Below are 121896 nucleotides of genomic sequence, written 5' to 3'. Positions count from 1 at the left end.
TTCATTGTTTTCATACCTAGTTCCTTCAGTACTGTCTGACTCAGTGTAAGGCCTGCTGAAGGCATAACCTATGTGATATACTTCTTTGGGATGCCAAAGAATTTTAGGCATGTAAGAACTAGTCAAATATTTAACAGGATTTAATTTTGGTAAAAAGGTGGATTATTGGCTCTGACACAGACTTCAGGACAATGAAATGAAATGTGCATATTGAAAAATATATTGCTCTATGGTCATTTCATTAAACTTTGATGTACCAAATTTACAGAAAAATGCCCTCTAAAGTTGTGAGAATGAAATGTGAAATGCCAAATAGCTAAACATTCTAAGGAACAAAATAGTCATCTTTCTTCTCTCAGAATTTCTAACTCTGGGTTGTAACTTTACTTGTGATGGAGTTCAACTCTTCTACAGCACTCAAAATGTCTCCCTGGATGCAATGTATGTTAATGTAAATATTAGGCACTCAGTATAGTCTCCAGTATTCTAGAGCAGAGGTGTCAAACTCCCAAGACTCTGTTTGAACAAGATTAAAATGCAATTCACATCACTGAATGGTATTAAATAGAAACAGATCCTCTGTTGACTTAGAAAATCACAAATTAACATTATCTGTGTTCTACTGCATTTTAAATTTATTTTGTTAAACATCTGCCAATTACAGTCTAATCTGCTTCAACAGCACTCAAAGTTCTGATTTGTTTCACTTTGGCGACTACCTGAGTTTGACACCTCTGCTCTACAGTACAGATCAATGAGTGCCTATTCATTGGAGTACCTGAAGGGGTAACTACAAAGCCAAAATATCACAATAATGGGACCCAACTAATAAATAGGTGGTCCTGGTCCATAATCCTGGATTCTCAGGTTGCATGACTTCTTTCTGTCTCATGACTATACTGGAGGATCCAAGTACGTATGCAAAATGTCCCTTATTATGTCAATAACATATCTGTCATTTCTGCTGGACTATAAAAGCAAAGACTGCTTAATGGTCTGTTGCTACTGAGGCATAATTCCTACTACTTCCCATGATGACTCCAGTGATCTATTCTGGGGGAAATCTAACAGTTCGTGTCCTGTAATTCATATGGGTCACTTAAAAATATTAATTCCAAACCAGGGGCTAGAAAAGATTTTGCAAAAAAAAAAAAAATCACTTAATTTTTCACTAGGCTACCAAAACAATTCACTGGTTATCAAAACTGGAAAATTCAGCTAAATTCTTTGTGTTCTGTGTAAAAGGGCTCTGTCTTCATAGGGCAAAATATAAGCTTTGATATCAATCTGGAGAAGTACTTAATGGTCAAAATTTAACAAATACAGATTGATTTTCTTTGGCTATCACTCACCCAATAAAACCCAAGAAAATATAATTAGTTGGAAACATGATTTGAAACAGTCAACTAGATTTGTAGTGGTAGGCATCACTGAAAGTTATCTTCAACATCTGCCATGCAATCTTGATTTAGAACAACCCAGAATAAGGCAAATGGTGCTCTATATTACTTAGGATTTTAAGTATAATTAGTAATAAAGCAAAACTGCTTAAGAGAAATTGTTTTTCATTTTTTATTGCTGTTAATTCAAGGAAAAAAGATTGCATAAAATCCAATCTGTTCTAGAAATATAAGTGACCTTTCCAGTACATAACATTTCAAATATCAAAGTATATGGTAAACATACAAATAAAGAGAAGGTAACGTACCTCCTATTTACAGTACAGTATTTTTAAATCATAAAATAAGCTCCATAAAGTACAACTGGCAGGTAATTCACAATGCAGGTCCATGTGGTGCTTATCAAAACTCTCACTTGAACAACTCAACCGCAGTTTAGCAATTCATTTAATAATGTGGTCCAAAAATACCCAGATCAAATAAAATATTTTTAATCAAAATAATTTGCTCTACTAAAACTTTTTTTTTTAATTTTTAAATTAAAGCTTTCTTCTACCCCTTCATACCCACCCACTCCCCCTGCCCTCCCACCCCTGAAAGAAAGTTTCAAAATGTACACTGGTGCTATAAATATAGATGCTACCCAGGAAGCATTAAATTAAGCTTCTTTTTTTCTTCTTCTTCAAGTTTTTCCTTGTGTTTAGCAATTTGTTAGGCGTCTGACTCAAGACCAAACATTTAAGTTCCTCTGCTGCATTCTGATATCACACTCCTTAAACAGAAAACCTCTTATTCCTGCTATCAACTGAGGAATTGAAAAAAAAAACCAAACAAAAACCCTATGAATATACAGTGGTAGTTGTTCATTGCTGTTGAATGCAGCAGTCATCAAAATACACTCAAATCTTCCAGATAACCTCAGTGCACTTTAGGAAATCAAAAAATACCTGGAAGCAATTTAGTACATAGATTGGCTTTTAAAAAAACAGCAGCATTAAACTTAGTGACATGACACTGACATGATTAATACCATCTTACACTCAAAATTCAGTCTTTCACATTATAATCACGCATAGTGGTAAACTGTTATAAAATAGTGACTTTGCTACGAGAGACAGGTTATAGTACTAATACCTGACTTTTTGTAGAAAACCATAGCTTTTGTTCAGATTGAAATAAACCACTTACATTCTAAATACAAGGTAACAAGGTAACACTGTAACAGTATGTAGAGGAAAAAAGTTTTACTCAAGTAACGTGTCCATTTTAATATGACACGGTAGTAGACTAACTTCAAAAAAGAAAACAGGCTGTTATCTTTCATTACAAATGCAAACACACAGGAATACAACATTCACACCATTTTGTTCACTTTGCGTCTCTCTGAATCAACAGGCTAAAAGTTTTTATTGGAAGTAAAAAGGTGTTTTTTCCCATTTATAAAGAAAGCTCTTGTCCGTTTTCTTATTTTTAACAAGTTCATAAGTTTTTTCACCTCCTCCCCCTTTCTTCCATGTATTTTAATTTGCTTTGGACACACGAGTGCTGCATATATGTATATTATACTATTTGTTACATATACACACACACACACTATTCTGTGAATCTGATTTCTCTCCTAAGAGTAAGATGAAACACTTTACCCTCAATTTATGAGCATAGCAATTTACAAAAGGGTGGACAAATATTAACTGCATATTACTCATGCAGGCCAATGGAACATGTGGACAAAGTGAGGGCAGAAGAGGGAAAAGCAGCAATCCAGGGAGAAAATTGGAAGAGAATGTATGGGAGAAGGAGTGTGGAGTGGGACCAAGCTCTGTGTTTAACCATGTGACTACTTCACCAGTGTTGTCAAAGGTTAAATATGACATTTTAAAAGATGTAGTAAACATTGCACGTATCAAGTCTTCAGTGTAAAAAGTACGCTTCAATGCTTTCCTTTGATAGTTTGGCTGTGTGTTTAATTACATGTATCATACAAGCCTGTTGTTGAACCAGGAGACCAGAGGCTCAAAAGTATTCTTCTTTTGTTTTGGAACATTGTTGCAAGAGAAATGAAAAATCCCAACTGCATAGAAATCCGGGGAAATGTAAAGGCAAGACAAAAAAAACTTTCCTTCCCCTCCTTCCCCTCCCACTCCCACTTTCCCCAAGCTTCAGTGTATTAAGAGGCAATGTTTACTTGTTTCAGTCTGCAGAATCCAACGTATCATTAGAAGGGGGAGGGGGAGGTGCGTATCTCAGTCTGTAAGTGCCTAAAACAGGAAAGACAGAACTGCTAAGTCACTGCTTACAATTAAATGGATTACAAATCACTACAAGATATCAAATGGACATGCTCTTCAGAAGGCACTTTCTTCAGCACTAATTAAGTTCCAAAATGGTAAATAAAACTACTTAAGAAATCCATTAATATGAAGTTTGTGCTTTAAGTAAGTCCAATCTAAAATGATGTAGAATTTCATCTTCTGAAAAAAAGAAAGGCTAAAATAAATACACCAAATACCAAGACTGGTCTTTCCTGTTAAGATTTGGCAAAATGACAAAGGCCAATGTGAGTGTAGTGTTGAGAAGAATTTGAGAACATTGCATCCAATGTTCCACTCATACAAATACTCTAAGGATTGGGCTTTTTTTTTTTTTTTTTGCTCCCTTTGGTTGTATTAAATTTAATTCACATTCACTCATCCCCAAGTCAATGCTCTAATATCTTGTTTCTACACATGTAGTAGAACCTTGGAGATGAATCCACCTTATATTTGCTGGGAGTTGATGAATGAGGCTGGCTGGTTGTGCATAGATATCCTAAATAGTTATTTTATAAACATAATTAGATGGCTAGGCTACTTTCTAATTCTTTAATATTTAAAATTTTTGCTTACTATTTGAGAAAAACATAATTTACAAGACCTTGTTCAAAAAACAAACAAAAAAAAGTATTGTGATAAGACCTTACATTCCAGAATGAAAATCCTCACTTGTATTTGTGAATGCTAATATCTAATGAAATCATACAAGGCTTTTGGTTAAAAGCCCCACTGTTCTATTCATCATTTGCAAACTAAGTCTCTATGAACCTCACTGTGGTCTATGTAACCTGCCTGGGTAATTAAATGACCTATTCTGAAATGTTCATTTTATACTTCACCACTAATACACAACATACACAAAAACACACAGACACATCTTTTTGCCATAACAGAATCACCATGATCAAGGTAAACTGGTAAGCTCAAAAACAAGTCCTTTGGGAGTTATCATGATTACCTTGTTGATTGGCCTCCATTGATGACTGCTTACAGTCCTGCGCATAGTGTCCGCTTACACCACAATTGTAACATGAAACATTCCCATTCTTCTTGGGCCCTGATCCATTTGAGTTGGCAACTACATTAGGTGCTGGATATACAGGGTAGAATCTCCCAAATCCTGCCATCTGTTGCATGCCATAGTTGGCTTGGTTCCCCATTACTGGGTCATGCATCAGTCCATTTGCATATGGAGTCTGAGGCAGAAAAAAGGGAAGTTGGGTTCCACTGTTCTGATGTGCTTGGTTGAGGTAGCTGCCATTGCAAAGAGATGGCAGAGTAAAGAACGATGGAACTCTATACATTGGTCCAGGCATTGGATTAGGATAAAAGTAACTATTTATTTGAAGGTTTCCATTGGTCCCACAGCTGCACCTTCGTCCACAGGAACCACAAGGCCCTGACCCTACTTGCTGTGGAGCTAAAAGTGTCCCATTAGTGTTAGTATTTCCCACAGCATTTATGTAGGATGTGCTGTCACTCTGTGCAGTACTGTGTGTTAAAGCAGGGCTTGGGCTAGGAGCAGGGCCTGGTGTATGGGTAGGAACTGCAGGAGGAATAGAAGACTGGACCTGACTGACCCCTGTACTAGATGATTGAGTTGATGTGGCTGCTGTGTTTAGCACATTTGTATTCTGGTTAGGTAACACACTAGCAGAAAGGGGAGAGCCTGGTAAAGTATAAGAAGCTGGTGGCTGTGCTGCTGCAGAGAGGCCAGCAGGTGGAAGAACTACCTTTACGTTGGTAGGCTGAGGGATTGTCCCTGTGTTTCCCTCAACTTGAGGCACCATTTGATTCAGTCCTACCACTTGGGATGCAGACTTTGTGATGGGATCTGTGGTAGCAACTGGAGATCCCGGAAAACTACCTGGGTTGTGGACTGGAATAAAGGCAGTGTTTGGTGATCCAATACTCAAGTTTCCGGTGGGCTGCTGTGGAACATTTACTGTGCAACTCTCTGAAGGTCCCGGTGGGGATGATATTTTTAGCCTCTGTATTGACAAGTGCAAAGCAGGACTACCAGGCTGGACAGTATGTGGAAGGAAAGGGGATGGTACAGGTAAAGGGGAAGTCAAGAGCTCAAGACGTTTTTCTGATTCTCCAGCAGCTGTTGGTCCTAATATTCCAACTGGTGTTGAATTTGTAGATTCTCGTATTGCAGAAATAGCAACAGGACTAGTAACAAGCATCCCCATGGCTTTGCCATCAGCAGTTTTGGGTGGAGGGACAACAACTTCAGACTTCTGTGCACCATTGTGCATAACACAGTGTAAGGCAGGCATAAATGAAATGTGTTGATACTTAGAAGGGTTTAAAGGATCCTCTGAAATACTTCCATTCTCATTTTCTAATGAAGAAATCTGAGCAGGTGGTTTGACATTGACAGTAGATGGGTTGACATTGCCATAACCTGTAAACCTGGTTGTAGTTGGATTCCCTGAATCCTCAGAATTGCTGTCTGTGTCTAATGGAAATAAATAAGTGAAGATTAAAATATAAGCATTACTTTCATGTCTCATTTTAAATATTAGTTTACTATGTCATAAACTGAAGAATGAGTTTTGAATTGTGAAAGAACTGATCCCTTCCCCCAACCTGAGGACTTTTCCCCCTCCTGTCACATCAAAGAATAATGCCTTTAAAAATAGAGAACAGGCAAAAACTCAGGCCAACCAGTAACTGTACCAAGAATAAATCTCACAAAATAAAAATGTTAGCAAAATACTGTTCATAAAGGTCCAAAATCATGTAGGTACTTAAATTTGCACCAACATAGAAAAACTCCACTTGATTTCCATTTTGCATTGTTAAATGCTGATCGTATCTATCTCAGGTTATACTTAAAAATTATTACTAAAATAGAGCACAACCAAGCAAAGTACTTAGCTCAAAATTTGACATTCTTTGAAAGCAGAGAGAGGAGATTGAATTTTAAAATGGAATGTTTCCCATAACTGAAATTTCAACTGGAATGGAGGAAGTCATCTTTTTTACTTTTAGAGTAAAAAATGGCAGTTGATTAGTATGTGAGAACAAGAGTGAATTACAATATATTTCTATAGTCCAAGACAAGAGAACCAAAAATATAATAAATAGTAGATTCATCAAATCTTAATTTTTTTCTACTTAGAACACATCAGCACATTTAAAATGCTGATACTGATATTTTGCAATTTAGTTCCTAGCCTTAATTGTAAAATGGAAAGAAAGGTGGAAATCCAATTCAGACTTTAAAAACCCATTTCCTGAAACTATTTTCATCAACTTATATACTGTGTAGATTTTTGTGCATGCACATAACTTGTAAAGGAACTACTTTACAGGCTTTCTGTGCATAAATTAAGTTGGGATATATTAGGTATTGTAAATTATTTATTTTTACAATTGTTGTAAAATAAGTAGTTACCCGATCTAGTGAATCTTTCAAATTAGTGAAGCAATATCAACTACAAATGATCATCTTTTGTGGAAGATAAAATAGTATTCAATAACCAATGTAGAATTTCAATAATAAATCAATTAGATGTTATATTATAAAAGAAAAAACAACTCAGGTGACATTATTGCAAAGGAAAAAATCTTTCCTGGTTGATTTAGTTAGAAGTTTTTTTCTTGCTTAATTTTGGAGGAAAAAAATCCAATTGCTTGGTAATACACATACATACACAAAGCACATTACGATTTTTGAGGCTGTATTTGTACTCTATTAAAGTTTCAATCTACATCAGTAAAGAAAGTATCCAGATTTATGAAGTCACTGAATCTTGAAGTAGGTGGCAGTGCAGCACAATGGCTATAGAGTTAGAAGATATGGGTTCAAATCCTACCTTCAACACTTCCTAGTTGGGTAACCATGCACAAGTTACAACCTCCCTTAGCCTTAGTTACATCATCTGTAAAATGGGGATACTACCTGTAGTAGCTACTTCAGAGGGTTCTCATAAGGCTCAAAAGAGAATGCACAGAAGTACTTTTTAATCTTTAAAGTGAAATAAATGTAAGATGTTTTTATATTAAGTATTGGAGTATAGAAATGCATGTTTTAAAACTATAGACAGGGGTGGGGAGATGGAGGGAAAGGGGGAAGAACATTTGCAGATAGGCAGCTGAATGTCCCTTTTGGAATCTAAAATGGCTGGAATCACAGGATTGCCCTTGAATTTACTCTCTTGGTTTAACTGCCCACACTGTTTGCCTATCCTTGTTCATGACTCATGAACTCTGACTTTGGATTGGCTTCCTTTGATCTGTCTTTCCTCTAATAAAAGTCCTATCTGCCAACCCAGTCCCAAAGGCAAAAAGAAAACAATATTCAAATAAGCAGGCTTCCCAATGTAACCTATAATATAGGGTGATGCTTAACAGGTGGCTAAAGTTACTACAATCATTAATATCTATGCAGTAGGACTTTAAGGCAGTCGCCATTAATCAAAACTATTACATGTCCTATAAAAACTATTACAATATTTAGTATCTCTTTTGATAAACTAAAATGATCTTAGTCATGTAGGAGTAAATATACAAAATCAGTCTCATTGCTTTGTCATATTACATTACTCTAATGTAGAAAATTAAGGTATTGAAAAATTTTGGATTGCATGTGAAAAATCCATATCTGACTTGAGAGCTGAAATCTAGATTTTACTGTATTTATCTATCTGAAGGTAAATGTTTGTTTATAGGAGAATGTGAACCTAGAGACAATGGGTACACCTGATTGATGCAACCAATCCAATATTAATCAAGTTATGAGAATAATTACACATTCTCTCAAATTTCCTCAAGTATCTTCTGACACTACCTTTTATGGTAACCTTTTCTTCCTGTTCATCTTCATCACATACACAAATGTATATACAAGTGATTCTAAAATCAGCAAGATTTTAAAGATTATATACAAGATAATAAAATCAGCAACTTTACTATTAAATGTTAAAACAATATGTTCAAATAGAGTTCACAATTGTGAGAGAAGGGTATTAGGTTCAATGAATCAATTAAGCCAAAGATAACTAAAAGATATGCTTAGGAAAATACAGGTGCTTCAGAATGTTTTATACTCTTAGATATTGACTAAATAGTAAAAACTAAGTCTAGTTTTGATAGAGGCAGTCACTTCCAGACTGCCTTTATTTCTTCCAAGAGCTGCAGACTGTTAAAAAAAAAAAGTAAGAAAAAAACAAACCCATAACTTTTATTTACATGTCCAATCAGGTTTCTGTTTTAAGAGACAAGACACACATGCCACAAATCCAACCTCTGTCTTTTTCTTCTTCACTTTCAAAGCTTTCCCTCCCATCATGCCGTGGGCTAGAAGGAGAACTGTAACTCTCTGAAGATGTTTCTCCACATGTGTCATGCCCAGATCCAATATCCAAGTTGGGATCTAAAAATAAAGACAAGATCTTTGTCTTACCATACTAAGGATCTGAAATTAATTTCCTATCTGAATTCTTACTGGAAATATAAGATAACATATTCAACAAATTAAAAAACTTGCTTTTTTCTCAGAAAAGAATTCAATTCCACTATTGAGACTAAAGGGCAAACTAAGCTTAAAACAAATAAAGTTTAACAAATACCAGTTCTTAAGATTCAACAATAGGAGCCTATTTGATTATACTGGGGGGATATTTTGTCATATACTGGGGACCGACCAGCTTCAACAAGTTTAAGTTAACATTTTTAAAAATTAAGATCATATATATATACACATATATGCATATATATGTATATGTGTGTGTGTGTATACACACACACACATACATACACATACAAAGATTTAGTGAACTATCCAAATGTACAAGTGACACTTGGCTCTTTTAACATTAAAAAAGGTATTTTGGTACGCATAAAAGTTAGCATTCTTATACCTGTTACCCAAGAAGTAACAATAAAATTGCTTTTATCCAGGTGAGAGATCAAGGATATTTTGATGACCCAAATTCAATTCTATTAATTCAATCATTTGAATGACTATTAGATACAAGACAATATGTTAGGAATTATTCTTGTTAATCCAGAGCTAACACATACCAATGACCAAGTTTTAAAATATAAATCAATCTTCAGCATTCACATATTTAACTTTTCCAACTCCAACCATTCTCATGATTTTTATTAATAATCTCATTTTCACTTTTGTGCTAGCAACTAAGTACATTTGTAGTTATGCACAGTGGAGAAAAAATGAGGTGTCATATGGCAAGTTTATATCCGCAAAAAGGGGGAAAGTTATTTCTAAAAGTGAATTCACTCCAGAAAGTGTTTAAGTAACCTCTCAAGTGTATTGAAAAAATGGAAGAGCACCTAAGTTTGTGGGTAAATGAGATGGTGGTTACTCTTGCACTCTTGGGGCTGAGTAAACATCTTGCTTCTTCTGCTACCCATGCTACATCCTAAAGAACAACATGTTATGCCCACCCTGTGGGAGGAAAGACCAGAGATCATCTAATCCAACTCCCTCATTTTACAAATGAAGAAAATGAGGCCCACAGACTTGTCCAAGGTGACAGAGGTAGCAGAACAGGGACACTTAAATGAATCATCAGTTTCACTACTATAGGTACCTTCTCTATTAGAGCAGACTACAACTACTCACATCTTATCCTGGAGAAATTTGTCCATCTGTTACTGTTAATATTTGATTAAAAAATCCACCAATTCACAGGAGGCCTTGTTCTGGTGAATATTTCCAGGGTTGGGCCTAGTAGTGACATCACTGAGAGGCTATGGAGGCACAATTCTAAACTGCCTTCCAGAACAGCTGGATTGATCCACAGTTCCAAGAGTTTATTAAAGTGTCTGTTTTTCCACAACCCCTTCAACACTTGTAATTTTCCATATTTTTGGTCAATTTTTCCAAACTGATGAGCATAAAGTAGAACCTCAGAGTTGCTTTAAAGTGTATTTCTCTAATTAGTGATCTGGACCATTTTTTAAATACAGCTTTTAATATATTGCATTTTTTCCTTGAAAAACTGCCTGCTCATGTGTTTCATCATTTACCGATTGGAGAATGGCTCTGATTCTTATAGATTTGGAAACAGTTGCTCAAATATCTTAAGAATGGAATCCTTAACAGCAAAATTTGTTGCAAAGGTTCCCTCCATCCCTCAAATTAACTACTTTCCTTCTAATGATAGCTATTAATGAATTTGTTTCAATAAAAGACTCAAATTTTATGTAACCAAAATTCCCTCTTTTCTCTTCCATGATCCTCTCCATCCTTTCTTTTTGCCATTAACTCTTCTCCTAGTCACAGACATGAAATCCAGATTCTCTTTGCTTGTCTAGCTGTTTATAATGTCAACTTTCATGTCTAAGCAATGTAACCATTTGGACCCTGACTTGGTATATGGTGAGATATTGGTTTATAACTAGTTTCTGCCAGACTGCTTTTCTGTTTTCTCAACATTTTTTGCTGAATGAAAGTCCTTACTGCAGGAGTTAGGGTTTTTGTGATTATCATACACTACGCTATTATGTTAACTTGTTTTTGTCTTTATGTGCATAATGTGTTCTATTGATTAATTTCTCTATTTCTTAACTAATAGTACCTAATGGTTTTTGATGATTACTGCTTTGTAGTAAAGTTCATGATGTGAATCACTTGGGAGTCTAATACCATCAAATAAGTAAATTAACTTAGGCAGTAGTAATATAATTTTTAATGCCTTGGCTTGGGATAACCACAAACAACGGATATTTCTCCGAATATTTAGGTCTCTTTCTGTAAGTTGGTGTATATCTTAGAAAGAAGACTTCTAAGTATTTTTTTTACACTTTGTATTTATTTTAAATGCAGTTGCTCTTTTTTCCCCCTATTTGCTGAGTTTTGTTGGTAACATACAAAATTGCTGAAGATTTTTTTTTGTATACTGCAACATAGCTTAAGTTATTGTTTCCATTAAATTTTTAGTTGACTCTATTTAGAGTTCCCTAAGTACATCATAATCTACTGTTTCTTCCTTGCCTATGCTTACTTGCTCAATTTATCTTTCTTATCTTAATGCTGTAGTTAACCTTTCTTGTGCTACATCTAGTAACAGTAACAGTGGCCATCCTTGCTTTATCCCTGATCTCATTGGAAAAGTCACTAATTAACCCTCATTACACACAATACTAGCTTTTGGTACCAGATACATACAACTTATGTTAAGGAAAGGTTCCTATATTTCCTAATGTTTTCTAATGCTTAAAAAAACAAAACAGAAATGCAGTTGGCCAAAAGCTTTTTCAGCAACTACTGATATAATCATATGATTTTTGTTGTTATTAATACATAGTCAATTATGTTTAGTTTTCTCCTAATGCTAAGTGAGCCTTGTATTCTTGGTATAAATCCAACTTGATCATAGTGTGTAATCTTGATATAGTGCTGTAGCCTTTGACATTTTTTTATTTGAAATTAGTGATACTGATTTATAATTTTATTTCTCTGTTTTGACTTTTCCTGACTTACCAATCAAGACCATATTTGTATCATAACAGGAATTTGGTACGGTTGCATATTTTTGCAGTTTTCTTGCAAATATTAGAAAATATTAGAAATGTTCCAATCAAATTACAGGAATTGCTCTTTGATTAAAAAAAATTTTTTTCACCTTGTAAATCCACTTGATACCAGGGTTTTTCTCTTTGGGAATTTATTTTTGGCTTCTTCAGTTTCTTTTTCTAAGACTGAGTTGTTTAACCTGAACATTTTATATTTTTGTAAGTGCTTATCTATTTCATTTGTCAGTTTTATTTGCATATAATTTCCTATACAAAAATTTCTAAAAGTTTCTAATAACATCCTTCATTTCTTTTTCATTTCTCTTTTTCATTCTGATAATTGTAATTTGTTTTTTGTTTAAAAATAAAATTAGCCAAATAGTTAATTGATATTGTTTTTTTCCCTTTCAAAAAACAAAACCAGCCCTGAGTTTTTATTCAGTTTTTTAAACTTTCAATGTTATTAATCTCTTGTTTTTAAAATTTTTGTTTTGGCATTTAATTGAGGTTTTAAAATGTTTTCTAGGTTTTTTTATTAAATGTACCCCAATTTGTTCAGCATTTTTTTCTCCTTTGTTGAAAATATTTAGAGACGTAAAATTTCCCTTAAGGACTACCTAGACATTCCCTGAATTGTGGTATATTGTCTTATTGTTTTTTTTAATTTCTGTACTTTGCTCTTTGACACTATTTTCCTATTACTTAGGATGGCACTATTTAGTCACCAATTAATGTGAAATTCTTTCTTCAATGGATCTTTATTGACTAAAGATTGTTTTTTAATATTTCTGCATATTTGTGAGGTTTTTATGGCCTAATCCAGGGTCAATTTATGTAAGTGAAAAATGAAAAATCTATGCTATCTAATTTTTCTAAAATTCTATTCACAAACTTAACTTCTTTTTCATTAACTTTTTGTCTAGTTCTGGACATGGCACACTGAGATCCCTTCACTTTTATCTACTCCCTGCAATTTGTTCACTGTTTCCTTTAAGTATTGTATTAATTACTGTAGATTAGTTCATTGTCTATGGCATTTGTCGCAATAAACATCTGATAAAGAGAAACTGAGGCAGAGTTCTAAGCACAATCAATTTATTAGCAAAGCTAGCAATTGCCAATAAATGGGATCCAAGGCTCAGTAGCCCAGAATCCATCTGATAATCAAGGCAGTCCTTTTACAGTCACATAGAAGAAAACAGGTAGTGACATCAACTGGCACAACAGAGGCATATCTCACTTCTAACTGGTCAATACTAAGGTCACTTAAACCACAGTTTACTTCAGTTTATATCACCAGATAGATAGACTAACATCCTTTGGGAAGTCCAATGGCTGACAATTGCTGAGGAAAAACAGGACATGTGCAGTTTACATGCTATTAAATTCTAACAGATTAGGATATGAATGAGGACCCTGTGGCTAGAAACTCCTGAGAAAGGTAACTTAGTGGGTGGAGGGTGGCTTCTGTTCAGGAGATTAATAGCTATAAGCTTATGGAATTCAGGGAGAGTTCAAGTTCACATTTAAGAGAGAATAATAATACACAGCAACTTGATTATTAATACACAGTAAACTGAGTAAGATTTGATAAATAATACAAAATAAAATCAGGTATCAATTTACAATTCCACACATCTTTCAGCAAAATGTAGTTTACCTGTTTCTTAATTAAGTCTATTTTTATTGTTGTCTTTTCTGAGATCATGATTACAATTCCCCTCCTTCTAACTCCCCCAACCCCTCTGAGTTCAATAAAGCATCACAGAATTTCCTCCACGTCTTGGTAAGTTTTGTTTCAAGTGTGTTTCTTATACACAGCAAATACTGCCTTCTGTCTTATGGAAGTGTTTGTTTCACTCCCATTCCCATTCATGGTCATTGTGTACTTCTCTCCATCTTATTCTGATACTTTTTCTTCTCTTTGCTTCCTGTCTACTCTTTACAAAGAAAAGAACAGTGCAATGAAACAGAAATGTGCTCTATGAAATCAGCTTCTGCTCCCTTGTCCCTCTTCTGTTCCCCTCACCCAAATCTCTAATCACAAGTTCTTATCCTTTTATTTCCTTTTAAATTCCTCTTCTCAATCCTCAATCTGATTTTAGGTTTTGTTAAACTTATGACTAAGGTCTCTCGAAATCTTTCCTCCCTCTTATTCCCCCCTTTTTTGTTCCTTTATGTTTATTTAACTTAGTGTATTTCTACAAACTCTTTGCTTGGTATGCTTTTGTGTATGCTCTATCCTGATCTAACAAGTTAAGAAGTTTCAGTAATACCTACTTTCTCTTCCTTTGTATGTGCCCGCAATTATGTGTGGTAATAATTTCCCTCATTCCTTCCCTTTATTATTTAGTTTATCTTCCCCCTTTCCTTTCTTCTATTACCAAAACATATGCAAAGTATTCCTTAGCCTGCTTACTTGAATCCCTCTGACCCCTGATATCTCTCCCAATTAGAAACTGAAGTCCTTTTCAGTTCTTCATTTGGATTACCTTTTTATGCTTCACTTTACTCTCATATTTATGTTTCAAAATTTCTATTCAGCTCTTGTCTTCTCATCAGGAATTTTTGAAAGTCTTCTGTTTCATAAAAGTTCATTCCTCGTCCCCTCTCCCCTGCAGGCTTGTACTTAGCACAGTGCCTGGGCACACAGTAGGTGTTTAATAAATGTTTATTGAACTTTTTATTGTAAGACTTTTTCTTTTGCCTTTTGGATTACTGTATTCCATGAGCTCTGCTCCTTTAAAATGGTAGTGGCTAAACACTGTATAAATTCTTTCACAGCAGTTTTCCTTTGATAGCCAAACTCTTCTTTTTGAGGAAGGTTGTGACTTTCTGGTAATCCAATGAGACTTTAAATTATTCTTAATCTCTTTTCTAGGTCAATTATTTTTGACATGTGAAATCCTAACATTTTCTCCTATCGTTTTAATTTTTTAATTTTCTTTTAATATTTGTCTAGTGAAATAATTTTTACTTAGTCTAGTCTAATTTTCAAGGAGTCTTCTTAACATGAGAATGTTCTGTATCTCTTGCACTAAGCTGTTATTATTTTTTCTGAAGTCTTTACTCCAAAGCTTTCAATTCACTTAAATTATTTTAAAGATCTTTTCTTGCTTCATTGTTTTTAAGAATTCTAACTGATCATGTGGCAAAGCTATGTTTTTTCTTTAAGGTTTTGCTTTTAGGTGTTGTGGGTTTGTGCGCTGGGCATCATAGGCATCATAAGAGTTCTTCTTGACTCATTCTTCTAACTTTCCCTCTCTGCTTATTTGCACCTGGGTTAACTGAATTTCTATGCTAACCTCCACCCTTACAAATAGAATGTCTATGCTCAGAGGCTCCCCTTGACCTTTGATGATCATAGTGCTGGATCTCCAGGGCCCTCTGTGACATCTCAGGACTAAGTACGAAGGATACCTTGAAGACCTCAAGTATAAGGTGTCCCAATATGAATACTCTTGTTCCCAAGCCCTTTCCAAGATCCAAGCTTTGAGTTTTGGATTATATCCTGGGGCTTTCTAATGGGAGCTCTCTACTTTTGAGACTTCCAGCCTTGAAAGCTGCAGAAATGTCTGGCCCAGTTTAGTCACACAGTGAGAAACTTCATGTCATTCGCTTAACACTAGCTTTTTTCGTGAACTTCCTCCCCCCACCCTTGCCTGTGGGTTTCCGGCTGACTTTTCATACAATTCTGGCATAGATAAAAGAACTTTCTTCAGTTTCTCATTTATTTTCTTGATCATTACTTAATTCTGGCACTTTTTAGGTTTTCACTGGAATAGGTCATGGGAGATGAGCTGCTTGCATCCATTCAGGCAGCTATCTTGGCCAGATGTGCACATTCATGTACTGAGCTGTATTTCATGTTAAAAAAATATTGCTTCTATGCTACAACCTGCTTCTACCTACCCCTTAGAGCTTTCCATGTCCTTTAAATCATTTATGACATTGATATTGCACCACCAGAAGAAGGCTGGTACAACCTCCATGAAAACATTATTTGTTGCCTTTCTTGTTTTTGGAGCTTGGAAACATGCATTTATTACTCACCTATTCATCAGGTGCTGTGGTAAGCACTTAACAAAAATCTCATTTGATCCCAATAGCTATTAGAATTGATATAAGTGCTATCATTACCCCTATTTTAAAGTTGAGGGAACTAAGTCAGGAGTGAAGTGGCTTGCCCAGGGTTGCACAGCTATGAATAAGTGTCTGAAGCTGAATTTGAACTCAGATTTCCCTAACTCTAGGCACAGAAATCTTATCTGACATAGCTGCCAACACCCAGGAGATAAAAGATGCTAAATGCTTGCTGACTGATGCAACAAGCAACTTAGGATCACTGTAGGCATTGCGCAACTCCCCAAACATGATCCAGCTGTTATGTACCATTCAATTCACAGTCCAGTTCTTCATCCAAGATATTTATACTAAGTTATTAACTAAATAGTGGTTACCTGTTAGATAATCTAAATAATGTGCTTTTTCTTACACTTTGTTTTTCTGTGTAGATGTTTTAGCAATATGATTATAGATTTCATTGTAGAGACTTCGATCTGGGGTAGCATACAATTATCACTTTTTCTCCCCAGTCTCTTCATGATTCTTTGGGCTCTGATGATCCTACTGACAGAAATGGTACCACAGAGATAGATTTACTCATCTCTGTGCAGATAGTTTAAAAATCAATTCCTGAAAGTCTTTAAAATTGCATCATCTCTAGCATAGGTTTATTTTTTTATGTATTTGGTCAGGTCCAACTGCTCTGTTAGACTTCAGAAGTGACATTGTTCCTTAAATGTTCCTTCACTAAATTGTTCCTTCACTACTGCTGCCTAAGAGAATATGATAGCTATAGGAACATAAGTAGATTTCTCTTTCATTTCAAATCAATTTCTTGTCTTTCCAGTTACATCCATAAATGCCTTAAGTTATCTGGCTTAGCTGAATCTCACACCAAGTTCTCTGGAGACCAGTTTTCTCTATGTAAACAAAATAACAGTGATATTAAGAAGTGGTTTCTAAACAGCCTAAAAACGTACGTGTGTGTGTGTGTGTGTGTGTTTAATCCCAAACTCAATTTTCCAACAGTTCATCATCATCCTCTCTTATGCCCACATTTGTATAGAAATTACTGAATAAACACCAAGACATTTTGAAAGATACTATTTAGTAAGTACTTCACAGAACTTTCCCATGTTTTCATCCTTCGAAACAGATGTTTAGATGAGCTGCAAAGATTTATATTATTTATTTGCAGAAGATGATCATGAGCAAGGCAGGAAGCAAGATGACTAAATATTCCATGAAATCACACTTCTTCTTGCCTTCGGTACAAGATGATCACCCAGCGCTGCCCTTTTTCCCACCTCTGATGAGACACTTTGAACTGTCTCAGTTTCAAATTCTTCATGGCTTCTGAATTCATTAATAACGAAAATGTCAATAGAATATTGCTTAGTATCTCTAGAAATAGGACAACTTGTTCAGGCAAATTGTTGAGCAACACGGCTGATTCTTAGCATCCTCTGGCCCACTTTTCACCACTGTCACTGTTTGAGGACACACTACTGAGAGTTTTTTTTTGACCAATCTTCTGGTTTTGAGCTTCTCTTCACTTAAACAGGTTGGCTCTTGGACAACAGTCTGCCACTGGTCCTGTACTCTAATCTTTTCCAGCTTGTGTTCCCCTGGCTCAGCCTCTCAGAATCCCAGGTCACTTTCACATCAAGAAGAGATAGACGAGTACTTACGACTTTTGCAGAGGACCATTTACCTATGCTATGAAAAGATATACAAGGGAAGTCTCAGGAAATCCTCAAGTTTTCCACCAGGTATTTGTTCTATCAGAAAACATTTAACTTAATGGAATGTTAACTGTGTCCTAAGAAATGAGGACCATGAATACAGAGACCATGGGAAGATATGTACATGTGTATGAATTGATGTGAGCAAAACCAAGGCCACAATATACACGGCTACATAAATGGGAAGAACAAGAAAACACCATGGAGCACTGTGCAGATACGACTGCCTGAAAAGAACGAGAAAATGCACAAGTGGGGGACTATGGGTTCAGAATACCACATGTGCTTTTGATGTGTTGATTAATGGTGCTTAACTGCTTTTTCCCTCTTATTCTTAATTGGAAATGAGGTGACATAAAAACAAAAGACATTAAGATGAAAAAAAATACTACAACTTACCTGTCTTCTGGGAAATGAAAGGTGGGGCAGGGAATCCTAGGGTCATTACAAGGGCTAATAAAGCTGTTAAGACAAACTTCTTAGATTGGACATGGCTGTCTCCAAAGCTAGTCTACATTATCAGTCACTCAATTATTTTTAAAATGGAAAAAATGTGACATTCCTTAGAATTCAACTCCCCTAAACATGAAATATTCATACTACTTTAAAAAATCTATATTGCCAAACAATTAAACTTAACAATCAATTTTCAGAACAAAAACTTCCATCTGCAGGATCAATCTTTTTTTAAAGGTGTAGAAGACTGTTTGTAGTGATTTAGTTTAACATAAAAATTTTAAGACAGTAGATACCAGTAGAGGGAGCACATCAATTGTAACAGATTAGAGAACTAAAGGAAACTATAATGGCTGGTCAATGGAAAATTGGCAGAGTCAGTAAAAAGGCTTACTGTATGAAAGAAAAACAAAAATATATAGGCCTTTAAATTATTAGATATAATCATGGACACTTTTAGTCTTGCAGCAGGCAGAATTACTTGTGGAAGTCATGGACAACCTTGGTTTTATTTCTGTATCACTACATATATCTTTAATACTTTATGTTTTAAACAACAACAGCAGCTGCAACAAGACTCTTACCTTTGACTGTGCCTCCATGGACATGCTGGGGTGTGGAGACACTAACACCATTAGTTCTACTGTTCAATCTACTGTCTGTCTTCTTCATTTTCTCTCTAAATTAAAATTCATACACATTACAAATATTTCTTAATGACTGTTTGTGCTACACACACAAAAACCAAACAAATAAACACACAACCTCTAACTACCAAGTGGAAAATTATCCCTGTACATTACATTGAATTTATTTGAGGGATAACTGTTTTATACAAACATTCTCTATACAATTATCTTAATGATACCTTTAAATGGCAAACTGAAGTACTTAGAACTTCAACTAAAGAATACTAGTTTTATAGTAATGCATGCGCTACATTTGCTACCAGTTAGGAGATACAATCTGTTACATGTACGTTCTTCTTTACAGGCAATAACAAACTCAACTTACTTTTCTATTTGAGGTTTTCCTTTCTTTTTGCTTAATGAAGATAAGTTCCATTTATCTGCTGCATGCTAAAAGAAGAATATCAAGACAACACATCAGAAAAGAGAAGACGAATCACAATCAGATAACTATGGACAATCCAGCTTGCAATGGCAAAACATTTATATGTAATTCTTAGTTGTACCTCACCACCCAACCTCCCACTTTCTCCCTTGTTGAATCAGTTCTTTTCTTTTCCCAAGAATCTTATTTCTAAAAATAAAGAATAATAAAATAATTAATAGCTTATATAGGCGAAGGCTAGTCTACAAGAAGTACAAAGACTTATGTTGACTATGTTTGGAAGCTGCGAATCACTGAATTGAAAGTCTTAGTACCTAGGGCAAAGGAAAAAAAATCATCCTATTTTCTAAGCAGAAGTTACTGTCCCCTTGAATAAATGGAGTTTAATCCACATTACAGAATTTAAAACTAGCTGATACATATGATATTTTTCTACTCTGGTTTTTCAGTAGTACCGAAGGAAAAAAAAAAACCCCAAAAACCTGTTCCCAAAGTTAGTTTCACAGGTGAAGAAAAGAAATAGTTTTCTACCATCATTTCAATTGTTATAGGCCTTTCTATTTTCATTCCTGAAAATTGGACTAATTATATATGATTTTGTTCTTTCCCTATTATTTTCTTCCTAAGGAATCTGACTCCAAGAAGTTCTCAGTTTTGTCCTACATTTTAAAAGATAGAGATTAGGCCTATAACTTTTTTGCAAAAAGGGAATTTCTGAAAGAGAAAACTCCCTCCACCAATGTTGGTTGGTGCCTCCTCTGTGACGTACAGCCCTAGAGAGTGACTTAGAATGCTGACTTGCCTGGAGACAAAGTGCCAGCACATCAGACGCAGGACTTGAAAAAGGTCTTTTTGGCTCTGAGATCAGTTTCAATACATCATGGTTACCTCTACATGTATGTTCTTTATTTTGTGAAAATTAAATGGTGTTAATAAACTAAGGTTAAATATTAATAAAAGAATGTCTTTTTTCAAATCAGCATCAAAATTCCTGTCACTAATGGGTAGCAATACAATGAGACATTAAAATCATTTAATAAAGGGTTTCAGGGCACTGCATGGTTTCCTCCCTGAAAGACATTATGTACAACAGGGAAAAGGCACAGAGAAGCTGCCATTCATACCAGCAGAGGGAGTGTATTCATGCCAATGAGATCACAGTCCTATTATAGTATATATGGTCATGTGCAATTTGTGTGAATTTTCCCTTGGCCTGTCCCTCACTCTCACTATATATTAACTATTATAAAGCTTGACCTTCATCTTCCTGTGTAAAATCAAGGCTTTAATGTTTTTTTTTCAAGATAAAATTTCTGACAAAAACTGTCACTTTAATTTTACTTTCTTTTCAGATATAAACGTCCTAGAAGAGTAGTAATGTTTATCTTGAGCTAACAATGTAGCAGGGAAAAGGTCACATACCTGGTCTACTAATGCTGTACAGTGCTCTGGGTGCTGCAGAATACAGCCTTTTTTTCTCCAGTCCATGACCATCCCATTTTGTTCAGAGTGTTGTAGGGTGAGACCATCCAAGGAAGAACAACTTGTACCAACAGTGCTGTTACAGGAAGAGAGCAGTGGCCATTTTTAAAGTTCTTAACATCTGTCTGTTAAATATTTTTCATGAAATGAAGAAACTATATAATCCTTTTCTGGAAAGAATTTCCATCTCTCTCCTTTTTTTTTTTTTAAGCAAAAATTACTTGAGACCCTAAAAATTCCAACATACAAAAAGAACACTCGAACAAAATAGGAAATGTGCAATTATTTATTAAAGTCACAATATTTTCAAACCCAAACTAAATGCAAAAAAGACTCCTAAGATCTTAACAATTTGTATTTTATCATAATGCTTACTCCACAATGAAATATATCTTAAGTTCATTCATTCACTAAAGATCCTCCAAAAATTAACTGTAACTCTAAAAGTTGCAGAAATGTCTGGAATGCACATATCTGTAACAATAAAACTTTTTTTAGTTCCTTGGTTTTTTTGGGGGGGGAGGAGAGGAAAGGCTAGTTGACCCAGATCTGTGATTTGATTAGTATGACAGTATCAGTATATTCTAAAAGTCTATCAGAAAGTCTGTAAAAGCAACTTTAGTCCTAAGAGAACTGCTGAGGTGCAGTGAGAAGTTAAGAGAACTATATGTAGCCTCACAGCAGACTTGAATCTTACCTTCTACTATGCCATGTTGCCTTCTCATTAGATACTTACATTTCTCATATATCAAAGATGTAGGAATAATATTCAATTGATATTTTGAGAGAGGCAGCAAAGCATATTGGATAGAGTTAGCTTCAAATCCAGAAAGATTGTGTTAGAAGTACTACTTTCAGACATATATACATAGATATGCACACAACATATATACATACACAATGTACACCTATGTATATGCACACACATATCTATGTCCATATATATGTACACATATGTATATATGTTAAAAAACAACTTATATAGTCCTTTAAAGTTTCATAGGAAATTAGTCCATTATACATTTATTTTCTTAAGTCCAACGTTCATTCTAAGTACTCTTCCAAAGTTTTAGGATGAATAGAGGTTATATCTACACATCCTTTTGAAAGAGGTTCCTAAAAGTGTCAATGGGGCTCCCAGTTTTGTTTAATTTGTCAAACACAGATATCCAAAGGAAAGAGGAATAAAATGTTTTCCTTCATAAAATAAGACATTTATTGAATTAAAGTTCTGTAAATAACTTTAAGTGTGTAAAAATGAATTTTTAAAAAGTGTGTATACATAGATACTCTATTACTCTAGCCTTTTGGTATAAGCATGTTCATCATTTCCTAAATTTAATCATAAAAAAAGGAAGGCATTTTCTAGACTTTAATCCATCACTACCTTTGAAAAAGACAGTAAGTAGCAGTATTAAGCTTGAATGTCTATATTATGTGAGGTATTTTAGAAAGACAATTTTATCTTGTCAAAATTTAAATGTTTTAGGGTTTGCTGTTGTTCAGGTGTTTCAGTTGTGTTGTGTCTGATTCTTGGTGACTCCAATCAGGGTTTTATTGGCAAAGATGGTGGAGGGGTTTGTCATTTCCTTTTCCACATGGAAACTAAGGCAAACAAGGTTAAGTGATTTGCCAGTGTCAGAAAGCTAGTAAGCATCTGAGGCTAGATTTGAACTCAAATCTCCTGACTCCAGACCCAGTACTTTATCCACTGCACCACCTAGGTGCCCCTGTTTTAGGATATAAAGATGCAAAAAAATAGGCTTTTTTTCCATATGCTCTACTGGAGGAAGAGATGAGCTTGTGATTGGCTGGTGTAGGGGAAATATAATGGGGGTAATCAGTGTGGAAATCAGGCTGGTGAGGCTTTTCAGAGGGGAGTCTTGAGACTATATTCTATCTTAGAGGTAACAGGGAGCCACTGGAGTTTTTTTGTGGGGAAGTTGGTGGTTGTATGACATGATCAGACCTGAGCTCTGGGAAGATCAATTTGATGGTTGAGTGGAGGATGGAATGGAGTGAGGAAGAGACCTGAGGCAGAGACCAATGGGAATAGTATAATTCAAGTGTGAGGCACTAGGGTAGTAATGGTCAAAAGAGAAGGGGATATATACTAGATATGTTATGAAGATAGAATCAATAGTATTTGGTGAGAGACTAGATATGGGGGGAAGCAAGGAGTGTAGGATGTCACTTTTGCAAGCCTAGGCAAAAACTGGAAGGATGATGGTACTCTCAATGGTAATAAGAAGAGGCTAGTGTCCTGGGGGAAGATAAGGAATTTAGCTTTGGACATGTTGAGTTTAAGTGTCTACAAGGATATCCAAAAGGCAGTTGGAGATGTGAGATTGGAGGTCAGGAGAGAAATCAGGTTTGGACAAATAGCTCTAAGAATCACATATATAAAGATAATTTAACTCATGGGAACTGATGATATCACTAAGCAAAATATTAATGAAATAGGGAGAAGAGGTTTCAGCTAAAGCCTTGATTAGTGAGTGTGGTTTGAATGAAGATGCAACAAAGGATACTGAGAAATCATGGTCAAACAGGTAGAGGGAGAACTGGGAGAAAGCAGTGCCATGAAAACCTAGAAAGAAGAAAGTATTAAGGAGAAGGTGACAAAGAGTGTCAAAAGCTTTCAAAGTTAAAAAAAAGAAAAAAGGCCACAGATCACTGTTAACTAGGAGAGAGCAGTTTCAGTAGAAACTGGGGGTTCAGAATCCCTGGCATGGGAAGAATATAAAGGGGTGTTAATCACTAAGGAATGAGTTAAGTTAGGTTATCATCTTCTCTAGAGATCGGGTCTTAGAGTGGAGTCATCCAAGGACCACGAAATTACTGGACCAAGGAGGCTAAAAGGTCCTCTCCTCCATGCTTTTTTTTACTGGTTGTCACAAATGTATGGAATGCTTTTCCTGCCTTTCCTCTATGTCTTTGTTTCCCTGGCCTCCTTCAAGACTTGGCTCAAATCTCATTTTCTGAATATGGCATTTCTGCATATGGTCCTTCTAAGCTGCTATTACCTTTTTTCTGAGATTTACCTTTCATCTACTCTGTACATATCATGTACCTCGTTATTAGAAATGATATCTTTCGTTAAAATGTGAAGATGTTGTGAGGGTAGAGACTCATTTGCCTTTCTTCATAATAAATTCTCTTGTTGACTGATGTTGATTGGGTACTTAGAAGGAAAAAAATGTTATCCTTAAGAACTTTTTTAAGTTTGGGATTTTACTGCTATGGGATTCACACAGAGTAACAACATCTTCCAACAAAAGTAAATTGGCCACTTACTCTTAAATGCTATCTGGGATACTGACAAGGAGATTAAGTGATGTGCCTGTGTTCTCACAACTATAATAAGTCAGCAAGCAGACATGAACATGAGCTTTCTGACTCCAAGGTTGGCTCTCTAATCAATGTCTTACTTTTGAGTTTCCTTAAAATTATGAATTATAGAATCAGATTTTTAGAACTGCAATAACCTTAGGAACGATCTATTCCCATACTCAACAACAGCATGCTCGTATTCTAATTTTAACAATCAGGAAATTGAGACCAAAGTAAAGTTGAATAAATTATCCAAGATGACTCAGATAACCAGTGGTAAAAGCAGGAAGTAGGGCAGCCTCAGATTCTAGACCAATGTTCTTTCTTTCTGATGCAGCAAAGTTGTCTCAACTTTAGTGTCATAGACACCTGATGCCTATTGCCTTCATCATGTATTTGTGGAGTCTAAACATACCAATGCAAGCACCAAAAAATCCAAGTATGAGTTCAGTTCTTCACTGGAGCCATTTTACTCATGTAGAAAATGTTTTTATTTCACTATTTCTTTATTATTTCATTCTTTACATTAGCTTCTTCTGTTCCCTTTTTTTCTCCCCACAGGGGAAAAAAAATGTAAGGGCTTCATAAAGGGCTGTACGAGGTACTATTGAGATCCCTTCCATTCCTTAATTCCTTGATTCTATGTTTAAAATGTTAAAATTCTATGTTTAAAAGCAAAGGTGACTCAAGAACTATAATTTTCGGTATTATATTAAGAAAATCTTTCCTGGGTGAAGGAACAAACACAATTTTGATATGAATCACTCTTCAGATAATTGCATGGTCTAAAAAGAAAAATATATTGAATCATTTAAATAATTTCAATTTGGAATTCTGGAGGTACAAAGTTGCTGCATTACTCTAGCTAGCACTTTAACAAAAATTGAAAAGAATAGAAGCCAGGCTCTTATTTTCCCCAGGTTTACTAACTCAAACAAACTCAGACAATATATGCTACTGACACAAGAGGATAACTGAAGGGATAATTTATCCATCCTTCAAGAAATCTTTTGTTTCTTTCACGATATTTTCTTTGCCTATGTAATTCATTTGTTAACGATGATCAACATCTATTTACTCCTATATCCTGTAGATCAGCAGAAAGTGGAAGGGAAGGTTTGATAGTTTTTCCCCCCTGTTCTTTTTAAAAATAAGTTTCATTAATATTTGGTTTTTTTACACCACAAGTACCTCCCCCACTATCTATGACCCCATAGAATGTCCTCCTGTCACTAAAGTTAAGCCAGCCAACAACCAATACAGCAACATATAACAGCACATACAACAAATGGTTGCACATTCTCTCTAATTTTTGTCTCTAGTTCTTGGACATTCTGAAGAGGAAAGTTTACTTATTTCATAATCTGTCCTTTGAAATCAATCTGGCACATGAGTTCAGCTGCCTTTTATTTGCCTATGTTTTATTTTAGTGACTATAGTTTTCTCTTGGTTCTGCTCTGTTTATTTTTCATCAGTTCATACAAGACTTCCTATATTTCTCTGAAGTCCTCATATTTCTGATATACAATGATAATGTCCATTGAGCACTTTAAACTGGATGTCCCATAGGCATGTCAAACTCAGCATGTCCAAAATGAAACTTTTAATTATCTTTCTCTGAAAACCCATCCTGGTTCTGAATTTCCCTATTCCATCCAGGTTCACAGACTTGATGTCACCCTTGACTAATTTTTGTTGGTCTCACATACCCAATCAGTTATCAAAATCTTGTGATTTCTTTTTCTACAACATCTCTTACATTTTAGCCCCACCACCTTCCCCTTCCACTCACAAAACTGCCACTATAGATCAGGCCCTCATCATCTCTCAATGGGACTCCAAGAATAACCTCCTAATTACTCTCTACCTCAAAAGTCTCTCTCCACTTCAATCCATCCTCCACACTTTGCCAAAGTGATTTCCCTAAACTGCTTATCTTACTATGTCACCCCCTCTTCAATAAGCTCCAATGATTTCCTATTCCCTTGAAGGGTAAACATAAGAACTTCTCTGCTTGGCTTCTAAAGCTCCTCACAATGTGGCCCCTTCTAATCTTTCCCATCTTTTAATACATTTCTCCATGCAATTTACAATCTAAATCTACTTGTTCTTCACACGCATCTCCTGTCTCCATGTCTTGGAACTGCCTACCCACCATGCCTGTAACACTCTGCCCTCCTCACCTCTAACTCTTAGAAGTCCTGGTTTTAACACCAAATTAAAATTACTTCTACGGTAGGAAGTCCTTTCTACTCCACTCAGCTACCAATGCATTCCCTTCTAAAGCTATATCCCATTTACTTTATATTGATTCTCTATGTATTAATTTACATATGTGGTTTTCTCTCATTAGAATGTAAGCTATTAAAGAAATAATCTGAGTATTATGGAAATACAATGAGGATAACACAGGATCTGGTAGCTTCTACATTAAGGGATCGAAGGGCTTGGAATAGGATATTCCAGAAGGCAAAGGAACTAGGACTAAAACCAAGAATCACCTACACAGCAAAACTGAGTATAATACTTCAGGGGAAAATTTGGTCATTCAATGAACTAGGGGACTTTCAAGAATTCTTGATGAAAAGACCAGAAATGAATAGAAAATCTGACTTTCAAACACAAGAATCAAGAGAAGCATGAAAATGTAAACAGGAAAAAGAAATCATAAGGGACTTACTAAAGTTGAACTGTTTACATTCCTACATGGAAAGATAATATTTGATACTCTTGAAACTTTTCTCAGTATTTGGTTAGTTGGAGAGACTACATACATATATATATAGACAGAGGGCACAGAGTGAGTTGAATAGGAAGGGATGATATCTAAAAAATAAAATTAAGGGGTGAGAGAGGAATATATTGGGAGGAGAAAGGGAGAAATGGAATGGGGCAAATTATCTCTCATAAAAGAAGCAAGAAAAAGCTTTTTCAATGGAGGGGGAAAAAGGGAGAGGTGAGAGGGAAAAAGTGAAGCTTACTCTCATCACATCTAGCTTAATGAGGGAGCAACAGCACACACAATTTGGTATGAAAATCTATCTTACACTACAGGAAAGTACGGGAGAAGGGGATAAGTGGGATGTGGGGAGGATGATAGAAGGGAGGGCAAATGGGAGGAAGGAGAATCAGAAGTAAACACTTTGGGGAAGGGACAAGGTCAAAAGAGAGATTAGAATAAATGGAGGACAGGATAGGATGGAGGGAAATACAGTCTTTCACAGCATGACTATTATGGAAGTCTTTTGCATAACTACACACGTACAGACTGTATTGAATTGCTTGCTCAGTGGGGATGGGTGGGGAGGAAGGAAGGGAGAGAAGTTGGAATTCAAAGTATTAGAAACAAATGTTGAGAATTGTTATTGCATGTAACTGGGAAATAAGAAATACAGGTACTGGGGCATAGAAATTTGTCTTGCCCTACAAGAAAAGAGAGAAGATGGGGATAAGAGAAAGGTGGGGTGTGATAGAAGGGAGGGCACATTGAGGGAAGGGGTAATCAGAAAGCAAGGTGTTATGGGGTGGAGGGAGGGGAGAGATGGGGAGAAAAATTGGAACTCAAAATTTTGTGGAAATGTCAAAACCTAAAAATAAATAAATAAATAAAACTATAAAAAAAGAAAAGAAAAATGTGACAACAGCAAAAGATTTCTGAACATGTAATGACCAAAAATTAATTAAAAATCAAATGTGTAGCAAAAAGAAAAAGAAAAAAAAGAATGTAAGTTACTGAAAATAGGGATGGGTTTTGCTTTTTTTATTGCATTCTCAGAGCTTAGCATAATGCCTGGTATATAGATATAGGGCTTAATAAATGCTTGATGATTTAATAATTATATAATAACATTCCATTCCATTCACACACTATAATTTTTCAGCCATTCCTTAATCAATGGACAATACTTTTTACTGCTATAAAAAGTATTACTCTAAATATCTGGTATGTAAGGAATCTGTTTGTCTTTGACCTCCTTGAGGTATATATTCCATAATATGGGTGGATCCAAGGATGAAAATAATTTAAGTAATTTTTCTTGCATAATTTAATGTTTTTCTGGAGTTTTCTTTTGTAGTACCCAAATATTTAATTGCCTCTCAACCCTTAAAAATCTAAAGTATCCATCAAGCATTTAGCATTTATTACACATTTACCATTGTGCTCTGCTGTATGTGAAAAAAGCTGTACAGCAGCAAGTAAACAGAGTGAAAAATACAGAGTTGCTTATAAATAATCCTTTACTTTTATCTGAGATGTCCTTGGCCATCCTAGGAAGAGAAAAGGGACAGAATAAATAAGCACGCTAGAATGGATTAGGAAGTCAGACCATGTGCTAGGTCCTTCCAATTTCTCTAAGTCATCAAAGGAATGGCTAATGATACTTCAGAATGTCAAATGGCAATCACTGTGAACCAGAATGGGTTCACTAAGAATAAATCATGCCAAACTAACCTTATTTCCTTTTTTATAGGGTTACTAGACTGGTAGACCAGAAGAATACTGCAGACGCAGCAAATCTGGATTTTAGCAAGGCCCTCGGCAAATTCTCTCATTATATCCTTGTAAAAAAAAAAAAGTGGGGAGATGTTGAATGGATAATATAGTATAGTCAACTAGACTGAGAGCTGGTTTCACAACCAGATCTCAAGATCAGTAGAGCAGTGCTAACCTAAAGAATGCCACATAACCATCTATGGCCTCATCTTATGTTAAAATATCAATCACTTGGATAAAAGCACATTTAGTAAAGCTGTGAATGATACAAAGATAAGAGAGAAAGTTAATGCTTTAAATGACAAAACAAAAATCTAAAAGACAGGTCAAATCTAATAAGAATTTTAGAAGGATAAAGTTTTATTTTTCCCTTTTAAAAATAAACACAGAAGAGGAATTTAGACAATTTGTTAAGAAAAAAGTAAAGATTTTAGTCAGCTGCAAGCTTTATGTCAACTCAGTGACAAAATACTCCTCCAAAAATGAATATAAATATTGAGTGCATTAATAAAAGATCCCTCTCCTGGACCATTGCCATGTCATGGTCAAGGGACTTATGTAGCTCAATGAAACTATGACTTATGATGTACAGGGTTCACCCAAGACAAAAAGGTCATAAAGGAGAGTTCTAACAAAAGGTGATCCACTAGAGAAGAAAATGGCAAATCACTTTAATGTCTTTGCCAAGAAAACCCCACGAACAGTATAAAAATGATAAAAGATATGACACCGGAAGCTGAGTTTCTCATCAGGTCAGAAGGTGTCCAGCACATCTCTAGGGAGGAGCAGAGGACAACTGCAAGTAGCTGCAGAAAGAATGAAGCAGCTGGGCCAGAGTCAAAGGAAGCCAGCAGTGGATGTGTCTGGGGGTGAAAGGAAGGTTCAGTGCTGTAAAGATCAGTATTGCACAGGAAGCTAGAATGTCAAATCTCTGAACAAAGTAAGCTGTAGATGATCAAACAGAAGACAGAAAGATGAAACACTGACATCCTGGGGGTCAGTGAACTTAAATAAAGAGGAATGGGGGAATTTAATTCAGGTGGTTGTTACATATAGCACTGTGGGTAAGAATCCCTTAGAAGAAATGGAGTGGCAGTCACAGTCAATAAAAGGTACAGAAAAACAGTACAAACTCAAAAATGACAGAATTATATCTGTTCAAATCCAAGGAAATCTGTTCAACATCCCAGCGTGGACAGATTTCAGCAGACAGTGGAGGACAGAAGAACCTTGCATGCTGTGGCCCATGGTATCATGAAGGAATATGTGATTTGCCCTGTTATGTTAAAAGTTTTAGCAATAATTTGGATAAAGCCCTGGATGGCAAGCTCATTAACTGTGCAAATGACATGAAGCTGGAAGAAATAGCCAAAATGCAGATATAGTCAAGATCCATAAGGATCTTGATGGGTTAGAGTAGAGGTATTAAACATATGGCCCATGGGGTCACAACACTTCTGAGTACAGCCTGAACTGGATTAAAATATAATTAGGAAATTTTTAATACAATGAAAATACGATAAAACATAGACATTATTACATTTTACAACTCAGTCAAGGATTAAATTAATAAACAACAACAACAAAAAACAACTGGGGTTTCCGGTGGACTGCAAGGTAAATCAATCTGCCTTGTGAGGTAAAGCCAAAAAGCTAATGTGATCTTGGGAAAAAGCTAATGTGATCTTGGGATGTATGAAGTGAGGAAGATTCTAGGAAGAGGGAGGTGACAATTACATTGTACTCAGCTCTTATCAAGCCCAACCTGAAGGTCTGTGTTCAGTTCTGGATACCACAATTCACAAAGGATACTGGTAAGCTAAAGAGCATCCAGGAGGGCAACCAGGACAATGAAGAACTTTGAGTCTATGTCAAAGGATGATCAGTCGAAGGAACTGAGATTGCTTAGCATGGGGACCATTACAGCAACCTTCAATTACCTGTAGGCTGCTGTCATGTGGAAGAGGTATTAAACTATGTTTGGTCCCAGAAGGCAGAAACAAGAACAATGGGCTAGAAGTGCCAAGGGGCCAAGTTATGTTTGGTGTCAAGGAGGAAAAAACAACTTTGTGACAACTAAAGCTTCCACAAGTGAACTGGCCTAAATGAGAGAATGTGGCTGGTTTCCTTCCCCTAGGTTTTCAGTCAAGGCTATATGACCATTTACCTGAAAAGTTTCAATGGTGAGTCCTTTGAAAAGTCAGAACTAGACAGAGTGCCACTGAGGTCGTTCCCTTCCAAATCTCAAATTCTGAGATTTTTTTCTTTTACATGGGATGGCTTACTGGGGAATGGTGGGGGCAAAGAGATATTCAGAAATGAATGTGATTTAAAAAAAAAAAAGGCACCAGAAAGTACCTTAAAATTTTTAAAAATAAGAATTTTGTTCAGAATAAGAGCAGCCTCTTATTCTGCAGCTGTATTTAGAATTTCTCCTAAATGTTTGTTCAGTTCGAGGCAGCACATTTTTGGAAACACAAAGAAAAACTACTAGAATGCTCCTAGAAGGCAGCCTGGAGAGTGAGGAGCCTGAAAAACCATTGCATGAGAATCAGTTACAACATTTTAAACCTGGAATGAACAAACAACAGGGACAGAATAGTTGACTTGAATTACTCTTAGGAATAGCATATGAAAGCGAATACTGATTTTGCTTCATTCCAAAGGACAGAACTAGGAATAGTGGGTTAGACTCTTGCTTGATAAGGAAAAAATTCTTGACAATTCCAGCTATTATGAGGTGGTTTGCCTCTGGAGATGAGGCTGAACTTCTTAGAGGCACTGTAGGAATGACAGGCTCAGTTAAGAGTTGGATGAGATGACTTCTGGGGTATCTTTAAACTGTCCATTATGTGATATGATTTGTAAGTCTTTGGTTAAAATAAAAGTGTTAAGTAAAAAACAATTAACAAAAACAAGACAAAGGAACATCTTTATTTTTTGTTTCAGTTTATCTGAACCATCATCCTCCTTCATCAGTATACAAAAATCAGTGGAAGTTTGCAATTATTTTAAAAAGCTTGTCTATTCTACCTTAATAGGTACAAAGGTCAAAGTAAGATCAGCTTTTTCAGGATTTCACTAACATGTCACTTACATAGTATTCATGCCTGAATAGTGTAGAGAAGCATGTAAGGCATTTTAGAAAAACCTTTATCAAAAATGATTGATCAAATAAAGTTAAAGAGTGGGGGGGCAGAGCCAAGATGGCGGACTAGAAAGACACACTTACGTAGGGTCTCCCCTCACAGCCCACAAAATACCTGTAGAGAGGAACTCTCAACAAATTCTGGAGCAGCAGAAGTGGACAACAACAGAGTGGAGGAGATTTCCAGCCCAGGGTGACCTGAAAGGCCCATGGAAACATTGGTTGCGCCAGATGCTGAGCAGAGCCCAGTCCAGACTTAACCAGGCAGCAAGGCACCACGAGACTCTGGGAGGAGGACACCTTGGGGGCAGAATCTCCAGTCACAGCAGCAGGTCCTCAGATCCCTCAACCCACAGACACCAAAGGTCAGTGACAGGGTTTTATCAGCTGGCCAAGAAGAGAGAAGGGTCTTCCCATAGCTCCAGCAGCAGGCAGCAGCCACAGAGGGTGCACAGCAGCGCTTACAAACCACTTGTTGTTGGAGCGTAAAACACCCTGGGAGCACTGAAGAGCTGAGATTTACCTCACCCTGGGTGGAGGACCTGGCAGAAATGGTCTTTGTCTCACACTGAATGGCAGCCCTGCCCAACCAGCTTATCTGAAAATCAGCCCCTAGTGCTGACTTGGAGGAACTGGAGGCTAGGTGACTGTGGAGAGGTAATTGCTAAGATTCTGGACATAGGGGTGGAGCCAAGATGGCGGAGTAGAAAGACACACATATGCTAGCTCCGAACCCACAGCCCATAAAATATCTGTAAAAAAGAACTCCCAACAAATTCTGGAGCAGCAGAAGCCACAGAACAACAGAACAGACGAGATTTCTGTTCCAGAGAGCCGAGAAAACCTCTCTCAAAAGGTCCTTCGCGCTGTGGACCCAGGAGCGAGCCCAGCCCTGCCTTGGCCGCGTGGCGCTGAGAGGAGCAGATCTGAGCAGGCTTCAGGGACAGAATCTCCAGCAGCAGCGCAGGTCCCTCACCCACAGGTGACAAGGGTCAGTGAGAGGGTCTCTTTGGCGGGTTCAGAAGGGAGTGGGGTGCCCCCATAACTCAGGCCCCCTCGGGAGGCAGCAGAGGAGGTGGGAGCAGACCCAGGCTCCCCAAGCAGGCAGGAGCCCGGATCCATTGTTGAAGGTCTCTGCATAAACCCCCTGAGGGAACTGAGCCCTGTGAGTTGGCCCTGCCCTGACCTGAGCAGCTGAACCTAATCTCACACTGAATAGCAGCCCTGCCCCCGCCCAAAGCCCTGAGGCTGGGAAGCAGCATTGGAATCTCAGACCCCAAGCACTGGCTGGGAGGATCTGGAGGCCAAGTGGGTGTGAAGAGAATATTCAGAAGTCAAGTCACTGGCTGGGAAAATGCCCAGAAAAGGGAAAAAAAAAATAAGACTATAGAAGGTTACTTTCTTGGTGAACAGGTATTTCCTCCCTTCCTTTCTGATGAGGAAGAACAATGCTTACCATCAGGGAAAGACACAGAAGTCAAGGCTTCTGTATCCCAGCCCACTCAATGGGCTCAGACCATGGAAGAGCTCAAAAAGGATTTTGAAAATCGAGTTAAGAGAGGTGGAGGAAAAACTGGGAAGAGAAATGAGAGACATGCAAGCAAAGCATGAAAAACAAGTAAACACCCTGCTAAAGGAGACCCAGAAAAAATGCTGAAGAAAATAACACCTTGAAAAATAGGCTAACTCAATTGGCAAAAGAGGTTCAAAAAGCCAATGAGGAGAAGAATGCTTTCAAAAGCAGAATTAGCCAAATGGAAAAGGAGGTTCAAAAGCTCACTGAAGAAAATAGTTCTTTCAAAATTAGAATGGAACAGATCGAGGCTAATGACTTTATGAGAAACCAAGAAATCACAAAACAAAACCAAAAGAATGAAAAAATGGAAGATAATGTGAAATATCTCATTGGAAAAACAACTGACCTGGAAAATAGATCCAGAAGAGACAATTTAAAAATTATGGGACTACCTGAAAGCCAGGATCAAAAAAAGAGCCTAGACATCATCTTTCATAAAATTATCAAGGAAAACTGCCCTGAGATCCTAGAACCAGAGGGCAAAATAAGTATTCAAGGAATCCACAGATCACCGCCTGAAAGAGACCCAAAAAGAGAAACTCCTAGGAACACTGTGGCCAAATTCCAGAGTTACCTGGTCAAGGAGAAAATATTGCAAGCAGCTAGAAAGAAACAATTCAAGTTTTGTGGAAATACAATCAGGATAACACAAGATCTAGCAGCTTCTACATTAAGGGATCGAAGGGCATGGAACAGGATATTCCAGAAGTCAAAGGAACTAGGACTAAAACCAAGAATCACCTACCCAGTAAAACTGAGTACAATACTTCAGGGGAAAAAATGGTCTTTCAAGGAAATACAGGATTTTCAAGCATTCTTGATGAAAAAGACCAGAGCTGAAAAGAAAATCTGACTTTCAAACACAAGAATGAAGAGAAACATGGAAAGGTAAACAGCAAAGAGAAGTCATAAGGGACTTACTAAAGTTGAACTGTTTACATTCTTACATGGAAAGACAATATTTGTAACTCTTGAAACTTTTCAGTATTTGGGTAGTTGGTAGGATTACACACACACACACACACACACAGAGCACAGAGTGAATTGAATAGGATGGGATCATATCTTAAAAAAATGAAATTAAGTGGTGAGAGAAATATGTTGGGAGGAGAAAGGGAGAAATGGAATGGGGCAAATCATCTCTCATAAAAGAGGCAAGCAAAAGACTTTTCAGTGGAGGGAAAAAGAGGGGAGGAGAGAGAAAAACATGAAGCTTACTCTCATCACATTCAACTAAAGGAAGGAATAAACTGCACACTCATTTTGGTATGAAAACCTATCTTATAATAAAGGAAAGTGGGGGAGAAGGGGATAAGCAGGGTGAGGGGGATGATGGAAGGGAGGGCAATGGGAGGAGGGAGCAATTAGAAGTCAACACTCTTGGGGAGGGACAGGATCAAAAGAGAGAACAGAAGCAATGAGGGGCAGGATAGGATGGAGGGAAATATAGTTAGTCTTTTACAACACGATTATTATCGAAGTCATTTGCAAAACTACACAGATAGGGCCTATATTGAATTGCTTGCCTTCCCAAAGGGAATGAGTGGGGAGGGAGGGATGAAGAGAAGTTGGAAGTCAAAGTTTTAGGAACAATTGTCAAGTTTTGTTCTTGCTACTAGGAAGTAAGAAATACAGGTAATGGGGTACAGAAAGTTATCTGGCCCTACAGGACAAAAGAGAAGATGGGGACAAGGGAAGGGAGGGATGTTAGAAGAGAGGGCAGATTGGTGATAAGGGCAATTAGAATGCTCAGCGTTTTTGGGTGGGGGAGGGGAGAAATGGGGAGAAAATTTGGAACCCAAAATTTTGTGAAAATGAATGTTAAAAGTTAAATTAAAAAAAAATCAAATGGCAAAGTTTGTATTTATCCTAGAGGCAGAAGGAGTCACTGGAGTTGATTGAGCAAGGCAGTGACATAGTCACACCTTAGGAATATCACATTGTCATCTGTTATTGACTAATCTTGGAAATATACATATACATGCATATATATATACACACATACATATAATATATGCACCTTGGAAATCTACATATATATCTACTGTATATAACTGATCTTTGTAAAAATTTCATATTATTAAAATTAAAAAAATCAAAAAATAACATACCTTAAAACATTAAAAAAAAAGTTAAAGAGTAATCTTCATTCACATGGAAAGTTAATTTTCTAAGAAAATTAGATAAATAAGTCATTACTGTACTTGCTTTTCATAAACTACAATTGCTTGAGGAGAAAATGAATATTTTAAAGGTTTCTTTTAATGGAAATTATGCTTAAATTGTCACATAAAGTTTTTCTTTTTATATACATGAAAAAAAGTAGAAGTTTGGGCAAGTGTGAAGGAGATATTGAGTATCTTCTATTATCATCTGTCTCCAAAAAGAAGTATGGGCTGAAAAAGGGGAGTAAGGAAGAGATAAAGTAGGGTCATGAAGTTAATTACTGGTTATTCATGAATGGACATGTATTATATTCCCTCTCTCCCAAACAAGCTTAGTTCTATAAAAACTTCTGTTGCAAAAGCCAAGACCAACACTTATGATAATACATCTAAGTACTGAAATGAGGGAGGGAGGGCAAGAGGGATGGAAAGGGAAGAAAAATAAGAGATATAAGGATAGTAAAGACTTTTCCCATGACTAGCAAGGAGAAATCAACAGATTTCACTTATTCTCCTCACTTTGATATATCTGAAGAACAGAAGGTAAAAAGCGAATTCAATGAAATTACTCCCATTTGATAACTTACACTTCTCTGAACATCTTCCCCTTTCAAAGTATACCTGGGATAAAGTAATCTAAAGGACTACATTAATGAACAAATGCTGAGTTTTTCAGAATATCCAATTGTAAAGTTCTGTTGATCAGGACCAACAACTTCATTGGGAGCACACTCTAAATAAGCTCCTTGACACTCCTGCATATCTGCAATTCTTCTGCAACTTCATGTCTTGTCAAGTTAACTGGAACTTGAAGAGTTTATGTAACTTCTTTAGCCACTGTCTGCAAGAAGTATGAGTCAAACCCAGGCCTCCTGAATCTAGAGCTAGCTATTAATCTACTACAGTTTTTCATCATTCTTATCTACAGATAAAGCTGCTTTATTTAAATTTTCTCTACATCCAAAGCATGTTTGCCAAACCCCTTCCTAGTTCTTAGACTCTGAGACTGTCAGCGGTGTCATGTTAATAAAATTCAAAGCAAACATTAGAAAATTTGGCAACTGAAAATTTTAAAAACATAGACTCCTAGAGAAAACAAACTGCCCAATCTATGGCTGGATTTGAATATCATAACCAGTTCTTAATGAACAGAATACTGAACTCAGAGCCAGAAGACCCATAAGATCTTTGGACACTAAGTAGCTGTATTATCTTAGATCAGGGATTTGAGGCCTCATGTGGCCCTCTATGCCCTCAAGTGCAGCCCTTTGACTGAATCCAAATTTCATAGAACAAATTCCCTTAATAAAAGAATTTTTTTCTGTAAAACTTTGACTCAGTCGAAAGGTCATATCCAAGGATCTAGAAGGCCACACATGGCTTTGAGGCTACAGGTTCCCCACCCTTGTCTTAGTCTACTTGCTACGATTGTTTCTTCATTTGAAAAAGTGTTTTGGATCTTAGCCAGCTCTAAAGATTAAATAATTCAATATAAATAACTGCCTGATCTTCAGACTTCTGAATCATCAAATAAGGTTAGAAAATAACTGAAAACCCTGTTTCTCAATCACCACAACATTAAGAAAATGACTATGAAGTGGAGGAATGTATTTAAATTTAGAAGTCATTTTGTCCCAAGTTTAACTACTAAGGAAAAAAAATTAAGGCATCATGTTTTCATTATTCAGAAAATGAGATGGAAACAGTGTCACAGTCCTAGGAAAGAAGTATATACCTAAATTATGCTTTTGAAATTCTGAAAACATCATTTATTAATGGAACAGAAATTTTTTTTGCTCCAAATAAAATACTATCATTAATAATGAATAAACAGAACATATTTAGAATCACTGGAATATTGATCAAAAGTACATCGAAAAACCATATTTAAAAAAATTTAAGTACTTACTTCATTACAGGACCCTTTCCAGTATGTTTCTTGTGGACTGTTGTGTGTTGTAAAACATCTAATGAAAAAATAAACCAAAAAGCTCATCAGTAACGTAGTTCACTAAATGCTCTTAGGAAAAAGAGACAAAGGTTATATCAGTAACATGGTTGAGAGAACGGGGGCCACTCCATTTTCTAAGTATAATGTTCTATTATATTCAATAACCTAAACACTGGACATTTCTTAGTGTAAAATCTCTGGGAAAAGCTGTCATTTATATATTCTGAACCTAACTACAGAGCAGCAAAAGGAAGTTATGTCATGAGAAGGTCAATGAAGATTTCTAAGTGGAAAAAGGGCTGATCAGAAAAAGACCTGTGTTTGAATCTTGCCTTTGACACTCACACAGGCGACAGCTGACAAATCACAATCTCTGCCTGTTTCTTCCTACGTTAAAAAAGGATATCACCGCACATAGAGCCTAACTATGGTCGTTTTAAGGCTCAAATAAGAGAGCATGAAAAGCACACTGCAAACTCGAAAGCCCTGTATGAATGTTAGATATCAAAGGTTTTTTCTGCTTTTCTTCCTAGCCTCCTCTGCTCACCTAAATTCAATGCTCAAACTAATTTCCTTTATAAGCTGTCAAATTTTCAACAATTTGCAATCAATCTTTTGAACCAGAGGCATTAAATTTATGTTAGTTGCTTCAAAAAAGTTATGATTTGTGGCCCAGACTCAATTTCTTTTTCTTTACCCACCTTCCTCCTGACTTGAAGCTTCAGAACTATCTTCCTTTAAGTGTTCTGGTATTTTAGATGCCTTTAAAGAAGGCTGCAAATTACCTGCAGGAAATAACCAATTCCATGAAATGTTTTAAGAAAATTAGAAATTTTAGAAAAGAACTAAGTTTCTATAGACATAGAAAACTAGAAACTATTCATGAGGGACAGATACATAGAAGTAGAAATTAAGAAGAAGACAAAATAAATTTCTACTGGCAAAAACAATCACTTGAAAATGGACTATGTTATCTCAGGAGCTTAATATTGTATACATAGCTGGTTTAAGCAGCTTCTCTGCCCCAGGTAAAACAAAACATAATAATTTCAGAAGCAAAATTTATTTGACTACAATTTAAGGAGTAGGGCATGATAGTTAAAGTTCTGGACATGGAGTCAGGAGATGGGTCTAAACTCTGCCTGACACACTCACTGTGCAAGCATCTGTAACAAGTCACTTGAGCTCTCTTCACCTCAGTGTCTACATACACTCTGTCAATTAGTGATACTACTAGGAGTGAGTGGAAAAAAAAAAGATCAAAGACAGAGAAAAGACTCATACATACAAAAATATTTAATGCAACACTTTTTGTTTAGCAAATAACCAGAAACAAAATGAATATTCACCAATTGGGGAAGAGCTGGACAAAAGGTAGCAGATGAATGTGGTAGAACATGACTATGCTATAAGAAATAACAAGGAAGTCATGGGGTATGGTGGACAGAGGTCTGGTGCGCACTTCAGGAAGATATGGTCAGGTGTTGACTGACATACACTGGGCACATATCCAAGGGCAAATCACTTAACCTCTCAATACTCTAGGAAAGACTCTAAGTTGCAGAGAAGGGGCTGACTTGCACTGGAAGAGAGAATTTTCATACTAGGGGATTCTTTGTACCAGTGAAATAACTTCCTGTGAAATAATAATATGGATTCAGAGAAATAAGGGAAGATTCAAAGTAACTGATACATAGTGGAAAAAGTAGAACCAGGGAAATAATAAATACAGCAATGGTAGCATGCTTTCTACTTTTTATAGAAAACTGATAGAACTGAAGCACAGAATAAGACCCATTTTCTGAAGGCAATTTTCAGTTACCAATGTGTTGATTTGTTTTGCTATACTATGCAAATATGTTAAGAGAGGATTTTCTGGGGGTGATGGTTAGAAAGTAGTTGCAAAAAAAATAAAGAAAATAGCATCAACAAAACATTATAAAAATACAATAAATACAAAGAAATAAACATACACAGAAGTTCAGAAAGGAATATAAATAGGATAATTTCATTACTACCTTAACAAATTTAATATAGTCTTAAAAAACTCCACGAAACAGTGGAAACAAAATTGTTTTCTCCAATCCTCTTTCTTATGCATTGTATAATGAAATGTTTGTGTTTGTTGATAATTAAGTTCATATAAAAAATAAGGTGACTTAGTATTTACTGCCTTAATATAATTCTTAGATTTAACAATGCACACCAGGGGCTCTGTTTCCTATCTATAGAAATTAAATATGTGAAAAATTGTTTCACCAACTACCTACAACCTACTATCTCCACCAATCTGTTCCAATTTAACTATGCCTTATCTACTAAATCCTAGGAAGTTGTAAGACCAAAAGTTATTCCCCAGTATTTAAGTGGTCAAAAGATAGGAATGGTTTTCAAAAGAACTGCAAAGTATTAACAACCACAGAAAAGAACGCTCCAACTCACTAATAATGAGAAATGAAAATCAAAACAATCTTTTAGTTTTATTTCATACCCTACAAACTGGCAAAGATGACAAAAGATATGAAGAATCAACAAGCACACTGGTGCACTGTTGGTAGAATTATGAATCAGTACAAACATTTTGGAAAGAAATTTGAATATTTGGAATCTGGAAAGCAAATGACTAAAATGTACATATTCCTTATCTCAGACAGTCAATTTCTAGGCTTACACCTCCAAGGAGACCACTAATAAGAAAGCCCTCACATTCATTAAAATATTTTTAGCAGCACTTTTGGGGATAGTAAAAAGTTAAAAACAAAGTACATGCTCATCAGTTGGGGAATGGCTAAATAAATTATGGTACATGAATGTAAAGGAATAAGAAGTGATGAATAAAGAGAAGCATGCAAAGATCTACCTGGACTAATGCAGAAATAAATAGAGCTGAGAAAACAGTGATACACGATGACTATGACAATAAGAATTGTCATACTATTAAGAATCATGCATAGAGGCACCCACACACAATATCAAAAGTGTATGTTGCAAAATTTCAAGGACCAAGCATGCCTGGAAAAAGACATAAGAGAAGACATGTCCAGTCCTTTGCAGAGGTAGGAGGGTCCACAAGTGCTGCACGACACACATATTTCTAGACTTTTTTTTGATGAACTAATCAGTTATACAGATTTCCCCCCTCTTTTTTCTCTTAAACATATCATTTGTTATATGGGATGTTTTTCTGGAAGGAACATGTGAAGGTATACTAGGGAAAACTATGGTGATACACACACACACACACACACACACACACACACACACACATTTTTTCTCTGAAACCAATAAAGGTTGTCAAAATTACTTAGATTTTGACTATCTTACAATGCTACTTCCATTTCCTTTTTTCTGTCATCATACAAGCTGTTCTAGCTCTGCTTATTATTTGTATCTTTGTTATCAGTTCATAGAAACCATTCTCTGACTTCTTCATATTTGTTATTTCTTATTACACAAGAATATTTAATTCTACTCACATATGCTTTTTTTCCAACTCAACTGATGGGCACCCACTTTATTTCTATATTTTTGCCTTTTTTACATTTTACATAAAATGTAGCATCAAGAGAATTTTGGTATGTATTGAATCTTCTGGTTTGTTTGTTTTTTTTCTTGGAGTATACATGCAGTAGGGGAATAATGGATCAAGGAGGGTACGTACGGGAAGGGGGGTGGGAAAGGGAAGGGAATAAGCATTTATATACTATCTACTACAACACTAGACACTGTACTAAGTGCTTTACAAATATTATCTCATTGGATCCTCATGACAACTCTGAGAGGCAGGTGCTGTTATTATCCCCACTTGAAGTTGAGGAAAGGAAAGCAAACAGAGGTTAAACTGACTCAAGGTCACTCATAGGAAGGTAGATACAGGAATGAAGTAAACAAGCATTTATTAAGAACTTACCATGTGCTGGACACATAAATAGTTTAGTCACTTTTCTCATATAATTCTAAATTATTTTCTAGAACTTGTGGATCAGTTTGCAGCTGAACTGATATATGCCTGTCTTCCTACCATCCCTTCAACTTTAACAAAATTTTTATTTTTTTGTCATTTTTGTCAATTTTCTGGGTGTAAAGCATTTTTTAAAAATGTACATTTCTTTCATTATTAGTGATTTCAGGTATTTAGCAAGCATTTATTTAAATGTCTGTGAACCAAGCCAAGGGTTCTGCTAACCATTAGAGGGGGGGAAAAAAACTTAAGCTGCTTTCAAATATTCTTTTTCTGGGAGGGAGATGTGACAAATATCAATAACCATAACAAAATAAATGGTACAAATTTTGTGTGTGTGTGTGTGTGTGTGTGTGTGTGTGTGTGTGTGTGTGTGTGTGAGAAAGAGAAAAAGAGAAAGAGAGGGAGGTTGGCAAGGAGGGACAAAGGGAAAAATGGGGCCAAAATAGAAGTTAGTCAAGCAAGAAGCATTAACTGAGGGCTTAAATAGAGTAAATGGAAAGTAATCTTAGAAGGAAAAGTCTCCTGTACGTTAAATTTAAATTGAATCTTGAAGAAAGCTAGAAAAACTGAGAGGCAGGTAAGGAAGGAGAGCATTCCAGCCATGGGGATGGCCAGTACAAAGGCAGAGTGTTAGGAGATGGAGCATTCTGTGAGGAATAACAAGTAGGCCAGTATGTCTGGATTATACAGTGCGTGGAAAGGAATGTGTGCTGAGTACTGTGAAAAGAAATCTGAAGCAGAAGTAGAACATAGAGAATCTTTTCTAGGAGTTTACCTATGGATATTGATAGCTTCTGCTTGTAAGGAAAGGGTAGGGAGCAGAGAAGAAACCAATTCATAATGAAAAAACAAAAGATAGGGTGAGTATTGGAAAGGGCTAGTCAATGATGAGGACAAGCTCTCCAAAACTGATAAAGAGCACAAGTTGAAGGAATTATCTTGGCCAGAAGGACCCCCATCTTCCTCAGTCTGAAACAAAGGAAGAACTGGAGGATGGTGAATTGTTCTGTGGGGAAGGAGAGGGATCTTACCACAAATGCCCTCAACTAAAGTCAGAGAAAGTGTAGCAGTACGTGACAGGGGCTGGGATTTGAATTCTTCTTTCTTGAATTCAGAGAAAAAGAAGACAAGAGGTGCTGGTGTTAGGGTGGGGGTTCTGGTGTTAGTTGTAGCCTTTACACACTTGGCTGTTATTCAATAAATACAAAGGGCTAAAGCCCTATGATGTCTCCCCAAATAACACTAATGGTCACAAGGCATTAAGCCTTCATTTAATGGATAAGGCTCTGATAACTAGAATTCATTTGGGAAACAATGACATCACGAATTCCATGCTAATGCAGGTAAGGTGTTGATCATTCAAGCTTAACAGAAAGGCTGTGCCACTCATAAAAAACATGGAATTTCTCTACAGACATTTTATTTTCTAATTTCTATTGTAAAATGAAGATGATGCAATTGGACTTGAGCCTCAGCAATGCTCTGAGTCCTTTGTAAACTGAAGTACTATACAAATGCGTACTGTTATTCTTCTACTGAAGTCTTTCTTTGACGCTTCATGATGAGACAGAGATGACTTTGAGTCCTGAAGGTCAGATGAGCATTGTACAAGTTCTAACAGAGGCTACACCAAGCTAGAAAAGCTTCATGGAGCCCAGGGAGGGATTATAAGGGTCTCAAACGGTCTCATTTGAAGACCACCTAAGTTCAGAAAGACTCATCACTAAAGGGATGGCCATCAGCAAATTGTTTTTTCAGTCACAATAAATCACAAAGACTTTTTATTAAAGTAAAAAGAAGATGGAAGTCTACATCAGTAGAGGGAAGAATGGTGGGGTGAAATAACTCATGTAAACATAGCAATGGATGGAGAAGGCAGAGAAGAAGGAACCAGAGACTTTCTGGAGGTAACATTTGAATTGTCTTTTTAAAAAAAGATACAAACTAAACATGTACCTCAAACTGAACAGATCCAAAAGCAAGTTTATATTTTCTCTCAAATATAAGCTTCTTTATGATAATTTATGATCTGTGGCATCAACATCCATCTAGGCTCCCAAATGCAAAAGAGGTTTCTCACCTCTTATCAGATTCTATGGATTCTGTCATTACAATATTTCTTGGCTGGATCTCTCCATTCTAAACGCTACTATACAGTATAGGTCTATTATTAACTAATTTATTAGTTACTTAACTAAATTAACTCCCCTTCTCTCACTGCAATACCCTAATAAGAGGGGTTCTTAACATATTTCAATCAGACTGACTGAATTCAATCAGACTGAATAATCTTTCTTATGCATAGGTATGGCTGTGCCACTCCTTGGCTCCAAACCTTCAGGAGCTCCTGAATGCTTTTGAGTTAAGTTGAAAATGCCCTCTCTAGTATTCTAGGACCCTTATAACTAAGTTCTATAACACCTCGCCTTAGTCAGACTTGACAGTTCTTTGTCCCTTGAACACACACTTCAATCACATGCCATTGTACCCTGGATGGAGTTGTTTCTCAAGCCTGCAATGCCCCTCAGCTCTGGTGCTTTTGCCTTCTGAATCCCTATTTATTTTTTAAAGTCCAAATGTCACCTCCTTTACTGAATACTGTAGGGGGTTGCAGTACTTTTTTGTAGTTTATTTGCTATTGTGCATTATAGTTCTCTAACTGGGTCTCAACTGCCCTTCTCAGACTGTTCCCCTAATACCTAGCAGAAGGTTCTGCAAACAGATGAAGTTTAGTAAATGGCTGCTGTATTATATCAGCTGGAGAGCCGTGGTGGAGGGAATTTCAAGTATAGGGAAACAGGTGGTAAAGTAAGGCAAATGGAGGGAGTCTACAACTTAAAAGCAATATGATACAGAGCAAGTTACTTAACTTCTGGGCCACTATCATGGTCTATAAAATGATAATTAGACTAAAATGCGGAAGTCCCTTTAAGCTCTAAATCCTAAAAATTTAAAGTATGTATATACAAGGCATTATAAGTAGTTCTTAGTTCGAAGTTCAAAGACAGTGTCTTTGCTTACAGCTAGTGGGTATTCAATAAATGTCAATCTAATTAAATGAATAAATCTAATGATGAGTGTAAATATACAAATTGTCTAAAACTAAAGATGTGTTGGGATATTTGGAAAGTTCTTCATTTCAGGCACAGTATCAAGTTCCCAGAAAAAAAAATCATGCAATTTCCAAATTTTAATTTCAGTACCTTAAACTTGATGCCAAATTTTAGGACAATGTGTGTCTTCTTATAATTTCTTGGTGGGAGATTTGGTCAATAAAAGCAAGGACCAAAGGTTGGGTAAGGATATTTAAAGGTGAATGAATATGCTTGTTTAAAGTAATGTGCTTAACCAAGAAATAAAATTTATGCTCCCTTTTACAGCAGCAATGTTTGAAGACAACAGCAATCATCTTGTCCCTAGTTTACTGATAAAATGGTTGCTAAAACTTATCTATTAAAAGAAAGAGTACAGAAAAAGAAGAAAAATTACATCAATAGATGCAGTATCATCAAAGACAACCTAAGTATGAGAAAAGGTCACAAATCAAGTGGAGAACAGCTTTTACTCTTCACTGAAGTCATAAAATTAACCAGTAACGCAACACCATACTCTCTAGTATTAATGTTAACAGAAGAGAAGAAAATTCAGTGGGATAACAGATTTTAACTACTATTATTATGTAAAAGTTTTACTGATGAAAAACATGTACCTCAATTTTTTTAAATGTATTTTTTTCATTGTTAAGTCAGCATTTTAAGAGACAGGGATACATTTGGAAATTTGGGGAATATTTACATTAGGGTTTACATTAGTTGCTAAAGCTTTGTTTCAAAAACTGAATGCTAGTATGAAGTATTAGCACAAAGGGAAACGAAACCTCACTACTAATTATAATTTGTGATAAAAGCACTTCAATATTTTGTAAATGTAACAAAAAGCACATCATTGACACCTGATTACACTTCAAGGTAGTTCTGATGAGAATGCGGATTAAAATAAAATGACAAAATAAAAACTTTAAAAGAAAACATAATAAAAATAAAAATTCTTACTGAGACTGTGCAAAGATTCTGATGATATGCACTGAAAGAAGTTGTGTACTTTTTGACTCTTTAGGAAAGCTTGCGATGAAGCTGAAAATAGCTGCCTGTATATAAAAAGAACAAATGAATTACTTTGTGTACAATAAATTACATTATCATCACTTTAAAGTAAAATCCTATACAAGTTTATTACACAAACACTAAAGCCGACCTAGAACTAGATACTTGTTCTTATTGAGCTCAAGCCCAACAAAGGGAGGAGGTTGGAAGAGTTTCCATGACACTTAAAGGTTTAAAATTTTTTAATAAAATTTGATGACAAATTTTAAAGTTTGATATATTTACAGATCAGAAATGAAGCTGAAGAAGAAAAATGATCCTTCACAACGATAAATGAAAAATATTTTAATGTCATAATGGACCATAAACATAAATTAGCAGTTTGTTTTTACACTGGATTATGTTAACATTTATATAAAGAATATACATTAATTAATAACTTCATCATTGTGTAACCCTCTAATTGCAGCCACTAAAACTAAAGAGACATATGTAATGAGCTAATGAGAGAATAACTGAAAAAATAAGGTCCATGCAGGGAAGAAATGGAAATTCTTTATCTGAGCGGAGCTAAGACAAGTACATTATTTTATGAATTCTGCTCTCTGCCTTTGAAAATTATTTTCCCTGTGCACAGGCCATTACAGGCTTTAAGTTTTCAGAACTTCATGGAATTTGTCTTGTCACAACATGAATACAAAGACATCACAGAAAGTAGAATTTCCTGACCAAAAATATCTATTTTTATAAAGAGTGACACCAAAAATTGTGGAATAAAGGTAAAAAAATTCATAATATCATGAAAACCAACTGAACAAACTAATGATTTAGCATTAATTACAGGAAAATAATACTCCATTTACAAATCTATGTATAAACCTTTTTAAATATGGTAACGTGTACTAAAATTTTACTGTATTCAGTTGTCACAGTCAAGCATCTTAAATACAGAACCTTCCTCTCAGTAAGTATTTCATAGATATGATGACATTAATGATTTTACTAAAACAAAACAAAAAACTACTTTATATATTTTGATCAGTAGCTAGCTCAGAATCAGCAGGTCAAACATAATGAAAAAATAAAAGTTGATTTTTTTCATCTAGAGAGGAATATATCTAAAAAATCCTAAACACAAATAGCCTATTTTAAGGAGCTACACAGAAACAGCCTATTTTAGTAATCAATGCTAGTGTTTATCATGATAATCTTTTACCCCGAGTAACAGTTATGTTAACAAGGCTATTTCAAGCAGTTTATTACCTTAGGATTGGCTCTAGGTCAGGATGTCTCCGTTCTTCTCTCTTCTGAGACCCCTGATTTAGTGCTCGCAAAATTGTCTTGTCAAAAGTTTCTGAAGACAGTTCCTTTGGAAGCTAAAAGAATAAATGATGAATTTATCACATGTAAGAAAAGATGTAAGGCTTTCTGTAATAACACTAAATATCAAGAAAAAACTCTTGCCTATGATTCATCCAAAAGCAATTTCTTCACTAATTATTCATAACTGATATGGTAAACAATAAAGAATCAATGTAGTCAATATTTTTACTACTTTGAAGTGATATATAACCAGGTTTTTGTGTTTTATGGGCATACCTGAAGGTGAAAAGCAGCATAAATTTCAACATTCAGTTGACAATGTATAAAATATAAATATTTCAGGACTCCAAGTACAAGAGTGACTCAGAAGTGCCTTTTTTAAAAAAAAAATTTTTTTAAACATTTTTTTCTTAAATTTTGAGTTCCTAATTCTCTCTCCCTCCTTTCCCCTACCCATTGAGAAAATAAGCAACGTGAGATCAATTATACATGTGAAATCGCGCAAAACACAGTTCTAGAATATTAGCCATGTTAACGACCCCCTAAGGCAAGAAAAATTAAAAAGCGAAAAAAACCGCTTCAATCTGCACTGAGATTTCATCAGTTCTCTCTCTAGAGGTAGATGGTGTTTTTCATCCTAAATCCTTCAGAACTACCTTAATTATTGTACTGATCAGATTAGCTAAGTCTTTCAGTGGTGATTATCACTACACTATTGCTATTATTGTGCATAATGTTCTCCTGGTCCTGCTCATTTCATTTTGTATCAGTTCATGTGAGCAGAAGTAGGTGCCTTAATAATATAATACTAATATGGTGGGATCCACAATACTGTCTGGGAAAAGCATATGATTTCCCATTATTTACATTTCCACAAAATGCTTAAAATTGTCAAATTATATAACTTTAATCTCTAGTGTTCAGACAGTATTCTGGACGATGAAGTTACTGCTGCCTTTAGTGTTATTTTTTGATTTCTACTTACCCTTTTCATTCTTTTGGGTAGTTCTGTTTGTTTAATTTTCATTTTTTTGAGAGTAAGGTCATATCTCTATTTCCATGTTTTGGTAATTTGGGTATTTCATATTATTCTAAGTAATCATAAATTGATCTAAAATTCTCACTCTGATTGGCATATAATTATGTATGGCTAGTTCTGGGAATTCTTTCTATTGAGGATAGCTAGATAGGTAGTACAGTGAATAAAATGCTAAGTTTGGAGTCAGGAAAATCCCAAGTTCAAATCCAGCCTCAGACACTGAGTGGTACAAGACAAATCACTTAACCTGTATTTGTCTCAATTTCCTCTTCTGTATAATGAGAATAATAGCACCTACCTCCTAGAATAGTTGTGAGAATCAAAAAAAATAGTAATTATTAAAGTATTTGTTATATTGCCTAGCACATATTAAAGTACCATATAAAATGTTAGCTATTATTATTTCACTTTTTTTTAACAATTTGATTTTCCTCTTTTTCCTCATGTAGCTAAAGGTTTATCAATTTTATTACTCTTTTTGGAGACCTAGGCTTTTGTTTTTGCTAATCATTTCTACTGAAACTGTTTTCCATTTTTCATATTTCTAATTTCCAAGATACTTTTTGCTTATTTTGGTTTTACTTGCAGATTAATTTCAGTTTTTCAAATTACATATTAAATTATTCAATCCTATTTAAAAATTCCTGGATAAAATTTTCCTGATAACTGCTTTATCTTCATCCTAGAATTAAGTTATTGTGTCACTGCTAATCTTTTTCACAGTTATTATTTCTGAGCTGTTCTTTGACCTAATCACTATGCAGGAAATCATTAAGTCTCCACCTGGGTCCAACTGCTTTTGTTCCTTTTATTAATTCCCATTTTACTATATATATATATATACATATATATATACATATATATATACATACATATATATATGTATATATAAAATACTTGTACTTTTACACATTTATTTATCCCTCCTCTTCATTATCAATCACAGGCTACAACTGACCACTGGGAGGTCTAAATTTTTTAAAATTTTATTTACTTATCTGAGGTCTAAATTTTTGCTGAGCATTTCAGAAAACATAAAAAGAGCACTCACTACAATTATTTACTCTGTAGTTTAAAAAATATATTTGTAATATGAAACTTGTTGTAAAGCTCCAGTGTTAACCAAAAAGGTCTTTCACTAGAGAACTTTCAGATATACTTACTGTGGAAATATGTAGTATTTTTTAAAAGCACCTCAGAGCTTAGAAATTTACATGACTGAATTAAGTGAAATATGACAAAATATCCAGGATTAAAGGAAGTCTGATAAAGCAGCTTTACTGTAGCACCTTTAGAATTACGCAGGAGATTTAGGAAGAGAGAGAGTAGTAAAGTCATGCTGTTACATTTAAAACCTTATTTCATTTTTATTTCATGTTATTCATTTAAAATTTAGTTGTACTTCAACTTCTGTATAAAAATAGATTATAAATTTTGATCAGAAGGAAAGAGGGAAAACAACCAAACAGATTGAAAGAAACAAAAGCAGTCCCTGAATCACGTATAGAAAAATGACAGAAGTCAAGAATTACTTCTCCACTACTCTCGGAGGCTAATGGCTTATTATTCTGAAGTTTGCAGCCTCTGCTCTATTCTCACACCTGCAGTGATCCCTACTGCTTCCCAACAGTGAAGGACAAAATGAGGTTAATTAATGTCAAATTAACTGCTACTGAAAATGGAAAATTTTTCTGGCATCATTTTTTGTCCTGTGAACATAACTGACAATTTGGTATGCCTAAGTAATCTGCACTAACAAAGATTAAAGTACTTTAGGGTCTATAATTCTTCTTTAAGTTTCCCATTTTCTCAAAACCAAGTTCAGAGAACACCAGTCACTGGAGTTTTTACTTCTTGAAGGAAACTGGTTTAAAATTAATAACTAATACATCCCCATTCAGCACCTATATGTTATTGAAGTCACAGGCTATCAGAAGAAAAAAGAAGTCTCTTTCCTTTGTAAAATTTTGTGGGAAATCTAAGAGTTAAAAATGCAGATCTATTTGTCCTTCTCTGCTCCTGCACATGGATAGGGCAGAATAGTGAAAGCCACAGATAGACTAAATTTGATACCTACAAATCTTTCAGTGATATGGACCGCAATCTCTCTATTCCTGGCCAACCTTTGCCAATTCTCTATGGCTTTCCATAGAGATCTAATTTTTTACACTTCCCCAAAATAACCATTTACAAAGAAAAATAACAAAAGCCATACGTAGTATGACTAGTAATAATAAACAGCCAAGGAAAATTTGGAAAAATAATGAAAACAAGCACCAACTAAGGGGGCTTGGCATTGTCAAATCTCAAATTATATCAAAACTATCTGGTGAATGATTTTTAAAAAACTGGCTCACTGGAACAGATTAGATATGTAAGACTTCAAAGCAAGTATGTACATCAGTCTTGTTTTAAATAAACCAAAGAATATATATATAGAATGGGATGTGGGGTTGGGGCTGGGGTTCTTTATTCACTAATTCTTGGAGAACTGTATAGAAGTTTAACAGTAAAATGTTTGGGTCTACATCTTATACCATGTACCATAAATAATAAGCTAAAAAAATTTTAAAATCATGATTAAAATATTATAGAATGATAGGTTCTCTTTCATAACTATGGATAAATGGTGAATTTCTAACCAAGTAGGGCAGATCATAAAAGACAAAACAGATTAATTTGAGTACATGAAAATAAAAAACTTTTGCATAAAAAGATGCAGCTAGAATAAGTAGCAAAAAGAGTAAAGTATAGAGATAAGAACACACAGAAAATGGCTGACACTTCTAGTCAACAGGGAAGTGATTGAAGATTATAAACTAACAGTTCCTGAGGAAGAAATGCAAAATACTCTTTAAACATCTATCTAAATAAGTGCTCAAGATCACTAATAATAAAAAAATTAAAATTTCCCATTTTTCCAAACCAAGCTTAGAGAAGACCAGTCACTGGAGCTTGTTGAAGGAAATTGGTTTAAAATTAATAACTGATACATCCCCCATTCAGCACCTCTATGTTATTGATGTTAATATATTATCACTCAGGTTCATTAAGTTGGCAAAGATAATAAAAAGCAACTAGGTGGCACAGTGTAGAGAAGTGCATGATCTGGAGTCAAACGGCCTCAGTTCAAATCCAGCCTCAGACAACCACAGTTTTGTGATCCTGTGCAAATCACAACCAGTTTGCCTCAATAGTCTCACTGAGAATAACAACAGCACTTACCTCACATGGTTGTTGTGAGGATAAAACGGGAGTGTTTGTAAGTCACTTTGTACCTTACATTTGAAGCACTATGTAAATGCTAGTTATGATTACGATAACTGTATAAGAAAATCTAGCACTGGAAGGCACAAAGATGCATGGCTGGCCAAGCCATGAACTGGTCTAATCCCTTAGGAAAACAACGGGAATCTCTGAAGAAAAGTTATGAAGTTATTCTTACCTTTAGCAAGAGACCTTCCTCATTTCATCTTCCCTATACCCCACTACTAGTGTCTTTCATCTGAGATTATCTTACATTTATACAGTACACATATTATTTGTACATGGTTATTTAGATGTCATTTCCTCATTAGGACGTAAAATTGTAGCAGTACCAGGTTATGCCTTTCTATGTATTCCCAATGTGTAATCCAGTGCCTGAAACATGTAAGTGCTAAATAAATGCTTCATGATTGATTCATTCCGATCTAGTGAATGGACTATTATATAGGATTACATACCAAGGAAAAATTATAAGAAGAAAAGACATATCTATATGAAAATATTCATAATGGCAATATTTGTAATAGCAAAAACAGGAATCAAACTATGTCACGATGTTTAGGGGAATGCTTTTCAAAAGAGAAGTATATAATAAAAGGAATACAAATATACTATAAGGAATAAAATAAAACAAAGAAATGTAGGAAGATGTGTATAAAATGATGCAGCATGAACCAGGCAAAACTAAAATATTAAACAAATTGCTTTGGCTATATAAGTGAATACAATATTAAATGGCAACAGAGAGAAAACACTAGATGATGTTGCTACTAGGTTATAAAGCAAACATTCATTCTTAAACAGACTGAGTACTAAGGTTGCATGTACTATCAGTCACAATTATTTAATTTATTTAACTTTTCAGGGATTCTATATTGTGTGGGGTCTAATTTGGAGTATATAGTAGGGGGCTGTATGACATGCAAAGACTATCAGTAACATTTAAAAGAAATTAGGACAATAAAATGGCAGTATGGTAGGACCTAGAAGAGCCCAAATACCCCCAAAATACCCCAATAAAACTCTAAAATATGTACCAGATAAAAACACACAATAAGGGTGCTTATGCTGAAGAGTATACAAATATAGAGGAAGCAGTGGAAGGACAGGCATCCCATTCACTTTCATCTTAACTGGACAAAAGAAGGATGAATACAGTAACGCACACACACACACACACACACATACACACACACACACACACACACACACACACACACACACACACACACACACACACACACACACACAGAAACAGAAAACAAAGTCCAAGGCTCAAAAGTGGAATCTTAAGTGGTTAGTTAAAGTACATAAAATATTCGGGAGTCCATCTACCAAAACACAACCAGGACTCACATATAAACATAATTACAAAACACTATTTAACGGACAGGAAAAAAGACCTAAATAATTGCAGAAACACTAATTCTAAGTCTCTTGGCCTTTTGTGTATCATGCCACTCTTTTCAGAATAATGTTTTCAAATGCATGTGATACATAGGATTACAAAGGAAACCAATTACATAAAAATACAATTAAAATATTAAAAAAAAAACTTTAAAGACCCCAAGTTAAGAATCTTTATACTAATTGCTCATATATAATATAGGTCCTTCCAATATATATGTAATATATGACAATACTAAATTAATTTACCTATTAAATGCCCAACCAATCATATGTTATTTTATTGAACAAAAATAAATAGTATTTTCCATCTAAAGGAACAAAAGGTCAAAAAATATCAATGGGGAAATAATGAGAAAGAAAGAGGCATAGAAATACTAGGCCTAAATCTGTACTACAAAGCAATAACCATCAAAATAATTAGAAGGTTGGATCAGTGGAACAGAACAGATTAGACATAAAATATTTTATGTAAGGAGGATTTTGTTATTCTTTTTAGAGTTTAGTTTCTCAGGATCCATGGCTGTGCCTAGTTTCCAGGTGTTAGATAATAACTTCCAGAATAGCCCTAAGGATCCTAGATAGTAATTTCTAGAATAATAGTGACAGACAGTCTTATTGTGACTGCATCATGAGATATGGGGATGACATAATTGATATTTACTATACTTGTGCAGAATGACGATATTGCTAAAGTTATGAGCTTAATGTTGGCAAGATGTCTTCTTTGTCTGTTGCCCTATTAAACCAAATGGGCAATGATCAATGAGTGGGGAAACCACAGGGAATTCATAGGGGAATCTGTGTGTGCCTTGACGGATCCCATCAAGGCTTGAGGGGATTTAGGGGAATGCACACAAGCTGGAATGCTGTGCCTGTCTTGACCGCCCACCTAGAGAAGGGTGATTAGGGAATACTATATGAGTTAGTGCTCCCATTATCAGCAACCTTTTTGAGAAGACTAGACTAAAAGAAAGTAATATTATTAACCCCTCTGAAGTTGCCTTCCTGTCTTTCCTGTCTGACCAGATCAAGAGTGAACCTATTAGAGGATGAAGTCTGAAATTCCAGTGCCTCCTGTGTGTTACTTGTGAAACAATATATATAAAAACCAACAGAGTATTTGGTAAGCACTAAGATCCTTTACCCAGACAAGGAATAAGAACTTACTATTAGAGGAAAACCAATGGGAAACTACTGAAGCAGTCTAGCATAAACTATCGACCAACAGCTCATACTCTATATGCCAAGACAAACTCAAAATGGATATATGACTTGGACACGGAAGGTGTCATCATAAGCAAATTAGAGAAGCAGAAAGAATTTACCTTTGAGATTATGGATACAAAAAGAATTCATGACCAAAGAAAAGATAGAGGCTCATAAACAAAACCAATGAAGCTACAATTAGAAGGGAAAGAGCTAACTGAGAAAAAAAAAATCTTTGCAGCAAGTTTCTCTGATAAGGGCCTCATTTACAAGGTATTATATAAGCAACTGATTCAAACTTTTTAAGAATATGACTTATTCTTCCAGTGGACCAATGATCAAAAGATATGAAAAGGTAGTTTTTAAAAGAAGAAATACAAGTTGTCAACAATGATAATGAAAAATGTTTGAAATCACTACTAATTAGAAATTTGATAATAAAAGCAACTCTAGAGATTCCACTTCATACCCATCAGACTGCCAAAGATGATAACAAGGAAAATTACAAATATTGGAAAGGCTGAAGGAAAACAACTGCACAAATTAATGAATTGTTAGTGGAGCTATGAATTGGTCCTGCCATTCTAGAAAATAATTTGGACTATATGCTATCAAAGTCACTGTAACCCAGCAATAACACTAATGTCAAACCTAATTCCCAGGATATCAAAGAAAGAGAAAAGGACCCATATGAACAAAAATATTTATTGAAGCTCTTTTTGTAGGAGCAAAAAAAGAAAAAAAAATGAAACTAAAGCAGTATCCTCTCTTTAGCAAACGGCTGAACAAAATATGGTATGCAAGTATAATGAATGGAATACTAGTAATTATTGTTTTATATGAAATGACAGATTTTCCTAAAAAATAAGAGATGGGCAGCTTCAGAAAGAACTGGGAAGACATTTATGAACAGGTAAGGAATGAACTGAGCAGAACCAGGACAGCAACTTAAGCAACAGCAACAACATTATAAAGAAAATAATTTTGAAAGACTTAACGATACTTGATGAAATGACCAAACACTATTCTGAAAGATCAAAAATGAAACACAATAAACACATCTCCTCACAGATATGAAATGGATTCAAAATGCAGAATAAGACATGTATTTCTAGACATGGCCAATGAGAAGAATATGCTTTGCTTAACTATATATATTTATCATAAAGATTTTTTTCCTTTCCTTTTTTTTCTTGCTACACAATTTGGTAAGGGAGGGCTGGAAGGCAGAGAAGTAGAAAGCAGAAAAAAAATTGAAATTTAAAAGGTATTAGACAATGCCAAGGTGAACATTTATTTTTTAAAGAACTGACCCCCCCAAATTACTTGGTTTATATTCACAAAATTTTGCTTATTGAAAAGGATTTGTTTTATTCACAAAAATTTGGTAAGTTGTTGTCAATTAACTAACAAGGAAGAGACATAAGGCATACCCATAATAGGTAAAAGTTGTTAGTGATCCTTTGAATATTTCTTGTCTCTTTCCCTTAATCTCAAATATGATTTTACTGATAATTAAACTTTTATAAATTTACTTTTTTCAAATGTGTAAGAAGACAATTTAAAAACCATTCAACTTAAAATTCCCAATAGATTCAACTAAGGTTGTTTTTAAATACTATTTCATTTACAAATTCAGTCATCAAATCACTATTTATCAACTGATTACTATCTGCAAAGGACTGTTAGGTGCTTTGTCAAGTGTGCCGAGAGAAAAAAGACAATGTGGTTCCTTTCCTCATAAAGTTTACAATCTGGTTGGGGGAGGGAGAAGATTGAGACATATATTCAATACCATGCAATAACTATAGTGCATAACAGAATATAAAAGCATAAGAGGCAAAGATGCTATTTCAGGTCAAAGGAATAAAATATACAGTTATTCTTCAATATTCATGGTTTTGGTTAATTCAGAATTATTCCATGAATAATTAAATGGGAATTTTTGGAGATTTGCAGTGTAATGTAGAAAACTGCAGACCACATGCATATGTAAGGAAAACTTTAAAAATATCTGGTAAGTTATAAATGCACAAATGCTGTACATTATCAATCAAGTTTATAATTTACTACCATAAGTATACAAATATAAACTTATTATAGTTACATTTTCTTAAAAGTTTCAGTGCACTAAGGAATATGTGAAAGTTGCTGCAACTGTGGCTGCAAAGACTGCATGCTGTGCAAGATACTAATCTCTCATATAGAAACTGCAACGTTTTTATGGGTACAGTGTATTGTTTTACTTGTTTTATGTACTAAATAAATATAATCTGAATTATTAAAAATAAGGGTTGGGGTAGGGTCTAGAAGTTATTTGAAGTGGTCCTGCACCCCTAACACCCCTGAATGTTAAGGGAGGACTCTGTGTATGTGTGTCTGTAGGTGTGCATACAAGTGAAATAGTAAAGACATTTTTACCCAAGTTCTCTATCAACCTCCTTGTTCTTCCAACTTATCCAATATTTTAAAAGTAATCATTAAAACACAAAGCAGGTCATAAGCTTTTTGAGGAAGAAGGGTCTCATTTATCTTTGTTATCTCTTTTAGTACCTAACACTACTTGAATGCCTTGCACATGGTAGGTACACCAAAGTTTGTGGAATTAAAAATGAAAAGGCAGCAGAACTTTAGAAACCATCTTTGAGTACAGACTTGAGAAAAGGCAAAATGTGTCTAATGAGCATATCAGAGCTATACCTGGCCACTATCTATTTTCCAGTATGGTTCAACCTATGTTTTATTTTCGTATTGTCTACCCCACCACTAATAAACTTCAACTTCAGAAAGATAATCTACAACTATTTCATCACTATCTTCTGCTTAACGGCTTAGAAATTCCATCAAAATTTTTAGTTGGAGATACAGAAAGATAAGAATTGAAAGTTTTATGAATGACTTTTTTTTTAAGTTTATAAAAAGTTTTATAGAATTGAGGTTAACTTAATTTCCTAGAAACCATTCTTTCCACAATTCCCCAAGTCAACAGTACAAAACTTTCACTATGAGATGTGGAGTTAGATTTGGTTTACCATAAGAGAAGAAATGTTTCTATTTACATCATTGAGAGAAAGTTAATATATAGCAAATTTAAAAGAGAAAAATTTCTTTTAATTAACATTAGTTAAGGAATATTTAGAAAATGTTTCAGTCAACATCAAGAAATGGGAGAATTAAAATTAAAAATTTTGTTACCTTTATGTAAGGCTTTTATTAAAATTGAGCAGGCCATTATTATGTAGCTTTATTCAAAATACATACCTTTAGTAGGAATTCTTGTAGTTCTTGGTGTGTTTTTGTTACGGTTGTTACAGAAAGATCAGACCAGTTTACCTAATGGAGAAAAAAACATATTTCATGTTTACTTCCTGCAACAATTATTTTTTGAAGGTTTTGTATAAGTGGAAGCTATACAAAAAGAAGTGAGCCCATCAATGTAACAAATCTCTTAAAATAATCAGCTTTGCATTGGTATCTTCTTCTCAAAATATCTCAACAGAAAAATCTCTCAAGTCTGTCGTGTGATATAAGGAGAAGACTTGTGAAAAATAACCTCTTACATTTTATTGAAACTTTTTAAACTCAGTTAAATTACACAACTTCCAACATGTGGTGACAGGTTGAAGGTGAATGTTTGCCAAAGGAAAGGTACAGAACCCACTATGTTCTTTATTATCTGAGATCATCAAACCATTTGGAAATCTTTGGTTGCTTAGATGAATTTATAAAATCTTAACAGTCAATGAAAAATCAAAAGTTGAATCCATTTAGTATCTGATTTTTATTTTAAAAAAAGAAAAAAAGTCAAAAAATGGAGGCAATCACACACACACACACACACACACACACACACACACACACACAATCAGACAATTTGGCACCATAAAGCTAAAAACCTTTTATGTGAAAAAACCAAAAACAGACTTGGGAAAAAAGTAATTGTAAGGCAAAAAAGCTCTGCATAATATGATATGCTAAATGGTAAAAGTACGATAAAAATATGACATCCTATACAAAGAACAGAGACAAGGCATAGAATAGCAAGAGTCAATCTCCAATATATAAGCAGATAAATAATATGAAAAAAATTTTCAAAAGGAAAATTGCACACAATATGCTCCAGCCCACTAACAATAATAAAAATACAAATTAAAATATAATTATGAGATTTTTTACTTCACACCATACACACTGGCACTGGTGACAAAAGACGGGAACAGTTAATGTTAGAGGGGCTGTCCTTACAGAGAGGTATATGACTTTACTTTTTCTCCTTTAAAAGAATCTCTTTGTATTTTCTCCCTACTTCCTTGGGCCAGCCCTTGTAATGCATTACAAATCAGTGAGGCAAAATTAACCAATACATAGAGAGCATATGTAGCATTATACATCCATAGTTCCCTACATGAAGACATATAACATTTTCTCAACTCTTCCAAGCCAAGCTTCATGATCATAATTATTTAGTGTTCAGTTTGGAATATTTTTCTTTTGTTTATATTGCTGTAGTCATGAATACTTATCCTGGTTCTGCTGACTTCACTCTGCAACAGTTTTATACAACGATTTTCCGAATTCTTTATAGTGGGTCTTTTTAAACAGCACAGTGACATTTTATTACCTTCGTGTACCACAATCTATTTAGACATTCCCAATGGTCTTCTATTTTGTTTTCAGTTCTTTGCTATCACAAAAAGTAAAGCTATAAATGTTTTGGTGCATACAGGACCTCTTTCTGTTTTTTATGCCACTGGGGTGTACAATATAGTTGCTGTTCATCCTTCCTTCTCGAAGTACAACATATACAATACAGTACAATATAGACTGCCTAACAGGGGGATATCAGCAAAGGCTTTTTGGTCACTTTCTTGGCATAATTCCAAGCTGTTATCCAGGATATATCCAAAAGCATTAAAGTTCAAGTTTTTAATAAGTCCAATCATGCTAGGTACATCCAGTTGTAATAATGCAAGAAAAGTGATTGAAATGCTACAATCTTTTGATCCAGAGATCCCATAGCTAAACATATAAACCAAGGAGGGCAAGGACAGAAACAAATGTACAACATGTTCCAAAATACGCAAAGCAGCACCCTTGGAAACAAAGTAGGTGATCACTAATTGGGGGATTGTGCAGTAAGGAATGACAAGATGAACAATTCAGACAAATATGAAAATAACTGTAGAAATAGATGCGGAATAAAATAAGCAAAACCCAAAGAATTAGAAATCACTAAAATAATTGCTAGCACTTTTATATTATTTTCACATTTATATCGTATTTTACACACATGTATCTCAATTGGTTTTCCCCATGAGGTAAGTACTATCATTACTCTCATTTTACAGACAACCTGAAGCTTAAAAAAGTTAAAATGACCGGCCCAGGATCACACAACAATAAGTAACTACGGCAGAATTTGAACTCAGGTCCCTGACTCCAAGTCTAACACTACTGTACCACCTAGAAGCCTCTAAAAGGAAGTTGAATTCTGAATACCTGGAAAAAACCAATTAATGTCTTGGAAAAGAGATAATGAAATAAACTGCCTACCTCACAGCATGAAGGCAGAGAACTAACAACTGCACATGCTAGCAAGACATAGTCATTACGCTCAATGGTTTTGCTAAACTCTTGCTTTTTCACAAGGGGATTTCAGTGCAGGGAGATTAAATGTAAAAACAAAAGGCACAAATAAAAAAAATATTTAAAAAAATCCTCATAGGGTGTATAATTTCGAGGCTCAGTCTCAAAGATTTATGTGCAACAATTTAAATTCAAGCATTTCTAAATGGCTACTATGTGTCAATCATATATTAGATACAAAATAGTCCCTGTCCTCAAAGAGCACACAATCTACCAGAAGGGGCAAAGGGCAAATGATAGGACCACATAAAAATTAGTATCCTTATCTGCAAAATGAGGATGTCTGAGAATGTCAGCACTAGGTCCCTTCCAATTCTAGATCTATGATTAAGTAAATACAGAATCATCTGAGGAAAGAAGACTCTAACTGGGCAACTCAGGAAAAACTCTGTATAAGAAGGTATCATCTGAGCTAAGCCTCAAATGAAGATAAAGATTCTAAGGGGAAAGACAAAGCATCAAAGGCCTAGAGGATGGTATGCACAAAAGCAATGAGCTGGGAAATGGACCCTCAACTCAGGGAATGGCTAATAGGTCAGTTTGGCTGGAACACAAAATACATAAAAAGGAATAACACAAAATATGCATGCAAAAGCAAATGGCAGAACTTCCCCAACCAAACAACAATGACTGTCTGTTATAATCAAGATTGCTGAGTAAAAGATAATCCTACACTACTATGTTATGTACTGATACATACTACAGTTATATACTGATATACCTTTCTATAAAAATAATACCGTTAATGTGTAATCATATGAACAAAGTAACTAAACTGTCCATATTCTTTGATCCAAAAATTCCACTGGTAGGCATATACCCTAGGAGGATAATGATAAAAATGATTTATTTCTACTGGGGATGCCATATGAAATTTAGAGAAACATGAGAAGCCATTAATTGATATAAAATGAAGCACAGACCAACATACATAATGACTAGAGCAATGCAAATGGAAACAGCAATAACAGTGGAAATTGAATGCTGTAAAATTATAATGACCAAACTTGTTCCTAAAGAGGAGATATGAAAAGGCTCCTCTCCAGATTATTCACACAAATAGGTGGTTATAGGTGTGGAACCCTGCCAAGCCTAGAGGCCTGTATTGGGCTACCGGAGTCTTTCCTACCTCACCTCCGAGGTCTTCGGCTGGCCACGCCGGATGCACGTATGAGAGAAAGGTCGTTCCAGAGTCGAACAGGGGTTGAGCTTTATTACAGGGTTTGGGTTACAAATGCAGGGGGCTCTTCCTTAGGAGGAAGAGGGGGAGATCTCCTAAGGAGGCTAAGCTTAAGGGATTGGAAGTAGAAGTACAAGCGGGGAGAGAGGGGGAGGGAAGAGAGGAAAGAAGAGGAGCGGAGCCCTACTTTTCTCTTTGGCTCCACACGTGCTAAGAGAGAGCTTTCTGGCTTCCTCAATCCTACTTAATCTTCAGCCACACAGTTTGCATCTCAATACCGTGCTGTTAGGTAACTAGGTATGCTCCAATCCGGGACGACCTCGAGGGCAGGGAGACTCCACCCATCACGTATCTCCCGGGGAGAGGCGGAAATACCCGAGCTAGCCGAGCTAGCTCAGTCTGACCTTCTCGAACCCCCGATGTTCATGGAGGGCCTCGTAAGACTCTAAGATTTAGAAGTCCCACTTTTACCCGCCCGAGACCGTCCACACGGAATTGAGCTTCCAGTCCCAACAGAACCCTGCATATCTTGTGATGCTTTTTCAATAAGTGAGGTAGTTTTGCTCAGCTTCTCTGCCTCGCATCCTTTTAAGTTGTTTGTCATAAGAGAATGTTCTCTGGGAGAAGAAGAAAGGATGTACTGTATTTAGAAATGTAGTGATATAAAAATAAAAGACTATCAGTAAAAATTTATTTAAATGAAACTATCTATCTGGCCTATATTTTGTATGGCATGTTAAAATGCCTACACATTTGCTTCTATTATCTAACCTGGAATAACAGTATATATGGCATGCATACATATGCATCTAACTTTGAAAACTTAAAGTATTTTCATATATTTTATCACACAAATATCAATATAGTGACAGAATTTTAAGAGCTCTAAGCCAACTCCTTTTCACAGATAAGGAAGCTGGCAACAGTCTTTACAATACTTTAATAAAGTCATTAAGACTCATGTCAACAATCCAGCAAGCATTTATTAACCACCTATGGACCAGGCACTGTACTAATCACTGAAGACATAAAAGAAAGGCAAAACAAAACAAAAGCCAATCCCTGGTTTCAAGTAGTTCAGTCTATTGGGGAGACAACATGCTAATAAAAACTACATACCAACAAGACATAATTACAAGATACTCTCGGAAGGAAGGCACTATGATGAAGGACTAAGACCTGAAGGAAGCCAGAGAAGCTACATTTGCTATCCTATCCCATAAAAAACAATCATAGGTGATTTTTTTGTTCTTTTCTTTTAATATTGTAAACTTTTTTCTTAGCATTCTACCAAATATAATTTTTAAAAATTCTTCATTTCTACTAAAGTACTCATCACAAATGTTCTCAAGACACACTGCAAAAGTGTTTATTATAGGTAATCCCTTCAAAGTTTAAAAAAATGTAAAATTTTTCTCATTTGTTTTCTTAGAAACAAATTTCTAGGCATCAAGATATGACATGAGTATCTCAGTTAAAAATTAATAAAGTATACCATTTTCTTTATATAAAAAATTCTGGCAATACTGATATACTAAACCTCATTGAGTCTCAATTTATTCTATGAAGAAAGGAGATACAACTTGATACCTCTCTGGTCCTTTCAATCTATAATCCTATAAATGCAATTCATTTAATCCAAGATTAAAATATGTTCAGTGTCATTTTAATGTTATGCTTTATTGCGTTCCAATTTTTGAAAATAGATAACTTCATAAGTCTATGAACAAATATTTGATCACACACCCATGCAACTAAAATTACAAAGTTTTTTCCAAATGTCAGTTTCTATCTTAAAAAAAAAACTGACATAAGAAGTACTCTATTTCAATACATTAACTTACTTTGAAGGTGTATTCCCAATGCTTGTCAGCCCTTTTTCTTTGCGCTCCTTTCAGTATTATTTTCTCAATATGTACAGCTGAAAAGAAAGAGAATGATTTAGTTTTATTTTGATCACAAACACAAAACCATGACTAGAACTCTTCTTTGAAGTTGAGACAGATGAGAAAGTATTAATTTGCTATTCATCAATTAAAAGATAAGAACTTTTCTCCAAATTCCTGTGAAAAAAATTATTCAAATTACAAGAGCAATTTTTAAGTATTTATTTTTAATTTTTAAGTAAATTATTAATAGTATTATTAGAAGAAAACTCCTCACAGCAGCATGATTTGTCTACTGTAAGACAACTAAGAAAATGAAATCTATCACCAATACATTAAAAAGCACTAAGGCTACTTAATAAAACCAATATCTTATAAATGGACAGCATTGCATACTTTAGTATATTTTTACTATTATCTAATTTAGAAATGACCTTAGTGCTTTCACATATACTCTTTTTTTTTTTTTGGAGGGGTGAGGCAAAGCAATTGGGGTTAAGTGACTTGCCCAAGGTCACACAGCTAATAAATATCAAGTGTCTGGACCACATTTGAACTCAGGTCCTCCTGACTCCAGTGCCACCTAGATGCCCAGACACGTATCCTTAATATGTATCACAAGAAAGGGCTTAGAATCCTAGAATTCTAATCCAGTGTGTTCATTTTACAAATGAGGAAACTGAGGGACCTGAGGCATTAAGTGGCTTGCTCAAGGTCACACAAATATTAATGAGAGAACTTTCTTGGTTGCCATGTCTCACCACTGACTCATATTGAGTCTACAATCTACTTAAAAACCCAGAGCTGTTACTCACAGGATTGTGAAGACACAATTTTTTTTAACCCAAATTCATGTTGTTATTCAACATGCTCATTTCATATCATAACCAACTTTGACAAGCATGTCACCTAAGCTTCTAGCCAACTCAATGTTGAACAGCACATGGCCAAACACAAATTTCTCAGGGTGCTCCACTAACAATGTCCTTCCTACCTGACATTAAGTCATTATTCTCATTCTTTAGGCACTAATTCTCATTCTAGGTATTCAAGCAGTTTCAAAACCAAATGATACTATAACTATACTATCATTTATACTATTTAGACTATCATACTGTATCTTCTATCTTGCTCACAAGGATGGCAAATTCTGTTGCTCCTAACAGATAAAAACTTACCACCTTATTTACAACCACCCATCCATCCACCTTAGATTTGGTTCACACTAATGTTAACTCTTATAGAACCAAGATATATTTTTACATTAATCCTCAGTCTTCTATCTTTTTCACAAGTATTAAAAAATACTATCTGAGTTGATCAACAAGCACACATTCATCTCTTTTAAGTAGTCCCCCTTTTCCTCCCCACCAAAATAATTAAGAATTTCATTTTTTAGAATAAAAATATTAGGCCACTGAATCTTAGCTAACATTTTTCCAAACACTAAAACCTGCTTCTCTAAAATCTATGGCACATATTAGATTATGACTACCATTCAAGAAAATCAGATCTAGAGGAGCCAGAAGAGTCCTTAAATGTTCAGTTAAGGAAGCTGAGGCCAAGAGGCTCTGTAACCTGCTCAAGGACACAGAGGTAATAAGTAGAACTACAATTGAAACTCAGACCTAAGGCTCCACATATTCAGCATTCTTTTCAATGTACCATGCTTCCTCCCAACCTCTCCTTTATTATAAAACTAGAATGCAGTGGTCACTTGTTCCTTAAGTTTCTACTTAAATTAATTCTTACTAGCTGCTCAGAATTAATTAAGCACAGTAATACTCTTTAAAATATCTTTTATATTTTTTGTATCTTTTACACACACACACACAATACATATTTTATCTTTTCAAAGTTGAAATCCTTAAGTTGACTAGCTGCTCTGTTTTTGGAAGGGGAAGGTCTTACAAACAGCAATGGAGAGAAATCCAGACGATGTTCATTTGAAGTTCTCCATCACTATAGCATCAAGATTCCGTGCCAGACTTGTGACCTATTTCCCAAATCCACCTAATTTCCTCCTCCTAGTCAGGCAGTCTGTAGTATACGCCACAACACGTCTTTTCCCACTTATCTTTATACAAATAATCTCAAATCTGTTTCTTTCTCAGATATCTGGACTTTTTCATATAATTCTTCATACACTACTCTTCTCCACTCCACTGCACATTTATTTTGTTCTTCTTGAATGAGGCACACTCTTACAGAGCCATATTCTAGTCATGCTTCTTATCCTACAAAGTCTTAAGTGATTCCTATGAAATAAAACCTGCCTCCCTACATTAGATTATTAGTACACCCTGGGCATTTTAAGACAGACATTTGAGCCTCACTTCTTAGATATTATTTCCCATGAATGAATCAATCAAGAAGCAGTTATTAAACACTTACTAGGTGCCAAACACTGTATTAAGTATTAGAAATAAGATGCAAAGGCAAAAACAGTCTAATTGGCCATTCAGGAGCTCATATGGGGAGACAATGTATCTTGGGAACTGTGGCCAGGGAAGGGACTTTAGTTCATAAAGTTATAGACTAGTGAGTGGAATCATGAGAGGGGAGTGAAGTGGAGTTTGGGGTAGAGGGTCTAGGAGTACCTGTGGCAACATGGTGGCCACTGAGGAAACGGCAGAGGAGTGAAATGAATGCTTCCAATACAGGCCTAGATGTAGTGAGCAAATGAGGCAACCACCAATCAACAAGGCAAGGCCATGGGGTCTCAGGCCTAAAAGGGTTGGACCAGGCATGGAAGCTGGAAAGGCTGGGGAGGGAACAGCCAAGAAGCAAGTGAATAACAAGTTATCTGGTATTCATCTTCTATTACTTGTTACTCTTTATGAGAAGCCAGGTCTGTCACAGATCTCTATGGATAGTTTTTTACCTTTCTTTTCTGTTTAAATTTCTCCTAAACAGATTTGTACTTAAGAAATACATTTTAATTGGTCCTTCTTAGAAACACTTTACCCCTGGCCAAAAGTCTATTATTTCTATTTCAGAAATCCAAATTCCATTTCAAACACTACCTTCAATGGCTATTCACTTCTAAATCCTTAACCTTAATCAAAAGTCATGATGAAGAAATACTACCTGTGGCTTTCACAATATTTTTGGGGCATGTACTCTCTAAACCTCACAGCCTTCTAGGTTCTCTGGAGGAATTATTTGTCACCATGTTAATCACTAGAATTGGGAACTGGTCAGCAGGTTTCACTATTTTTAGGAGGTTAACATATCCCGAATACAAACACATGGTGCTGAAGATGCTATAAGAAAAGTATACCCAAAGAGTTATTAAACTGCTTATACCCTTTGACCCAGCCATACCACTATTAGGTCTGTTTCCCAAGAGAGTTAGGGAAAATGGAAAGAATCTATATGTCCTAAAATATTTACAGCAGCTCTCTTTGTTGCGGCAAAGAACTAGAAATTGTGGAGAATTGGGGAATGGCTAAACAAATTGTGGTATATGTTCATAATGGAATATTACTGTGCTATAAGAAATGATGAGCTCAATGATTTTAGAAAAGAATGGAGAGACTTCCACGAAATAATGAAGAGTGAAATGAGCAGAACCAAGAGAAATTGTATACAGTAATAGCAGTACTATTTTAAGAACAACTTTGAGCACTTACACCATTCTATTATAAATACCCAATTAAGCTCAAAGATCTTATGAAGGAAGATGCTATTTGAATCCATAAAGGAACATGTTGTGGTGCAGGAAATGATGAGCTGGTTGATTTAGAAAAACATGGAAAGACTTGCACCTATGAAGGAAGTTGCTATCCACCTTCAGAGAAACAGATGAAAGAAGGAAATAAGTAGAGTACGGTCTTACCTATGAGTGTATGAGTGCATATATGTCTATGTTTATAGATATCTATGTACATATGTATGTGTGTATGTATACATGCTTAAATGTAGCCTTTGAGAGAGGGGGAGAAAGTAAAAAGTGCACAGTAGAGAACAAAAGAAAACCAACAAGGAAGCAAACAAAAGCTGGGCACCTTTGAAAATAATGTATAGTATTATTATATAGGTTGTCTTGAAATGGAAATTTATTGTTTTATATTGAAGCCTTTCTTATGGTCTGCTGTATGCATGGCAAGCTTTTTTCTCTTCTCATTTTGTATTTAAGTGTAAAATAAATAAAATTTACAAAAAATGTACTCTCAAAAGCAAAAACAAAAGTTTAAAAATAAAACAAAAACCCAACAATCTTAAAGGAGATTATACAGCAACATTTCTGCTAATTATAATTGAGAATTTTTAAATTATATTTCACATAAATTTGATATTTTTAACTTCTACGCATCAATGAAAAAAATCTGTCTTGTCACATAAAATTTGGGACATGATGACTATCCAAATTTAATAAACTGAAATTCAATGTGACTTAAAAATACAGCAGTGGATAGCAGCATCAGTGACTTGCAAATGGTCATTCTCATTTGAAACAGTTAAAAATGACCAACTGTAGACAAGAAAATCCCACAACTATTGATTCGAAACATTTATTACAAATACTTATTAGGGAATTAAATCTTGAAACAAACAGAAAAAATTTATCTGCTAAGATAGGCATTAAAAATGAAAACAGTTGGGTAGTCAAAGTATACATTAAGAGTAGGAAATTAGAAGAAAGGTAAAATATAATGGCGTAATCTGTTTCTGCAGTTTAAATGGGTATTATGCTACAATTTAAAAAGCATACTCTAGTAATAACAATAGCCAACATTTGTATAGTACTTACTATGTGCCAGGCATTGTGCTAAACGATTTACAATTATTATCTCATTTGATTATCACAATCTTGGGAGGTAGGCGCTATTATTACTCCCATATTCCAGATGAGGAAACTGAAGCAAATGGAAGATAAGTAATTTGTAGGGGGTCACACAAATAGTAAGCATCTAAGGTTAAATTTGAACTCAGGTCTTCCTGACTTCAGGCCCAGTGCTCTATCCACTGAGCCACCTAACTGCCCTTTCAGTGCTTTGAAAAATATCAAATATTAGCAGAAAAGCAAGATACATATATTATTCTGAGAATATATTATGTTTAAAATGAAAATACTTTATGGTGCTTCAGAAATCCAGGTAAAAGACATCACTTGTGAACGACCTTTTTTTTCATTTGATTCTCCTCTCCACATGGGGTAAAGGATTCCCTGAATGCAAAAAGGAGAAAATAATTTCTTGTCTCTCTTCCATAACCCTACTATTTCCTTTCAGTAGAATGGGATTCTTTCCATCCCCTCTCTCAATTAATCTATCCAAAAACAAAGTATGTGAAATAAATACTTTAATGTCTTGAGTGAATTTCCATAATTAATATGCATTTTTTTCCTAGCATACTTTAGGAAATACTGAAGCCAACAATAAGCTTCTCAAACATATCTTCATACCTTCTCGCTGAGATCTATGAGAGATCATGGTAAGTCCATCGTGAAGTATAGGGGCTTGTTCCATCAAACTGGTTTCATTATTTCGAAAATAATCACCACGGGAAGTATCATTCTAGATGAAAGAGAGGGTCATATTAATTCACATTATACAACCTTTAATAAGGATAATGAATTCCTCTGTAACAATTTCAAAGTTTAATACTTTTGTTAATAATTGTAATGATTTTACCAGCAACTTTAAGGATAACTGAGATTGGTCAAGAGAAGACATGAAGAATAAGAAGATGAAAAGTAGTCAACATTTTTTTCAGCTATCAGTAAGTCTATAGCTGAGTTTTGAAAGAAACAAAGAATTCTAAGAAGTAGATGTGAAGAAGGGATGTACTTAAGGTATGGAGAACTACCAGTACAAAGTTATCAAGAGCAGAGGTGGAGAGCTGTGTATGCAATAACAAGTTATAGATGTACTAGATCATGGGATTCACTAAATTATAATAGAAGTATTGCAATCCCAAGAGGACTGTCAGTGGCTCCATCAAAATAGGATATTGGATCAAATGCTAGAAAACCCCCCCACAATATTACAAAGATAAGTTAATATGAAGAAGCCTGGTTATAATTTATTATGATGCTATTTTAAAACAATGCTGATAGGACAAGCCTCACATAATACAGGGCAAGCACTCACATGTATACTCAGATTTATGATCCTCTTAGAGATTTAAATCTTTTAATATTAGGAAATAAAGTTTGAAAGTGAACAGTTTACTATATATATGAATACAACTATCTAATGTTCTTGTGAAAATACAGGAGAGAATTTTAAAAGAAAAATGTAATTAAATTTCTTTCAGGCCTTGGACCTGATTTCAGTGTTTCAAATGATCTAAAATGATGAGAAGTTATAGTCCAAGTGGGAATTGATCATGGTTAAATAAGAAGTTTGTTTGTGTAAAAGAGGTATAAATCTACTAGAAATACAAGCACCAACACATGAGAGCATTATAGATTGGTCCCTTTAATCATAATACCATGCAAAATGCTATTCATAAGTAGTTTGAAAACAAGGTACCTCCTAATGATCAATGCAGGTGCATTAGCCCAACGAAAATAAAAATATTAAAGTTGACAGAGTATTGTCAATTCTAACTGAAGCAGGAATGAGAGAATATAATGAAATAATTTTAAAAGACAGTTACATACACATGTATATAGGATTTTTTTTTAGCAGCAATATCCTAATTAGGCCACACTAACGTGAATAAGCAAATTCATTAACACCAAGAAAGCACCTGCCTCTTTATTCTTGCTTCCTTCATTTCTTCTCTCCTCCCAAATTTCCTAAATCACTCCCCGCCCCTTTTTTTGGCTTTGACCTCAGATTTATTTCTTTGATGTGGGAATTTCCTAATGAGGAAACTTCTTAATTCAAGCAAATCATCTATGATTCTTGATCCTATAATTCAGGCAACAAAGAGGATCACTTCCTAACTTGCAATGCTCATGTTAAGCATAGGCAAGGGGAAAATCATGAAGATGATTGCAGCTTATGTACTGAAGTCCGCTGCAGAGGATAAAAATGGAAAAAAAAATATGAAGAATTTGACCAGATCCTCTAAAGCAAGTCAACAAAACATGACTTTAACAGTTGATGAATTAAAAATAAAAGTGAGCAAAGTGAAATATGTGATAGAAAATAAGACTCAGAATTAAGAAATAAAAGAAGTCAAAGGCTACTGAAGTCTTATAACCACATAGTACAAACGATTTCTTTAAGAAGAAATAGATTATATTTTAATGGTTAATGACAGTGTACCGATTTTGGGATCATTTCAGAATCATTAAGAGTAGTTGGTTAGAGCCAGTAAAAATTAAAGCACTAGAACAAAAGGATAAAAATTAATTAAATCTAACTTAACTAAGATACGGATTCTGAAAAACAGGTAATGAATAAAATTGAAGTTACTGATTCTAATTTTTATTAGTTCTCACAAAAGTTTAGCTGATATACAACAATCAGAAGACCAAAGCAGCCATCAAAAGCACCCAGAAAACTGCCTTAGCCAGCAGAAACATTTGATTTCCTTGTTAAACAAGACATGGAACCAAATGCCAAACTAATTTTACAAATATTACTAAAAAAAGTTAAGATTAGCAGCAATGCCATTTCACAAAAATCAGACAAGCCTTTATTAAGGGCCTACTATGTGCCCCAGTCACAGAAGACGAAAGGTCAGAAAAGGAAATATATCTTGCCTTCAATGAATTTACATTTTACGGAGAAAAAAATATGTACATCAAAATATAAACAAAATAAATTAAAGATAATTCTTGTGAGGCATGCACCACTGGTTTGTGGGCAATAGCGGAAGCTTCACGTAGAATGTCACCCTTCAGGTGATTTTTAAGAAAATCAAGGATTGTAAAAGATGAGACAAAGGAGAGAGCCCCTTCCTGGCAGGGGGGCAGCCAGTGCAAAGTCTCATTTACCTAAACTGCTGAGCACCTAAAAGGTAGTAATATATAATAAGGTTAGAAAGGTAGATTGGAGCCAAGTTGTTAAGTATTTTACATACCAAATAAAGGAGTCTGTATTTCATTCTAAAGGCACTAGGGAACCATGAATTTATTAAGCTGGGGATAATCAAATACAGTCAGACCTGTACTTAAAATAAATATCCCTCTGGAAGATGAATTTGAGAGGGGCAAGAAGAACAGTTACAAGACTTATGCAACAGTCCAAATAAGAGGTAAGGAGGGTCTGAACTATACTGGTGACTATCTCAGTGGAAAGAAAGGGATGGATGCCAGAGATGCTGTAGCAGCACAATTTACAAGACTTGGACTCACAAAAATAAGAGCAAGAAGTCAAAAGTACTCTGAATGACTAGTAGGATGGTGGTAGAAACAGAGGCTCAGAAGAAGGTTTAGGGGGAAAGAGAAGTTGTTTTAGACAAGCTGAGTGTGAAATTTCTGAGACATTCAGTTGTCTAATAGGCAGTTGCTGATGTAGGAAGAACTCAGGAGAGAAACTAGGGCTAGATATATAGATGGTGAAGTCATCTGTGAAGAAATGACAAATTGAACCCATGGCAGTTGATGAAGTCACCAAGAAAATACAGAGAAAGGGTCCCAGGGATACACTCATTTTGGGAAGGAGTAGTGAGTGAGTGAGGGCAGCTAGGTGGTGCAGTGGATAGAAGACCAGTGCAGGAACCAGGAGGACCTGAGTTCAAATCTCACCTCAGATACTTGAAACTCACTAGCTGTATGACCTTGGGCAAGTCACTTATCCCCAAATGCCTCATCCTGGGTCATCTTCAGTCATCCTGAGGAATATCTGGTCACTGGATTCAGATGGCTCTGGAGGAGAAGTGAGGCTGGTGACCTACGCAGCCCTCCCTCACTCAAAAAAAAGTCAAGTGCAAGTCATGATATTATTTCTTTGATGGCATGGGCTTCTTCAGCAACAAAAGATGAACACACAGTGACTGATTATCTAGCAAAGGAAGGGTCAGGCAAATACAAAAACCATGAGTTCAGCACCACAAAAACCCAGAATGGAGAGAGTTTCCAGGAAGAAAGAACATCTAACAGTACTGAATATCATAGAGAAGTCAAAATGGATAATTAAAAAAAGGCTATCAAGGTTTGGCAACTCAAAAATTATTTGTAACTTTGGAGAAGGTCTTTTCAGTTGAGCTGAAGACAGACTACAAAGGGCTGAGAGAAGAAAGGGAGACAACAAGCAGTAGCCTAAACAAGCTTACAAAAAGCTTGGCATGAAATCAACTAAACTAGGTTGTACCAAAAGCATTTAAATATGAAATTAAAAGAAATAACAGTGAAAAAGAAAAGGTTCATCAGCATTTATATAGTTATTATCAGCAAAGACAATGGAATCTCAATTTAGTATATGATATTCCATGAAGTAAATATGGCCCTCAAGGAAAAGGAAGGCAGCTGCATTCTACCAGAAACACTCAGTGGAAATATGTTTTAAGATAACAATTTAGGACTATGGCTTTCTGGCCAGGCTACTTGGAAAAGGAGGATGAGTTGGTCTGGGCCTCCTCACGGAGGAAGGGCCTCTTGATGACTTCTGTCTCTGTGGGATATATTCTTTTCAGCTTTCTTTTCAGGTGAAGGACACTGGAGATCCTGACAACTCTGGAAGGTCTGAAACATCAGAAGAGTAAGACAATAGGAAATTTAGGAGCAAACTCTAAAAACTGGCTAGTAGCCCAATTATGAAGAGCAAATATTTGTTATGGCCAGACCAGTATTTGGCAGAGATACAGACTCACCCACTCATCAACCAGGCCTCATTTGGAAGTGAACTTAGGGTGAATGACATGTAGAAATCATGTTAAGTCTGAGCTCGTTCTAGTGGGCCAAGATGGTATAGGAGACATGTTGCAGGCTAAAATACTTGGAGGAAAAAAAATTTTAGGTAGCCAGGGATCAATTTTCAAGATTTCAAAGACGGAAAAATTCCAAGACAAGAGGGAAAAAAATTGTTCACAGAATAACAACCCCCCCCAGCAAAACTGAATCAAAACATCTGATTATGAGCATTTAAATCCCACTTTCTCATACTTGTGAAACAATCTTATTAGAATGGTCTACATTTATATACAGAGGCAGCATGGCAGGATGACTAGGGAGCCAGTTTCAGAATCTGAATGACCGTTCAAGTCCGGTCTCTGACACATACTGGTTATGTGCCAAGTCAAAAAAATTATTATACCAAATATTAAATGTCAAGACAGCAAATGTTTATTAAGCTCCTACTATGTGTGCCAGGCACTGTGCTAAGTATTCCTGGTTCTTAAGGACTTAACAAGTTAGTGGAGGAGTCAACATGCTTAAAATATTGTTCAGTTGTTTCAGTCATGTCTGACTCTTCATGACCCCACATTCAGGGTTTTCTTGGCGGAGATACTGGAGTGGTTTACCATTTCCTTCTATTGTTCATTTTACAGATAAGGAACTGAGGCAAACAGGGTTACGTGACTTGGCCAGGGTCACACAGCTAGGAAGTGTCTGAGGCCAGATTTGAACTCAGATCTTTCAGGCTCCAGGCACAGCTCTGTATCCACTGTGCCACTATGCTTAAAATAACTGCATACAAATAAACTATATTTAGGGCAGGGTAACTAATGAAAGGTTTTGAACACCAGAATGTTTTGTATTTAATTCTGGAAGTGAGAGGAATTATTGGAATTACTGAATTGGGAGGTGGGGAGAAGATGTTAGAATAATCACTCTGACAGCTGAGAAGAGGATGGACTGAACTGGGAAGAGACTTGTCACAGAAAGACCAACTACCAGGCTATTGTAATAGTCCAGGCATGGAGTGATGAGGACCTGCATCACAAACAGTAACAGAGGTGTTAAAATGAAGGCACAAGGCAGGGGGGAAAAGGGAGAGATATAAGGAGTTCCATTTTGGACATAGTTAGTGAAGATGATTACAGAACTTCTCATTCAAGACGTCAGGTAGTTAGAGATATGAGTCTGGAGGTCAATACAAAGGTTAGGGCTGGATAAGTAGATTTGAGAATCATCAGCATAGAGATGGTAATGAAATCCATGAGAGCTGATGAGATCATCAATTGAAAAAGTATAGAGGGAAAAGAGGGCCCAGGACAGAATTTTGGAGAATAGTCATTGTTAGTGGGCATGATGTGGATCAAAATCCAGACGGAGCAGTTCATATAAGGAGGAAGAGAACAAGGAGAGCTTTCAAAAACCTACAGAGAAGGTATCAAGGAAAAGAAGGTATCAAGGAAAAGAAGGTAACTGGCAGTTTCAAAGGAGGATACAGCCAAGATGGTGGAGTAGAAGAAGGGACCTGCTAGAGCTCTCCTCCCAAATCCCTCAAAAAAAAGTGTAAAAAATGACTCAAAACAAATTCTAGAGCAGCAGAACTCACATAATGACAGATTGAAGCAAATTTCCAGCCCAAGACAATCTGGAAAGTTGACAGGAAGGGTCTATGACACTGGGTTGGGAGTAGAGTGCAGTTCAGTATGGGCTGTACCAGCATGGATGGAGCTAGAGCAGGCTTTAAGGGACTGAATCGCTGGCAGCGGCTGCAGTTTCCAGACTTCTCAACCCACAAACACCAGTCACCTTTGAAGGTCAGTGGGAAGGGTATCTCACCTGGCTGAGAAGGGAGTGTGGTGTGGTCTGGCCAGGCCCAGTTCGGCCCTGGTTCCAGCTTCAGCCCTGGGCAGTGGCAGTCACTGCTGAAACAGAGGCTGCTTCTGGAGCCCCTCCCTTAACAAAGAACTCAAAAGTCAAGAAATTGGCTGGGAAAATGAGCAAACAGGGAGAAAGAAACAGACTATAGGTTCTTACTTTCTCTGTGAAGAGGTACTTTCTTACATCATTGGTTATGAGGAAGATCAAAACGTACAATAGAAGACAACAAAGCCAAAGCTCCTGCATCCAAAGCCTCCAAGAAAAATATGAATTGGTCTCAGGCCCTGGAAGAGCTCAAAAAGAATTTTGAAAATCAAGTAAGAAAAGTAGAGGAAAATTTGGGAAGAGAAATGAGAATGATATGAGAAAATTATGAAAAATGAGTCAACAGCTTGAAAAAAGAAATCAAAAAAATAACACCTTTAAAATTAGACTAATCCAAATAGCAAGAGAGGTCCAAAAAACCAATAAGGAAAAGAATGTCTTAAAAAAACAAAATGGGTCAAATGGAAAAAAGAGGTTCAAAAGCTCACTGAAGAAAATATTTCCTTAAAAAATTAGAATGGAGCAAATGGAAGCTAATGACTTTATGAGAAATCAAGAAATTACAAAACCAAACCAAAACAAAAACAAACCAAAAGAATAAAAAAAAAAAAAGAAGAAGACAATGTGAATTATCTCACTGAAAAAACAACTGACCTGGAAAATGGATCCAGGAGAGATAATTTAAAAACTATTGGACTACCTGAGAGCCATGATTAAAAAAAAAAAAAAAGAGCCTAGACATCATCTTTCAAAAAATTATCAAGGAAAACTGCCCTGAGATTCTAGAACCAGAGGGCAAAATAGAAATGAAAAGAATCCACTGATCACCTCCTGAAAGAGATCCCAAAAGGAAAACTCCTAGCAATATTATAGCCAAATTCCAGAGTTCCCAGGTCAAGCAGAAAATAATACAAGAAGCAAGAAAGAAACAATTCAACTATTGTGGAAACAATCAAGATAACACAAGACTTAACAGCTTCTATGTTAAGGGATCAGAGGGCTTAGAATATGATATTCCAGAGGTCAAAGGAGGTAGGATTAAAATCAAGAATTACCTACCCAGCAAAACTGGGGAAAAACCAGAACTTCAATGAAATAGAGGACTTCCAAGCATTCTTGTTGAAAAAACCAGAGCTGAATAGAAAATCTGACTTTCAAATACAGGAATCAAGAGAAGTATGAAAAGGTGAACAGGAAAGAGAAACTATAAGGGTCTTATTAAAAAGGTGAATGTTTACATTCTCACATGAAAAAATGACATTTTAATTCATGAGACCTTTCTGAGTATTAGGATAATTGGAGGGAATATATATATGTATATATACATACATACATACACACACATATGGAGGGGAGGTGGCACAGGGTGGGCTGAATATGAAGGGATGTTATCTAAAAAAGAAAATTAAGTGTTGAGAGAAATGTACTAAGAGAAAGAGAAAGGGAGAGGTAGATTGTAGTAAATCATTTCAGATAAAAGAGGCAAGAAAGAGCTTTTACAATGGAGGAGAAGAAGGGAAAGGTGAAAGGGAATAGTAAGTAAGCCTTTCTTTTCATTGGATTTGTCTTCAGGAGGGAATAATATGCACACTTAATTGGGTATGGAAGTTTATCTCACCCTGCAGGAAAGTGGAGTCTGAAGGGGTATGAGGCAGGATAATAGAAGGGACAACAGATTGAAGGGAGGGGTAATCAGAAGCAAACACTTCAGTAGATGGATAGCACAAAGGAGAGTATAGAGGGAAATACAGTTACTCTTTCACAACATGACTGTTCTGGAAGTTTTGCATGACCACACATGTATAACCTATATTGAACTGCTTGCCTCCTTAATGAGGGTGTGTGGGAAAGGGAGAGAATGTGGAACTCAAAGCCTTAAAAATGAACTTTAAAATTTGTTTTTACATGCAACTAGAAAATAAGATTTATAGGCAATGGGATATAGAAATCTATCTTGCCCTACAGGAAAATAGAAGATGGGGGGCAGGGGTGATGATAGAAGGGAGAGCAGATTGGAGGAAAGGGTATTCAAAATACTCACTGTCCTGGGGTGGGGAGAGGGTGAAGATAGGGAGAAAATTTGAAATTCAAAGTTATATGGAAGTGAATGTTGAAAACTAAAAATAAATTTTTTATAAAAAAGGAAGAGAGGTCAAGGATGAGGACTGAGAAGAGACCATTAGATCTGGCAATTAAGAGATTGGTAGTAACTTTGGAGAGAGCAATTTCCTGTGAATGATAAAACTGCAAGCCATACTATAGAAAATTAAGAAGAGAATGAGAAGTGTAGAAACTTATTGTAGACAACCTTCTCAAATTTAGTTAAAACAGGGAGGAGAACATAGGATTATAGCTAGTGGGGATGGATGGATCAAGTAAAGGTTTTCTGAAGATGAAGAAGACATGGGTATATTTGTAAACATTAGGGGAAAAGCCAGTAGACATGGAGTAACTGAAGATAAGTGACAGAGTAGTGATAACTGAGGAGGCAGTGTGGAGAAGAATACGGGATGGAACAGGATCACTTGTACAAAGAGAGGAGTTTGCCTTAGCAAGGCAAAAAAAAGCCACCTCATTATCCAATTTTTATTGAAGTAAGGTAAGGTGAGTAGGGGCTGGGAGTTAGCCTCTGAGTTAGGAAGACTTGGGGTCAATTTAATTTCTGGTCTATACTACCCAAAAGATCCTTACCAAGTCACTTAACTTCTCAGTACCCAAGCAACTATGACTGTAAGTTGCAGAACAGTGTCATGAAAACCCAGAGAAGAGAGTATTAAGAGGCTGATTGTTAGTTTCAAAGGCTGCAGAAAGATCAAGATGAGGACTGAGAAAAGACCAGGAGATCTGGCAATTAAGAAATTGTTGGTAACTTTGAAGTAAGGGAATTGAGGGGATTCAAACACCAAGTGGTAGTGGGAACTGAATGTACCACACTGACTAATTCTGGAGCTAGCTCAGTTCCCTTTCTGTTCAATTATGGGTCAAGTCTAATTTCTATCTTGTGAGAAAACTTTAATTTTGGGAATTGTGAGAAGACTTTGTTGCACTGTTTGAACCTATCTCTGAATGGGGGCGGGGGGGAGGGAGCTGGAATACCTCTTCCTATTGCTTAGAGACCCTCAACTAAGGTCTTAGGTTATGCTGACCAGAAACCTGGTCAGATCTGAAGACTGATGTAAGAAGTTTTCTCACAATTACATATGAAAACTGGCCTCATAATGATCTATCAGTTATTGTTTCCATGTTCCTTTGATTGCATACAGACACTTGGGAGTGGGATACCTCTTTTTCTGATTTCAGGGAATTGTATATATTCACATAACCCTCCCAACTTGGAAAGTCCCTAATCTTTCCTCCAATGAGAAATCAGATTGTTTGATGTATCCTGGTTGTCTCCTTTTAATTAGTTGGTCTTATTTGAGTAATTGTTTTTAACATATAAAAATATGTCTCCCTCTGTATTTGGGGTCCCAGGACAAAGCTGAGGAAGGTGACTGGTCCCTATTTATTGAGCAATTGGCATTTATTGCTTAATAAAATCCATATGCCCAGAAGCTCAAAACTTTGTTTCCTCAGTCACTTCATCTTTTACTGTCCACAGGAAAGAGCTGAATGATGAGGTCAGAAACTAAACTACAGAGAGTTAAGAAGAGAGGAAAGGAAGTGGTGGCACCTTTTATAGATAGTATTCTCATGGAGTTTAGATAAAAAAGGTAGGAGAAATATAGGTTGATAGCTAGGTGAGATGGATGGATGAAGCAAAGGTTTTTGGAGGATGGGGGAGGCATAGACACGTTTGTAAGAGTGAAACAAGCAGCCGGTAGACAGGGAAATACTGAAGATAAGTGAGAGGGTAAGGATGACAATGTGGAAATCCGCTGGAGAAGACAGGATAAAATGGTACATTTGTGCACATAGAGGGGCTAGGCTTGCCATTGCAATGAGAAGGATCAATTCTTCTCATGAGATGGGTGAAGAAGAATATAAATACAGAAGGCAACTGAATTCTGTGAGGCAAGGAGCAGAAGAGGGAGCTCAAAAGAGAATGGCCTCAAGTTTTTAAATGAAATATAAGACAAGATTTTCAGTGGAGAGGGTTGGGGAAAGGGGGTAGATATGAGAGGTTTGAAGAGGTTTAAAAAATGCTTGGAAAAGCTGCTGTGGTGAGCGGAATAGTGAATAGGTTAAGGGAAGTGAAATGATTGCCACAAGGAGGGCCCAGTTTCGATTATGTAACATAAATCTATAGTGAATCAGACTGCAGTTTTCTGATTTTTTTTCCAGCTTCCTTTTAGTAACATATACCTAGGAAACAAAGCAGCAGAAGGTGGGAGGAATCTAATACAGTTTGGCAGGAAAAGATAGGCAATAAGATAAGAAGGCAATGGACAAGAAGGGAACAGCATAGAGCTAAATTGGTTCACCGAAGGGTCAAGATGGCAAAAAAAGAGAAGAGTGAAGCTGGCGTAGGGGTGAAGGCCTAGAAAAGAACTGAGGAGAGAGGGACTACTGTTTTGGGATACAAGGATAAGGGAGAGATGGAAGGACAACAGATTATGATCAGATAAAGAAAAGTTCAGATTCATGAATATATCAGTCCCATGTTTTTAGATTAATGTGATAGCAGTATGCTGATACATGACAGCAGATGCTAAAAACATAGAGGAAAGAAGACCAATTCCCAGAGTACTGAGGCAGTGCCATAGAGGATAGCATGCCAGACTTGTAGCCAGAAAGACCAGAATTCCAATTTTGTCTTAGTCACTTACTAGTTATGTGACCTTGGTAAAGTCATTTAACCTCGATGTGCCTCAGTTTCCTTACCTTTAAGGAAACTGGACTCCCAGCTCTAAATATATGATCCAATAATCACTGGGGTAATATGGAAGTTAACTGAAATGGTGACAGCAGGAATGAAAAGGAAGGAATTAATTTGAAAGACAATGCAAAGAAAGAATCAACAAGACTTTCTGACTGAGTGTAAGAAAGCCAGAGAGAAACAAAAAATTGAAGAGTACACTGGGATTAGATCTAAGTGATGAAGAATATGTAGTAAAACACTTTGTCAACAAAATGCTTTCTCTAACTCTCTGCTGTGAAGTCAGCGTATTCGAGGGTTCTCTTTTCCAGTATGTTGTCTACTTGCCATTCCCTAGGTTTCAAAATGTAAAAAAATCTAAATACTCAATTGTAAATTACTTTTACAAAAGACAAAATAACTTTAACTCCTCTCATGAGCAGTAAGATGATACAGTGATTATACTAATAAACTGCATGTGCCATCATGAAATACCATATTCAAATTTTAAACTACTTTACCTCACATGTGGACACAGTCCTAGAGAGCATCTCCTTACTATAAAAGACTTGGTGAAAAGAGGTTAGTATTCTTCAAACTTCATTTTTAGTAATAAAAATTCAATTTTAATTGAACACTACACAATCTTCTATGTTTTTCCTGGTTCTTTCAATTAGGATTTAAATTCAAAGAATTCTTTAGGTTTACAAAAACAAGCGTAAAGCAGTTCTCCTTTCTTAAACTAAAGGTAAAGATTTTTACTAAAATTAAAATTAATTTCATAGTACAACCTTTTTCAGACTTTTGCAGAACTTTAAAGGAAAGTGTCTAAAAATAAGCATTCTGTTTTTAAATGCTTATAAGCATAAAGTTTTTCTTTTGGGATAATTCCATTTATATCTATGACAACATGCTACAAAGCTTATACTAGGGCAGGGGGCCTTACTTCACCATGCGTTATTTGAAAGAAAAAAATTATTTAACAAATTTTATGTTTTGTACTGCTAGATGCCACAGCTCTTAACTAATGTAAATCATCATCTAATAATGGCAACATGTCCAGCTGTACAAACAATAATCTGAGTAACGATATCTACTGAAGAGGGTCAGTTATCCTTTGGCTTTAGAAGGCCAATCTATTCTCACTATTGAGAGAAAGATAATGGTAGAAATCAAGAGATAAAAATATGTGTTGCATGTTTAAAGTTCAGAGAATAAGCAAGAGATTTCCAGTCACTACTCCCTTTCACACTCACTTCCTACTGTCTCACCTAAATCTGGTTCAACTATAAATTTGGAGATGGTATCAAATGTGGGACACAGGCAGTTGTTATGACACACATCAACAACTGACTTGATAGACTGACTGACTCAACCAGTTCAGTGAATCAAAGCTCAGTCCTAGACCAGTCTGAGTTTTTACTGTGTTCCTCATCTGATATGAATGCTGGTGGGCTGGACTTGAATGAGATCAGATCTTCTTCCTACTCTCCTCCTTCCAACCAAAAAGGTAGTAGCTATACAACACCACTGAAACCATTCCTGAAGGAAGGCCTGTGACTAATTCACACATTTTAAGTTAGGAGTTAACCTTTCTTTTTTTTTTATCCTTTAGCAATCTGGTAAAGTATGACCCCTTCTCAGAATATTTGTTGCCTACTTTCATAACTGAAGGAAAGGTTAAATTTCAGCTAAAGGTTGGTGAAAATAAATATTTGTCTTTTCTCATCCAAGTTCATGGACCCCCTAAAATCTATCCCCAGACCTTTAAGGACCCTTAATCTAAATGAAGTCACCAGCTATACCCTGGAAACATTCAAGCACCTGGAAGCGATCACAGGGCTGAATTACTTTATTCTCTGTGTTATTTCTGAAAGCCCTTCCAAACTGTTCCCCTGCCACACTTAGGTGGCAAACCCTCTTTCCCTGTCACTCATTCCCTTTGATACCCATGCAACCTAACTCACCACTATTCTAGCTCCTCTCTCTCTGTTCAAAATTTCCATCATGCCCTTAGAATTTACTGTTCTACTTGTTAAACTCCTCTCAATCTAACTAAACTGCACTAAGACTTCTGGGACACAGTAGCAGAGTAAAATAAAATGCTGGGCTTTAACAGCTAAAACTGCACTAAGTCTTTTGGAATACTCTGTATTTCTTGTTTTAATTCCACCCTAAATGAATCTCTCCCATGAGAACATCAAATTGATAGTGATTTTTCTGGTCCCTCTTCTCTCATGCACCATCTCCTTTTAGTTGTACAGAGCTAGAAGGAAGTCTGCTTACTCCTACTACTTGTTGCCCTCCAGTATCACTTTTAGGATCATACAATTTACAACTACAAGAAACCATTTAAAGATCTAGTCTTTCATTTTTACAACTAAAAATATCTAGTGAGGTTTGGAGTGGTTAAGCGACTTTTTCAATATCAAAAACCAGACTTTGAAATTAAGTTTTCATTCCAGACCGTTGCTGTGTCATTGTCACTAACAACCTTCTTTCAAGTTCCTTTGATCTGATTATCCACTCTCTTCAGAGCCTGTCACTCACTTATTTACCCATCTCCAGGATACTATCTTACCTTCTTCAAAGACTTCAACATTTGGCTAACAGTCTCCTTCACTTCATCCCAGCTACTGCCATTAAACCATGTTAATTACATGTGGAGGATCCTTTTAAATACCTGATTTCTCAGATCCTTCATCTCCTTAACTCTTCCTACTCTAAACTGTGATCTTTGTCCAAGGAACAATGAACTGAAACACTACTGTAGTCACTAAACTATATCCATATTAACATGTGGACTACCAAATCAGAAAACCATGTATAACAAAGTAGAAGGAGAGCCTGCAGTTTCTTCTTGGAGAGGAAAAATAAAGGAATTGGAGGAAGTTTTTTTCAGGTATCCCAAAGCAGTAAAAATCAACACTTCATGGGGCACAATCAATAATATGTGACATTTTCATGAAAATTTTAGGGTTTTTTTTTTTTTTTACTGTTTTACTTATATTACATCTGTTCATCCCAACAATAACCCTACAGATATGCAATAGCTACATTTTACAGATAAGGTAAAAGAAGTTAAAATGACTTGCCCAGGGTCACACAGCTAACAAGTGTCTGGGCAGGATCTGAAATCATATCTTTCAGACTACAAGTCCAGGGAATTTATCACTATACCATGGTACTTTTCTCCGATCATCTCACTTTCAAGAGTTCATGAATGATACAAACAAATGATAACCTCATTTATGCACCAAAATATACACACAAAGAATTCTGTAAAGAACTTTAAAATAATAAAAAATACTGCTCAACTTTTCAATTGTAATCCAGTCTGCTTTCTTCCTTCTATTGAGATCATGCAGTCACTGTCACACTGCAAAACCTGTACCAAATATCAATTACTATGACTAACAGTGTACTACTGGCCACTCAAATGTATTTTTCATTCATCTAGTTTTTTTTGGTACTGACTTTTAAGATTATCTCATCAAGAATCATGATCTTATTAAGAAGGTCCTATCATGTTTGGAGGCTGAGGCCATCAACACAGTATCACCTGCAGGAAGACACATTTGGAGGACCCCACCAAGTACAGGGAATAATCCCCTTTTTCATTTGGATACAGTTAAGGGGATTCTCATGATAGTGGTGAACAAACTGGTCAAACATGCATTTTTCCACATAAAGGTACAAAGAGAACTGAGTTGGTTTTAATATAAAAGTACCCAAAATGGGAATTTGACTTTTTCATCTTGGGATTCTCTTCAAATTTTTAGGATTCCTCTTGAGAATTACTGGCCTTCTATCCCCAAGGCCTTAATATCCTCACCCATATTCTTCTTAAAACTACCTCTTCAAAATCATTACTTCCCAGGTCATACTCCAAAATGAAAATATTTTCAAAAGACAACGGTTCTGAAAGATTAACTTTTACCTGAGGAATCCCTTTTCTGGGTAGCCAAAATGCCAAAACTTCACATACCATTCCTGTCACACTTTCCATGTGATTTGATGAAATTCAACAGATCACATACATGGCATGACAAATCAAAATGAATTATATTATGTAATAGTTAAATTTACTTTACTACACTAAATTTATAATTAACTTGAGAATAGAAATGCTTCTATTATACAATATTATACAAGACTACTTCGCTAATCAAAGATAAATTTTTAGCATTTCTATGAACAAAAACTAGTATACTAGTTAGTCCTCACAAAGGTACCAAATAATCAAACATAGGTGGGACAGTAAATAGAGACCTAGGCCTGGGGTCAGGAAGACGTCCTCCTGAGTTCAAATTTGGCTTTAGATACTTACTAGCTGTGTGACCCTGGGCAAGTCACTTAACCCTGCTTACCCCTATTTCTTTTTCTGTAAAATGAGCTGGAGAAGGAAATGGCAAACCACTCCTGCAGCTTTGCCAAGAAAACCCCAAGTGGGGTCATGCTGAAAATGACTGAACAACACCAACAATCACATATAAAGATAAATCAAAGCTGATTGGGGGCAAATGAAAATTCAAACCACAATATTAACTTGTCCCTACTATATCATTTCCAGTTAATTAACAGACATTTATTAAGTATTAACTATGTACCAGGCACTGTGCTTTTCCAGGCAAGAAAAGCTTAATTAACAGAAATAGCGCCTGACACTGCCACCACTGAAGACCCTTATCAACTCACACCAAGAATAGCCTCCTCATGGAGGAGTAAGGAAAATAAAGGAAATCCCATAGCATATGTGACAGGAGTTTCAATAGAATGATTTATTAAGCACAGCAAAAGGATACATGGCAGGAACATGTGCAATATCAGTCATGTGGTCCTGAGATTTTTAGCTGTATGATACATAGGAGCACACACTTGGCAATCAATACCTGTTGGGCACGGTGATGAATACTTCTTTAATTATTAATCTTGAGGAGGCCAAACTACTTGGCAGACTACTTGAGTTTAAGAACTCTGAGATACAGTAGGGTTAAAGCTGAATGGTTGTCTGCACTAAGCCTAACACTAATACAGCAAGGCCCCCTAAAGTACCATTATGGAGGGACAAACCAGATCAGGTTGGAAATGGAGTAGATCAAAGTTTTCATGCCCATCAGGAGTAGAATCAGGTCTTGGGAATGACTAACTGCTGTACTTTGAACCTGGGCAATGTAGGGAGACTCAGTCTGAATAAATGTTGATTTCAGAAAGAATACTGGATGTTGGGAAATGTTCTTAAATCATAGCACTTACATCTAGCAAGAGTAATACTGATTTGGTTCTGCATTCAAAAATGGTGAGATTGAAGTTAACTGCAGGGTCAACTAATCCAACTCCTAATCTCAAAGTATTAATGTCATTTAAAATATCCTTGACAAGTGATCATCCAGACTCTGCTTGAATCTTCTTGTTACTGTTCAGTTGTTTTGCATTATGTCTGACTCTTTGTGCCCCAACTTGGGGGTTTTCCTGGCAAAGATGCAAAGGTGGTTTGCCATTTCCTTCTCCAGCTCATTTTTACAGGGGCAAACAGGGTTAAGTGACTTGTCCAGGGTTGCTCAGCTAGTAAGTTACTTCATCTCTTGAATCTTCAATGATGAGGTTTTACTACATCAAAAAGTAACACATTCCATTTGAGGGCAGCCAGGTGGGGTAGTGGATAGAGCGCTGGATCTGAAGACTTAATTCCTTCGAATTCAAATGTGACTTCAGATACTTCCTAGCTGTGTAACCCTGTGAAAGTCACATACATGTGTGCTTCAGTTTCCTCATCTATAAAATGAACTGGAGAAGGAAATAGAAAACTACTTAAAGTACCTGCCAAGAAAATCCCAAATGGGGGCACCAAGAGTGAGATACAACTGAGAAACAAAATAGTATCACATTGTTACTAGTGAGAACTTCTCTTATATTTAAGTGAAAATGTACCTCCCTACAATTTTCACTCACTAATCCCTCTAGTACATATCAATCCACAAAATTCCTTTGGTAATTTGAAGATAATCAAAATGTTTCCCTTAAGTCATCTCTTCTCCAGGCTAAAGAGTTCTAGTTCTTTCAATCTCTCACAGTATGGCATGATTTCTAATCCCTTTAATATTCCAATTGCCCTGGAACATTCCATCTCTTAATTACTTCAACGGCAGATCAAAGTGATCTGTTAATATAATATGCTTTAGTTGTATATCTTGTGTTAAAAAAAACAAAACATGCCAACTTTTAAAGTAAAGCTGCATCTAATATTCAAAATGTTCATCTGAGTAAAATACAATTGTAATAAACTACATAAAGTATTTGTAGATTTGTTTGTATTTGTAATTGTTATTATTACTGGAAAAATGCATTTTTCAGCATCTAGGAGCTGAAGTCCAGGCTCTCTAATAAAATGTAAGTAGTAATATCCTGAAAACTAATGGGGACACGGGCAAGTAGAACATGTATATATACTTCTCTTTTCTGTAGATCCTTTCTTCTACTCAGCTCTCAGGTCTATTGGTTTATTTATTTGGAATACCGTGTTAGGCCTGGGATGTCTTAAGAGAAAAATTAAAAATTGAGAAGCTGTTTCAAGTTTTTAACTTTCTTTTAAACAGTGAAAATATACAGTGAATGATGATCTCTTAACTGCCATATCCAATTGCCTTTTCTCAATCTTCACCCTTCTTGACCTCTCTGAAATACTGGACATAGCTGATCACGTTCTCTACCCTGGATATTTTCTCCTGTCCTAGTTTTCTTGACACTATTCTCTCTTGGTTTTCCACCTACCTGTCTGACAGCCCCTTATCAGTATCTTTTGCTGGACTTTCATCCATCCATCCATTTTATGACCACTAGCCATGTTCCCTCTCCCAAAAACCCAAGGGTCTATCGTGGACCAACAACTTCTCTTTTCCTCCTTTCTCTCCCCACCCCCACCCCATTCAAGTCTCAGCTACAATTCCACCATCTACAAGAATTCTTTTCCAATTCCTCTTAATGTAGTGGCTTCCCTCAGTGTAATTATCTCCAATTTATCCATTCTGCTTTCTTTGTATCTCATGTACTCAGCACAGTGCCTGCCACATTGTAGGTATTTAATAAATATTTGTTTGACTAATTACTACCTCCTTCGTTGATGTCACCAATTCCAATGTGTTCAATTGTTACCTCTATGCAGATGATTCTCAGATTAATATAACCAGTACTAGTCTCTGTCCTGGGCTCCTACTCACTATTACCAACTGCACTGCCTTTTGGGCATCTCAAACTGAATTTTAATAGTATCTTAAATTCAGCATGTCCAGAAAAGAATTCATTATCTTTCCCCACAAACACTCCTGTCTTTCAACATCATCCCATCATCAAGGGCATCACCATGCTTCCCAGTCACACAGACACAAAAACTCATTGTCATCTTCAACTTCTCACTTTCACTCACTCCGTATATCCAATCAGTTGCCAAATGCTGTCCTTTCTAGCCTTGCAACATCCCATTTTCTCCCCTCACACAGCCAATACCCTATAGTTCAAGTTATCATCATCTTGACTATTGCAAAAACTTTCCCATCAGTGTCTCCACACTGTGCTGCTGCCCCAGAAATTTTCCTAAAAGGTTATGTCTAAGCATGTCAGTTCCCTAACTCAAACTCCAATGGCTCTTTATTACTACTGCCAAGATCAAAGTCATTTGTTTGGCATTTAAAGCTCTTCACAACTGGGGTCCTTTCTACCTTTTCCATCTTCTAATCCTCTATTCCATTCTATACACTTTAAGACCAAATCAACCTGTCCTACTTGTTGGTCTTCACAAAGGACAAGTTGTCTCCTATCTCATGCATTTGTACTGCCTAGAGAGTCTTGTTCATGTAACAGCCAGGAGGCCAGTGTCACTGGATGGAAGAAAATATGGCAGGGAATAAGGCATAAGAACACTGGAAATGTAGGAGGAAGCTAAGTTATGAAGAGCTTTGAATGCCAGGTGACTCTGTGTTTGATAGGGAGTCACTGGACTTTACCAAATTGGGCGTAGGTGATGGTTGAAAAATCACTTTGAAGTGGAGAAAGAGTAGAGGCTGACAGATCCACCACTGAGATTTTGTAATAGTCCAAGTGTGAGGTGATGAGGGCCTGTACCAAAGTGGTGGCAGTGTCAAAGAAGAGAATGGAGCACATTTAAGAGATGCTGGGAAGGTAATACAGATAGGTTACAGCAACAGATTGAACTTGTTGGGAGGAGGGTGAGAGCCATTGAGGAATCCCAGAAAACTCCTAGGTTTTGAGCCTGAAGGACTAGAAAGATACCACTGCCCTTTATAGTAACAGGGAAGGAAAGAGGAAGGAGTGATTTAGTTTTCTCTAGTACAGCTCAGTGCTCATACAACTGAAATTATACTTCTTTTTGTGATTGAATATTTTCATTTAATATATAAAAATTTTAGTTATATATTAAATTACACTATACAATCTATGAACAAACCTGCATGTATTATTTATATAAATTATATTAATAATGTACCATTTCTAATAATTATAATCCATAATTAGTAATGATTATTGATAATAATTTAAGGAAGCAGCTAGGTAGCTTAGTGGATAGAACATTGGGCCTGGAGTCAGGAAGATCTCAGTTCATATCTGTCCTGGACACTAGATGTGTGACCCTGGGCAAGTCACTTATCCTGTTTGCCTTAATCCACTGGAGAAGTAAATGGCAAATCACTACAATATCTTTGGCAAGAAAACCCCATGGAAAGCTGATGGGTCATGAACAGTGAAACACAACTGAGTAACACATTTTAATTCTGTCTTAGCTCTTAAACTGCCTTGTAGTTTCTGATACAGTTTTATGCAGTTATGATTTGTGATACTGGCAGGCTTTATCTCCTCAATCAATAAATGTTTAGTAAGTGCCTATCATGTGCCATAAGCTGTAAAAAGAGGGGAATACAAAAAGAGGCAAAAGACAGTCCAGTCCTCCTGTCTTCATGGGGCTTACAATCTAATGGGGAGACAAGATACAAACAAATATATACAAAGTAAGCTATAAAGAGAATAATTAGTAAATAATTAAAAGAGGGAAGGCACTAGAATTAAGAAGTGTTGGGAAAAGGTTCCAGTAAAGGATGGAATTTTAGTTGGTTAGAACTTAAAGGAAGCCAAAGGAGGTCAGCAGATGGAGCTGAGGAAGGAGAGCATTTCAAGAAAGGAAGACAGTCAGGAGGGCCAGTGTTACTGGATCAAAGAGTATTCCTCATAGTATACCTCTCCAATCCCTTTCAAAAAGTACTAAAGAAAAATGATGGGCTGATTATTCTTCTTTGTCAAGTTTTCAAAATGTGTCACATACTACATTAAGATCAAATTGAACAAATCAGAATTTTGTTTTCAATAGATTCTGCACTTGAAAAGTTAGCATGGATTAAGAATTTTCTTATTAATTTTCCAATAAACAAGCCTACCTGTCCAAGTACTGCTTTTTTCAGGCACTAGCATTCATCAGTATTAGCAAATTACACATATTTCCTAGGAAATCTTAGAAAACTCATTCCCGTTCCTATACTCTACAGACACTAAGGTAATGGCAGAATTTCATCAAAAATGGATGTATTTTTTAATGATAAATGACAGATAAGTTTTTACTACTTGAGGAAATAATGCTAACAGTCTACTGAAACTTATTAGAATTTAAAAAATAAGCTGCTTCTATTTCAAAAAATCTCCAAACACCTAAATAATAGTAAAATACAACAGGTACTAAATAGAGGCAGGGTAGGTAGGGGTTAGAGACAGCCTCTGAATCTGGAAGACCCAGGTTCAAATATCACCTTGGACACATACTTACCTCGTGACCCTTGGCAAACCATTTGGCCTCTCGATGCCCCCAGACAATTCTAATTAAATTACTTAACACTTGCAAACCTTCATTCCCGTATAAGGAATAAAAAAGATTTACTACAGAAACATCAAAATGGAATGTAAAATACTTTCACTTTTAAAAGAAATACTAGATAAATGCTTCCCCAAAATGTGGAAGAATTAACTGGATCTGAAAAATAAGATTTCATTATTTACATTACAGCCGTCACAGGTAAGATTTTATTCATTGAAAAGGTTGTAAGTTTCGGTAGCTTCCTATGACCAGAATGACATCAAAACTACAGCCGTGCTATGTCCTTTTCTGGTTACTTTGTTGGAGCACTGATCCAGACACTGAGAATCTCTCAGAGAAAACAGAAATAAAACAACAATTTAAGGCACTAGCACAGAACACTTGTTGAGCCACAATTAAAAGTTTTAGAAATTGAGGCTGCATTTGAGCTGTCCACTTCCTGAAGCTCCCGCCACTGAGTTGGGAAAGGAAATCCCAGTCCCCAAATCTGCAGGGTAGTTCGTTCCAAACTCCTCCGGGTCCTCACCTAAGACTCAGCCCAGGGACTCGCCCACACTGGGCAGGGAGGGACGCTCAGTCCCCGGCACCGCCCCGGCCTCCCATTGGTCCCGTAGCAAAGGCGTGTGCCCTGCCCCTCCAGGCCCCCGCCCCCCCTAGGCCCGCCCTCTCCCCAGCCCCCTAGAGCAGGAGAGAACAGAGCTTACATAAAGACTGACGCTCTCAGCCCCCAGTTCGCTCCCAGCCAACCCGAAAGGGGGCGGGGACCCAACTACTCTTATCACGTGACCGGAGAGGGACCCGCCGCCATCTTGAGGGGGGAAGAGGAGAAGCCCCGCATGGAAACGCTTTGCTAATCGCCATCCCACCCCCCCCCCCCCCACTCCCAATGTGCCACGGCAACACGTGACCCGGGCACACCCGGGGCCAACCTCCCTGCCAAGGGCTCTTCACAGTCTGGGACAGATTTCAAGCCCCTCAGGGCAGAAATCCATGAGGCTTAAGGCTTTTCCTCCCAGACTGCCAAACAGCTCCTCAAACCCCACTTCCTCCCCGCACAGACCGTGGCTGCACCCTTCTCCTGCCCTCACCCAGCTGGCAGAAGAGGGCAGGGAAACAGCTGTGTCAGATCGGTGGCCAGTCAACCCCTTCCCAGGAGGAATTAAGCGACAGGGGGATGGACTTGTTGTCACAGGACCGAGAATGAGTATCCTCCGGACCCTTCCTCAGCGGAATATGCCAGTGTAGGGCAATGAGAACGTCATTATGAGAAGGGGATGTTCCTGAAGTATTTTGATTAGATGAAGGGAGTAAATACTAGGACCTAAACGTGGTATAGGTAACATTTAGGGGGAGGTACCCTTATTTCTCATAAGACAAGTTTGAAAATCAGCCTCTAAAAATGATAACCTGTAATACTAAATAACTCAGTTGCCTCTTCCCACCAACACAGTTTAGAGGGTACTTCCTGAAAATTAATGACTTGCTGAAATTAATGGCAGGATGCCCAATACAGATCTATCCACCCCTCTCCCAGTTGGTCACTGGTTGCCAGGAAATGTCCTGGGTTGCAATCAGATTTAACAAATAGTTTACTTTCATACTGCATTTCTTTCATCCACTCTTCTCCCAACAAGCCTTTCTTTCAAATAAATTATCCAGTAAGAAATCAAGATTAGATACATGAGTTATTGGTCAGTTCTGGGTACAATCAAGGCAATTCGTTATCTGAATGTAAGCTCCTTGAAGGGACGGACCATGTTTTATTACAAATATTTCTGACCACAAACTCTTGCTGCTTAACGATTGCTGATGTGAATTTTGAGTTTTTCTTCTGCCAAATAAAGCCTCAAACAAACTATTTTTTTAAGCGCTGGGGGATATTAAAGTGATTTTTGACATCATCTGCATCCCTTTCCTCAAGGTTACAACTAGGCTTGCCCACACCCTCTAAATCTATGGTACTTTAATTTTCCATACAGACTAAATTCTAAGAAACTGTTATATATATTAAGTGTCTGAGAAGAAGAGACATTTTTTAAGGAGAATAACTTTAACCACCTCTATTTCCCAGGACAAAATTACTTAGCAATCCATGGTAAACAAAATATTAGTATGACCTCATTAACCCCATTTAAAAATACTAAGGAACTTCTGAGAATTAAAATCCACATAGTAAACTACTTTACTTTAGTTTTAGTAAAAGTTAAATGATTTTGTAAAATTCCTCTACATTATATCTCTAAATTTCTAGGCAAGAGGAAAAAATGCCTCTTTAAGAAGCCACAGAAAGGGCACAAAACTTACAAAGTCCCTTTTCAGTTCATTTGACTTTTTGCAAGAAAAGGTAGAATTCCAATGATGAGATTTAAAGGAAAGAAGGAGGTGGAGGAAGTATATGTAGTCCAAGAAGTCCAAGTTCTGTTGAGTACTGAAACAAATCACCTAAACTGTAACTGAAATACTGCATTAGACCACAGATGGTTTTACAGAGCTGTATATGAATTCAATTTTAAAATCAAAATGTTTAGAAGTGGCCCAAATGCATTCTCCCCAATCACACCTGGATTGCACAGTAAGATCCTTAGGAAATGATATTTTGCCTCTATGGTAAAGAACCAACATATGGTGATAGACCCAGTGTGTAAATACTAACTCTACTAAAAGCTGCCAGTGTTCCCTGGTTATACAAAAGTGAAGGAGAACAACCAGTATTCCTTGTCTTACGTTTTGTTTACTTTATAAGAGCACATCGAGCTCTTTTTATTTGAAATGAATAAATTCACACTATATATTTTTTTTAGACCACCAAACTCTTTAGATGGCCATCGGACTTAATTTGAATTACGCTATGACGAAAGTCAGCCCATGCTCCGAGGCAAGCAACACCTACATCCAGTTGGCTGGACACACATCTCATTAAAAAGTCACTTTGGTGAGGGATATAATAGGGCTTTTTAAACGTGTACTATAAAAGGTTAAATCTACTTGAAAGGAATTCAGTAGGGAAGTTAAGTCTCCTAAGGCAGCTTTCTCATTGCACCCTTGGGGAAGTTCAAAGGGTAAAAAAAAAAAAAATGCAATGGAAACTCCAAAGGAGAAGGTGGGGGTCTAAATCGGGATTCTCATTTTCTCGGTGGCTATTCTAACCACTGGAGATGATTTCTAGAGTTTTCTATTATGGCCGGTGGGTGTGAGAGTGGAAGAGAGCCTGAAAAGCAAGATTAACAATAAGAAATCTCTATGAGATGAGTGGGAAGAATACTGAGGTCTAAGAGATGCAGGTTAGTAAGGATGTTTCTAAGTACAGAAGCGGCAGTACTATAGAACTAGACCAGAGGCTTGCTGCCCCCCACCCCCTCTTCCCAAGTCCCCCCCCAAGGAAAAAAAAGTCTACCTGGGCCCTGAGGGCAGGGAAGTTGCACTCTTCCCCGTCGGCATCCTCTGGGTCCCCGCGGAGGGCCGTCCGAAGCCGCTCCAGATGCTCCCTCAGGGTGACCCGCTGGTGAAAGGAGAAAGCCGGATGCAGGGAGGCCATAGTGAACAGCAGCAGCAGCTCCTCCTGGGCCCCAAAGCCCAGCCCGTCGGCTCGGGGCGCCGCGCCATTCCCTTCCGGGCCCCGTTCCTCCGATCTGTCCCCTTTCTCCTCGCCCGGCTCGGGGTCGCCGCGGGCCGGGCGGCTGCTGGCGCCGCAGGCGACCACGGAGCTGAAGCTCTTGAGCACCGAGTCCACCTGCGGCAGGAGGCGGTGCAGACGCCCAGCCGCCTCGCGGTTTTCCGACCCCAGCAGCGCCAGGTAAACGATGAGGCGGGAGCGGACTGCGGGGTCTCGGAAGTCTCCTAGCTGCCCCGGGTCCGTGAGGCCGTTGGCCTTGGCTTCCGAGTCCCGCAGGTAGTGGTAGTCCTTGCGGGCTAGGTCCTCCAGGCACGAGCCCAGGAAGCGCAGCTCCAGCGGGTTGCACAGGTCCAGCAGCCCGCACATGAACTCGAGGCGCTGCGCCGAGCCCAGCACCAGCCCGAACCACTCGTACACCCGCTCCTGGTCCCGGAGCAGCGAGGCGGGGCCGCAGCCGCCCTGCAGAGACAGGCCCTCCCCGGCCGCCGCCGCCACGGCCGCCGCCCCGCCAGCAACAGGCGGCCCCGGCAGCAGCAAGCCGCGCAGCGGGCCCGGCCGCTCCCGGAGGCAGCGCCCCCCGGGGCCCAGCGGCGCCGGCGGCAGCGGCGGGCGCACCGCCGGGTGCAGCCGGAGGTGACAGTCGCGCCGGTGAAGCGAGTCCTTCACGCCCATCCGCCCGTCCGCCTCCGCCGCCGCCGCCTCCTGCTCCTCAGCCTCCAGCTGCTGCTGCTGCTCCTTGGGGTGCGTCTGCTTCAGGGGCAGTTTCATCTTCAGCATCCTCGGCTAAGGCGGCGCGGACATGCAGGCGGAGGCGGAGGGGAGCGTGTGCGGGGGGAGGCGGCGGCCGGGGAACGGGCAGGCTCGCGGGAGCCGAGGGCGAGGGTCGCCGGAGAGTCAGGAGCTGAGCCCCTCCATGCCGCCGTCTCCGGGGCCCGGGGTGGGGGAGGGGGCGGGGGCGGGTCTCCCCGAGGCTCGGAGGAGGAGGCTCCGGCAGCCAGGAGGGGTGGCGGTCCCGGGCGGCGGTGTCGTCGTCTCCCCCCGGGCCGAGAAGGCGGGGTGTTCCCGGTGGCAGCGCCCTGGGCTCTCGGGCTCCGTGTCTCCGTACGTGCGTGTGTGTCTCGCGCGCTCCCTCCCGCACACACGGAGCCGAGGTGGTGGTGGTGGCGGCGGCGGCGGCGGCGGAGGAGCGAAGCGACTTCCCCCACTGGCGAGCGAGAACTGGGCTGGAGGGAAAGGAGGGGAAGGGAGGGGCGGGGCGGGGTAGGGGGGCAGGGGGGAGCGATGGACGCCGCCGGCATCTACGCACTGGCTCTCTGGCCAATCAGCGTCCGGGGCTGGAGGCCGAGACCGCTGTACGTCACACCCATCGGCCTCTGGAGCCGCCCGCTTCCGAAGACCCCGCCCCCTCCTTACTCCTCGGTCGTCTGCTTCGACCCCCAGCTCTCGGCTTCCGCGCGGTCTTAAATGGCCCAGAGTTCCAAGGCGATGGAAGGCGTGCTCGGGAGGGGAGACGGAAGTGTGGTGGGTTAGGGAATAGGAGAAAGGTGTGTACGTGTTTGTGTGACGGAGGCTGTGTGTGTGTGTGTCTGTCTGTGTGTGTCTGTGTGTCTGTGATGTTATATAAGAAGTAGGGAGTTCCACTCCTCTGGCCGGTTGTCTGCTGCCTTGCACGCAGTTGCGTTTCTCCAAGCTGTGGTTGGTCTCAGAAAAGCCGGGAAATTCTACTTGTTCCCCTCGATTGCTGGCTGATGCTGCACCTTCCACCTCCTCCCAACCTTCCCCAGCCACCCCCCATCTCTGGGAGTGACGCGACTTTGGATGCATTTGGAGCGCATTCCCCCACCTCGTCCCCAACCCCCCACGTCTGGCAGGAGAAAGGGTTTCCTCTTTTCTGCAGGAATGCAACCTCAGGGCGTGCTCCCACATCTTCCCTGACTCTTCGCTTCCTAAACTCTGAATATCCAGATACATCTAACAAAACTTTGAGAGGGATTGAGTAGCTTATGCTGAGAAGAAAATCCCCTTCCCCACTTTTTTTTGATTGCCCCAATGATTCATTTGCTGGGACAGACTTTTTTTTTAAAAAATCCTCAGTAAAAGAAGGAGCTATTATGCAGGAGTATCGAAATGGTCCAATAATGCTGGGGAAGTCTACTAAAAGCTAAATACGTCTAACAATTCCTGAACTAAGCGATAATGTAGTTGGTATGGAGATTATCAAACTGCTAGTTTCCTTTGGTCTGTAACGTAGTCGGGAAATCATTTCAATTCCAGTGAGGAAGAGTCCCAGGACTCCTATTCTTTGTCAGTCCTCTCATCTGTTGAATATATTTCTGTGCTATTTACGTCATTGCAGCATTCAGACCTCTAAATAGGTACTATGCCTCTAAGAATTTTACAAGTTACCATGTATCTTATCTCTCAGATCTAGGTTTTTAAAAAACTGTAATATTTCTAACAGCTCTAATACTTTTGAGTTTGAAAAAGACAACCAACACTTTATTATTATGATGCTCTTTTTAAAATGTTATACAAATAAACAGCATTCTATATTAAATAGGGCTGGTTGAAGGTTAAAATATTTTTAGGTTCTTTCCTTGTATCATGATATTATCTACTTTAGAAAATTTTGTCAATTAGATACTGTTCACTACTTTGCTGAAAACAGAATAACAATGTTGTCAATATATGGAAACACTACAGAGGTTTTAGGAGTGTTGTATATAAATAAAAGTTACATTGTAACCATTCTATAAAAGACGATTCTTTATGGGAGTGTGAAGCCTCCAGTTTATTCATCTCACTAACCTCAAACCCTAAGAAACCAATTTAGAAAGTCAAAGGAATTCCTAAGGTCAAGTTTACTAGAGCCTTAGCACTCAAGAAACCCTGTATAATACATTAGAGATGTCCAGAAAATGATAGCTTTTTCTTTATTCTGTGTGCAAAGTAGGTGAGAACCATTAGAGATCAAGAAAGAAGATGACTTTTTATTAAAACATTGTTTATTGTATAATTCTTTACAGGAGTCTACTAGGTCTCCCGTTGCCTCTTCAACTAACTGACAATCTCAACAGTTATGGAACCTTTTGCCTGTAGAATTCCATCTCCTTCTCCTGTGTTTTTAAAAAATAGAACTGTTTAACCCTTTATGTGAAACCTCCATTCTCTATGAGCACTTTGATTTAGCGAGAATAGTGTGACTAGAGATTTTGCAAGTCATGTAAATAACTACTGGGTCATAACACAGCCTGCTTAAATGTGCAGCTCTTTCAGAGACTTTCATGTTGCTGTTGTTTTGTGGGTTAGTATCCAACTTTTCACAGCCCTATTTGGGGTTTTCTTGGCAGAAATACTGCAGTGGTTTGCCATTTCCTTCCCCAGGTCATTTTACAGGTAAGGAACTAAGGCAAAGAGGGTTGAGTGATATGCCCAGAGTCATAGAGCTAGTGAGTGTCTGAAGCAGAATTTTAACTCAGGTCCTCTTGACTCTAGGCTCAATCCATGCTATTCCCTGTGCCACCTAGCTGCCTTTGAGACTTTCATATATCTGTCTAATAGTGAGGGAAAGGGACTTTAACAGTCTGTATTGTATAAACCGCAAATCATTTGATATGGACTTTGCTCAACTTTTCTTCTATAATCATGATGTGATCGATAATAGCATCTTAGTCATCATTTGATTAGATAGTCGCTCAACTCATCCATACTTTCTATCATCCCATGGGATTCTTATCTATCTTTCCATGAATCATCCCCAGAGTATCTACCCAATATTTTGGAGGTATTCCTTTTGTTCTTTTGATATTTTGTGGGTAAAAGTGCAGGCTGCCCTTCAGTTATCCTTCAGATATAAATGGTCCATCTTCTTTTTCCTTTTTGCATGTCCTAAAATGGCATCTTCTATGGCACTTATGACTTACAAATCATTACTGGTAATATGATATGTCCCTGTTATGACCATCATACAGAAAAGGCCTTTCCATTGCCCTTTGGATCACAGCAATTTTTTTAAAATTTCTGACATCCTACTGTGTTGTGATTCACATCATGAAGAGAATTTTGTTGTTGTTTTAAAAAAAAAAGGGTGAGTACATGATGATAGACTTTTCCCCCCAGGTAATCTACAGTGCTAATTAGAAATAGATTCTTTTTTAGTTTTTGGAATAGAAAACTTCTTGGTATAAGTGAAAGAGCTTCACAATCTGTCAAATAGTATCCACCCTGATCTCCTTCTATTCAGTCCTGGGCGCACCTAACTCATTGCCTATTTGAAATACCTGTTCCAGTTTATCTGGGCCATTTTGCTGTTCTTCTTTGATATTGACTCTCTCCCTGCAGTGAAAAAGTACTTGAGAAATATTGCTGATTATTTTTATATTCCTAATTCCACTTTATTTCTGTATACCAGATTGTTCTTGTATGTGTGTAAGAATAATAAATAATTTTGTAGGTTTTGGAGCTGGAAAGAACCTTAGAGATCATCTGGTTCCTCTCCTTCTACAAATGAGGAACTGAGGCTTGGAGAAGCAATAATTTGCTCCAAGTCATACAGTGGGCAACTAATCATGACATTCCCCAGCCATGCCCCTCCCCCCCATCCCTGGGAGTGATACAACTCTGCATGAATTCGGAGTGCAACCTCCCCATCCAATGTTATATCATGTATTTTCCCATAATTAATATATTTTAATACATACATGCATGTAATATGATTTTAGCTTTAAAAACTAAAATTTCGAGACAAATCTAGAAATTCTGTTGAAATTTGAAATAGAGTATAATGCTATCATGACTTTAAACAAAATATGTTTTTATACTTTATACAAAAATATTATTTTATTGAATGTTCAGTTGCAGTAAAAATGATTTAATCAAATAAGTGCAAGAACTTTTCATTGAAGAAAATGACAAAATTAGGAAAAAAAGTTTTGAAAAATACATTTTTTTTTTAATAAGACAGGCCTGATATAAGAAAGAAGTTAATGTCATCCCACATCATGAGCTGAAATTTCAGGGATACTGAGATATGTAGTTAAGCAGGAAGGCAAAGGAATCTACCTGAGAAGTCTGGTCTAGTTGTATAATAGTTATTTTGTAGGGTTCCAGAAAGTTGAGTTAGTTTCATGGAATTTGGTTCCATTTGTCAGGAGGCCTAGACTGAGTCAAATCAGCTTAATCTTCCCCTGTGAATACTGTCCTTCATAAGTAGATCTATACTTCCCAGGAAATCCTAAAACCAAGCCAGTTTCCAGGATGTTTCTGTACCAAGTTTCAGAATCAAACTGAATCTCCTAATATAGCTATGGAATACTTTACTCCCATTTACTTTGGTTTCAGGGCAACATTAAGGAACTGGAAAGTCCTTTGCAAAGTACAAACCAGTAGCCCTTCCTGACTGCCATGTTGGAGACTGCAGAGTGGGCCCTAGTAGGACCTGGACAGGTATAGCTTTTGCTCAGTTATTAAGGAGTTAGTACTGCCTGCCATAAACCTATCCCCAGAGGCAACATTTACTAAGTGGAAAAAAACATTGCAAATGGGACATGGGCTGAAGAGCTCACATCCACCAGGTAAGGAGAAGAGGGTGAATAGGCAAAGGACCTATGTAGCATATGCATTTTTTCCTGCGGTGACCACATAATTGTTATCTACATTCAAAGTTCATGTTGTTTTACCAACTAGAAGAAGTGACAAAAGGGTTTAAGTTTAAGGAACAACTCTCCACTCTCCAGGTTTTCAATGAACATAAATTATTCTATTTAAACATGGAAGAAAAGTTTCAGTGTAAAATAAAAGAAGAAAAAAAGTATGAAAAGTCAAAAAGGAAACCCAATCACATCAGAAGGTTGAAAGATAGAAGAATGTTACAGAAAACAAAAAGACTATCAAACACTGGGAACTAAGTAATAAACATGGCACTTCCTGAAAAGGAGGGAACTGGATTTTCTGAGAACACCTTTCATCAATGGAATGATAATGGGGAGCTAGAGATGTCATCAGGTAAGACATCAGATATCAGAGCTAGAGGAATAAGAGAGTAAAAGTGCTGATCAATGACTGTGAATTGGAGGGGAACTAAGTCAACTATTCATTGACCTGATATTAACTGAAGACATGTGTCCTCCTGGGGCAAGTAAATATCCTGGATGTGACAGAGAGTCTCCCAAGATTTATCAAACCTGGTAAAGTACTGCTCATTTCTGGTAACTTACATGAACACAAATGATTCTGCCAGAAAGGAATCTAGAAAGCATTGCTAAGGATTACAAAGTCTTGGGCATGAAATTGAAGATCTTAATAGCACAGGTGTTTACTTTCATCATTGCTACCAATCAAACACAAAGTGAACAGCTGGTTTAGAAGACAGTGTCATATGATAGGATTTGGATTTCTGGGCCTAGCCTAAAACTATAGTTATAATGGAGTGTGGAGTGCACTTAACAAGGGCTGATAGAATGTATTTTCCTTTATTCCTATAAATATAACCAGAAGGGCTTTAAAATGGCAAGGAAAAGGGGAGGGGAAAGGGAAAAAATTGTTCATGTGTATCCACCAAATTATATACCATAAAGAATGATTACAGTATAGGAAGAACAGTAATAGAGATGCCTGGAAATTCATGGATGATGAAACTCAAGAAAGGAGTCAAGAATAAAACCCACATCTTTAGAAGTTTATACACAAATGCACCAAGTAACAAGCAAGGAGAAATAAAGATCCTAATGCCATGAGGCAAAATTTGACTATCACTGAAATTGAATAGAATAGGACTCATTTCTGAAATACCATTCTCAAATTGAATACAGGCATACCTTGTATTATTGTGCTTTGCTTTATTGCACTTCACAGATACTGCATTTTTGTTTGTTTGTTTTTTACAAATTGAAGGCTTGTGGTCAGTTTATGTCTATCAGCACCATTTTCCAACAGCATGTGCTCACATTGTGCCTCTGTGGTAGCTTTCTCAGTATTTTTCATCATTTTATGTGTTATGGTGATCAGTGATCTTTGTTTTGGGATCCACGAATGGTGCCCATATAAGACAAGGAGCTTAATTGATAAATATGTGTGTATCAACTGCTCCATGGCCTTGCCATCCCCATCTCTCTCCCTCTCCTTAGGCCTCCCTATTCCCTGAGGCACAACAATGTTGAAGTTAGGCCAATTAATAACCCTATGATGGCCTCTAAGTGTTCAAGTAAAAGAAAGTCACTTGATGGGACAAATTTTACTGGTGTCTTATTTTAAGAAATTGTCACAGCTACCCCAACCTTCAGCAACCACCACTGGGATCAGTCAGAAACCATCAACATCAAGGCAAGACATTACCAAAGAAAAGATTATTACTCACTGAAGGTTTAGATGATGGTTAGCATTTTTTAGCAATAAAGTATTTTTAATTATGGTATATCTACTTTTTAAGACATTGTTCACTTAATAGATTACAGTATAGTGTAAACATAACATATATGCACCAAGAAACCAAGAAAAATTGGTGTGGTTTGCTTTATTGCAACATTCACTTCATTGAGGTGGTCTAGAACCAAACCCACAGTATCTCCAAGATATACCTGTAATTTACTCAAAAGCAACAGAAATTTCTATCTACATTTCAGTATTGTTGTCAGTTCTGAGTTCAAGGTTTTAGGAAGGATACTGATAAACTAGAGGGTGTCCAAAGGATGGTGAGTGGGATGATGAAGGGCCTTGAGATCATGTCATGTGAGAACTGATTGAAGAATCTAGAGATCTTTAGATTGGACATCACTTTATAGCCAACTTCAAATCCTTTGAGAGTTAATATGTGAATGAGTAATTAATATGTTGTCTTTGACCCAAAGGGTCGGACTAGAAGCAACAGGTAAAGTTGTAGAGAAGTAGATTTAGAGTAAATATAGGAAAAACAAAAACTTCCTAATAAAGCTATCTCAATGTGAGATAGGCTAGTTCCAGAAGTAATAGGTTACTCCCTCAAATCTACTTACTACTCTATAAACCTATATATTATTAGAGAAGACAATATATGTACTACCTATCTGATTGGATTGTTGTAAGGAAGGTGCTTTGTAAATCTTAAAGCACCATATCATTAGAAGTGATTATTGTGTTTTTTAAAAATATATTCATTTCATTTATTTTTAATGCTCTACAATCACTGCCATAAAACTTATATTTTTTCCCTCACCTACCCCCCCACTCCCCTCCCTCCCCAAGATGACATTCAATTCTACATAGGATCTACACATACATTCCTATTGAATACCTTTTCATTATAGTCATGCTGTGTAGAAGAACTAAAATAAGTGGGAGAAATCATATAACAAACCAAAACATAACACACACACACACACACACACACACACACACACACACAAAATGATCTGCTACATTCTGTGATTGAATTCCATAGTTCTTTCTCTGGATGTGGAAGGCATTTTGCCTTAGAAGATCACTGGGATTTTTTTTTTGGACTCCTTGCATTGCTATGAAGATCCAAGCCTACTAGAAAAAACTCTCACACACTGTGGTCCTTGCTGTGCACAAAGTTCTCCTGGTTCTGCTCTTTTCGCTCAGCATCAGATCATATAAGTCTTTCCAGGCCTCTCTGAAGTCTTCTTGTTCATCATTTCTTATGGCACAATAGTATTCCATTACATTCATATACCATAATTTATTCAGCCATTCCCCAATTAATGAGAAGTGATTATTGTTAACAAATGATGGAAAGTGGGATACAGTAGCAATAACTTGTCACATGCAACACAAGATGACCTACATGCCATCTTTGGGTTATTAATCCCAACTCTGAATTTTAAAAAAACCTTTGCCAGCATGGAGTTAGGGAAACCTAATCCATAGGATGATGATAAAGCATGCTGCTAACTTTCTGAGAGAAGTGATGGAATTAGGTTAAAATATATTTTTGGACATGGCCAAGGTGGGGATTTGTTTTGCTTGACTGTATATTTGTTACAAAGGTTTTGTTTTTCTTTTTTCTTTTCTCTGATGGGGGAGGGTCTTAGGAGGGAGAAAAATCAATTTTTGTTCACTTAAAGATGAAATTTAATTTAAAAATTTTTGGTATATATAGAACAGTGTATAGAATGGTGAGTAGTAAACAGTTTTGAACCAAATTTACATTTCCCCCAATAGGGCTAAATTGACAAAATGATAAAACTTGAAATAACATATTTCCTACACTAATATTCAATTCCAGAAAGTTTATTATGCTCTGTTATTTTGCCTGCTGTTATTATTTCAAAGAAAGATAAAATGACTTTTAGTGCATAAGGAAAACATCAGGTTTTATCTTAAGTGAAGACGTCATTGGATTGTGTGGAGATCTATCATCATTGCTGGATTGCCTAAGTTATTTTAATTGCTCAAGTGGTGTTTTCCTCTGAAACTAAAAATGACTGTTTTGCTAGTACTCAGTTTTCAGTACTTTAGGTATTTTTGCACTTAAACATAAAAACTGGCTGACAAGGGAAGAAATCAGCTTGTTTATCAGCTACTTTGTCTTCATACTCCCTAACATTTGACTGATTAAAAACACAAAAACCAAACCTAAGGCAACTTGTAGGTTACATGTCACATGGACACATTTCAAACCACTAAAATAGACATAGTGATGGTCACAAGTGGAGACTTCCTAAGAGTTGGGAACCAGAAGATACAGTTGACTGTTCCAAATGAATACTTTATTCAGATGTTTGGAACTGTTATTCTATGAGTCTATTTTTTCCAAATAGATTTCTTTAAAAAGTTTATTATTCAGAAGTAAAATCAGTTAAGTTTCTGTGTAAATATATTAAGAAGGTCCTCCTCCTCCTCAAATATAATATTCAGACACTCAAGTGAAGTGTCCAGAAGTTTTCATCTGTGCTACAAAAATTATTCAAGAATTTCAGAGTATTTTATCCTGTTTAATAATTTAGGCTAAAATATGGTTATGTTTCAAATTTTAATTTTTACTCTGCAAATATCGGTGATGCCAGGAAATTTCACCTAATATGCCTAAAATTTCATATTTGGAACCCAATGTTAGAATTTGAATTGAAGGGATCTCAGCTCACCTACTCCAGTCTAACTCCTACCCAAATCATGAATCCCTGCATTCCAACAGGAATTCCAACAGGTAGGGGCAGCTCTCTCTCTACTTTAGACCTCCAGAAATGGGAAATGCCCTACTCTCTGAGACAGTCAATACTTTTAGATTCCACTGAAGAAATTAGGGATGGTTAGCCAGGAGAAGATTTAGGGGTGAAGGGAAGGGAAGGGATTGACATGATAGATGTCTTCAAGTATTGGAAGATGTCATGTTGAAGAGGCATTGGATTTGTTCTATTGGGATTCAGAAGGCAGAACCAGGAAATACTGGTTGCAGAGGCCAAATTTAGGCTTGATGTCAGGAAGCACTTCCTAATAATGAGAGTTGTCCCAAAGTGGAATGGATTGCTTTTGGAGGTGGGGGATTCACCCTCATTGGAAAACTCTGAGCAATGACCACTTATTGAGGATTAGTTTTGGGTATGAATTGAACTTATTGATTACTGAGATCCTTTCACGGTATTAAAAACTCTTTGTTCCCTATGATTTTTTTAAATAAAATATCAGTGACATCATCTAAGTAATCATATCTTCTACTTCTTTCAACACTGTGGGATGTAGTTCATCTTGTCTGAACTTACTGAGAGCAACTTGGTCTTCTCTTACTACCTTATCTCCACTTATTTTTCATTGCAACTCCTGCTAAGATTATTGATCTAAATTATTTAATTCTTCTCAAATTCAATTGAACTATATTTATTCCTAGTCTGAAGATCATTCTCTTTCTTGGATAAAACACGTCCAAAATAAGAGTTCTGTATGATGTCAGCAACTATAGTAGCTAGGATTACTTAAGTATTCTGTCATCCATCATCAGTGATCCACTTAGAGCAACAGACCTAATTGTTCTTTGATTTTGCCTTTGCTTCCCATCATACTAGAATTACAAAGATATCTTTTTGATTTTTCTTAATATCCATCCATAACCTCAGTTCATCCTGAGTTTTCACATCCTGACTCTCTTCTTGCAGCTCTATGCTACTCTTTCATAGTCATCCTTAGTCACTTATCCTTACTTCAATCTTCTATTTGTTTCTTTTAAAAATTCAGGTTGGTTGTTAAGTTTCTTGGACATTAACTTTAGTTTCTTTAGAAGGATCCTTTTCTTGTTGGAATCATTTGTGATTTGGCATTATAATATTATAATTAAAAGCTTCCCTTTCCTCTTGGGCTGACTTCCCTTATAGAACTTTAGCTCATAGGGTCCTCTCATAATTTCCCTAAACTCTTCAAAGTTTGGTTCTCCAAAATCTTGAATTAATGTGAACTATTCCCAATTTCCCCCTCTCTACATATCACAGATTTTAAAGCAGAATGGTCACTTTTCCCCAAGGCTCCCATCCTTTATATTTCAGCAAGCATACCTGCCTTGTTGAACAGAATCAGGTCCATAATAACAGTTCTCTTTTTCACTTGCTCTTTACTTTTTAAGTGATGAAATTATTAATTCATCACTTTTCCAATATGCAATTAAAGTTGAGACAGCAAAGGGAGAAACAAAGGAGAGAGAGAGAGAGAGAGAGAGAGAGAGAGAGAGAGAGAGAGAAACAAGTATCTAGACAGTTCAAGTCTCCCACTACTAGTATATCATATTTCAATCTAATCTTTTTTTTTATTTTGTGCCCTCAATTCATCATCCATTTCTTCTGGATGAGTGGCCTATAGTGTACTCTCACTATAATATCTCTTCTGTTTCTTCCTCCTTTGATCCTCACCTATATGTTCTTTCTCCATCACTGTGCTTCTCTTTTTTTGTTTATAAACTTCATCAAATAAATGTGCCATTAATACACACTGATACTCTAATGTTGTTTTTATCTATTCTATTGATATGATATGCTGTTCCATAACCATAGTAGTTATGAATGGTATTTCCACTAAATTTCAGTGACAATGAAGTCACATTTACTTTCTTGAACTGAGATTTCTTGTTTCATGTATAGATTTCTGAGGCTATAGGTTTTATTGATATCTTCTCTTGGCTTTTTTCTCCTCTGAATTAGTTTTCCTCTACTGATAATAATTATCCACAGTTCAAAGGGCTAATTACAAAATCTAGAGAGGTGATCTATCTCTCCTGCCCATTCTCCCAAATTTATCAGCAAATGCTTTCCAAGTGGATGATTATGTGGTTATTACCACTGCTCCACTACAAGGTGAAAGTGGAACCAATCCATAACTAATGTAGCCAAGTAGAATTTTTTAGATGATATAGCATAGCTGCTTGGGTTCCAAGATGATGATGGTGTTGTAACACAACTGCCTCCGACATTCCTCAGAGACCTATGATAAAACTTGATGTCACCACAAAGATTGTGAGCTCTTTTATCTATAAGAGGGCAATAGTGACAAATCTTTTCTAAATATGATGATCAAAGCAGCACCATGAGCACATGGGCAAAACATATTCATATGATTATTCTCCTTGGAATACTTTCTTACCTTCTCTCTTACCTATCCAAATCTTACCCATTTTCTAGGTGGAGGTCAAATACCACTTTATTCACAAAGTATTCCCTAATCATAACAAATGGGAATGATTTATCTTTCCTATGAACTCCTACAATAATTTTATTGTTCGTACCAACAATTAAGAACTTATCCAGGTATATATTCCAAGAAGGTCAAAGACAGAAAGAAAGATGCCATACACAATAAAATATTTAAAGGACCACTTTTGTGGTAGCAAAGAAGTAGAACCAAAACAAGTGCCCATATATTAGGGAATAGTTAAATAAATTATGAATGGAATGGAATTTTACTATACAGTAAGAAACAACAAATTTGAAAAATTCAGAGAAACAATAGAAGACTTTTATGAACTGATGAGAACTAAAGTAAACACAACCAGGAAAGTAATATATAAAATGACTACAAGGTAAATGAAAGAACAAAACAAAAGTGAACATAGCGTTGTTGTTTTTTTTTTTATAATGGCCAAGTTTGGCTCAGAGAAGAGCTGAGAAAAAATATCTCTTTCTTTCTTTTGCACAGTGGAGAATTATATATTATGGAGTATTGCATATGATGTCAGATTCAAATAATGTGTTGAATGATTTTGCTGAATATTTTTTTCTGCTTTTAAAATGTCTGTTACAAGTGATGGCTTAATGGGAAGGAGAAGAGGCATGATATATTTTTAAAAAGGAAGGTGATTTAAAAATGAAAGATACCAATAAAATTCAACGAAAAAGTCAAAATCACATTCTACCTTCTCTAATTTATTCATGCATTCAACAAGCTTTTAATAAACACTTATTATTTATCAGTGCTATGCTTGAACTTGGGGAGGAAGGAATAGGTACACAGATAATTGAGTAAAATAAACTGATTTCTGAAGGGAGTAGGAGAATACTAATAAATGCATGGATCAGAAAAAGGGATGGAGTAGGAGGTGACCCTTGACTTAAACTTTGAAGGAACCCATGGATTATGAGGCAGTAGTTAGGAGAGTACATATTCCAGACATCATGAACACTCTCTGCAATGGCATTCAAATGGAAGGTTAATTGTAATGCATAAAGAACAACAAGTAGGGAAGTTTTACTGGAATGTAGAATATATAATAGGAAGCAAGTTAAATGATTATAGAAAAGTAGATTGAATTTAAATTCTCAAAAATTTTGAATGCCAAATAGAAGAGTTTATTTTTTATCCTTCTTGTGTTTGTCCATTTTCAAAGAGGACCATGAATTCAGAGAAATGATGACATGACTTGCACTTGACTTTGTTTTGAGTGAGGGAGGGCTGTGCAAAGTCACCAATCTCACTTTCTCCTCATGAACTATCTGAATCCAGTGACCACCTATTCATCAGGATGACAGGAGATAGCCCAGGATGCAATGGGAGACTTTGGTCTTTTAGGCTGAGGCCTTTTCAGATTCTTACTTAAAGTGAGGTAATGCCCATTCAGTGAATAGGCCTCTTTAAAAAGTAGTCAGGGGGATGGCCCCTTTAATAGAAAAGAAAAAATAAATAGATAAATCATGCTGGGAGAGGCAGGAGCCTCAGGGTTGTTGTTTCAAAGACATTTTTTTTCCTAGAGATAACAGGGAGCCACTGAAATTTCTCCAGCAGAGGAGTGCCTTGGGCAGACCTGTGTTTTAGAAACTCATATGACTTAATTTTTAATAGCAATCATTCAGTCAATCAGCTACCATTGATCAAGTGCCTACCATGTGTCAGGCACTATACTAAGTGCTGGGATACAAATAAAGGCAAAAGACAGTCCCTGTTCTCATGGAATCCACAGTCTAATAGGGAAGACAACATTCAGATAACTGTAGAAACAAGGTATATACAGGATAATCAGCATAGAAAGGCACTAACATTGAGGGGGACCAAGGAAACCTTTCTGCGAAAGGTGAGACTTTAGCTGAAATTTAAAGGAAGCCAGGGATGCTAGGAGGTAGAGATGAAGAGGGAGAGAGTTTCAGGCATAAATGATAGCCAGGGACAGCACTCAGAATAGGGAGATGGAGTATCTTGTATGAAGAAGAGAAGGAATAAGGAGAAAATAATCAATTAAGTGTCTTCTATGTACCAGGCACTGTGCTAAGCCAGGGCTATCTCTACTCATCCTAATCTATATCTTGCCACTGGACCCAGATGGCTCCAGAGGAGAAAGTGAACCTAGCATAGCCCTCCCTCACTTAAATCCAATTCACTTGAAAGTCATGGCATCATCCTCCTGATGCTGTCATCCTTATTGAGAATGAAGGACAAACAACAACTGGACTAAGCCCTTTACAAACATTATTTGATTGCGATTCCCATTTTCCACTTGATGCAACCAAGGCAGGTGGAAGGTAAGTGATTTGCCCGGGGTCACACAGCTAGTATGTGCCTGAGGCCAAAGTTGAACTCAAGTCTTCCTGACTCAAGCTCTATTCACTATACCACCTCAAGTTACAGAGGGCTTTATAAGCCAAAGAGAGGATATTATATTTGATCCTGGAAGCAATAGGGAGCCAATGGAGATTATTGAATGAGGGGAATGGTGGTGGCATTAAGCTTTAGAAGGATCAATTTGACAGTTAAATGGCAGATGGATGGCAGATGGACTGAAGTGGGGAGAAACGAGGCAATCAGACCTATCAGCAAAGTATTGCAATAGTTCAGCCATCAGGTGATGAAGGTTTTCACCAGGATGGTGACAATGTCAGAGGAGAAACAAGACATGTTAGGAAGATAGAATCAACTAATTGGATAGAGTGCCATGCCTGGAGTCAGGAAGACTCATCTTCTTAAGTTCAAATCTGGCCTCAGACACTTAGCTGTGTGATCCTGGGCAAATGACAACCCTATTTGCCTCAGTTTCCTTATCTATAAAATGAGCTGGAGAAGGAAATGGCAAACCCCTTCAGTACCTTTGCCAAGAAAACCCCAAAAGGGGTCAGGAAGGATTGGACTTGACTGAAATGACTGAACAACAACAGGGAGAGTAAGAAATTGTGAGTCTAAGTGACTGGGAAGGTGGTCATACTGAAAGGGACAGGTGAGGCAGGTAGGAGGACAACCAGGACAGAGGTGTCATGAAAGACTAGAGAGAAGAGAATATGAAAGAGAAGAAAGTTATTAGCCATATCAACACTAGCAGAAAGGTCAAGAAGGATGAGGATTAAGAAAAGGCCATTGGTAATTAAGAGATCACTGGTAACTTTGGAGAGAATTTTAATTTGAATGATGAGATTGGAAGCCACCCTGCAGAGAGTTAAGAAGAGAGTGAAAGGAAAGGAAGTGTAGATAGACTTTCTCAAGGAAAACTCCACAAAAGGGAGCTCCAAAACGGAGGAGAGATATAAGATTAAAATAGAGACAGATGGATCAAATGAGGGTTTTTTGAGGATAGGGGAGACATTTGGAAGGAGAACAAAGGAAAGGAACAAACCTTAAATGTGTTCTAGGTACTACGTGCTTTCTTAAGCACTTTACAAATATTTCATTGGATCCTCGAAACAAGGTAAGTGTTACTATTATCCCCATATTACAATGGAAGAATCTGGAGACAGAAGTCAAGAGTCACACAGCTAGCAAGTGTCTGAGGCTGGATTTAAACTCAAGTCTGTCCTGACTCCAGGCTCAGTGCTCTATCCATTGTGCCACAAGCTGCTTTGTGGCAATGTTTGTATGCAAATATCTTATCCTCAATTAGTTTGTAAGGTCATTGAGAAGAGAGTGCTTTTTATATTTCTTTATATTTCCCATAGTACTTATCCAATATCTGGTGAACTCAACAGACATTTACAAATTAATATAATAATTATATTTGTAAAGCACATATAAAGGATCTCAAGTGAAACTTATTCAACTGTGTAAGGAAAACATTCTCAATTTAATCATTAAGTTCAGGTAGTATGTTTATATTATTAATAAGTTGCTACCTGCTACTGAGGGTCCTTTGATCATTCAAATCTTTGAAAGGCTTGTCAATTTCTCATATAGGCTTTATGACAGAGTCTTGGGAGCAGTTAAGATGGGAGTAAGGTAGACATGAGGGTAGAAAAGTCATGTTGCTGAGGCAATAGGGGTTAATTTACCTGTTGCTAACTGAATGTGGTATTACCTGGACTCAGAAATGGAATTTTGCTTTTAATAGTCACAACAACAGCAACAAACAAAAACAAACAGTAGTGGTGATGGTGGTGGTAGTTGTGTTCATCCTTCATTTTTGAAGAAGACCATGCCGTCAGAGAAATGATGACATGACTTGCACTTGACTTAGTTTTGAGTGAGGGAGGGCTGTGCAGGTCACCAGCCTCACTTCTCCAGAGCCATCTGAATCCAATGACCAGATATTCATCAGGATGACTGGAGATGGCCGAGGATACAGTGGGGGACCTTGACCTTTTCGGGTATTCACTTAGAGGGAGATATCATCCATAGTAGTAGTAGTAGTAATGGTAGTAGTAGTAGTAGTGGTAGTAGAAGTAGTAGTAGTAGTAGTAGTAGTAGTAACTCACTTTGTTCACGTTAACTCTGTGAGATAGACATATGGGAGGGATATACAACTTAAACTTCACATATTTTACATGTGCACATGATCCTCCCTTGGCATGATCATTATTGTCACCACGTCTTTCCCTATTCCTTGTCCCTTGCCTGACCAGCCCTCTCCTCTCTTTCTTAACCTGTCTTGCTTTTTCTTCAAGGTCAAGTTCTACCTCTTTCCAGAAAGAATAAGTGTTTTCCCGTACTTTCCCATAAATCAGGCACTAATCTCTCCTTCCTTGGAATCCTTTTAATACTCATTACTCATACCACATAAGTTAGTACTTGTATAAAATCTCTTCTGGGGCTAATTTCCCAAACTCCACTGATATTGGCAGTCTGGAGCCCCAGAGAGTGATTGCCTGCTTCTCCATTCAGGATTCTAGAAATAACCTTGAGGAGCTAAGGTTTTTCCTACTGTTTCTCATGTTCCCCTATCTGGTGTGCTCCTTGTTGATTATCAGCTAGAGTTGATTAGCTTCTAGAAAGAGATATTTACCAAGACGGTACAGTTAAAATAGTTGATACAAAATAATTTCCACATAAGTCTGAGATATATTCTCCCACAATTACACATGGAGTCTCTGGGAGTAGTGGGCTCAGGACTGGAAAGCACATATGACAAAAGATAATTCACAGTTCTTGGTTACTGGAAGTAAATTTTTTTTTCCTTAATGGAATCCTCATGAAGTTCCCCCCTGGATGTAACTCTCTGTTGGGTTTTGAAGGTCAGTGTTCTTGTAGACTCCTAAAGAGGCATTTCCTTGATGGGCCTCATTTGTCCTCAGGTTGTCTGTCTGCTCCAGTGAAGGTGTTGACATCAACCAATACTGCTCCTTAGGATACTGACACCAAGATTGTTCTCTGATCATTGGCAGTGGAGATGGGAAAGATAATTATTTAATCCTCCCTTCAACCTGGAAAATTCCTTTGACCACCATTAGAGTGGCTTGATTATGGAATGCTCCTGTTGGAATTTTCGATTCTGAACTGGTTTGCTATTATGTGTACAGGCCCAAAGATAAGGTTGATTCTTTCAACCAATCCTAATATATTTCCTGTGTGGAGTCATTTGATTTTAACCAGTGATCAAAATACTTCACTTATCTCAAAGACTTTTTTACACCTAGTTTACACTTTTATTTGATAAGGTAGTTATGCATAGGCCTTCTATAATGACATTATTAGAGTGGTGGTGTGGAACTCCTACTTGGCACTTGATTATGAACTGTCTTACTTCACTCTCTAATTATCTTCATGTATAATTCTTGTCTTCTTCAACTTATTTTCGTGGAGAGCATGATTCCAGTTTTATATACTTTTCTTAAATACTCCCGAGCATGGAATATGTTCAAGCAGAGTTCCCAAACTTGTTTGGCCTACCACCCCCTTTTAAAAAAAATTACTCAGTGGAAATTTACTTTCTTTAATACCTTAACTTTTTTTTTGAAATTTGCATCATTTCAAAAAAATATAAAATATTCTTTTATAAAAAATGACATCTTAAATTTAATAACTTAATATAAATTTGTGGGATATTTTCCTGCATTGAAATTTTGAGGATGCAATATTGCATCATGTAACTGCAATTTCATATTATAAACAAGTTATTACAGGCACATGTTCCTGCTGATGCATCTTGAACTTCCCAACAATGGGTAACACACTTGCCTGCCAACACGTGCTTGTTAAGACTTGTTGGCAAGCTTGACCGCTGATCAGTTATATATAATTTGCATTTTATGTGTTTATTTGGAAAATAATGTAATGACTACAACTTTAACTGTCTGAAACATGTACAAATGGTTTTTCAAAATTTTCTTCTCTTCTTTCTTTATGCTTCCACTGCCCCCTTATTTTTATTTAACACCCCTTAATTGCACCTAAGACTACTACCACCACCCCCCCCCCATCATTCCAATGCCCCCCATGGGCAGTATGGCCCACTTTGGGAACCTCTGTGCTTGAAGCTGGATATGAGAATAATGGACAAATGGGACCTCAGAAATAGTTATGGGACATGTGAAAATCTGTGTAACCCAGGCAAGGGGAGGGATTTGCAGCTTGAGTTCATATTCAAATAGGATGAATATTTCCAAATTCAAATATGGACACAATAAAAAGTTACTGATTAACTGGTACCTGATTTTACATTCAAACCTGGAATCCTTAGGCATCCAAGAAGTTCTTTTAGAGACTTAAGTATAGGGCTCAAATATAGAATAACATAATATGTAAGAGATATCTATCAGTTTCCTTCTATGGTGATAGGATTTTAAACACATATATTGTAAATTATCTCATCTAACATATTCACTTTACACATGAAAAAAATTGAAATCCTAAGGGTTAAGGGACTTCTCTAAGGTCATATAGTAAGTTATGGGGGTGAGAATTTGAACCCAGATCTTGTGATTCCACTTCTATTCCTTTTCTCCTATTTCCCTCCCTCCTTGCTCCCAATTGTTTACTCAATGTAATCCTATATGGCTGACTACAACCTCCCCTACCATTTCAAGATGCTTATTAACTCAAGGGTGGAGACATTTACATTCTTCACTTTCTAGTTTAAATTCTTTAAAGGTTAAATTACTCATCCTTAAACTGTGCTCTACAATCTGTGCGACTACTTTATGTGGCCAAATGTCCTTGCTAATTGCTGTTGCCCAAGCCACACAGTGATCTAATTGACTGGTCACTTGTTTTAATCATGGGTGCCTATTTCAAGCATTTTGTTACATAAATGTGGGACCTTCTGACAATCTGTGATCTCTTTGTCAGGAGCAAGAACAGGAATAAGATGGAAAAGGAAAAAAGGAAGCACATAGCCCGGTTTCTCTCAGTAGAGCCAGAACACCAATTAGTGAAGGAAATGCTAGATATTAAGTCCTTCTTCCCATGCAATATGTGAAATAGAGTCTGATTTAGGAATCCCAAACTCAGCTTAGAAGGTTGTCAACGATTCTTGGTACCCAGGTCATTATTTCACAAGTGTGAACAAAGGTCAAGCAGTGTTTAGTTGTATTGCAGCAACTCTAAGTGTCATTTATCATACTTCATATTTAGAAGAATTTTATTTTATTTCAGAATGAACTGGTAAATCTAATTACACCAAGTCTTATGGTTGTTTAGTTAGAAGTCCATATAAGAATTAACTATCCTATCTTATAAGCATCTATTCCCCCCAGTGATAGTTTTTAAGTGTGACAATCAATAAAACATAGTCCACAAAATAAAAAATAAAATAAAAAGACAATTTAAAGAAAGGGACTGGGATTAATGGTGGTAGAAAAAAACCAGTTAAAGCAAAGATAAAGGAACAGAGAAAAGCACAAAGGACAATGAAAACAAACAGACACAGGCTAGAGCACTAGAAACTGAACAGACTGCCTGAGGAAACAGAACTGAAACCTAAGTGGCAGAATGTGAAATGAAAGTAAACCTGAGAGCTAGCAGCTATCACAAATATTCTAACTGTAGAGGAACATGAGCAGCTCAGTACCTAACACGTGCTATGTAAAACATGCTGATTGCCTTATTCAAAGTTTCCTCCTTTTGCTTTGCCCTTGATGAAAACAATAAACATTAAGGTGAAAGTTATTACTTTGGCTCTTTCCTATTCAGTACACAGAGGACCAAAAAAGCTTTGGGTTAATAGGAAATCTAACCTTGCTTCTGTGGGTTATAATATCAGACCCAAAGAGATATCCCCCTTTTAAAGAATGTTTTATATTCTGACTGTTTTATAACTGACAAGTGTCCCTCCTTGCCTTCCCTTGAAGCTCCCACCCTCTTGCTGACAGAAACCCAGCTCTCAAATCAGCTTCTGAAACCTGTCTCCTCCTGGGGCTGTATTCCTAGGCCTTCCCTTTAGCCCAGTGGTGGCTGTATTCTGCCTATCATTGCAGTAGAATTCCTCTCACTGGTACACAAACTTCCCCTCTCCCCACCAGAACTCTTTGGAGTTCCCCTACCCTAACAACCCCTGCCCTCTCCCATGTCAGTCTGCCACCAACTGGATCAGTGACCAGAAGAATGAGAGTGATTGTATTCCTGTTGCCAGTGGTGGGGCAGAAGTGAGAAAAGTCTCTCACTCTTCTGGGAGGATAGAGGAAGGTGTATTCCTGGCATTCCAAATTGCAACTTGCAATACAAATTAAGTTCTATAAAAGTATCTACACTTTAGCTACATTATATTTAAGCAGAATTCTGTGGGCTGTCCTGGGAATCTAACCACCATTTATAACATTGTTCCTCTGGGAAAATGTGTTCTGCATTCCAAACAACTGACTTGCAAACTTCTAGAATGTACCTTATTTATAAGTTGATGACTGCCTTGAAGTACTTTTTACTTGAAGAGCAATGAAGTCCAGCCTGTGACCTACATTACTTGAGTGTTAGAACCTTAGGTCAAGCTGGAAAACAGAGCAGTAGATCCCGTTCCAGTATTCTGCACTCCCTGTTGGTCTAGGTGCACTAGGGGATGGACCTGAGGTATGGGGCAGCTACATAACCTAAGGAGCTGGAAAACATCTTCTAGGATATGGTGCTATTGGGATACCAGGCCAAGACTGGCAGGGAGAGTAGGTCAGTAGTGAAACAGTCTAACTTCTTCAGCAAGAAGAGGCAGAAAGGTAAGTTGTACAAATACTTAATAGATGTGATCAAAGTCCTGGTTGTCAGAGTCCAGAAAGGACCAAAGGCAAAGAGGGCGTATCTGTACTTCATAACAACATTGACGATGAGTCTGCAATACCCATGGGAGAAGGCAACAAGATCAATAGTTGGATCAGCAATATTGGAGAAAGGGCTGGTTGAAGGAAAAATATGAGCTTGAACAAAAAGTTGTCTGTTTGTCATGTTCAATGTGTGTGTGTGTGTGTGTGTGTGTGTGTGTGTATGTGGAGTTAACCACATAACATCCTTAAATTCTGAGCTTCTTGAGGTCAAGGATTGTCTCTCTTTTGCATCTGTATGCCCAGCACTGTGGTTGGCACATAGTAAGTACTTAATTAATGCCTTTTTACTTAAAAGAAAAGCCACAGTAACAGACAATAGGAAAAGGGTATGAGGTTGGTCATTTCCCCCTACATTTTACTCCACTTCTACTATGAAATAGCAGTTTGGTGTGGTAGATAGAGGGCTGGACTTGGATTCAGGAAGATCTGAGTTTAAATTCTACCTCAGACCCTTATAGCTGTGTGTTCTTACTGGGCAAGTCACTTAAACTATCTTAGCCTCAGTTTCCTCATTTGTATAATGAGGATAATAATAGTACCTACTTCAGAGTTACTATAAAGATAAAGTTTTATCTATGTATCTCTATCTCTATCTGTCTGTCTATCTATCTATCTATCTATTGCTTTACAAACCTGAAAGCACTCTATAAATGCTGGCCATTATTATTATTAATAATAATAATACCATCAGTCAATTTCAAAGGATCACACTAGTTTATGACTATAAATAACAATTTTTTAGGAAAAAATACTCTATCTACATGATGTATGGGAGAAAGCCATGATAGTAGGTCTAAAAATTGTGGTCAACATGTCATATAGTTTGCTATTAATTAGGTTTAATAGAATTGTAGAGTTTGTTGATAATAAGTAGGGATAGTATGAGAAGTTTTAGGTTGAAAAGAGGATCTTTTTTTAAAGCTAAAATCTGTCACAAACAATTTGTTAATATGCAAATATTTCTGCATGGAAAAAGATTCGTATAGATGGAACTTTCCTCTGCTAAACAGAAAGTTGGATGAAGGATCTTAAACATATATGTACTTATGTGTGTGTATGTATATATATGTATATATGTATGTATATATATATATATATATACGTCTGTATAGACTTAAAACCAAATAAAATTGGGTCTTATCTGAGTGAATGAGTTGATTCCACATGTATAAAATACACTTAAGCCTGACACTAGGGAATACTTGGGGTGGAAGTGATATGTAAGGAAGAGCAATGATAGATATCTTAGAAAATTACTTTTTAAAAATGCACACTTTTTTAATACCAGAAAATCCTGCTCTTGGAAACATATAAGTATTGATTTTGTGATAAGTCAAATCCCTTGGGTTATGATGAAATTGTGAAGGTTCCAGTGGATGGACAGTAACACAGAGGGCATGATTTCCAGATTCAATAGGGTAAAAATTTCAAAACCAGGAGCCAAATATCATTTTTTTCCTGGCTGTGGTCAGACATTTAAAAACACCACAGATTCATCATATATGGGCAATGCTTTAGAAGATGGTACCTCAGAATGCTTGTTGCAGAAACCAATAAAGATTAACAATGATAACAATAATAGCTCATATTTACATAGTCCTCAAGGGTTTGCAAAGCATTTTTTTCACAGCAATCTCATATGATAGGCAACAAAAGAAAATAACTGAAATGCTCATATTTATTATTGAAATGTGTCAAGACAAGGACAATTTTAGAAATATAAATTTTTGAAATGCTAATGCTTTTCATTAATTTGATTTCTTTCCTCCAAAGAAGATTCTCAACCTTTTTTTTTTTTGTGCCACAGACCCCTTTGGCAATTCAGTGAAGCCTCGGGACCTCTTCCCAGAATAATGTTTTTAAAATGCATAAAATAAAAAAAAACACAAGATTATAAAAGGAAATAAAGTCCATGAACCTAGGTGAAAAACCCCTGTTCCAAAGAAACTGAACTCAAGGTTAAGTATTTTTTGGGCAGGGTAGGGGATGGGGGGCGGGGGGAAGGTAGCTAGGGTTAAGCCCAGGGTCAAAAGCTAGAATGTATCAAGCATCTAAGGCTGCATTTAAACTCCAGTCCTTGACTCCAAGGTCAGTGCACTATCCTCTATGCTACCGAACTTCCCCTTCAGGCATATTGTTAGAATAGCTGTACTAACAACCTTGTATTCACTGAAAATAAGTTTTTTACCTATGAGGATGGACCAAGTAGATATATATAAATGGTAATTGAAATTAACTGTGGCTACCTCATTGTAGTTCTCTCATATCAATACTTTTTTTTAAATGTCAATAACTTACTTTTAACTTAATAGATTATAGATTACAGATAAATATTATGAAATGTTTCTAAGACTGAGATATAAATGTCAAAAAAGGATATTTTTGAAGAGATTTGCAGTGTTGGTCAGAAAAAGGGCTTGGTCATGCTAGAGTTGAAGGCAACAGACAATCCTTGTGATTGAGGGAATAAATAAAATTTACCCAAAGTTCAAAAATGTTACTTAAGTAAGTTTCAGCTTTTCATTTTTTAAAAGTCAGATTGACTAATAAACTGGTGACAAAATTGCCTAATTTGAGTTTTGTCTCTTCCTCCTTTTTCTCTGTTCAACTTGTACTATACAGAACAGTGAATCAGCTAAAAGATAGTCAGTGAAAGGGTACAGGAGAAACGAGGAGCAAAGCTAAGCTACAAATTGAGTCATCAACTGAAATTTAACTAGGCTACTAACTTCTTTCAGAAAGAAGTTGAGCAAAGAAGGTCATATCCATGAGACCGTGACAGAGTCAGTTTTCCCATGGTCCCTTCTCACTAACTCAACTTTAGTCCAAAACAATTTGCCTTCTTTCATTTTTCAGAATCACAGGATCTCATTAAGAAACTATCTAGTTCAACCTGTAGTTGAGAGAGGAAATCCATAACACACACAAACAAGTGGTCATACAATTCTTGTTTAATGACCTATGATGAGGAGTAATCCCCTATCACCTGCAGCACAGGTTCCCAAAGTAGGTGATACCACTCCCTAAGGGGTGCTGGCACAATGTGGAGGAGGAGAAGGGGGGCTAGAGCAGCCTTGAGTGCAATTGGAAGGCGTGAATAAAAATAAGGGAATGGTGGAAGCAAAAGGAAACAAGAGAAGAGAAAAAAATTTTGAAAAACATGTTTGAGCTATTGTGTAATAGAGTTAAAGTAAGAGTGATTACATTATTTTCCAAATAAACACACAAAACACAAGTTATAATCCTTCAGTGGTCAAGTCTGCCAAGAAGTCTTAACAAGCAAGTGTTGGCAGGTGAGTTTGTGGTGCATGCTGGGCAGTTCAGCATGCATGAGCAGGAATATATGCATATAATGACTTGTTTTACAATATGACACTATATGGTTAGATGAAGCAATATGGTATTATCAAAATGTCAGTGCAGGAAGACCCCCACAAATTTGCAATAAATTATTAAATTTAAGATGTGTCATTTAAAAAATCATATTCTTTTGAAATATTTCCAAGTATATTTCCAAGGGGGTGCTGAATAATTTTTATTTTAAAATGGGACAGCAGGTCAAATAAGTTTGGGAAATCTCTGACCTACAGCATCCCCTCCCATTTTTTTATAACTCTAATTGTTAGGAGGTTTTTCTTTGTCTCAAGTCTATTTGCCTCTTTGCACCTTCCCTTTGTCACTCCTGTTTCTGTCTTCTAGGGTCCAGTGAAATAAGTCCACTCCCTCTTTTAAGTCCTTCAAATATTTGAGAACAGCTATCATGTCTACTCTTAATCTTATTTTATCCAGGCTAAACATTACTGGTTCCTTTAACTAGTCTTCCTACGGCTTTAATTTGAAACCCTTCATCATCTTGCTTGCTCCTTTATGGACTCTTTCCAGTTTACCAAGTATCCTTTCTAACATGTACACATTCTACATATGATCTGACCAGGGCTGAAGGCCTCAGGATTACCACCTCTGTGATTCTACACCCTAGGATTCTTTTAATTTGACCTAAGATTTAATGAACTTTTTAAACACCTTTTTTCAAATGAACAATTGCCTAATCATGTCTCTTCCACCTTATCTTTGTGATATTATTTTTTTAACCCAAGTTTAATGACTTTATAATGAATCCTACTAAATAGCGTATTCCTAGATTCAGTCAGCATTCTTAGTCCATAGACCCTTTCGTGAATTCTGTCATCCATTTTGGTAACTATCTCTCCTAGCCCATTGCTCCCCACCATTTTGCTTTCACATAGACTAGCCAAGCTATCTGTTTTCTGGGGATGGTTAATTCTCAAAGAACAAACTTCATAACTTTGTTTGCTTCATTTCTTCTACTTCCCAAGTTATGCCTCTTTACAGTCTAGCTGTTTATGAATTCAGTTTCTGGGCTACCTTGATTCTGGCTCTCCTATAAGCATTTAACAGCCTATGTTGCCTTAACCAATAGTGATTCTTAAGTGGATACAGTCTTGGTGCTGAAAAGTTAAAAAAGATAGTTTCTTGTTTATGTTAAATCTGGCTTAGAAGTTAAACACTGGTATTTATGCAAGTTGTTTCCTTATGACACCTAGGAATTATTTTCTTGTAAATGGAATGTGGCAATCAGGGTGTATACATTATTTTTGTCTACCTTGAATAGATCTAATCATCTCATGTAGGAGACACCAGATGAAGCAGATAAATATTCAAAAAATAATGTTCTTAAGAAAAGGTATATTTATTTTTAAAGGAACAACTGTCTACATATATACTTTTGAAAAGTGTGAGATTTCCAATTTTTTTTTAACTTAAAAAGCCTGCTCAAGATTTATTACAGGTAAACCATACTGAAAGTTGTATCTCAGAAGTCTAGCAAACTGAAGTAACACTTGAAAGGACTGGTCCTATTTGCTGAAAAATAGTTGTAGACTTTGAAATCTGTAAACAAAAGATGACTAATCTACCACTGGATCAATATTGCAAGGATGAACACTGCCTCAAAATTTTGACCATGACCATGACTTTATGGAAACAGTGACTTGATCATGATCAGAATAGAAACCCTTTTAAACAGAAACTTAGGGTAACAAATACTCATCTCTTTTCCCCTTGGCATATGGGAGCCATGCACTTTAGACACTTGCCTTCACAGAATATACTTCCAATTGAATCAATCAATGGAGGAGAACATATTATATTCCAAAATTTGAAGAAAAAAATAAAAGGAAACATACTGCCCAGGAGAATAACAATTTCTTTTCCCTTTCCTGGTTGGTTTGCATAGGGGATATTCCCTTTCATTTTCTGGCATCCAGCAAAGAAACACTTCACAGAGCTATCCTCTTTCACTTACAGACAAATAGTGAAATCATCTATTTATTCCACAAGAGTAAATCTGAAAGATGGATTAGTGTGTTTTTATATAAAATAAGTTCTGATCTCAAGGCAATATAATTTAATATTAATATTGTAAACTCCAGGAGAGCAAGTATCATTATTTAATTTAGGTTGGTCTATATGACACCGAGTTCAGTGCACAATCAGCACATAAGTTGTGCCATTCATTCATAATTAGGCACATAAATAATAGGAAAAAGATTTCCTTAAATTGGAGAATGATGGCTGAAAAAATAGGGTGAAATTTAGAGAGAAATATAGGAAAGGAAAGAAAAATAGGACGCTATATTAAGCATGACGCCAGATATACGTAAAAAAGAAGAATAAAGCAGAGCTGCAACAGGTAACAGAGAATGAAGCTGAAGAGCCTACCTCGTCTAGCTCCCTGTCTCCAAGAAGGAGGATAGTGTCACAGCCAGTCACACAGGTAGCAAAAATCACAATGTCAAGGTTTTGGCTTCCTGCTTTAAAAAATTTTTTTTCCTTCCTTCCAAAAAGGAATTGAAGCTAAAATGGAAGAAGCAAAGATATTTATTCTGAGCTAATTGGCTGATGATAAGTGAAAATTGTATGCTGAATATTTCTATTAGAATTTTTAGGTGTGTCACTGACCATATTTATTTGAGAATTTTAGGCACTATTTTAATAATCTTTCCCAAAAACTAGTTCAGGAAAATGAATCTTCTTGGTTTTTATTTTTTAATTCTATTTTATTTTCAGTTCCAAATTCTCACCCTTTCCAACACCTCCCTCCCCCAAGAAGGGAAGAGATTTAAAAAAAACCATTACAAATATGAATTTATCCCAAAACAAATTTCCTCATTAGCCCTTCTTGGTTTTCTATTTCAATTACAAGCAGCATAATAATTTTGCCAAAATTTTTTTGCCTAATATAGAAAAATTAATTTAAATTTAATTTAAAATTTAAAGTTTAAGAGAATTTTCATTTGAAGACCTGGTAACATAAATCAACAAGGTTTTTGCTTTTCTCATCTCTGTAATTCAATGACATTCCCAGCCTGGATATTTTGGAAAAAAAATTGTGTAATAAATTTTTTTTCAAATTCAATCCATATTTTTAAAGTTCTTACTTTGTGCTAGTTGCTTTGGATAGCTCTCCTCTAAAAGAGCAAACAATCAAATGGAAGGAAGAAGAGTTATACATGTAACTAAGCTAGAGGTGAGAACAAGCTGGTGCTAAGGAGAGGTGCAGACAAACAACTAAGAAATTTGAGGACGACTTCACTTTCACCAGGGGTCCTCCCCTCCCTTTGTAAGCCAAATTCTATGCATTTTTAAAAGTTGTAGTCTCAAATTAAATTAATGAATTGAATAGAATCAGTGGAAGAGGAAAATGAGTGATAAGAAACATCCGCTGTTTGTTGTCTGTCCCTTCTTCTCAAAGAATCAGAAAGTTAAAGGACAGAAAAGATGCTGTGTGTTGCCCTCTAGACTCACAAAGACCTTTTTTTTGTCTTTTGTCTCTTCTCTCCTATTGATAATCTAATTAAATTTCAACTCAACATTGAATTATTATTGGACAAGATGAGCAAGGTCAGTATTTATTCATAACAAAGTCAAGGCCAATGTGAATTCAGTATAGTATAAGGACTCCTGACTGTGGCCACTGGTGTTCTCCCAATTATCTACTGCTTTCCACATGCCTTCTGGAGACTTCTGAATTTGGTGCCTGCCATGTGGTGAATGGAGAAGCATTCGGGGGTCTACCTCCAACCTCACAAAGACTCAATGTAAAATAATGACCATGTAGGAGCCATGTATTCTGCACCTTGAGTAGGGTGGGGAAGATTAAATGGAACCCACTTCTCCTAACTTGTCTAGGAGTGAGGGCCAGAGACTTCAGTTGAGTCGTGTGAGTCAGTAGGTCATCAGGAAATCTTCATAACACCTAATGAGACCCTTTCATGCCATGATAAGTCTGAGGAATTGAGTCATCAAAGAATTAGAAATGTGTTAACAAGTCTTGAGGCATACAGTCCTTAAATGACATT

The 121896-nt window shown here is 36.7% G+C and overlaps 1 protein-coding gene across 2 annotated transcripts; it reads right to left on the bottom strand.

The window, feature by feature from the left end:
- Positions 1-2063: 2063 nt before the first annotated feature.
- Positions 2064-93449, bottom strand: ZCCHC2 (zinc finger CCHC-type containing 2). Of its 2 annotated transcripts, XM_072605515.1 has the most exons (14): positions 92454-93449; positions 68133-68244; positions 62681-62757; positions 57272-57343; positions 47029-47141; positions 45715-45809; positions 38400-38483; positions 37657-37714; positions 20971-21106; positions 19489-19553; positions 19059-19153; positions 8970-9098; positions 4671-6176; positions 2064-3658 (listed from the first exon to the last, which is right to left on the bottom strand). In XM_072605515.1, exons 1-14 carry the CDS (start codon positions 93447-93449, stop codon positions 3591-3593), a joined length of 3606 nt encoding a protein of 1201 aa, XP_072461616.1. In that variant the 3' UTR covers positions 2064-3590. The 2 variants fall into 2 exon arrangements, with proteins under 2 accessions (XP_072461616.1, XP_072461617.1); XM_072605516.1 differs by lacking the exon at positions 38400-38483.
- Positions 93450-121896: the final 28447 nt, after the last annotated feature.

The sequence above is a fragment of the Notamacropus eugenii genome, chromosome 4, assembly GCF_028372415.1.
Source record: "Notamacropus eugenii isolate mMacEug1 chromosome 4, mMacEug1.pri_v2, whole genome shotgun sequence".
Classification (NCBI taxonomy): Eukaryota; Metazoa; Chordata; class Mammalia; order Diprotodontia; family Macropodidae; genus Notamacropus; species Notamacropus eugenii.
The sequence above is the reverse complement of the archived record's forward strand: the minus strand, read 5'-3'. Positions and strand labels throughout refer to the sequence as shown.

Excerpts from the sequence above, each read along its gene's own strand:
- ZCCHC2 (XM_072605515.1), bottom strand. The coding sequence starts at position 93,449 with ATGCTGAAGATGAAACTGCCCCTGAAGCAGACGCACCCCAAGGAGCAG. Across the intron at positions 68,245-92,453 it reads TCCCTGCCCTCAGGGCCCAG|AATGATACTTCCCGTGGTGA; the intron begins GTAGACTTTTTT and ends TCTTTCATCTAG. Across the intron at positions 57,344-62,680 it reads ATTGGGAATACACCTTCAAA|GTAAACTGGTCTGATCTTTC; the intron begins GTAAGTTAATGT and ends TTTCTCCATTAG.